Here is a 136,459-nt window from a genome sequence, read left to right as displayed (position 1 = left end):
ATGTTGGAAAATAAATGAGAACACTACAATCACTAGAGGAAGTTTCCCGGAAAATGATTACGTTATGAATATGTATGTGCAGTGAAATGTGGGGGTGGGATACTCTTAGAGGATGGTTAAAGATTGATGTGCAATCTTGATAATCTATAAGAATTAATAAAAGCTAAAAAAAAAAAAAAATACTAGGAAAATCGAAATATTGGTATTAAAATGTTAAAGCGTTTATTTTTTTATTTTATTAGTTGTGTTGATTTACATAAGAAGTGGTTCATTTTAGAGGAAAGGTTGCATTTGTGTAAAATCTGAAAAAACTAACTATGACAAATCCAAAACAATTACAGGACTCCTTCAGAGACACTATGAAGATGAATGATTACAGCAACCAATAACTCTTTTATTGTACATGTGGGAATCTGAGTATTGTTTTAAGACACATAAGGTAATTGCTTTTCAAAAATAAGTGACATAAATTACAAAAATTATTTCCTTCTCTCCTTAAGTACAAATAGTTATTCATGCACTGATTCCCGGAGAGATACTTTATTAAGCAATTTGAAGAGAGAAGCTGTTGATGACGGATGCATTAGAACATTTAAATTCACACTAATATCATTGTTTTTCCTCTGGAGCACCGCCATTACGTTTGTGTATCTCTTCGTCCTGTACATTGAGGATTCAAATTACATTTCACAGAAGCAGCTTCTTCTGGGGCTCTGCAGGTGACCTGTGTGTGCTTGTTTGTGTCACAGCATATGTTTCCTTCAGGGACCCTCACAAGTTGTACACATGTCAGCTTCAACTGAAAATATGCACCCGAGGCGTCAGATTCAGCCCTCCGAGGAGGTGCAGACACGACCAGGGTTCACATAGTGTCTGGCCATTGGGACTTTTGCTCCACGATGCTTCTCCCATCCCTCTCGTCTCTCATTTCCTGTGTGGTGAAAAACAAAATAAACACTTCAAGTTCAGTTATAAAATCCTCAAGCTCTGAGCTGTCACACGAGGACAGACAATGCACACACGACGCACAAAGCCGGTGGATGTTGTTGGCTTCCTCTGGGGGGGGGGGGGGGGGGGGGGGGCCGTCTGTGCATTGGCTATTGGTGTGAAGTCGGCAAACTTCTGCATGGTTTGAAAGTTATTTTGAAACGTGTGAAAGAATCGTCGATAGACAGACGCCTTTCCCGTTGCCAGTAATCGAGTACGCCTCTCGTGTGTTTCTGGGGTTACATTGGACGTCAACTCTAAACAGTAGAAAGCAGCACGAGGGCCAGCGTCAAAGTTCGAGGTCCGCTTGAACTTTGTTGCAGAGACGACAAAGAAAAGCACCCGGAAAATCCGTGCCGATTGGAGCTGGAGCTGATAAAGACCTGTGACGACTGCAGTCTTTTGTCCCAGATCGAAACCTTTCCCACTGAAGAAAAAGGGCCAATGTTAGTGGCTGTTGGTGAGTGTTTTGTCCAGTGGGAAAGGGACTTTTAGTCCGAACTAAAGGGATCTTCACAGGTCCAGAATGTTGGATCGAACCTGAATCAGACCTGTGGGAAACCTACTAGAACCTGAATATGAACCTTTTTTTCCAACCTGTTAAAAAAAGCAACCTAAAACAGACCTGAAGATAATTAGATCCAATCCAACACCATCTTTAATTCAGGTGTTATGAAGTTCTTGCACGGTTTGACCTCACATTACCTGCGTCTCGCTGAAACTGGCAACAGCATTGGAAAATATTCCAAGCCGCCCTGTGACTGGTTTCTGTTACCGAACACAGAAACAGACTCGGGGCGTCGGCGGTTTACCAGAAGGATTCCTCCAACAGCCTCGCAGGGTTTTTCGTCAGACACCTTCTGACATTACTCAGATTCATATCTATTTACAAAAAGACTAATATTTATTCCATCTCACTGGTTACAAACATTTGGCACAATGTATTTCATAAAACGTGTTATATCTGGTGAAGTTTATACAAGCAACCGTCGCGAGTCAGCATGGTTGTTGAAACGTTATCTCACGGGGACTCGCATTTTGCTTTGAGAACAAAGACTCAAATTGAAACTGTTTGATCTGAAGGACAAAGCACGACAATTGATGATTTGCGTCAGGAACAGGTTTGACAACGGAGGACGCAAGCAATTAGAAGACAAAGAAACGAAAAAACGGAAACACTAACAAGGCCAGTTTGCAGCTTTTGTCAGCTCCATAAAAGTCTGCCGACGCTCGGTATCTGAGCAGAACAGAACGCTCATCTTTACCCAAACGCTGGGTACATCTGTCAAAGAAAGAGTTATTTAGTAGGTCAACAGTCGGGAATCTCGTTGCTGACCAACCCAGACAACAAGCACTGCCACAGAGGAACAATGGTCATAAGTTAACCAACCAGCATAAATGAATCAGAGGCGTATTCAACCACAAGAACCAGAGAGGAAAATAAAAACTGAAACAAACTGAGACGTTGGTTATTATGCATATTAATAGTACTGCAGTCTAAATGATGAGGGAATTTGTTTAAACCGCTGTATTATTATTGTGACCTGATATACCTGAAACTTTAACAGATAATGTCCTATTTATATCTTTACTATAAGAGCACTTTCTTTACTACCCTCTGATGGTCAATTATAGCGTTGCTTTACAACAATATTGGCTTAACATTTAAATAAGTTTTAAATTGAATTGTTTGTGATTATTGTTTAATTGCTGTACAAAATGTCTTTTTTGTGAACTTTGTATTAGTTTTACACAGAATTAACACAGGATGCCACAAGTTTTATATTTATACAACTGACTGACTAAATGCAAACTATATATGATATATTGTATATATATTGACCAACTGACCAAGAGGTTGACATTGCCGTGAAAGCCATGCTAGCATTATCATTATAATATTTTATTTGAACTCTATTTGAACTGCATGTCAAGAAATCTCCCCCTGGGGATGAATAAAGTAAAATCTACATCAGCATTTGTACCACTACTCTCAAGACAGATTGTACCACATGAAAATATTACTGCATTTCCTTTGGTCATGGATTATGTTCATGTCATATGTGGGAATACCACCTCTACAATACTTCCAGTTAGTGTAAACAAGTGACTGCATCAGCCTGTACACTGTCTTGGTCCTTCTGTGGTATGAATATTGTCAAACAAAGCCAGGATTACCGGAGGGGCAACTCAGAGGCCACATGTTGCTCTTCCTCCCCTTTCCATCAATGCAGTGCGTCAGTAGAGTGAAGCAAGAGAGCATTCTTCACCGGTTTCCTGTTCACTCCTAGTCCGCTCCATCTTACACCATCAGACTGTCAGTGTAAACAGATTTAGTTATGTGTGTTTTACTGGAGAAGAGATGAGTGACATTTTTTTTTTTTAGGGATGCTTTTTTTTCACATTTTGATGACAGATTGCGCCTCTAAAGTCACCGACAGAGCTTTTGCTCTGGAGCACTGCTTTGATGAGCGAGACGTTTCTCTTCTTGTTGCAGCAACCACTTACAAAGAACAAAACAACTATTTTATAGCATTATAGCCCTGTCACATTTGTCGATGACCTCTCTTGACCCCCTCTTTCTTACAGCACAGAGTGCTTTGAACAAAAGCATCTGCCAACTGAGCGTGTGATGCAATGCTATGATACTATTCACCCTTCACGATTTACAATGCATATTCTGCATCTTCCCTTTCAAGTTCACCTCAAGGTCAGATGCCCGTGGATTTGTCCAATCTCAAAACAAAAGAAGACACATGAGTGCAACACAGAGGGTAGGAAATGCAGAACACGTGTTATGACATCATCTGATTTAGACCTCGAGTGGTCACCTTGACGTCAATTATTGTGACCCGAGGTTCACTTTTTCATCAAATTAATTCACTGTAATTGTCATTGTGCTTGATGAAGCCTCTTTGCTTATTCTGTGAAACAACCACAGCCTTTTTGTTTTTTTATTTGCAACTCCCAAAAGTGTGATAAACAGCAAGTGTCTGTTTGCTCTTATCTAACATGCTAAGGCCGCTCCACCAGCCGGGCAGCTGCAATGGCCTCAAGGTCGCCGACATGATGGCGGGATCCGAATGACTCATTTGCGAAGTCCCTTTTGGCGTTGTGAGTGCATAAACCTCGTGACCTTGTGTCACAGCTGTATTACATTTTGTTTTACAGTCTGCTTTCAAAGCTCCACACGATTCAGAGTGAGTGTCTTTTAAATAGCAGGTGATGATTGACAGTGGCTAATTATTTACGATATCAATGGTGGCCGTCAACATGATTAACGATTGAGTTTTTAAGTTACGGACGAGCGTCACCAGCACAACTGTCGGCGAGAAGCAAACATCTGTCAATCGATTCAAAGAACCCTCCTCTGTGCAGCGACCGAGCATTCAATGATTGGTTCCGCTCATATCTAACGACACATGCTCCCCTCGGTCCACACATAAGAGGGTATGACATCATCCCACTGCACAACACAGCAGGCTGCGTTAAGAATGTGCTACTTTTGAATATTTTATATTATACACGTTTTTGTCCTGCAGACATATAAATGAAATACGACACAACCATTTCTGTAAAAAGTATGTTCAACAACAACAACAACAACAACAACAACAACAACAACAACTGTTTTCTACCAATAAACACATTTATTATTCAAACTGTTCACTGTCGGTATATTTCATTTCTTTTAGCAAATACAACGTGATTTATTCATCAAATGTTGTTGAGTACTGCACTTCATTTGTTCTCAAAGAACAGAGACATTTTGTTTGTGTCTAGGTTATCCTCAGATTTGATCTGAAATTAGTTATACATATTAACAGATGTGTCACAGCTTTAAAAAATGAAGTTGAAAGAATCAAGACTTTGTTGCTTTAACTGAATACAATATCTGAATAATATTTCCAATATGAAGAAAGACAGTGACAGCTGGAGGACTGTAGCGTTGGAAAACTGCCAATTAGAGAAAACCAATCACGACATTGTTACACAAGGGTCCGACCATCAAGCACCACCACTATCTAGTATCCATTCTTCTTTGTATTCAAGGACTTTTGTGCTTTTTACTTTACTTCAGCCCTGGCTTCTCATTGTTTTGTGTCCAGACACTCCAGTGATCCTCACACTTTTGTTCTCCTATCGAGCCGATGTGTGGAGAACAAAAGTGTGAGGAGCTCCATTTTTAGTTAAAAGAGGCCAAAAGGCAAACGTGAGAGGACTTTACTCACTGCTCTCTGTTGGAGGACACTCTGAGTCAGCACTCGTGGGATGACGCAGTGAACCCTCTCACCGGCTGACATTGCCTTACGCTTGATTCAATGGCCGACATTTGAAAAGCATCATTAATCTTCTCTAACAACAAACAGTGCCGTCCACGCTTCCAGATGAAGATTACGAACATCACCGAGCTCTAAATTTGTGTTTCGTTTGACTGTCACAGACCTACAGACCGGAACTTCAACAGAAAACACGGCTTTCAGACGCTCAACATGTCTTCACTTCTCAGCCGTGTGGTTTTGCAGGACTGGCAGGGTTACTGTAAGAATGTATTCCGATATTAATATTGATTACCTTAAAATACATGTTGTCAGAAACCTAATCCAAGTGTCACAATATCAAAGTAACGTAATTCTATTACTTTACGTGACTTTTTGATTACTCCAATAGCTAATATGCTGTTGTTTAGAATTAACCTCGTCTCACACGCAGTAGCTCAACGCAGGCCGCTGATTGGTCCGTGCGCTGCCTGACAAGATGGATTTTCATTGTGATTTGTGACCCTGCGAGTCTCGGGTCCTCGAAAGAGTCCAGCTGCCATGCAAGGCAAGGCCTACAGTATAGTTACTTGAAAGGTGCCTCTCATACGATATCAGATGCAAAGGGGCGTGACTAAGCGCTGGTATATGACGCCCAGCCAATGAGAACGCAGTGCAGACCAGCTAACTGACAACTCATGATTCAGGAGTAAAGAATTTGCAAGCATGCTTTCACACCTTTATCCGTTGTCTGTCATTTATTATTCTCCATGCAGCCGTGCTATTAATGTCACTTGTTTCTATAATCTGTGATGTATTTATTTTATTCTTCAAGATGGAAAATGTCTGTTTAGCGCAAGAGTTACTGACAGATCTGGCATCCTCGTTCATTTTGTCACACTTATAACTTGACAGTTCTTGGTATCCTGTCTGACTTTTCCTTGACTCTATACACACACACACACACACACACACACTAACAGGCTCATAGGCACTGAGCTCAGTGTGCATCCTCTATCTCATCAGTTGTTACAGTTCAATGCCACTTAATGAGTATTAATTATAACCTTTAGGAGAGTGTGTGTCGTCCTGCCAGACGTGACTCTCTGGGCAGTAAGGACGCTGTGAAATAATACCAACTATGAACTCGACATTTCACAAGTGTTCATTATATAAATCAGTTTAATGATGAGTCTGTCATCAGGCATTTGGTGGACAATCACCACATATGACTCGGACTCCAGAGGGACTTCAGTTTGGGCCAAAATAGGCTCACGTTTGAAAAATGGTTTTCAAAATGGTTGAGCTTTACCCAAGTCTTTCCAATGTTCTGCCTCCCCCCAAAAATAGTGTTGCAGATTTGAAATAATAAATAAGTCATGCCAGTTAAAAATACTCAACAGATTTTAACAGTTCGAGGTGGCACAAGGAGGAAGCCAGACAAAATAAAAAACCTCAGATGTGTCAATTTGTTAGTGGCTAACTGGCACGTCCATCTGGTCCAATAAGATAATGGGCCTGAGTGGCAGACAAGCAGCTTGGCAGTCACTTCCTAGCACAGGGTAATCACATTATTATCCACAACAACAATCAGGTGTCTAGTGGCAAATTTTTAAATAGGCCTTCATTATCAAGCCGAAGCAGAAGGCCTTCACAGTTGGCTTACCCGCTCCCCCATAAGTGTAGCCAGGCAAATGATGCCATGCTTTTATGGCTTTTTAGTAAAAGGCAGTGACAATGTTTTGTTTAAGGTTCAAGAAGGATCATGGTTAAAGCAAAAAAAAGGGTAAGGTAAAGACAACGTAAAGGCAACTAAAACACTTCGGGAATAAGTACATTCACTTGAATACAGTTCTTCATATATTGATAAAAAAAAAACAAAAAAAACAATGACGTCATAGACCAGAGAAAATCTCCCAGGACCCCCATACCAAATGACAACATGAGAAATAAATAAACTGGGCTCTAAGAATGTGTTATGCCACGGTCAGCTGTAATGACCAAGATACATATTCTACTTAACCTCACCCATCAGGTTAAAGCTGGTCATTAAAGTCATGCCTTTATTGAATTGATTACAAATGTATTTGTGTGAATTCTTGAGCAGAATTAGATAAAAAATTGTTAATTACAGAAGAAATATATATATTTTTTAAGTAATCTAATGACTTGGCAGTACCTCCGTGTCCCCTAGTGGGCACCGTCCCAGTGGTTGAAAATATCAGTTTTAGCCAATAATGTCCTTTCCTTTTTTGAACAGTTCAAGGATGGCTCTTTACTTTCAACATAATAATGCCACCATGTAAAAAACATGTTCCATACATAAATTATAATGGTAGTACTTGACTGGCCTGCACTGAGCCCTGACCTCAACCCCATCCAACTCCTCTGGAGAGACATTTTGACTAAAAAAGAGATGGCTCTGTTGCATTTAGCCGCTTCATTTTCAGAGCCCTCGTATTGTGCGTGCTGCCCTCTGCCACATGTTTATGGCTTTCCTGGACACCTGAATGGAACCAATCCATTGTTAATGTTTAGTAGCACTTGTGCTTATTCTGCCACGTCTAAATGTTGCAGTAAAAGCCCTCTCACTGATGCTCTTGTGGCTAAATCAGAGTAAATATCTGCAGCCAAAATCCCAAAACAGTGGAGCATTGTGCAGCAAATGAATGGCTATGATTTTGGAATAACAAGTCCAAGAATCACATATTGGTGTGATGTAAAAACATGTACACATAATATATATATAGGATGTATACAGACAAGACAGTTAGTTTTAGGCAACAGAAAACACGTGGCCCTAAAATAACCTAAAAAAAACAAGCTATAAACAAACATTTTTTACCTGAATGTCATCTTTGTAGTATTTTCAGTATCTCCAGTAAACACTTTACAAATTCTATTTATTTCTGAATCACATTGCCGTCTTCTCTTTAATACCAATGTTAAAGAATGATACTGTCATTCGTGAATTACAGGGTCATAAAATAAATGCGTCGTCTCAAGCTTAATGCACTAATATTGAATCATTTGAATCATAAGTTTTCCATTTTCCACTCCGTATGCTCAAGGTTAAACATCTTGCTCTATTGAATACACCAATGTAGCATCTGTACAATATATTGTGTTTAAGCCTCTACATTGAGGCTATTTTAAAACTACATTGTGTGGATAGATGCTATTTAAATGTGGAATTGTTGTTGTACAGCAGAGAGACAGAAAACAGCAAGTTCAGTCCAGTTTGACAGATCAGTGCGTTTTTTTCATACAGGGCCCAAGTCAGCCTTTTGCTTTAAGGTACAGATTAATTAATTAATTTCCCTTGACTTTTTTCCACAAGGTTATTAGTTAATGCAGACTGGTTGGTATCCTGTGTGCTTCAAACTTAATTTACAGTCCTCTCTAGAGAGGTTGTAATGATGTGTCTGCTTTTTCCTTCTCTTCACAACCATGTATTGTCACCAATTATGCTGGAATAACCGATGTGATTTGAATTTCTGATACCGGTGCTGGCTAGAGGATGTAGGTTGAGTCCTCGACAGCGACATGGCTGTGATTACAATATGCAGCCTTTTGTTGAGTGCCATCCCCTCTCTCTCTCTCATCTCTTTCTTTTCAATCTCCAACTACACTTATATAGACAATAAAGGTCTTAAAATATACAGTGCTGTTGTGCACTTTGTGCATTTCATTCTGACTATACAGTCAGAGACAAATGCCAGGCGAAGGCAGCAATAAAACATGCTTCCTGTCAGCTTTCAGCATACGCCAGCAGATGACAATGAGAGTGAACATCTTCAGTTAAACATCAGAACAAATGCTCCGGCATTGAATATTCATAAACCGCAGAGCTCACAGCGCTTGCACATGTATATTGTTTGGCCAATAAAAGGGACACAAAGCCAGTTAACCAAGGTTGAGCATTACATGTCAGGGTTAAGACTCTAAAATCAGGTTAGGGTTGGCTGTTGGGTTGGTGGTAACGTGCTAGGTGTGTTTAGTTAGATAGAGCTATGCTGATGTTTACATGGAAGGACCAAACTACATAGCTGTGTTCAATTCTTCCACGTATTCTCGTGAAACGGCTCGTATGACTCTTTTTTTTCGTGCACCAGTCCACCAACACGATTAAATTTCCATTTGTTTCATACATGCAGTCTTTTCTAAAAAAGACTTCTGTGTTCACAGGAAACAACTTAGTTATCAGGGATTGGGTTCAGATAACTACAGAAGTGACATTACTGAAGTGCAGAAGTCATGTGACAAATAAATCAACATTGACAAACAAGCAATGATCTCCCGGGTGAAAGATCATTTTTTGTTTTATCCATTCACGTCCTCTTTTTGTGGTCAAATTGATTTTGTGGGATATCTAATTACAGAGCATTTTCGTAGTTACAAAGCGCTGTACTTTCTGAAGTTTTTCAGGTCAAAGTAGAACAATCCCAGGTGTAAATGTTAAAGTTAAAGATGGCTGTGTTCCATCTCGTTGCTTCAGTTTCAGGGTCTTGGTATCGTGCATGATGACGGCATGCCGTCAGCGTGTGTGGCTGCATGTTTCTGTCCCTGGCAACATGGGGTCCATGTGTCAGCACATGCACAAGCAGTCAGGATCATTTTTAGCTTGTGTTTTTGTGTTTATCATGAGGTATGTGTGTATATGTTTAAAAAGCTTATCATATCATGGACTCTCAAGCACTTCTCAGGTAGAATATGGTATGAGCACCAAAAGGGGGGAAAACATGGGTTGGCTTTTCTCTGCTGTCTCCTGAAGTATGACTGGACTCATTGACATAGTGGTTAAATAACCTTCATCTTAAATAGACTTGAAGGCTGATTCCAGCCCCCTCTGATGGCCATTCTATGTACATAACATGTAAAAAAAAAAGGAGGTTAATACATGAAGTACAACTGTGCTTCTGATTATAATAAGTATAACGTCCACTATGCAATTTTCTGTGTAAAATGAAATGTATTGTGTCCCTACTTTAGTGTGTGTAGGAGGGTGAAGTGCTTGAAGAAAAATCTATAAACTGAGTCCTGCAAGGAGTGTGATGTATAGAGTTTAGATAGGCATGTCTCACAGAGCAATGCAGAAATAATTAGGTGACAAGTTGGTGTTTAACATCATTCTTCTGCAGCAGCAAATGAGGCAAACCGAACAGTGTATTGTTTAAATACTTTATCTCAGCTGTCTGTATCCAGTTCTCCGGATAACACCTCTGTTTCTAGTAAATCTAACACTGTTTACACATTAATTTTCCCTGTCTGAAAGAAATTAATTAAAAAATGGTGTATTTTTTGTTCACCCTTTTAAGCACAGACACTCTGCCAACTATTCAGCTGAGCCAAAAATTTATTCTTGAACTTTTTTTTGGAACAAATCGAACTGAATATAATTTCTTTAATCTGCAACATTGCAAAAAAAACTTTTTCAGAGAACGAGTGGCCGGATCAATGCGACAGGGGACCAAGAACACGAGAGACGCATTTTGTGCAGTATTCCTTCCGTGTTTATGCAATTTGTCGCACAGCAAAAGGCAGTGGTATTAACGATAATATATTTCTTGAGTGCTGTACTCGTTGTATTCTCTTTTTTCTCCATTACATGAACACGACAGCTATAGTTTTACGTTTGAAAACAAATGTCATCTATGAAACAGTGTTATCGTTTATGCACAGTCTAATGGTCAAGTGTGGATCCACCTCATCTAGCAGCATTATTAAAAGGTTATACATTAAAGCATCATGAATAATAAGCCCACAATATAATACTAATGCAACACTCTGAAAGGGTCTATTCCACATGAGTTTTTTGTAATACTTTTAGCTGATTGGAATTCTGCACTTTTACTAAAGACAAATCAGTCCAAATTAGATTCAAGATTTAATTTGTGAAGCAGTTGGTGTACATGTTGTCGTTGTTGCTTTTACTGAAACATAGATTGTTGCGCACTTGGGGGCAGCAGAGCAAGCCGTGAGCAAAAACATTGACATATTATCTATTTAGAAATATGACTGGCGTGTTAGCAATTGATTACCACGCAGCAGTTACAGAGCAACATTATCATTCATTTGAAGTTTCCTCTCAGCTCTATCATGTATCAACTCCTGAGGGAAATATCTGTCTCCTTAGCTGCTGAATGCTCCACTGTGTTCTCTAGTTATAGTTTTTGGAACAGCTGGAACATAAGCTGTGATTTGCGATAAAGTACCGTCAAGCCAAAGAGAGCTGCCGATTCAGATGATAATTCACGTTAGGTCCATCACTACGAATGACCCCTTTTAATAATTAAAAAAGGTTGCCCTCCCGGTTCCCTCTGCTTGAAGTCAATGTGTTTTTTTCTTCTGCAATATAAAATATGAAAGTAGACACGCTTCTTATGATTTCTGGAACTTATACGTGTCTCAAAAAAAGACAATATTCTGCAATAATGCAGAATCCAATGGAAAAATCCTACTGGTGATGCTAAGTTCATATTTACATTATACAATTGCTATAGTGAATATATTGACGATAGCTGCTTTAAGTAGAGGATATGAAGAGTTCTTTAATCACTGCTGAGGATGACAAAGAAACACTAAATGTGAATATGACGACAAATCTGAACACGTACACGACTGTTCCTCTGCATATACTTTTTTTTAACGTGTGTGCAAAATATGCTCCACCCTAACACCTTCACAGATATACAGTAGGTACAGTGGCTTGGCTCCAGGTAGTTTGACTGGAGTCCCACAGAGATGTAACTTCTCTCCTCTGCATACAGTTTAGTTTAACCCTACACTCCAAGCAGTTCTTGAATGTGGCTCAATATCCCTTTGTTTGGAGAGATACTGTAATACTGTTCACTCAAAACCCTTCAGATAACAGACCAACACAGGTCATGTGCTCCAACAACATCCTGTTGAATTTTATACTTGTGTATCACTGGAAACAGCACTCTCAGCAATCTCGCCAGCTCCACTTACTTTGCTAATACAAGGTCATTTTCTTTTGGCCATCTTTTAGTTCAATTCAATTCAATTCAGTTTATTTTTTATAGCCCAATATCACAAATTACAAATTTGCCTCAGAGGGCTTTACAATCTGTACACATACGACATCCCTGTCCCAGGACCTCACATCGAATTAGGAAAAACTCCCCAAAAATAACCTTTCACAGGGAAAAAAGGGAAGAAACCTTCAGGAGAGCAACAGAGGAGGATCCCTCTCCCCGGATGGACAGAAGCAATAGATGTCATGTGTACAGAATGAACAGCATTACAAAGTTACATAAACACATTACATGAATATGACAATCCATGAAACAGAAGGAGGTAGAGAGGAGGGGGGGCGGGGCGCATCAGCAGGGCCAACGCGAGACCGGCTCACCAGGCATCAGACACCGCCAGGTCCAATGGACCCTATGAGACGTGAAGTCACAACGACTCCGGGGAGGAAGAAGAGTGAATAAGGTGCAATGGAGAGATGTAAATTCATCCATAAGGAGAGAGAGAAGAGGAGATAGGTGCTCAGTGTATCCTAAAACATCCCCCAGCAGCCTATAAGCCTATGGCAGCATATCAAGGGGCTCGACCAGGGCAAACCTGATTCAGCCCTAACTATAGGCACTATCAAACAGGAAAGTCTTAAGTCTATTCTTGAATGAGGTGACTGTGTCTGCCTCCCGGACTGAAAGTGGAAGCTGGTTCCATAAAAGAGGAGCTTGATAACTGAAGGCTCTTGCTCCCATCCTACTTTTTAGGACTCTGGGAACCACAAGTAGCCCCGCATTTAGTGAGCGCAGCTCTCTAGTGGGGCAATATGGTACTACAAGCTCATTAAGATATGATGGTGCATCACCAATCAAGGCTTTGTAGGTGAGGAGAAGAATTTTAAATGTGATTCTTGATTTTACAGGGAGCCAGTGCAGAGCAGCTAATACAGGAGTAATGTGATCTCTTTTCTTAGTTTTTGTGAGTACACGAGCTGCAGCATTCTGGATCAACTGGAGGGACTTAAGAGACTTATTAGAGCAGCCTGATAATAAGGAGTTGCAGTAATCTAGTCTGGAAGTAACAAATGCGTGAACCAGCTTTTCTGCATCTTTTTGGGACAAGATGTGCCTGATTTTTTAAATGTTACGTAGTTGAAAAAATGCAGTCCTTGAGATTTGCTTAACGTGGGAGTTAAAGGACAAGTGTCGGTCAAAGATAACGCCGAGATTCTTTACAGTGATGTTGGATGCCAGGGCAATACCAACTACAGAAACCACATCACCAGATAATTGATCTCTGAGGTGTTCAGGGCCCAGTAAAATAACTTCAGTTTTGTCTGAGTTTAACATCAGGAAGTTGCAGGTCATCCATGTTTTTATGTCTTTAAGACATTCTTGAATTTTAGCTCACTGGTTGGTCTCCTCTGGTTTGATCGATAGATATAATTGAGTATCATCTGCATAGCAATGAAAGTTTATGGAGTGTTTCCTGATAATGTTGCCCAAAGGAAGCATATATAAGGTAAATAAAATTGGTCCAAGCACAGAACCTTGTGGAACTCCGTGATTAACGTTGGTAGTCATTGAGGCTTCATCGTTTACAAATACAAATTGAGATCGATCTGATAAATAGGATTTAAACCAACTTAGTGCGGTACCTGAAATGCCAATCGACTGATCCAGTCTCTGTAATAGGATGTCATGATCAATGGTGTCGAACGCAGCACTAAGGTCTAATAATACAAGTACAGACATGAGTCCTTTTATCTGATGCAATTAGGAGGTCATTTGTAATTTTTACCAGTGCTGTCTCTGTGCTGTGGTGTTTTCTAAATCCTGACTGAAACTCCTCAAATAAACTATTCTGATGTAGAAAGTCACACAACTGATGAGTCATCATCACAACTAAGTTTCTACACCAGATGTCTAACTGACAGTGCTGTAGCTAAATTTATAGAAGCGATTCCTTCTGCATTTGATTCAATACCACGTCTCAATGTGACGGAGGACTCCTGTGCTAACTTTAGTCCGTCCCAGATTGATCATATTGTCGATAGTGCTACAGGCTCACTGAGAATGACACTAGACTTGATAGCCCCACTGAAGAAAAAGACAGTGAGGCAAAGGAGGTTTGCTCCTTGGTATAACCCTCAGACCCGCGACCTAAAGCAAACTTCACGAAAGCTTGAAAGCATATGGCGTTCCACCAATCTGGAAGAATCACGCTTAGTTTGGCGAGATAGTCTTAAAACATATAAAAAGGCTCTCTGTAATGCCAGAGCAGCCTATTACTCATCAGTAATAGAGAAAAATAAGAGCAACCCCAGGGTTCTCTTTAGCACTGTAGCCAGGCTGACAGAGAGTCACAGCTCTGTGGAGCCGTGTATTCCTATAGACCTCAGTAGTAATGACTTCATGAACTTCTTCAATGAAAAGATTTTAACTATTAGAGGCAAGATTGATGCTCTCTTGCCCTTAACTACTACCGATCTGTCATCAAGAGGAGTGGCCTTGGAAACGGCTGTATGCCCTGGTGTATATTTGGATAGCTTTTCTCCCATTAACCTAGACGAATTGTCATCAATGGTTTCTACTTCTAAACCGTCTACCTGTCTCTTAGACCCCATCCCAACGAGGCTGCTTAAAGACGTGTTGCCTTTAATTGGCACCTCTCTGCTGGATATTGTTAATGTGTCTTTGCTAACAGGCCATGTAACACATTCCTTCTAAGTAGCTGTAATTAAACCTCTCCTGAAAAAGCCCACTTTTAATCCAGAGGTGTTGGCTAACTACAGACCAATCTCTAACCTTCCCTTCCTCTCTAAGATCCTTGAGAAAGTAGTCGCAAATCAGTCGTGCGACTTCCTACATCAGAATAGTTTATTTGAGGAGTTTCAGTCAGGATTTAGAAAACACCACAGCACAGAGACAGCACTGGTGAAAATTACAAATGACCTCCTAATTGCATCAGATAAAGGACTCATCTCCGTACTGGTATTATTAGACCTTAGTGCTGCGTTCGACACCATTGATCATGACATCCTATTACAGAGACTGGATCAGTCGATTGGCATTTCAGGTACCGCACTAAGTTGGTTTAAATCCTATTTATCAGATCGATCTCAATTTGTATTTGTAAACGATGAAGCCTCAATGACTACCAACGTTAATCACGGAGTTCCACAAGGTTCTGTGCTTGGACCAATTTTATTTACCTTATATATGCTTCCTTTGGGCAATATTATCAGGAAACACTGCATAAACTTTCATTGCTATGCAGACGATACTCAATTATATCTATCGATCAAACCAGAGGAGACCAACCAGCTCGCTAAAATTCAAGAATGTCTTAAAGACATAAAAACATGGATGACCTGCAACTTCCTGATGTTAAACTCAGACAAAACTGAAGTTATTTTACTGGGCCCTGAACACCTCAGAGATCAATTATCTGGTGATGTGGTTTCTGTAGATGGCATTTCCCTCGCATCCAACACCACTGTAAAGAATCTAGGCGTTATCTTTGACCGAGACTTGTCCTTTAACTCCCACGTTAAGCAAATCTCAAGGATTGCATTTTTTCATCTACGTAACATTTCAAAAATCAGGCACATCTTGTCTCAAAAAGATGCAGAAAAGCTGGTTCACGCGTTTGTTACTTCCAGACTAGATTACTGCAACTCCTTATTATCAGGCTGCCCTAATAAGTCTCTTAAATCCCTCCAGTTGATCCAGAATGCTGCAGCTCGTGTACTTACAAAAACTAAGAAAAGAGATCACATTACTCCTGTATTAGCTGCGCTGCACTGGCTCCCTGTAAAATCAAGAATCACATTTAAAATTCTTCTCCTCACCTACAAAGCCTTGATTGGTGATGCACCATCATATCTTAAGGAGCTTGTAGTACCATATTGCCCCACTAGAGAGCTGCGCTCACTAAATGCGGGGCTACTTGTGGTTCCTAGAGTCCTAAAAAGTAGGATGGGAGCAAGAGCCTTCAGTTATCAAGCTCCTCTTTTATGGAACCAGCTTCCACTTTCAGTCCGGGAGGCAGACACAGTCACCTCATTCAAGAATAGACTTAAGACTTTCCTGTTTGATAGTGCTTATAGTTAGGGCTGAATCAGGTTTGCCCTGGTCGAGCCCCTTGATATGCTGCTATAGGCTTATAGGCTGCTGGGGGATGTTTTAGGATACACTGAGCACCTCTCTCCTCTTCTCTCTCTCCTTATGGATACATTTACATCTCTCCATTGCACCTTATTAACTCTGCTTCCTCCCCGGAGTCGTTGTGACTTCACGTCTCATAGGGTCCATTGGACCTGGAGGTGTCTGATGCCTGGTGAGCCGGCCTCCCACCTTGGCCCTGCTGATGCCCCGCCCCCTCCTCTCTACCTCCTTCTGTTTCATGGATTGGAGTTCCATTCATACATTGTCATATTCATGTAATGTGTTTATGTAACTTTGTAAATGCTGTTCATTCTGTACACATGACATCTATTGCTTCTGTCCATCCGGGGAGAGGGATCCTCCTCTGTTGCTCTCCTGAAGGTTTCTTCCCTTTTTTCCCTGTGAAAGGTTATTTTTGGGGAGTTTTTCCTGATTCGATGTGAGGTCCTGGGACAGGGATGTCGTATGTGTACAGATTGTAAAGCCCTCTGAGGCAAATTTGTAATTTGTGATATTGGGCTATACAAAATAAACTGAATTGAATTGAATTGAATTGAATTGAATGTGCGACTACTTTCTCAAGGATCTTAGAGAGGAAGGGAAGGTTAGAGATCGGTCTGTAGTTAGCCAACACCTCTGGATTAAGAGTGGGCTTTTTCAGGAGAGGTTTAATTACAGCTACTTTGAAGGAATGTGGTACATGCCCTGTTAGCAAAGACACATTAACAATATCCAACAGAGAGGTGCCAATTAAAGGCAACACGTCTTTAAGCAGCCTCGTTGGGATGGGGTCCAAGAGACAGGTCGACGGTTTAGAAGTAGAAACCGTTGAGGACAATTGGTCTAGGTTAATGGGAGAAAAGCTATCCAAATATACACCAGGGCATACAGACGTTTCCAAGGCCACTCCTCTTGATGACAGATGGCAGTGGTTGAGGGCAAGAGATCATCAATCTTGCCTCTAATAGTTAAAACCTTTTATTGAAGAAGTTCATGAAGTCATTACTACTGAGGTCTATAGGAATACATGGCTCCACAGAGCTGTGACTCTGTCAGCCTGGCTATAGTTCTTATTTTTCTCTCTTACTGATGAGTAATAGGCTGCTCTGGCATTACGGAGAGCCTTTTTATATGTTTTAAGGCTATCTCGCCAAACTAAGCGTGATTCTTCCAGATTGGTGCTTTCGTGAAGTTTGCTTTAGGTCGCGGGTCTGAGGGTTATACCAGGGAGCAAACCTCCTTTGCCTCACTGTCTTTTTCTTCAGTGGGGCTATCAAGTCTAGTGTCATTCTCAGTGAGCCTGTAGCACTATCGACAAGATGATCAATCTGGGACGGACTAAAGTTAGCACAGGAGTCCTCTGTCACATTGAGACGTGGTATTGAATCAAATGCAGAAGGAATCGCTTCTTTAAATTTAGCTACAGCACTGTCAGTTAGACATCTGGTGTAGAAACTTTTGACTAACGTTGTACACTCCGGGAGTATAAACTCAAAAGTTATGAGGTAATGGTCTGACAGAAGAGGGTTCTGTGGGAAGACCTCCAAATGCTCAATGTCAATGCCATATGCAAGAACAAGGTCGAGGGTGTGGCCAAAGCAGTGAGTGGGTTTCTGTACTGACAGAAGCCAATCGAGTCCAACAATGAGATAAATGCAGCACTAAGGCAATCATTGTCAACATCCACATGAATATTAAAATCTCCTGCAATAATAACCGTATCAGTTTTAAGGACTAAACTTGATAGAAACTCAGAAAATTCAGATATAAATTCTGAATATGGACCGTATAACAACAGTATAACAAATAGAATTGGCTGTAATGTTTTCCAGGTTGGATGTGAAAGACTAAGAACAAGGCTTTCAAATGAGTTGTAGTTTAGTTTAGTTTAGGTTTAGGATTCATTAATAGGCTTGAGCCAAAGATGGCTGCTACTCCACCTCCTCGGCCGGTGCCTCGTGGAATGTGAGTATTAATATGACTTGGAGGAGTTGATTCATTTAGGCTGACATATTCTTCATGGCTCAGCCAGGTTTCAGTAAGACACAATAAATCAATGTGATTGTCTGATATTAAATCATTTACTAATACAGCTTTAGGTGACAGAGATCTAATATTTAGTCGACATTTAATTATCCTGTTTGTTGCACTGTTGCAGTAGTGATGTTAACCTGTACGAGGTTATTTTGTATGACTCCTCTTCTGGTTACTTTTGATTTAATTAATTTAAGTGGCAGTGGGGCAGACACAGTCTCTATAGAGTTAAGGTTAAGGGTGGGTAACTGCTCGGATGGAAGTGCAGAGAAGGGTGGAAGACTACAACTCTGCTTCTGCTTCCTGATCTGAACTCTGGGTCATGGATTAAGTCCGTTAATCAACTTGGCCATGTTTGCAGAGATGAGACGCGCTCCATCCCAAGTGGGATGGATGCCGTCTCGACTCATCAGATCAGGCTTTCCCCAGAAAGTCTGCCAGTTATCTATGTAGCCCACATTGTTTGCTGGGCACCACCTGGACAACCAGCGGTTGAATTTTGGGGAGTTTTTCCTGATTCGATGTGAGGTCCTGGGACAGGGATGTTGTATGTGTACAGATTGTAAAGCCCTCTGAGGCAAATTTGTAATTTGTGATATTGGGCTGTACAATATAAACTGAATTGAATTGAATTGAATTGAATGACGACATGTGGCTATACATGTCATCATTGATCAGATTGGGGAGAGGGCCAGAGAAAACTACGGTGTCCGACATTGTCTTGGCATAAGTACACACCGATTCCACATTAATTTTAGTGACCTCCGACCGCCGCAGTCGGGAGTCATTACCGCCGGCGTGTATTATAATCTTACTGTAACTACGCTCATCTTTAGCCAGCAATTTTAAACAAGATTCAATGTCGCCCGCTCTGGCCCCCGGGATGCATATGTCCCTGGCTTCCCTATCTTCACGTTTCTGACTATGGAGCTACCTATAACCAGAGTGGGTTTCTCAGCGGGTGCGTCGCTGAGTGGGGAAAACTGGTTCGAAACGCGAAGAGGTTGGTGGTGCTCAGTGGGCTTCTGTTTAGACTTAAAACTCCTTCGAACAGTTACCCAGTTTTGTGCATGGGTGTCTCTGGGTTGTTGCAGCACACACACACACACACACACACACACAGCAGCAGCACACACACATTCCCGGGCAGCATTGTCCTCTCTAACCCTAAAAGGAAGCGCTGCCCACATCTCATGTTCTCCGTCCTGTCGACGTGTGTCAACAGGCTGCCTTGTGTCTGATTGGAGCTGACAGTGAGGAGGGACAGAGAGCCTGATGGGAAGCCTTGTTATATTCCCACCAGGTAGCTAACGTCATTTTAGATTTAAACTCACTGTTGACACTTTTCTTATCCTTCAGCATGTCCGTCCCTTCTTCTCCATCAATTTGATTTCAGGTGTTATTTTTATTCGTTATTATTTTATAACAGCACTTTGATTTGTTAATTTTTACGTTTGGCAACATAATGATTTGAGTTACATTTGACCTTTATTTAAACTGTTAAATTATATTTATTTTGGGTACATTTTCAGAGAATCATTTTGTATTTGTGACTTAATAGTCACACACAAAAAAGAATAACCCTCATTCATTCTTTATCATGTATGTGTAACTTTATCATAATGTCAATGTTGTGTGACACATTCTGTGAAATAATTGTCTCATTAGTGATTCATTTACATTACACCTGTTAAATATATGACAGATAAAGACAATTACTGATATATCCATGTATATACCAGTATTCTCTGTGATCAGTTTAACAAATACAACACAAAACACAACAGGAAGTCAAGCTCATGCTTTAGAGCATTTTCACAATTGTGGGATCAGATTACCGGGTGATGCCATCAGCTACAGAGGTCAGCAGTCATTTCGTACAAGAAAACAACATGATGTCAGAGGGCCGAGAGCAAAGAGGAGCGACGGTGAAAAGGAGAGAGCTCTCGGAGAATATAATGATGGACAGAAGAGAGCGCAGGGACGTGCACAGACATTTTGAATGGCTGTAACGATGAATTCAATTAAAAATACAAAATTAGCATTGGATCTCACTTCTACAACAGCAAACATAAATACAAACGTCATCTCGAGAAGCAGCTTAGCCAAAGAGGGCAAATGGGCTTTAGCCCTAACGAACGTCCGTGGTAAAGAGAGAGCGAGATTGTGAGACGTTTCACTGAGCTCTAATAGTGTTCCCTGGAACATACACGCCGATATTGGAAAAACAACGACCAGTAGATATGAACACAAAGTGACTTAATGTGTTCCAGGAAGTGGCTTCGGGTAGTCTTTTCTAATCACCTACACGGCCAAGTTGCTGAGATGAGGGGTAATAATCCCCAAGCACGGTGACTCATTTTATTGATGAGTGCGTACACACACACACACACACACACACACACACACATACGCAAATGATGATAAACTCTTCTGTCTTTTCTTCTGCTGAGCTTCAATCAAAATGTTTTTTTTCTGCTCATTCCGAACCGCTGCAGTTTGAATCGATGTCCCTGCCTTATTATTGGTGAACACGTGTGACACTCGGCAACACAACTCCATCATTCCCTAATCTAACGGCAGCAATAACATTATGGCAATAACCTGCTTTGTGGTAATAAAATAAAACATTTAGAAACAAACACTGAGCTTCCTGGCAGTACCACCGAGACAGTCTTTGCTGAGAGACATTGCCAAGACACGGTTTATGTCTCAAGATTTTGATTCATTCATGGGAATTAAAAATACTTTTCTGATCTTTCTGATGTTATTCATCTGTTTCCAACAGATGAATAACATCCTTCATCTCAAGGTGTACAACCGTCATTCGCTGCATCAATGGGACATACCAATGAATGTTCCTTTATATCAAAAGGTTACGTCAACAGAAGATTATTGTCCCAGCATTGATATGCACCCACTTTTAAGTGGTCATTATTTATACTTTCATGTTTTGTTAAACAACTGTGTGATTAATAAATCTAATTTGTTGTTTGCACGAATCAGCTAAAATATTGAGTGAGTGTCTGTTACATTTTTGCACATTTTTTACATTTTAATATCTGCAACTGTGTTGTAGAGCTGAGTTGAGCTCAAGGTTTTCCTCTGTTCTGTGTTTAGAGGTGCTTGTGAAGAGGCACTGGAAGTGGAAGTATTGTGAGTTTATAACTGGGAAAGGTTTGTGACCTGTTAAAAAACACGGGAGCTACATTAGAACTGCACCGTTTCCATTACACTTAAAATGTAGTGCACATTTAACTCCATTCATGCTCTTCAGGTCCACTTATCTCAGATCTAACCAGAAAGGTGAAGATGCACAATTGAGTGAAATTGCACACGTCACCTTTCACTCTCGATTATGGGATTTTTCTGCACCCTGCACAGGTGAAGCTTTTTCACTCACCTGCACAGGACTCCACATGCAATGCTTATAGAAGGAAACGGTACAGAACAGGCAAATGGAGAATGTTCAAGACAGAAATAATCTCTGGGCAACGGGGTTTCCACGCAATTTTCTAATAAAGTTAACTAGAGGGGCAATGAGAGTTAGAGGTTGAATTTCACCATTTGCGCCTTCAAAAATCTGATCGTTAGTTCATTTATGATGTCATCGCTCCACCATCACTTAATGACTCATCAGAAAAATTTAAAATACTAAAAATAAATCTGAGGATCTGTTCAACCTCAAGATGACAGGAGGCACCAAGTGGTGGTTGAGAAAAACTTTCTATAAATAGTTACTTTATTGTGCACATATTCAGCATGGTTTAAAGGCTGTATTTATCATTTTGGGCAAGATGTTGTAATTTAATTTCTAACAAAATAAACGCAACCCCTTTTCCCTTGTGATTTATGGCTCCAGTTAGAGCCTTAATTGTATAACAATGAAGACCGACAAAACTCAGTACTTCTTCCATTAAATAACTCATTTTGCTCTGCGACTGGCTTCATTCACAATAAAATACCATTTGGACTATTTTTTTTCTATGTAGAAGAAGAGGCCCTAATATTACTTTGCAGCTTCCTTGGCGGCCTGACTAATGCCTGTTGGCCCACCACTGTAGTCCAGATGGAAAGATATCTGCAACTATTTGACGGATTGCTTTTCATGGTCTCCAGAGAATGATTCACAACAATTTATTGGGTAATCCCCTGACCAGCAGGTCCAAACGTTCACTTATCCTTTGAAATAGCTCAACATCGACCTCACTGATGGGCACATTATGTTGGTCCCCTGACGATTTTAGTTTTTCCCAGCGCCACCAGAAGGTTGATAAGTTTTGAGAGAAATGTCTCGTCAATTATTAGATAATTTGCCGTCCAATTTTCGGACGGGATGAATTGTAACTTTTCACCCGAGCATGATCATCAGGTGAAGAGTTTAATGTGTTCAATACTTTATGACGAATAGCAGAAAATATAATGACATTCCCTCAGCTGTAGTTGAATGCCAATTAGCTAATGGTAGCAGGCGAACACAGTACAGACGGCAGATAGTTTGATGCTTTGCAGAAAATGCAAGCTAATGGAAAAGTACAAGCAACACCCGTCACCACTCTTAGTGTCCCCTTGATACTTTGGTGCATCTCACAATCCACATCTGTAAATGTTAAGGAAAGGCTAACCGTTTTTACAAAGTAAAAAAAAAAAGAAAAAAAAAGTTCCTCCTCATGTTTGTGTTTATTCCTACAAAAGCCTGCAACGTGTGTCAAGTTCAAAATAAAAACTCAGTCAGGTTTAATCAATAAAAAACGTTTGGTTAGGTTTAGGAAAAGATCGTCGTTTGTGTTGAAATCCCCACGGGTTAGGGGGAGGGACGTTATTTAAATACGCAATCCACGTGACGGAAACAGCGTTGACTTGAGGAACGAACAGCGGTCCTGCAAATTACGGTGCATTATTTTTTTAATAGGTATTTCTACGAATGCTGGATGAGGCAGGTGGATAAACTGTTTCTCTCAACACTTACAAAAAATTGCATCTTGTTTTTTCCACATTACATTACTGCGTAGACACATTTACAACACGTTAATAAGTGAGCTTTAAGAATGCTGGTTCGCTCCGACCCACATAAGCAAAACATCTGGTGTTAAAAGAAGATCATTCCAGCCTAATGTGTTGTGAAGTGAGGCAAACGTCTACAGACCAACCCTTCTCCTCTGAGCTCCTGCTGGAAGCAGCAGACAGTGACGTGTGAAGTCTTCTGTGAGAATGTGGTTTTGACTGATTGGGCCTTTGGGGCCTTTGCAGCGACGAGGGGCCGCAGCTGGCCTCTGGGTGTGATTTATTCTATCTTTTGCAGGAGATGTTTTCCACATGAAGTAGTTAATTAGTTTGTTAGGATTTAAAGAGGTTGTTGGAGTTAATGCAGAGGCAGTCGTGATGCCAGCTGTCAATGTGGGTCCCTCTCCGGCTGGGGCTCGGAGTGAAGAGTCGGTTTGTCATCTCCCCTCCCTCTCTTTGCCCTGAGTGGGCAGACGAGACTCAGAGGAAGATCCTCCGTCTAGTTTTAATTAGGCTTTTTAATTGGAGAGAAGAGACACTTCATGGAGGTCACAGTTGAGCAGAGGCCATAGCGAAGGAAGTGTAACCATGTCGCCGTCAAAGAGTTCACGAATTTCATTTTGGTGATAGTAGAACATTGAATTCAAGGTAGGAATACGGTTTTCACAGAAAGGTAGAGAGGTCATTCTTTCACGTAATTTCTATTCTGCCTGTTTCAGAATTAACATTCCAGTAAAGAAAAGACCCTGAACGTCAAGGCTGGCAGTGCCACGGGCTTCAATTATGTTATTATTAATATTATTGTATTCAGTCATAGCTGTACAATTTGTTCCGATCCTGTAATAGCTGTAATAAACCGAGTAATTTAGTCTCCTCACATCAACATTTTTAGCAATTATAGCCTCCATCTTACTTTTCATGGATAGATAACTAACATCGATTTTCACAAATTGCTCTGTAACTTTTCTGATTTTCTTCACTTAAAACACAACTACGCCTAATTGCTATAAAAAGTATTTATTGTGATTGTCAGATTGTGGATCAGGGCGGGTTTAGATGCTTTGACAGATACTTAGTACGAAGTGTTCTTGACGTTGTCGTTCTTAATTGTTTGTTATTGAGACCGGATTGTGATCGCTTTCCAGCATAAAACTCAGCCACGGAACAAGAATCTTGTGTGACTTTCCTTTTCTCATATTAACAGTTCCTTTGGGTCTTGAGACCAGACAAGAAGACCTACAACCGTCACCTCCTCCCACCCGTTGTTCCTTTTTACACAAACGGAAGAGAGGAGCTAAGGGAGGAGAGGGTTGAAGGGAAGGAAACGGAAAAGAGGAGAAGATGGTGAAAGCAAATGCGGGAGAGACGATGAGATACGTAGAAGGTGGAAGTTGTGTTGAAAACGTGTGACACAATGTAATGAAGAAATGTGAATACCACCGAGGATTCAACTACGTCTCTGAATTCAGAACAAATATACAGATAGAAAACTCTGGACTCGACGAAAAGAATATTACAAAATAAAATAGCTCGCCTGCAAAATATAGTTTGACACTATAGACTGATTTAACATTATCGACGTACGAGCAGTATACGAGCAGTATAAAAACGATTTTTTGGATCCAATCATGGTTCAATGTTAAATATACACTGAGAACAGACTTTTAAGTGTCAAGCAGTTCAATTATTTAAATGAGGAAACTTATTCATAAACATAGATTATTGATTCATCAATGAGAGAAAAAGTCATTTTATAACTCATTCTCACTCCTAACTCGTCAAATATCGACGCTTGGTCACTGACTCTCGGCATGGAGATTGAAGCATTCAATATGTATGGAAACGAGATCAAACTGGATCAAACGCATGCCTCATTTCCTGTAAATCCCTCAAATGTGTGATGGCAATTTGAATCCAGCGCCTTAATGGTGGACTGCACCGCTAACAAGGAAAGAGAGGTAATTATGGCGAGTAGAAATAACATCAAAGATTATAACTTTAAGGTGATGGTATCTTCAAACTGGAATTAATTTGGACCAGGGGATCATGCGGCCAAATGATCAGAGGGTGATGGTGTGTGAAGAGTTCACCAGTCTTCACATGAAACCTTTGACACTAAGGACTTGCTCTGAATATGAACAAAAGGTCAAATAAATATAAAAAGAGCCTTAGGCTTTTATCCTGCAGGTGAAATATTGTAGGAGGAGCTGAGGAGGAGAGGAAAGGGGGAGAAACAAGAGGAAGAATTGAAGACAGGAACATGAGAGGAAGAGGAACGATAATAGGCAGAAAGAGGAGATGGAGAGAACCCTCCAGCTGGCGAGATAGACACAGGCGTAGCCATGGAAACCAACAAGTATATGAGTCATGGTTTATAACATTGGGATGGGGGAGGTGGGAAGAGATTGAATGACACTCAACTTATCATCACGTGGACCATAAGGGAAATGATTGTACTTAGAACCACAAGCACGGGATTTTCCCCCCCGAATGTTCAGGGCTTTTGATTCTGTTATCTAATATAGCCAACTGTGGCTCCAATTAAGTCTATTGTTTTTTTTAAATCTTATTTGACAAATAAATCTTTTAGTCAAAAGGTCAAATGAGTGACTTGAAAAAAATGTATTGGTTCCCCGTGGATAGAAAACAGCAGAAATCCAGCCTCAACCGCGCTGAGTTTATTTCAGTTTCACTTTATTCGTCAACAAAATGAGTAATGTCCGAACAAAGCGACTCAATCAAAATCTATTAAAAGGAAGAATTCAAATCAGTGTTTTGGCATTATACACATGGAAAGATCTATTAATAGAAAACATCATGGCACTCTCTGGTCTGCGGCAGCTTCACAGGACTTAATATGAAGTCATTCTCTTTCAGCATGGGATTATTTCTTTTTTCTTTTTTTCTTTTATTTAGTTGAAGATCATTTGTTGTGCGTGTGCAAGAAGTGCTGAACGACCAAAGCCAGTTTTTTCGTTGGGTTACTGTGACAATGTTGAATTTGTTGATTTGCAATTGTATTATTATTATTGATACGCACGCAGCGATGGGGTCTGTGGGACTTCGAACAAGTGTCATCAAAACCCAAAGTATTTCATTTCTATAACCGGAATTATTAACCATATGTGACCTTTAACACATTGGTGGTTGACATTATATTTCTTAAATTGTGATGATGTGTGTAGGTTAATGTCCAATATTGACTCTCTTTATGTGTGTCACACACACACACACACACACACAAACACACACCTACTGAAGTAAAACACACTGGATTTACAACACCGCACATGCACAGAAAACCTTTCTAGAACTAGTTTGACATTTTGGAAAATATAGTGATTTTCTTTCTCCATCCAAAGGTCTCGTGTCCCCCTGTTTTAATCCCACTGAATATCCACGTTTCTTTTCTCTTGGAAAAACGGGATACTACCGCCTCCCCCTGCTTTGTAATTATTATTTATCATTTACCCACAATGGCCCTAATACGTCGGTGTGGTTATGAGTGATAACAATGTGAACATTTAACTCTGTTTTTAATCAAATATCATCTTACAATTCCTAACACAGAGATCTGTGGATGAAAATATGTTTTATTTGTCTCTGAGGATCATGAGTGTTGGTAACAACTCAATTCAGGGAAGGCCGTCGTGAGTCTCACAGTTGCATGTCTAGAAAGTTTCATTCTTTAAAGTTAAAAAACTGCCAAGTTCATCAAAAAAAGTAATCTTCCAAATTTGGTAATCAGCCATGAGCAGATGGAAAGCCTCATTGTTTTGGGTAACTGCTGGGGAATATTTCCGAGTGTCTCTTGGCACACTCAATGAATGATGAATTTAAAGCGGAGCTTCAGAGCAATGAAGATGAATTATTTAATGTAGTTTTAAGGAGGTTTTGACAGAGAGCCTCAGAGAGAGAGAGAGTGAGGGCTAAACAAACAGAAATAGCATGTCAATATGTGTGTGTGTGTGTGTGTGTGTGTGTGTGTGTGTGTGTGTGTGTGTGTGTGTGCTTGCTCTGTAGTAGACAGGTTTTGACATTTCAAAGAAGCATGATGAGAGATGACAGCTCCAGAGAATCGGCTCATATCGTGCTTTACGATGGAACTGAACTTCAAGACTTCTCTGAAATCCTTCTGCTCCGCGGCGTAGCTGTATATCAATAATGTCAGATCAAAATGTCAACCCTTCACAAAAAACATACTTGTAATCCAAGAATGGCATCTAAAGTTATGTTATGGAAGGTTTTGGAGAGTTGAACCTCCAAAAGAGGTGTGTTCCTTTTAAATGTGTTGTTTTTAATCTTGCTCTAACTGGACCTTTTGATATCTCAGATATCACAATTAAGACATATGCAATCCCATTCCTTTAAATGAACTGCATATTTTGAAAGTTGACAGGCATGATTTTCTTCCTCCAATGGCAGGAATGAAAAAAAAAAAAGCTCAAGAACCACTGGGTTAAAATACGTAGTCTAAGTTTGTAATGTAACTTAAGTTTGTACCGTAGACTGTAAATAAGAGTAATCCCTGTGACATCACCCGTTGGTTCGTGAACTGGTATTTTCCTCACCTTCATATCTTATTTTATGGACTCATGAGTCTGGAATAAAAAGAAATAAATATTACACCCCCAGGGCAAATACATGCATTCACACATACCTGCACAACACTTCATTATAACTATACGTAACACTTTAATAACAGACTTATTTTAACACACTGTTGTATGGTTTGCTTGTTTATCATATTATATTGTAGATTTGATATTTTTAAATGACGTCTTATACTGTTGCACTGTGTTTATTGTCATGCACCAATCAACAAGCCAAATTGCTTGTATATGGGCAAATCAACTAGGCAAATAAAACATTTCTGATTAAATTTTGTCTGGGTTTTAATTAATTTCTACTTTATGCCTTGAAAAGGCTGCATTAAAACATAACAATACTACTCTTCCAACCTATGGGATTGAGCCAGTAAAGCATTGCAAGTACTGGGGAGTTCTTTGCTGATTATAACAATTAACCATCTGCTCCTTGGTGTCGTTTAAATGTTAGTATCACAATATGCTCCAGTTTTAATAATTTACTTTGTTTATCTCTGAAGCTGAAAGCCCAGGCTTTGTTCCCGCTGTATCTCTGCCAAAGACTGTGCTTGCTGCTACTTCATATTTTACACCATCAACTCTTACAAAGTAGAATCTTTTTTGGTCAAAGAATATTCACTGCAGGAGGACTGGAGGGTAAAATAGTGGTGAGAAAATGTTGCTCCGTTCCTATTTGGAAAAAGCCTGTGTTGTATACGATGAATTATTTTCATGTGCAAGACGAATACTGTAAATGTGTTGTAAGATACATCCGTAATGTAGGATGCATCATTTATTAAAGCCTCCTGCTAAAATATGGATTGTAGCAATATTCCACCAAGGTAGTGGATTGAGATTTCTTGGCAGCAGCAGAAATAAAAACATCCCCTATGAGCTCATTTGCCCTTTTCCTCATGGATATCACAGATGAAGTGATATCATACCACATCCATCTAGTATTGTATAGTAATATAGAATACCAGTAAAATTGCACCTGTATCCTGGCATGCGGAGGACAGCGGCGTGCAGACTGCAGGAGGTATAGCGTTGAAATGTGAAGGGGCAATTATAGAGCTGTCACGTCATCTCACCGAGATAAGATCCCCATCGGGAAACTGCAACAGTTCTTGCAAATATTACGAGGATATATAATAATATGCTTGGATTGATGTCATACACATTTTCTTTGCATTTTTTGTATTTTTCTACCTGTGGTAAAAACTCTAAAATCCCCAAATCCCATAAAACTGCCTTAGGACCGTACCTTCGAAGGAACATGAGGTACCTGGCGACGCCATTCCTTAGTCTTTAAACTTGCCATGCTTTGAGATAAATGCCAACACAATGCTGATGTTCAGCAAGTCTCATTCTTACCATGTTTACTACCATGTTTACTCTTACAAAAAAACACAAGGTACAGCTGAGGCTGATGGGAATGTCATCAGTTCTGCAGGAATAGTTGACCTCATGGTGGCGCTACACAGGAGGTGGACAGGCAAGGTCAGGGGACCACCAAAGTCCTTATGTCATTACACTGTCTGGGAAAGATTCATGTCAAATGTAATTACAATCCATCTCCTTGAGATATTTCAGTGTGGACTTATAGCCAAGTGATGGACAGATGGCAACGTAGGCCTAATAGTATCTTTCCCTCTCATGAAAAAGGTATGAACACTCGCCTTGGCAGACTTCATTTCCATCACTGAGAAGATGTGACTGAATGCATTACTGAACAGAAGCCTTCCAATTGGACAGGTTTGGTGAGAGGGAGCTCTTGCAATTTTAACCGCCATCTAATTTACGCTTCATGAGGCGTGTTATTTTTTTCAGTGTAAAGTTAAAATTGAAGATATTTTCTCACATTTCGCTGTATGGTCTTGTGTTTGTCTTGTGTGAGCTTTATTTAACATTGTGAGCATTAATATAGCAGCTATAACCACTGACCATGTGTGGGGTAATGTCTACCTGAGCAGAGAATGAGCTCACTCTCCCGCTGTGCGAGTTGTTATCCAAAATTTAAATGTATGTTTAAGTGGACACAAGAGACTCTCTTGTAACCCGTGATGCTTTTTGTAAATTTGAATTCGGCACTCATGATTTCTCTGTGAGACTTTCAGACAACCAGAAAGGTATGCGAGCTCCAACCAGCATCCCTGTCTGTCCATCTGTCTCTCTCCCTCTCTGTATCTCACGGACCCCCCCCCCCCCCCCCCCCCAACCCCCACCCACACACATACGGGAGTCACACTAATGAACGCCATGCAGGAAAAAAGCCCCAGAAGGCTGTCTGCAGAACTCTGCTTGATAAATCGCACAAAGACAATGAACAGAGGGTGAGAGTTATTAACTCCACAGGCAAAGATTGTGTCCTGGTCTGCAGGTTTAGGTGCTCTAGGGATGGCAATATCAGTCAGTTGAGCCACCACTTTGGTCCAGACTGAAATATCTCAACAACTGTTGGATGGATTGAGTTTCCAAAGCTGCCCCTTGATCTCATTTCCCCCTCTCTCTGTCTCTCAAACCAACACCCACATGTGCATACTGATTCCATTACAAACACACTGATTTTTGCCCACTCTCGTTTTGCTTAATCACAATCCCCTTGCGCATGCGGAGCATGATTTGAATCCGGATGCACAGACACACACTGTCATGTGTGTGGAGAAAACAGGATTTGATCCCAGACACTTCAGATCCCTTTTAATGAGCCAATGGTGTCAGGGAACATACACATGTTCCATCTTGGCTTCCTTGTCATGAACTTAGCCATGATCCTCCCACGGGTTCCTCACATCGAAATATTGATGCATAAAGAGGACACATTACCAAACACCAGATACATATAGTAAATGCATCAACTGCAGTACGGTTTTCATGCTAACCTCAGTTCCTCGAGTTTTTTTTAATTTATTTTTAACAGCTCTGCCTTCTAGCACCAATCCATGAGATTGTGGTCTATCTGCAACCCCGAAACCAAATGTGATATATGTCAGCTGAAAGCCTCTCACTGTCACTGTGGGTCATGTGTGTGTGTGTGTGCGTGTGTGTGTGTGCGTGTGTGTGTGTGTGTGCGTGTGTGTGTGTGTGTGTGTTTGTGTGGAAGGGAGAGAGAAAGAGGGTAAGAGGGAGAGAGAGAGAGAGAGAGCAGAGACTTGGTGCCCCCCTGTGTTAACGGGAGGAAAATATAGTTTGAACAGTCATCGCTGCTGAGGCGACTCTCACGCTGCAGATGCACATTGACTGAGTGGAACAATACAAATAAAAACCTGCGAGTCATTAATTCAAATAGTCTCAGAAAAAATGATTAATTTTGCAAAATAAATCATGTAAATAAGTTAACAAAACGATGGTCTGGAGCACTTTGTGTTAACATATTTCTAATAATATATAGATGAATGGATGAATAGACAAATTAATGAATGGATACATTAAGTCATGATTTAAATCAATCTTGCGCATGTCAGGAATTGGTGTTAGACTCAAATAGACCTTAACTGTCTCAGTGAATTACTGCACCGGTAAAAAAAAAAAATACATGTACACCCTTGCTGTCTGACCTCAGACAAAATGATTGCCCATTAAAAAGAGATCACAAAAATATGTTTTTGTAATTACACAGTCTCTTCCCAGTCTCTTCTTGTACGTATCCACAGCCCAGTGCAGTTTATTTTTACAGTTTCTACTCAATGTATGAAACTGTATTTTCATTTATGCTTGTACGGGAGAAGAATAGAAAGATAAAGAACAAGAAGAAAAAGAACACAAAGTGCTTTATTAATCCTTCAATGCATGGGGAAATTCCCTGGTTACACATTCACATACATGTCCACACACTTCCAGATAACTATCACAAAATAACCACATGTCTATATAACGCACTGTAGAACCATTATAGTGTACATATGGTATAAAATATCATGTATACATACATCATAAAAACACGTTATGGTCAAAACACACTGAATTGGCAAACTATAACAACATCAACAACAATAAAAGGCGAGAGGAGTAAAAGACAAAGATGACTCCCAATACTGCGGTGCTTTGATGTATAACACTTCAGGAGATTGTGTTTGCGAGTTTAAAGAGTATTTCTATATTATTTACTGGCTTATAACCTGAGGACACATTTCCTCTTGTATGAATAGGGGCCTTCTAAACTTTATTACCCACTTACTGTGGTTATCCACTCAGACAGACGATATTTTACGATCTCATTGCATTAGGAAAGACGGATTTATTCGTGTTGTGTTAACCCAAAGCAGCCTCGTGTTGAAGTGAAACCCCCGTGCGTTTGTTGGGAGTCGTTGTGCAGCGGGGTGGGGGGGCGGGGGTGCAACGTGACCCTCTGTGCATCACACACCGTATGCGGAGCACTCGCACAGTGCATCTCCTCGCCGACTGCAGCGGCCACACAGCAGCGGTGGCAGCGCGCCTGCGCAGTGCATCCAGGGGCTCGGCGGCGTTCGGTGCTGAAGTGGGGCGGATGGCAGAAAAAACAGCGGCGATGGACATTTCACCGCAGGATTCCCGTTTACGATGTCGTTCAACAAGCACCGGGACATCGCGTCGTTGAACCCACCGCCCTCGGACACTGACAGCCCGACACAGAAGAGGGTAAGATGCCGAATGTTCCGCGTTAATGCTCCGAACGGGGCTGGCTAGCTGACGTTAGCACGGCGCTAGCTGACACCTCCTCCTCTTCGTGGTGCCGAGAGATAGCGGATCTCCGGGCTGTTTGCTAAAGCTAGCGAGCAGAAAGTGGGTGGTGTTTGATTTCTGGGGGGGGGGGGGACGAAAAAAAACAGTCTGCGACAGTCTGCGCTGTGCACCCCCCCCCCCCCCCCCTTCCTCCCCAACCCCCCTCTCTCTAATCGGTGTATCACTCCGTGGTGTCAGCTGGGAGGGGATCTCCTCTCCGGGCCGGTCCGACCTGCAGCGGCTGATCGCCTCAGATGGTTCGGACCGTGTTCGAGACCCAGCGCGAGCAGCTAGCCAGCAGAGCTAGTGCACATAGAGGGAGGGGGGGGAGGAGGGAGAGGGGGAGCAGGGTCCGATGAGCCCGCTTACTTGTTATCTGGAGATATGCACAGGCCTTCAGGCGGACGCAACAGACCCGGTGCTGCGACAGCTCGGTCCACGCGTCCAGCAGAAACCGTGTTCTCCTCTTGAAAGTTCATTTCGCCACTGCCGTGACTTATTTCGACATTTTGTTGTTGTTGTTGTTGTTGTTTGTCTGTCTGTTAGTGTGCTCCTCTGCTGTCAGGCTCACGTCGTGCACAGCTGAGGGAGCACCCATGCTGCAGTCTCCCATGGGTGTGTTGAGTCAGAGGGAGGATGACCTCGATGAAGGCCACAACATAAAGTTGTTCTTTATTGTGCAAGTGTTGCGTAGTTGAGACCTCCATGGGGAGAAGAGCCCGGGTTTATGTTGCCACTACGTCCTGATTCATCTCATTCATCTTTTATAGTTTCATGCAATACCAGCTGTCTCACCAACACATTTGAGATGTGTGTTATGTGCTTGTAGGGTGAAGATATTATTTTATGATGCAAACGTCCGTTTCCCAAGTCAGAGTTAACAAGAGTGCGTATTCCTCTGGTGTTATGTGACGTGGAGTCTGGCCTTTAACGTCATCAATAAGATGATTTAATGTCTATTGGTCTAAACTGTTGACTGGTTTGTTTTAGGGACTGAAAATAACAGTTACCGTCATTATTTATTAATTAGCCGGTTATAGCCTAAGAGTGAAAAATCACCATCCCAGAGTCCAAGGTGACGTCTTCAAAGGTCTTGTTTTTGTCTGAAAAAAAATTGTGTTTAAAAATGTATTCATCACTTATCAAAAAAAAAAAAAAAAAAGATAATTTTTCTGTTAATGGCTTAATTGACTTATTTCAGCTCGAGCTCAGCGTGTCACTAAGTGACCGTGGCCATCTTGCTCTTGGGACATGCAGTTGAAACTCTCACAAGTACAACACAAACGCCTTCTCTTTGCACACAGCTAGGCAAAATCATTATAGACTTTTAATATATAAGGTAAAGTTGAGTTTTTAAGCCTCTCTTGCTAGGGAACTTTTTTTTTCTTTTTTTTTTTAGACATTATCAAACTAATTATTTAACATATCTCTTGGTTTTGATTTAAGCTATCAAAAAAAAAAAAACTAAAGTACATACAATGTAAGTTAATATGATAGGCTGTGAACCTACTATCAATAAGATTGTTTAATAATTTATATTTTTCAAAATCACTCAAGTGTTTCATTAACAAACATGTCTTTTACTGGCTGATTTTAGTCACTGAGTTGCAGTAGACTGGTGAAAGCTCATAAGATAGAGTCTCCATTGTTGAGGTCAACATGTGAACACTTCTTCTGTTATGAGGAAGCGAGTCGTTTTTGAACAGTAATTCCTGTATGAAAACATGTGGCATGAGAGCGACCCAGGAAGCTCCGTCGCCTTCGGGGCTCTGAGTCAGTTTCCGTCAGAGACCAAATCCAGCTAATGGCATCTGACTGTGATTGAGTGTTGGTTGTCGCAACACCACCGATGAGCTTAATCCTTTTTCACGACGAGTGGTAAAGTGACATGTGACGAAGATGAGGATGAACATGACACTGCATTTGGTTAATTTCCTCATCTTCCGTCTTGTTTTGACCACACCCCTGAGCATATCGCAAACCTATCGGCGTGCCGATGCAGTGCAGAGATGCCAAAGATGTGTTTATAACCAAATACTCACATTTTTGACTGGAAACTGATAACTGATTGGAAAATCAACTTTATTTTTGTTGTCGAAAGACTTTTTATTTATTTTTTATTCATCAGCTCAACGTTTACAGCCCTTAAACAGTGTGACCGTGACATCATTTATCCACCAGAGAGCACTGCCAAGTTTATTTGTCAACTTTAAAGTTCAGTCGAGTCACAAACCAAATTGAGAAGATTTTTAAATCAAAGATGTTTGTGTCAATAAATTGATATCAGCTGACAGAGTCGATATTAGATAATACATCTGCAGTGACACAGTATGTAGTGAATTGAAAATCAGGTCGCAGCATTGGCCAGTGTGCACTTACGTCATTACGTTAGCAACTGAGATATCTCCCTGCGGTTTCCCCCAAAAATGTATTCCTGCACTTGCTGAATAAACCGATGCCGTTGTGATTTTGACCGTTTTGCCCCGTTTGCTTTCCAGATGCTGAACCTTCACTGCTCCCTGTACTCTCGCGTCCATAAATGAGCCTTTCACCGAGTTCCGAGGAAGCCTAGGAGGGGACGGAGAGCGAGACGCAAGAGGAGCGGATCAAATAAGGACGCAAGGGGAGGAAGCCGTCGTATTTCACATCCGCTCTCGTGTCCCGATCGGCGCCGATCCATCAGGGATGGTGAGACCAGTCACCTCTCTTTCCAGCGAGCCAAACAGCCGGTCCGTTAGCCAAACAGACGCCCACACAGTCCACCAGCTTGGTCTCTCCCTCAATAAGCCTGCTATCGTCCAGCAACCTATTACCTCACGCCATGACTGCTCTGTCTGACCTGTTTTTAGGAACTCGCTAATTCATGGTAAGTTTGACTTCTGTCCGGTGTTATTGGGATGCTTCATTGTTATGGAGATAACACCTGGAGGAGACATTGGAGCTCCACGTGTACGTCGTTTGAATGAGAGGCCTTCGAGAGGGAAGTAATGATCACCTTTTCTGGTTGGAAATGTTTCAGATCAAGACAAAGGAAAGAAAAAAAAAAGTTTGATGAAGAATTGGGTTTAAATAATATCCTCTATGAGGCGCAAAAGTTTGGGATTGAGGTTTTGGAGGTTCATGGTTTTTGCAGAACAAACATTTCTTTAGCGTTCAGAGCTTTTACACTCCGGCCCAACTTATCAGATCAAAAAAAAAAAACTTAACTTCAGGTCCAATAAGTTGCTTTTTCTCGAGCTATCAACCACATCTCGTGGTCTACCTCAGTGGGTGGATGTCATCTCCATGACAACTAATTGTTGGCACGACAACTGAGCAAACTCCATCAACTAAGGAAGACCATGAGAGGGATTTGAAAGAGCCAAAAAAAGCGAAACAATTAATATTAAGTATTTGGACTCTTACAGCCTTTTATATCATTCCAGATGTTTAAGGCGGTATGGAGTCAAAGTACTTAGGTATAAGCTATGACATTATTGTTATGTTGTAATTATTGTGATCCAGATGATACGGGGTATTTCTAATATACCAAACAAAAATAGAAAATACACACACTTAGATGTTCACTTCTTGTCTGTGAGAGGAAACCAAGACATACATATGTGTGTTTAACTGGTAAACGTGTGAAGAGGCATTGAACACAGCAAAAGGGGATCAGACACACGCGATCTGAGGAGTATAAGATTAGAGGGACAGGTATCAGGGTCAAAATGGAAGATTTTTGCCTCCTGAAGCAATTTCGAGTTACGTCTACATTAATAGAATCTCCGAAAAGTGAGGTTTCCAAAAAACCTCTGCATTTCTGGCACATCTTGTAGACTCTCTTTGATGTCATCTCTTTTCTTTTCTTCCCACCACATCTGGGTGTATTTGTATTTCCACTCTATATTTGCATGTCGTGTCAATGCGGCCTACTTCTCCGGGTTCAGAACAAAGCCGGTGCCCTCGCTGTCGTTTGCATCGAGCTGCCTGTTTTTCCCACAGATGCTGCCTGGTCGCTGAATAACTGATGGCCACTCCACTGCATTTGCATATCAGGCAGGTCGCCACAGCCCTAACTGCTATGTACTGTCTCATCGTGGCAGTAAAAGGCATGTGCGCATCCAGAGTAGAGGGAACATGACAGACGGGGCTGCCCTGTCCGCACTCGTTTTTATTTGGATTTTTTAAAGTGTTTAATGAGTTTAATTTGAGCCATGGCTTTGCAGGTAAGAGTTTCTGGACTGCGGTTCATTAGTGCTTGTTTGAGCTTTACACCGGCTGGTCAAATTAAAATAACCCCCGAAGTGGAGTGGAGTCTGTGATCATTATTATCTCCTCTATCTGGTAACGGGAGAAGAATTCATTCCGACGTCTGTTTCCTGGTGTAGATTTTGGCCGCGATACTGATAGCGAGGTGAAGGTTTTCCCGGCCTATTTATTAGTGCGTTACAATCCAGCCAAGTGTTATCTTCTTCGTGGAGCAATATTAGACTATACTGGATGGTATTATCTCAGACATTAGAATAAGTTCTTTAGAGTGTGTGTGTGTGTGTGTGCTATTTTTATTTCGAGTAGCCTAAAGGGCCGTTGTGTTCTGTTTAAGTGGCTCTTCACACTCCTTCTACATGCAAGGCCGAAGGCACTTTCACCTTCAAAGGCCAGGGGGGAACCCGCGGTGGTGACCGGCACAGGATGAGTCCACAGTGGCTCTGAGTGAGAACAGACTGGAACTAGTGTGCAGTTCCGCGACAAAGGAAGGAACGTCTTGCTGTTTTTTTGGTAAACGCTGCTCGGTCTATAACTTTGTTTGTTGTAGTGAAGAAGCAGCCTTGATACAATTATATCAAGTAGTTTCTCTCTGTGCACATTTTAGTCTTGAAGAACAATACTGGCCCTCTTTTTGGGCCGTTGCACTCGATACATTTTTGTTTCCCTTCTTTTTCTGTGCTCTATTCAAAGCAACCAGACGAAACCAGTCATTTTTTACCTCGCAGAACACGGACGCTGTGAGTCTACGGCTGCCTTGATCATTTAGTTTGTATGGTTACTGTGTTCTAACCCTTTAAAAACACTAAAGTCAAGGCAACCACATCCTGTCTATTTTGATTTTGTGTCATCTACATTAAAAGACAAAAATATCACAAACATCAACATGGAAGCAAAACACCGGGCAAACTCTTCGTCTCTTTAAGAGAAATTCCCAATCTGCTCTGATTGGCTTGTGAGAAAAATATGGCGCACCTTTGGCAATGTAGTTCTCAAGGGTGGGGGTGAGGAGAATGCTCCAATGGTATATTCTAATGAGCCTGTATGTGACATAAGGGGAGCCACATCTGAATGGCGCTTCTTATTCCTCCGTTTGTGGGTTGGGACACAAGCACTGAGCGTAGTATGTCCCCTTTAAGTTGTTGTCGTCCCTGCTAAGATCCTCATCTACCGCCAGTGCAGAGGATGATGCACATTCTAAGGCAACAGCGGGTTAATATGAGTGTGTGTGCGCGTGTATATACTGCAAACACTTGTCTGTCTGCGTGTGATTTAAAGACGCTGTTTCTCCGTCCGAGTCCGCGGACATTGAAACGAATGTGTAGTGTCTTTCAAAGCCAAGAGAAAGACGTGGCTTAATGCCAGAAACCCTCGAACCGTACAAGGAAGGGAATCCTCTCGGTCCTGCTTGAGTGCTCTCTCTCGCTTCATCTCTCTTTCACACACACACAGTTCCTTTTATGTTTTCCCCTCTATTAAGACAATATTGCTCGCGAACCAAAAGTAAACATGGGGTCCAAATTCTCTGCACTCTCTGTTGTATTATTATTATTAATTTGAAGGGTATTTAACAGTGTTTGTTTTCTGTGTGTGTCCATCGCGAAGCCCCGAAGTGTGAGTGGAGTGGAGATGAGAAAAAGGCAGGCGGCGCACATCGAGGCCCCACCCCAGGCCCCCGGACAGCCCCGACCCAACACCTGCTGTCTCTGCTGGTGCGGCTGCTGCAAGTGTCTCTGGTAAGAAAATACTATACCATAATATACTATATCATACAATACTATAATATACTATACCATACTCTCTCATATTATATTATACTACACCATACAATTGTCATGACCGAACAAAGACTAGAATCCAAATACACGACTCAAAGCAAAGTAACAACAAAAATCTCAGTTTTAATTAACTGGAAACAAACAAACAGAAAATCTACATGAACAAAGTAACATAAAATCGTGACCTGGTGACTGATGAATTCCATGAGAATGGCCGGTTCTCTGGTACAAAAGACAAGACGGACTGGCCCAGGACAAAGGGAGACGCAGACAATATATACACAGGGTGAGGGCACAGGTGGAAACAATCAGGAGCGAGGCAGACAATCAGACCAGAGGAGGAACACACAGGGGAAGGAACAAGTTGCCTGAAACAAGAGGAGAGTTGACTTTCACAATAAAACAGGAAATCACGAGACAACATGGACACAAGACACAAAACTGATTAATTTAACATCACAGTTTCCTGGACATGATACTATACCATCCTATAATATACTATACTACATCATACAATACCATACTATAATATACTATACCATACTATACTACATCATACTCTACCATAATCTACCATACTATACCATACAATAATATAGCATACGATACCATACTATACCATCCTATAATATACTATACTATACTACACTATACCATACTATAATATACTATACTATGCTACACTATACCATACTATAATATACTATACTATGCTATATCATACTATGCCATACTATACTATATAATACAATACCATACTATAATATACTACACCATACTCTCCTCTATCATACTATACAATACCATATTATACCATACTATCCTATACTATATCATACTATACCATACTATACTATACTGTACCATCCTATAGTATAATATACTATACCATACTATGCTATACTACACTATACCATACTATACCATACTATACCGATGCTGCCTTTAAAAATAGAGTGGATGCTTAGAAGTCTAAATTTGACCACCTGGACAAAGCAACCTTATTTTACCAGTTTATTTAATAATTATGTAGGCCAAAATCTCAAACGGCTTCCTCTGTCTGTAGGAAAAAAGTCCCAAAATGATGGGGGAAGTTGTGATGGATCATGTCATTTCTAACACATAATACCAAATTATACATACGCTTTATTCTTTGTATTCCACTGTTTGTTGTTTTAGTATGTTTTCCTTGTCTCAGCTCGGTAATGGACAAGGTTGGGGTAGTACCATTATTAGTCATCATTGATCACCATCTACCCTTTGGATTCAAAGCCTGCGGGTTTAAATGTCCGTGCCAGATTTAGCAGAAAGCATCTTTTGTTAGTTCAATGTAGGAAACAGCTCCTGCGCGGCCAGCTTGTCTGTGGTAAAGGTGTGTTTGAAAGGTAATTATAGGAGTGTACACGATGATTTCATTTTTTTGCCGTTGATGTTTTCCTGTATACAAACGATACTGAAGCACAGAGGCTCTGTGACGTTCATTTCTAAGTGAAATGTTTCTTTGTTTTTCTGGGGGGGATAAATCAAATGCATAAAAGGTGGCGGCAGCAGCTCGCTTGGGAAAAATAGTCGATGTGCTGAATAGATTATGGAACCGCCTTTGCCGAATAAAGTCTGACGTAGCAAACATTTAACTCCCATGACCGATCAGACGTTTTTTGCTGTCGGAATCTTCTCTTTATTTTCCCATAACATGTGAGTGCTGGTCTTTGTCTCCGGACAACATTAAACATGGCCAATATTTCCTGACATGAAAGAACAATTATACACACTTCTAGAGCTGAAAGAATTAGATAATGAATCGATTAGTAGATATATATAATATTGATCTGTTGTCAATTTAGCAAAATTCTTCAGCAAAATGCCAAAGATGCTGTTGTTACAGCTTCTCAGAATGTGACTATTTGATGTTTTTGTAAACTTGTATCTTTGGCTTCTGGAAGCAAAACAAGCGATTTAGAGGCTTTGGGAAATTATCGTTGACATTTTGTAACATTTTCTAAAGCAAAGGATTTGTTGATTAATCTATTAAATAGTGGGCAGAACATAATCATTAGTAGCACCTTTTAATTCCTACCGTAAATGTTCAAATTGGAGAGAAGAGAACGGACAAGCCGCGCAACAAAACATGTGTGTGTGTGTGTGTGTGTGTGTGTGTGTGTGTGTGTGTGTGTGTGTGTGTGTGTGCTCACAGTTACAGGTTCCAAGCTTGCACTGACTGCCCCTGAGCAAGGCACCGGAACCAGTACGTGTTGTGCAGCTCCTGCCTGCCGCCTCACTGTGTGTGCACTCTTGCCTGGGAGAGGAGAGTGAATGAAACATTGTTTTCAGGCAGTGAATGGTGAATGTGCTGCTTCTTTCACACCACTTCATCTGGAGTGGTGGCAGCTTGTGGTCTTGGGCCCCGGCAGTGAGCGCTCTGTTGCTCAATCAAACGCCGGTGCTAGATATCCATGAAATGATCCTGGAAATGTGTCTTCAGTCCCACGACATGTTGGTTTTATTTTAGCGTGGAGGCTGGGAGGGACGATTTTCCTCTCTCTTTAGTGCAGGTTTGTGTCAGTAACGTGTAAATCACCATCATCTTTTAGTTTTTTACACTCGTATCACGATCTGTGAGAGTGTGAGAGAGTCACAGGAGAGGAGTTGAGGGACTGCAGGAGAACAAAGGTGTGAATGGGTCACAGGGCTGCGGAAATGACAAATATTGACGTTGAAATGAGGATTTACGTATTCGATACCTCCTCATTTCACGGTAAAAAACAAACAAATAAAGTGTCAGCCAGCTGGAGTGAGATCGCCTCAAAGTTGCTGTTTTCTAAATTGTGTGTAATTTCCAGTAAATATCCCATATGGCCTGTTTCCCTACAAGCAGATTGCCCTCACTCAATTAATCAATACGTGGGCCGACAGCACTTTTCTTCCCATGGAGCAGACATGAGAACTATTTTGGTCGGGTAAATGTCTGCTGTCAGTCAGCCTGGGGAAGGACTGGATGACAGAATGAACCGTTTCTCTGCCAGTGGGGATTCCCAGGAAAACTTTACATTTCATAAAGTCATAAAAGTGACACTGTTTGACTCCCATCATGCGGTGCATTCAGTGCGCGTGAGGCAGACAGCCTGCTGTACTGCTGTAAACAAAATGTATATATATATATATATATGATTATTACTTTTTTTCAACATTGTGCAACATTACTTTTAATATCATGCAGAACGTTTTCTTAATCTTATGATGTTGTAATAGTTTTTTCTTTTTAAGTTGCTTTTTTACTATATCTACCCTCACTCTTAATGCTACTATATTTTTGCACTGGTGTCAGTATTAGCTCTTATTCACTTTTACATTACATTACATTTAGCTGGCGCTTTTATCCAAAGCGACTTACAATCATGTTACATTCATACACTGTAGACACAGCTACAGGGTTAAGTGTCTTGCTCAAGGACACATCAACTAGGGCGGGGATTGAACCACCAACCCCCTGATTGAAAGACAGACCTGCTAACCACTGACCCACAGTCACCCACTTAATATGTATATATATATTTGTATTATGAATACATCTTTGATCAAACTCTGGCACAATAATTTCCTCCTGGATTAACAACGTTTTATCTTATTTCATCATATTTAAATTTACAATACAGTCGACAGCCCTGATTTTTTATTTTTTTTTATCCATCCTCTTTTTCTCTCTTCTCTCCCCTTCCTTTCTCCCCCTCCTCATCCGCCCTCAGACAAGGCCCTTATCTTGCTGGAGTGCTTTCTATTTCCATCCACACATCACATGCAAAACAGCTGTGAAGAACAGCCTGTATATTTAGCTGTATTGTGAGGGAGCTCGCGGGCTGTGGCTAGCTTAGCTTATTAGAACCGCACAATGGGGACTTTGACAAGAGGAAGGAAAGAGCCTCCGCGGTGTGACAGAAATAGACGTCTCCGAGGGTGCTGCATTGTGGCCTTGGCGTGTGTGACTGAGCCGCGATAGGCAGAGAGGCTACCGTGTGGGTTCCAAGTGTTGACACAAAGGTTTTCACTTTGTGGACTTTGAACACGTCGCTTCACGCTCACACTGCTGCTTCCGAGTGCTATTTATAGCCAGGAAGAGATGAACTCCGCATCTCTCAGGAGAGCCGCGTATAGCAGTCGCTTTCATTGTTGATCGGGGCCGCCCAATTGTTTTATTGATCCATCGATTCATTGTTTGGGCTATAAAATGTCCAGGAATTGTTAAACGTCATGACTATGACACAAATACAGGCAATACACCCTCAAAAGTGAGAAGTTGGGACGAGATCATCTTTGCAGATTTGTTTGAAAATAACAATCATCAAAATGGTTTAAGTTTCCATTCATCCTATAATTAATAGTTTCAGCTCCAGAAGAGAGATATCTTATGAAATAGTGTTAGATTACATTACATGTCATTTAGCTGACGCTTTTATCCAAAGCGACTTACAATCATGTTACATTCATACACTGTAGACACAGCTACAGGGAACAACTCAGGGTTAAGTGTCTTGCTCAAGGACACATCGACTAGGGTGGGGATTGAACCGCCAACCCCCTGATTGAAAGACAGACCTGCTAACCACTGACCCACTGTTGACTCCAGCCCCCCCCCCTGTGATGGGCTGCATACTCCAACAATTTTAAATTGCATTTTGATGAAGTTTAAAGAGTAAATAATCACAGATTTTAGAAGTTGCAGGTCGAGATATCTTCACTTTTAGCCTGAAAGATGGATCAAACTATTGATGAGACAAACCTACGTATTGATTATTACTGATGTTGCATATTTCTTTTCTTGGGTGGTAACAAAGGATGGTGAACGCTGATTCGTATGGGGATACATTTAGGCATTAAAAAAAATAAAATCCCGCTCTCTCTTTTCAGAAGTGACATTTTTCATCATAATCAATGTATTGTTGCAGCCCCCCGCGTATGCAAGATGTCACTCGGATCTCGCTGGAACTCTCCATCGACAAGTTAATCCAATACCAACTCAAACTCATCCATTTAAAGGGCCAGAAACGGGTCCAGACTTTTGTTTTGGCGAGCACATTTTCATTTCCTGTCTCCTTTCCAGGACTGAAGACAGGATGGAGAGGAGTGAACGACAGACCTGCACCAAGATGGACAGTATTGAAGCTGCAGATGAACAGTAAGTCCAGCCGTCATCCCTCCTTGCATGTTCGTGTCAGTGTGGTCGTGTGTCCGTCTTCACGTTTCTTTGCCACGTCCGCCTGTAGACAGCCCAGTCTAGACGAGGTGCTGTCGTGGGCACGGAGCTTCGAGATGATGCTGCGCTCGCTGGAGGGCCGGGAGGTCTTCCGGGAGTTCCTGCGCTCGGAGTACAGCGAGGACAACCTGCTTTTCTGGTTGGCCTGCGAGGAGCTGAAAAAGGAGACGGATCCCACGGTGGTGGAGGAGAAGTCCAGGATCATATACGAAGACTACGTGTCCATATTATCGCCCAAAGAGGTACCGGCTCCATTTGTGTTGAGTAAGCAGAAGTGAGCCCAGCGCCGCCACGCTAGTGGCTCCAGGGATGGCAGTGTCGTGTGTTGTTTGGCCTCTTTGGTTTGCTTTGAAATATGGTACAGACATTCATAGTCTGCAGATTATGTAGAAAGTCAAGGAGAGTCCAAGCACGCAACAAATATTCCTCTGTAAACATAAATAGTTCTGCTAAATTCATCCAATTATTTGTGTTAAATCTCCCAGCTTTAAGCCTTGATACTAATTTATAACACTAATAACTTTATTGCAAAATACCTCCGCTAATTAATTCCATGCTGTACTTTATAACTGCCATGGTTGTATCAAGCAGGGGACTAATGCGGCTATTTGGAAATTACCTCTTTTAAGTGTATTTTACAGAGTAATCCCGATTTGGATGTTTTTTTTCAGATTTAGTGGTTTAGGAGCCAAAACGCTGCCCAGCTTTACTTTTGACTCTTTCTCTAACTGGGAATGTTGGTATTGGCAGTGGCAGAGGGAGTACTCCAAATTATAGTTTCAAAAGTAAAACAATTAACCATAATTAATAACACGCAGTGAGTGAAAGAGAGACGACATGAACACAATGTGCTTAAATGTAATTAAATGATGATCTAATGCGATGCTGGATAGTTAAATGAGTAATAATGCACCATATCATTTTTTATTGTTATATTTTCTAAGTACTAGGCTCTACAGCTGAGTTGCCGTTTTTAAAGTGCTTTGGGGCCTTTTATTTCGAGGTATAACGAGAATAGAATAGTAACTTAGCTTTTCATATCAAACATAATAAATCGTTAGCTGTTTGAGGCCTTTCTAGTTGCAGGCCCAGGTCGCCGGCCTTTCAGCTGTGTTTTTTACTGTGTAGCCGCGAATTGGATGTGACGCAACTATGTCATGGCAACTATGTCATGGCAACTAGGTTCTTGACAAAGCTGCAAGCAGCAACACCACAGGCCAAGCACAAGTCATTTTGAGCACGCTAGCGTTAGCATTTTGCTAAAGCACAGCCCCACAGAGCTGTGGACTCTTTGTCTTGTTAAAAACACATTTAACTGGTTAATGTTGAGCACGTCTTCCTGTGGGTCATGTTTTAAAGGAGCCACTGGCACTCCACAGAGTCGCACAATAGGCGACTCTGGCGCAATCAAAGGATCGGCGGTTCGATCCCCGGCTGCGCTTGCCCATGTCGATGTGCCCCTTGGCAAGACACTTAACCCAGATTTCCCCCCGCAGGCTGTTTCTGTGATGTGTGAACGGTTAGGTAGTCCTGATGGGCAGGTGGCACCTTGCATGGTGGCCCCTGCCCATCTGTGTGTCAATGGGTGTGAATGTGAATGTTTGCGTGGTCGGAAGACTAGGAAAGTACAGTCCATTTATCATTTACCATTTACTTAAACTAAATATCATTTATTTTCCTCATCCCAGGTGAGTCTGGACTCGCGGGTCAGAGAAGGAATAAACCAGACCCTGGCGGAGCCCAGCAACCTGATGTACGAGGAGGCCCAGTTCCAGATCTACACCCTGATGCACCGCGATTCCTTCCCACGTTTCCTCAACTCCTCCGTTTACAGAGACCTCCTGGCCAACAGGAGGCGCGCCTGCCTCGACACCTAGACTCCTCCACCCTCGCTCATTGCAATCGTACGCCAACGAGACTACTACTTAAACTTCAAATACTACTATGGTGCCAGAAGTCGGGTTTGGAAAAGCTCTCCCTCTTTTTTGATTGAAAAGACTGAATGACATCCAAGATAGCTGGTTGTTTTTTTTGTTTTTTTATTTATATTTTTTAAGCAATTTTTATCCAGTTCTCCACTGGAGCCAGGTCGGCCTTTGCTGGTTGGTTATTGGTCAATTTAAGACCATTAATGCTGGCCAGAAGGACTCCTCAGTCGAGAGAGAGACTGAAAGGACAAGCCAACTGTTCCTGTACTGTAATATTTAGACCTCATGCTTTCTTCTCTCACGTTTAATATTATCTCTCTTTTACTCATTCTTACACATTGTTTTGTTTTTCTAATTCTGTCCCATTCCTCAGATGCGTAAAAGTTAGTTTTTAATTTAATTTTTTTTTTTTACTGTCCAAACATGACACCTTGTTGTTAGTGGGAGTTGTGGCGCCCCTGCCCATTTAACCAGTAGACGCACTGGCTCAGCATGTAACTCTCTCTCTCTCTCAACAGTAGCTTGACGATGTAAGCCGCGGACTGCAACCGTTTTTGAATATTGAGATGTATTAGGACGGGTGACCTGTCTCTTTGTATGGATGTCTACATTCAGTGAAGGGAAAAAGTACACTTCTGACAATTTTAAGCTTACTGCAGTTTTTTTTTTGAGTCGATTTGACGGCTTCTGGAGCAAAGGCAGAAGCACCGACTCATCCATCCATCCATCCGTCCATCCAAGCACTTTCCTTCTTTAGGATTCTTTAACTGGGAGAAGTAAGGGCTATAATTGTGGTTGTGCAGCTACATGTATTATTACTACTACCCCATGACCTTTAGACAAAAAAAAATCTCTCCACTGAGAAAATCACAACGCCTTTACATGTAAGAAAATGCAGCGCAAGCGCTGCTTGGAGTTTTTCTGGAAAGCAACCACAGTTTGTCCAACGATCCCTACCTCCCATCTTTTTTTTCTCCCTCCATCCTCCTCTTCCCTCCAACTCAGACCATCACAAGCACAGGTGCCAAATGTGGGGGGGGAAAAAACACTCCGGGTCTACATTATGAAATTCTCCCGCAGAAAAAGAGGGTTTACTTTTGGGTGTTTTATGAATCGAGCATTATGGAAAGCTGGTTCTACTCTGAGAACATAAGCAGATGACCTAATTTGAAAGGGTTACTAAGCCCTGGCTTTTGTCTGTGAGGCTTTAGCTTTAGGAATGTAGGTAACATGACGGTCCCTGAAGTTGGACGTCCGGTATCGCGCTGCAGCCACGTGACCCCGGGTGCCAAACATGATGTCAAAGATGCTGTGATGCGATATCAGATGCGACTTGTCTCCAGGCCGCAGAGTCTCGGTCTTTATGGTGCATGTGTGTGTGCTGGGAGAGTGTATGGAAGTCCTTCAGTTAGCTACTGCCCATTAACAACACTCTTTTTTTTATTTTTTTTAACCAGATCTAGAGAAGAGGGTTGCTATAATAATGCTAACCTGCTACCATACTGGGCTAGCGGAGACGTATGTGTATTCATGGTCCAAGCTAGCACTCTCAACAAGGCCAACTAGGTTCCAGCATGCTGTAGGCAAGCAGCCAGCATGCCTGTGCTAGCCAATGCTAATCCTCCATCCCACTGCCAGCCCTTACACACTCTGGTTTGTTTTTCTAATCCGACTTTGACAGCATGCGATGATAATGTGTGTGTATGGTACAGTTACACACTTAACAGAAAAATGTAGAGGAAAAAAAAACTTAAAGAGGGTCTTGCCAAATGTCCCATTAACATTTTGAAAAGGACACTTGTGTTTTTTTTTGATGATGTGAACATTTGTTCCTGGATGTGCAGTAGAAAGTGCATGAATGCAGTATATGCTGTTTTGTTTAATGAACTGGGCCTCCCAAGTATAATAGCTGACCTCTTGGTTTGGTGGCAGTATTAAAGTGTCAATGAAACGGTGCCATTCCTCACTGATAAATGTCAGCATCCATGTTGCCATCTCCTTTAACTACCTGAAGTTCACGTGCCAAGTTGGGTCTTGATTAAATGCAAGAGTAGACGGCGCAAGATGTCTAGCAGACTATTGAAGTGCAATTGGATGTAGTTAGTGATTTTAGAGTCTTTTTGAAGCTGTGTCCCACTATGTTAGATTGGTTTTGCCAGAAGTTTATCTTATGAATTACTAACTGCAACACCTTTCAGAATACTCTAAATGTTTTAAAGCCTCTGTTGGATTATTCTAGAGGCTAGCTGCCTCTAGTTAACATTTGCAAGTTTTACAAGAATATTTAAATATGAACGCAGATTATTAAATGTATCTTAAAAAAAGATTTGAGTTTTCCTCCAGACTTATATTCACTTACAGTGTTAACATGCTAACTCAGTGAAGCTGCCATGTCAAAACCAGGCTATTATATGACTACAAAAGATTAAAGTATTGGTTATAAATACGGCAAATGTAACACTGTAACGTCAAAAAGGCCAACAGTTTTGCAATGTTCCTTAGTGAAAATATGCTATATTGAAACCTTTGGCAATACAGTGCTCACATACAGACGACATTAATACCCATAAGGACTTGATTGATAACGCTTGGCTGCTGTAATGAAGAGCTGTGCATGCATGCGCTCAGTTGACCAGAAGCATAAGAATACAGTGTCATCAACCAATTCTAACACTGAAGGATCAGTTGTCGGATCAGTTGTACTCATTGGAGCAGTTTTAATTTCCCGGAAACATTTTAGATGTTGTATTTGGACAACGTTGTAACTTTTTGACTCGGTAGAAGAAAGCCTGCCACTCGTCAGGTTCTCTCTCTCTCCTGCAGACAAATCCCTCTTCTGCACAGTACAGCTGTGTTCCCCTGTTGCCGAGTCCACACAGTTCTTAACACGAGAATGTTTCACCAAGAACCACATGATGAAATCCTGGTGCAATTAAACCACGTTTACATTTATAAATTGTGAGATGCGTGTACCTTTTTATTAAATGCTCGCAGCCGTGGGGAGTTAACCGTCCCGTAAAGTGTGAGCAGAGCAGCCAGCAGGTCTCTCTGCCCAGTGCACTTTGCAGGGTTTACAGGGAGGACAGACACAGCAGAGACCCGGGTAATGGGGTTTTGCCGGGGAGGACGGGCGTACGTCCTTTCTTCTTAATTTATTGTGACTTTTACACGGTGGGGGAAAAAAAAGTACACTGTTGTTTATTTTTAATAACTGCATTTCAAATGTAGATTTTACAAGCAATGATGATGAAGATGTGAAGTGATGTAGTGTCATCGCTGAGTTTAGAGTTTTGTCTTTACATTTCCGTGGGTTCCAAGCGAGTGGGTTTCTGAAACGTGGCCGTGGTTTTAATCGACTGCACAAAGGTTGAGAGCTGAAGTGGAGGATTGAGAATTTTTGGCCTTAGTGACACGTTTTATTTTGTATTTCTTTGTATAAAAAAAAAAAAAAAAACACAACAACAAACGTCTCTGTAGGCTTTTCACTACCTCTCATGTTGGTTAATTTATTCCACATCTAGTTGTCAATGTAAAAGTTGTTTTTAGATCTACTTGAAGCCTAACACTGTAAACAAAAATGTGCACAGAAAAATGACTATGTATATGACCAGAGGGGTTAAAGAGAGCTTGGTCTAGTCAACATTATTTTTTTGTTTGTATGTATGTTTGGTTTTAATTGTGCTGAGCTGAACTAGATTTTGCATCTCTAAAGAATTCAGGAATCCACTGTCTAAGGGCTAATCCCATTTTTGCCTATGCAAATCTGTTACTGTGGGTGAGTTGGGAAAGGGCGAACTACCATACCTTTCACCTGTTTTAGATGGACCATGGTTTACAATGCCCTTTGCTGATATTCTTCAATCTTATTCGGCAAAAATGTACGCTTATTTTTGTTTCTATATAAATATTTTAGATATATATCTATATATAGAGAGAGAGAGATATATAGATATATATAACAAGTAATATACAGAGAAAAATAGTATATGCCTTCGTGATGATAAAAAAGAAACCTAGCTGAAAACAAATAAATGTGTTGTCTGACATTATGTGGCTGTGAGCTGGAGTCTTGGTGAGATGATATTTTAGACGACTGGAACTCAACTGACTGTTAAGCGACTGACTTAAAGGTTGACTGACTGTCAGGAAAGACTCTCACAGCTGACCCTGTGCAGTATTTCCTAACTGGAGGGGAGGGTGTATTTATTTAAGGGGCAACTTCATCATGACTTAATGTGACAGATATCGTTATCCACCCCAGCCTGTGAGGCAAATAAGGTATTCGGGCCACCCAGAACTTGTCCTTTTTTTTTTTTACCGTCACATTTAATAATTTTTAAAGCTAGACGGTAACTTTTGCTAAACAAAGGCCATTGTTGCCACTGGTGATAGTGATAAAAAAAAACATTGTTTAAAGTAGAACAAGTAGAGTCATAAAAGTCTGCAAACTGACCCAGTAATGTCATTTAAAGGGGCGGGATCTGAGCAAAGTGGGCTAGCATTAGCTAATATTAGTCACCAAAAGCTAGTGGTCGCACCAGACCAAAGTAAGGCTGCAAAGCAAAAACCTGTGAGAATATAAAATCGAACAAGCAAAGGTGCATTTTACTGCTTATGAATTCGACTTCTCATCGGAAAGATGGAGACATCTGGAAGATTCAAAAGTTGCATAGTCCAACTTTGAAGGGCTGAGTTGGAGCATGTGCACTGTCCATATTGTACGTGAGTCACATTTTACAATCGGTAATCCAATAATAAAAGAAGAAAAAATAAACCCTCTTAATGATATAAATTAAAATGTTATCGTTTTTCAGTGGACACACAGTGGCACAGTGTGGATTTGTAATTAAATGTGTACAGCACCACGTCGTCAGCAAACAACAGCAACTTATTTTTCTATTCATCAACTTCTTGTTCTTTTTGTAGCCACATCCAGTCAGACTATCACTGTGCTAAAAGAGTCGCGTTGAGGAGGAACACATCAGCAAAAGTGGGCGTACTGTTCAACTAACGCAAGACGTAAGAAAAGTCAGTAATACGTTACTTGCCAGACCATTCACTCAGCTCTCGAGGGCCACTTTTAGCTTTGAGTTAAGGGTTGATTTAAGTCTAATAATTCGTTTTTTAAATACTCTATAGAAAGCTCATGAAATGAGACTAGGAGGGTTGATGTATAGATTTATTTCTCCACAATTCCTCCCAGTGCACCAGGGCTAAAGAAACATAGGTTTATTGACTGATGTTGGTTTGAAACTCAACCTGCGTTGTGTGTTCCCTCAGTTGAATTTGGTGCCTCTTTAAGCTTCACAACAGACCTCAAGATCTCTTTCTGTCTTCTCCGTGTCTCTCCGTCTGTCTCACGTTCTCTCTCTGAAACGTCACACATAAAACAGTCGATAGCAGACGTTCCCCTTTTACAGCAAAAATGACACTGATCTCCTGCTGACACCCCCTCATATTGTCTTTTTTTTGTACCTCTTCCAGAGGTGTTTGTGCTACTTTAGGAAAGAGATTATATTTGTGCAGGTACCTGGTTGATGTTGGTTTCAACAGTTTTAGGCAATCACTTTTCTCTTTATTGATTTAGATGCCTAAGCCTCTTGGTTCTTGTCATGCCGTTGTAGATATCACCGTCGTCGAGAGATGATCGTCAGGTGACGAAATATAAAGAATTTTACTGTCACTTTACGCGGTTAAAAAAAGAAAGTGACATTTTTTCTATTCAGCATGCTTTTTGCTAAATAAATGAAATAATTCAGTTATTTGCTATAAACGATACTGTATGAGTATGTATTCAAGTACTGCAGTATGCAGACAATTAAAAATATCAGAAACTCTTTTGAGAGGTTCATATTTTTCTTCTAGTATGTTTCGCTAATATTGACGGTTATGATTCCTAATTCTTGTTTCGAGTGTCTCATGAATTGCCAGAATGATAAAATGACCCTCTTTGTATTAACAAATATTGACCATGGTGGGTTGTTTCCACAATACATGACTCACAGCAGTGATGGTGCAATGGGCTTTTTAATCAAAAGTTTTGTCAGTTGAACTCAACTTTTCACTATTTTTCACTGGTTGCTTGACAGCTCTTGATGACGACTGAGATCCTAATTGTTTTATTTACATCAAGGCCGGTAAAATAATGTCCTTGTGCTCACTGAGGGTCAACACGTTAGCGGGGAGTAAAATGTATTCTTTATTATTTTTGCCACATGAAGCAAATAGGACCTCAAGGTTACAGATGTAAAATGTTGAGATGAGAAAATGACAGTGTGTTGCCAAAAGATCAGATTTTCTCTTTTAAAGCGCCCTGAGATGCAGTACTCCCTTAACTGTAGCATTGAAATTACTTTCCTATCTTATCAGTCGGACATTGGTGAAACATCATCCTCTGTGAAACATCCTCCTCTTCACATCGAGCCTCATTTTACAGGAATCTGTAATTTAAGACAAGAGTTGGTACAAATTCAACAGCACTAAGCATTAAGTTATTTGTTGGCTACATTGTGAGAAACATTTAACTATGTTGGTGTTGGCAATCTGTGCATGATAATACAATACACATGTGACTGTTGACTGTGAGAACAGTAGAATCAAGATTAAAAGAAATATTTACACCAGAGTCTTGTTGAGAAAATGTGGATTTTTTTTTTCTTAAAGAACCAGCTTGCTTAACAAATTTACAGTAGCTGTGCAACATTGTAAAACACTTTCCTTGCCAAGAGTTTGATGAGAAGATCGATACCACTCTCATATCTGTGCGCTAACTATGAAGCTACAACCAGCAGTCAGTTAGCTTAGCTAGGACTAGCTAGCCAAGACTGAAGCTCACTGATTTATCTCCTTTGTTAAGTGCAAAAATATCTATTTATTGTTGTATGTGGGTGTCAGACTATCCCATAACGGTTCAAAGAAATATTTTGCTAAGCTAACCACTGCTGACTCTAGCTTCATATTTATTGACAGTGGCTTATAATGTAACTTTCTAGAAGGAAAGGGAATAAGGGTACTTCCCAAATGTCAAGCTATTCCTTTAAAAAAAAAAAAACACAAAAAAAACAATAAAATAAAAATAAATGAAAACAAGGACAACACACACTAGTCAATGAAACTGTCCCAGGATGCATCTTTGGTGGATAAAATGTGCCACAATTGTAATCAACCTTTTTGTTTCAATGTGAAGTTGTCTGAATATAAAATCTGTTGTTCTGTTGGACTCATAATGTTCCTTACGAAACACGTTTCATTTGTCCCTTTGCGTTGCTGTCGTGGTTTTTGTGTCATAGCTGAAAACTTTTTGGAAACGGGCATATTGAACACGTTGAAGCGTGGCTGATGTGGATTACAAGCAACTACCATCAGATGCAACTGAAATTGTTAGCATCATAAAAGAAAAGCTGTTCATTATTTCTAACATGTTTTGTTCTATTTGAATTCATTTTAATAACAGGTTTGTTTCAGTAATTGTTTTTAATTTCTTACTTTATCTCAAAAGACCCAAAAAATATAGTTGTTCGTCAGCCTCTCCGGTCACATGACTCACCGTCACGTTACCAGCGTGTTACGTTGTGGCACATTTTGATCTACGGTTCAGTCTCTCTCTTTGTTTACACAATGACATCTTGCATTAAGAGAAAACTCCCATCTACGGTAACTGCCCTTGAATATTTGTAATTGAAATAGTGCTGCTAGAGAAAGAAATCTTGATGTAACAACTTACAATAAATACTCAATAGATTTTTGCCAAATGTGAGTGTGTCTTTCTTTGACTGGAGGTGTGGAAGATAATCAGATGTCTCCCATTCACCTTCGTTGCCTTGGGGAGAAGCTCAGATTTCTAAATAGAGGCCAAATGGTCTCGGTGGTGGTCAAGAAGATTCAAATGAAATCGAAGAGTCTTCCTTTCGAAGACTCTGCAGCATGTAGGAAGCCTAACTTTCCACCACTTTCCTGTGTCTTTATCTGGTGTTAGTCCCCTCCCCTCGCCTATTGTCCAGGTAATAGATGACAGTCCAACCCCACGCCTGGCGTCCCATGCATGTGAATCCACTGATCCAGGCTCCCTTCCAGTTGATGGCGGTAATGTGCCAGGAGGTTGCTTCCAACTGCAATTAAATTCAAGGCCGAAAAAGAAGCAAGGAAAGAAGATGGCGACCTCATGAGAGCATAAAAACTCCTGTGTCTCCTGTGTCACGGTGCCCCAAATGGGTGTTCATGTACAAGTGGTCACATCAAGCTTAACCAACTGCTGCTGCTGTGTTGGGGAATCGATAACCAGTCCAACAGTGCATCTATTGTAGTCCAGCAGCAAAAGACAGACAGGGACCACATGCTGGCCTCAAACCATAAATGGATCATCCTGGAAAGCAAAAACATATACGTGTTGTCTGTTGGATATTGTCTGATGCTACATTGGAGGATTTTTAAGTCAAAAACGTAGAATTTTTATAGAGTGGGTAAAACCATGCAGGTAACACTTATATTATGGTGCCTTAAGAATTCAAGTAACAATAAGTCATTATCCGAAGTTTACCTCCCGTCATAACGCACACATATAAGCAATATATTTGACGTGAGCAGAGGCAGCCTCATTTAAAAACGTCTTTATTTCCTCAACCGGATCGAGAGATCATGTTTTCAGACTTGTTTACATTCAGACAACAAGGTGAGACCACATGCTGAGGACAGGAGAAGAGGCAGGTTTGTGTGCATGGGTGCTTTCTCATACAATCCTCTGTATGTTTGTGTATATGTGTAACTTTTCATACAGTCCTCTCTGTGTTTGGGCACACGAGTAATGGCACTCTCATATGCGCGCGCGTGTGTGTGTGTGTGTGTGTGTGTGTGTGTGTGTGTGTCTCTCTCAGACAGTCTTTTGGTCAGTCGCCTCCGGAGCTGTTGAGACCGATGCCGAGTCCTCCTGGGTCTCATCCAATCCCTGGTTGCAGCCTCGGTCACCTGACTGCACGCCGTCTTTCAACGTGATGGCTGCGTTGGAGTAGGTTGCGTCTATACTCTCATATGGCTCTGATGTCCACTGAGAAGGTAGAAAGAGAGGAGGCGAGGAACAGCCCCATTAGAGAAATATTCTTTGTTTATAGCCTATAGCCTACTGTTCTCACATCATTTTGCATCCCAAGTCAAATTAAAAGGGCAAGTAGGATTTCTATTTTCCCACGGTAAAAGAAACTATGTGTTTTATTCAAGATACTATATCATAAGAATGATTTTGCCTGAAGAATTTAAATCAACACTTGAAACCTCTTGTAAAAAAATCAAGTAAGATTTAGGGTCATTTTCTCATAGGCTTCCATACCATAGGACTTATTTTTGCAGAGGAGTCGCCCCCTGCTGGCCATTAAAAAGAATGCAAGTTTAAAGCTCTTCCTCATTAGGTTTTTCAGACTCGTTGGTTGCCAGCAGCAGACTACAGTAATATTTTGATATTATGGAGCATTTTACGAGTAGTAAGGCTAGAATACATTTTTTTTAAGGCTAGAAAGTGTTTTTGTCCAGAAGGTTGATGGCCTCTGCTAATTAGATTTTGAGCTACAGGCTTCATGCTACCTGCAGTTCTTTTACTGGGAAGCATAAATGTGCTTATAGTATATTTCATGATGATCTGTTCATTGTTTCAAATACTTATTAAAAGCAAAGTTTGACATTTTTGGAAACGCGCTCGTTTGCTTGCATGCTGAGTTACAATCAGACGATCAATATCACTCTTGTGTCTGTACTCTAAATATGAAGCTACGTGTTGTTCTGCACATGTTGTTCCGAGTGAATCTTCTACTGAAAAGTAGAAAGAGGCAGGGACTTTGCATGTCTACCGGTTGATTGGTTCCCTACCTGCGTGGCTCTGCTGCTGGACCTGTGCGAGGGCCCCATGGCGATGTTGACGCTCGAAGAGGACTGCGTGTCGGTGGTGTTGCCCCCTTCAGCAGCGGACAGCCCAGAGATGACCAGGCCACTGGAGAAACTACGCTTGCCAAACAGCAAGCTGAGAGTGGACGAAGACGAGGAGACCTGGGGAAAGACAGCTTTGTGTACAGTGATCCCTGAGATGGGAGCGCAACACACAAACAAAGCTCATGCACAAACAATTATCAGAGAGAGCAGGCTGTGTCTAAGAATAACTTGTATTCAATAATCACATGCTTCGGCCATCAGCTGTGAAATTGTTTCTTGGATGAATTTTTAAAACTAAGTAGTGGTAATAACATCAACTCAATTCATGAGTCCCATGTAATCAGGGGTTTTACTGCGAAACATAAAACGACTAAATTATAGTTACTTCTTGTTTCAGACGGGCGCTACATTTATAGAAACTTGGAAATGCAACTATTTGGCATGTACGGATGTTTTTTTTTTCTTCTTCCTAAATCTTGAATTTGAAAATGTCGCATCCAGTGTTTTCATTTAATGTGAATATTACCCTTTGTATGTCTCTCACAATTTCTAAGATGCCTTTTTTTGTGCAGTATGACCAGACTTGCCAGTGATGAGATCTTTACCTGTCCACCATGTGCTTTAGTGCGTTGGCTAACAGAAGGTGTGGATGCACAGAAGTGTAAGGAGCTCGTACCTGGCTGGAGCGCTGCTGATGCTGCGCTGCCTGGAGCTGAGAGCTGATCCCACCTGCTCCTGAGAGGCGAGGGACCTGACGAGGGAGAGACGTTGCTGTATTCTCCTTGTAAAGGCATGCTAAAGCTACACAGTGTGTGTGTGCGTGTGTGCGTGTGTGTGTGTGTGTGTGTGCGTGTGTTACCTGGGAGAATATAGAGGCTATGGATGTGTTAAAGGACAGCTGGCTGTTGGACAGACGCTGGACGAGCCCGTGGGTGGAGCCTGACTCCAGAATAGGCCCCGATTGGCTGGTGACGGGGGGGCGTTGACTGTGAGGTTGCACTGACCGACTGCGGTACTCTCTCCTGGCTGCGGAAACACACACAAACACTGTTTTATATACTTTCATAATCGGATATAAACATTACAAAAACCCTGACTGAACTAACACAATGTTTTTGAGCGAAGGTGCATTTTATTGCTAATGAAGTACACTTTTTCAGTTGAAAGACGAAGCATGTGTCATGTCGACAAGTTTTATTTAGTCTCACTTTATAAATAAAGATGAAAAAGCATTGAAAACAACCAAAACTATAACATCACTGTATATGTTATCGTATCTGTTTGTGTCTTCACAAGTTCAATTGGTTTTTTTTGGAAGTTGAGACTTAATTTTAGGATTACGGTTTGAATAAGGTTCTGGTTCAGGTTTCAGTACGGGACTCTGGAATCGATGTTGAGAATAGACATTTTCCACAAGCATAGTAAGACACGTTGGTGTGTGTGTGTGTGTGTGTGTGTGTGTGTGTGTGTGTGTGTGTGTGTGTGTGTGTACCTGCGTTGTGGTGTCTGTGGCTGTGTGTTGTCCTGGCTCTGTGTTGGTAGAGGCTCAGGCTGTTGGACGTGACGGAGGACGGGCGGTTTTGGCTCAGCGTGGACGAACCACCGGCTGCGCAGTCCACATCCTCCATGTTCACGCCACTGTTGCAGCTGGTCAGGTTGTCCTTACGCACCCTGCAGGACACACACACACACACACACACACACACACACACACGCAGCTTTGATTTATTTATTCATGTCCACATCAGTGCAAGGGACACAAACTGGCAAAGGGCCATCAAATATTTAGCAGGCCTCGACTATTCCAGCCGGTTAACCCCACATAAATAGAGAGATGTTACGTAACTGTGCTAGCATATGTGACACACACTCGCGCAGCCTCTTAAATTAGTTAAATGTGCTCTCGCTGGCAAGGCACAGCCCATCTCCTTGGCTCCTCGGCTACTTACTGAAATTAAGACACCTTTAACTCAAGGTCGAAGAACCAGGATTTACAAACTAATCTAATCTAAGGAAAACTCATCCTCTAAGAAGCTTAAGAGAGTGACTCTCTCTCACACACACACACACACACATTAGCTGATCTGCAAAGGTTAATGCAGAGCCGAGACAATAATCTATGCTGAAGGTAATGTGTAAAAGAGGGTCGGGATGATAAACAAAAGAGAGGATGGAGTCAAAGCTTTTGGCCGCCCTCCCACTCTGCAGTCCTCTTTCTCTCATGTATTTAAAACTTTAACTTTAAGTCTCTCCCCAGCGCTGACTTCAACAAAGTCAATATCTGTAAATCCACAGAGAAGCAAAACTTGTTTATAAATATGATGTTTTTTTGGGGTTTGTTTTTAACTGAGCAGCAGTGACAATTTGACACGCAGATATGCTCCAAAATGCTGGAAGTAATAAACTGAATGCAACCCATTTGTTGAGCATGAGATAGCAATATTGGTTTATAGACTCCAAAATGAAAATCATATCTCATAACATGATGTATCTTAGCTGCACAAGATGAAGGACTGAGCAATAACTCTCAGCTGAAAGTGATTACACATGTGACCTGAGGCTGGAAGAAGAATGTGAGTTGTTACTCCCAAGTGTGTGTGCTCGAACTGATGCCAAATAAATGTATCTTATCCCGAGTATCTTATTCAAGGACCCTCAGAGACTGATGGTTGTTCCAGGAACTGAAGCTCGGACCTTTTGTTTACAGCTTTGTCTTTTCACCCACGAGACAGAATTACATTTAAAAAGGGATTTAAGCATGTGATGACTGTTCCTTGAAGAGCACATCAAAAGGGGGAGTTTTAGGGAGGGAGGAGCTTGAGGAGGAAAAGAAACAGATTTTAAATATGCAAAATGGTGTTGATTAGAAACTGACCGTAACCATTTAGAGCAGAGCCAGGATCGAATGGCGTCCAGGCTTAGGGCTCCTCCCCCGATGCTGCGGAGCGTACGGTGTGTTCCTGCGTACGATGTTGTTAGTGGGGACACGTACCTGCAAGACAAAATAAAAGCCATGCTGTCAGCACAAGGACAACAATGTAAAGATCGGAAGTTAAAAGGTGCAGTGTGTGCTGGATTTGGCTGCATCTGGCGGTGAGGTTGCAGATTGCCGACGCGATCAAAAATGCGAATGGCCCTTTTCTAGAGCACCTGTTTGGTTTGTCCGCTCTGGGCCACTGTAGAAAGATCCTGCTCCGTACGTAGATATAGACGGCTCGTTTTAAGATTACAAAAACATTCCTGCAAATCGACTCCCCCTACACTGCTCCTTTTTTTAAAATACAAAAAGTTTGAATATTTGATTTAAAAAAACATTAAGTTCCATATAAAACCTGGTGATGTCAGCGGCCATGCTCTGAGCGACTCACATAGGGTAGCCCAGCGGCTGGTCGCAGGACGAGTTCACCATGTTCCTCAGCGCCTGCTTCGAGTTCTGGATGCTGCCTCGTTCCGGGTTTCGGTTCCGTAGGAACACCAACTCCTGCTGCTGGCCGGCCCACAGACCTCGCACACACTCCTTGTTGATCTGCAGATCATAAGACATATATATATATCACTATGAAATATAAATTATCTAAATAATTACTTTTTAATGGGCCATTATGTTTTATCATCCTCCATTACGTGGTCTCTTATGTATGAAATTAGAGATTCGGATACAGAGTTGGTTTCCTGTTTTTCCTGCAACCAAATGGAGCCATTTTGTCATCTGCTTTCTCCAGCTTCAACAAGGAGAGCACATGTTTTGAGTTATAATATCATCCTTCCATCGCTGAAGGGCGAAAACACTTTGTGGCTGCGTATTAAAAATAAACGAGTGCTCTTGACAAAGTGATTCCGCGGCGTCAAAAAGATTAATCAACATTATTGAAACCCAGAAAGATGAAAGCTTCCTGTCAGAAGCTGCATATGTAAAGGATATAAAAAGGACATTTTGGGAAAATACCCTTATTTGCTTTGCACAAAGTCTGGAAACTGCGAGCCTGGCGTTGTCCAAAGGAGGCAAAGTCTGCATCTCTGTAGTCTTTTTGTTTTTTAGCTGTTTCCAGTCTTTGTGCCTAATTGAGCTGGCAGTAGCTTCATATTTAGTGAGGGACATGAATGGTATTAATTTCCCAAAGTCTCGTCCAATATTAAAGCATGATGTCAAAGGAAAAGTTGAAACTTTTAAATTCTGTGAGTTAAGCCAAAATGTGAGCACTCACATGGATTCACCACTGTGGGGTCATTTGTCCCAAAATAATAAAGTAACTTTGATGGTTGTTTGGTACCACCCCACTCAGATGTACTATATATATATATATATATATATATATATATATATATATATATAGGCTCTGTCTGGCATTTGTCACCATCTCACAACACGTTCTCATCCTGGAAATGTAAATGCTTCTCGCACATCCACAGACGCCCTCTGCCCTTTTACCTTGATGACCTTGAAGCTGAGGTGGCGTTTGTACAGCATGATGATCTTGTACTCGTCCGTGCCGTCGTCGATCATGTGCCTCATCGTGAGCAGCGTGTCGCGGCTGGAGAGCACCGCCTTGCGCCAAGCGGGGTCGCTCTCGTGGCAGATGACCAGGCTGCTGCGGTAGTTTGTGATGGCTTCGTACAAGATGGAGGCCTCCTCTGTCTCCTCCAGGCAAGTGAAGTGGTCCTGAAAGGACAGGAAAGGCGTGATGGAGATACGAGGGTAGATGAAGAGAAGCGACCATCGTGGAGACATTTAGAAACTCGATAGGATGCACAGATGTTTGTCTGTGTGTTTACAGAATAGTAGAAATCAATCCCAGTTACAGACATTTAAAAGCAAAGCACACTTTACCTGATGCAGCTTGAGGCTCATTCGGACCGCAGGAGCCACAACCTTCTGCAGGAGGTCGAGATCAGCAAAAACCCACTCGTCTTTGGTGGCGATGCGGAAGTCTCCTTTAAACAGGGTGTTGAAACCGTACAGAAACGATTCCAGACTTGGTGGTGGAAGGAGGAGGTTTGAGAGGCGAGAGAGGGCGAGAGAGAGAGAGAGAGAGAGAGAGAGAGAGAGAGGAGGCGGGTTATGATCCAATGAAATATTTTTAGAATATAAACCACACAAAGACAACATGTCTTGAGTGCAGAGACCAATATCTGTTTTGTGCCTAGTTAAATATGTAGCTGCTCGTGCCCCCCTCTGGTGTATCTGTCACACTGCAGGTAAACATCGACTGCTACTGATATTACTTAGGAATCATTTCTCAGCACATTTTCAACCACTGAACTAAAAAACATGAAAGCGAGAAAAACTATCATCCTTAATGCAGCAAAACAGTATTACATTTCATGTGGTATATTGTAATTTTCCTGATGTCCTTTAAAATGTCGTGTGGGTGGTTTTGAGTTGTATTTTTAAATAATGAGTTATTCAATAAACTCATTGTTAAGCCAAACTTTCTATAAATCGAATCACAAATGAGGGCTTTCCAGAGTTGTGTACATTATGGTCAAGGAAGCTTTCGTTGCTTTCTGAAGAAGAAAACTGTTTTCTATTGAAGGGATTTCTGCATAAAAACATACATGTCAATATTCAATTAGACTCCATTGCAAGCAGAATCATTTTAGTTCAAAGTGAGAGTTCAACAAATGAGCCAATGAAATCCTCACGGCCCGACAGATAACTGACTGTTGACCCCGTGATCTTCTCACATGACTGTAATCAGAAAGGGATATCATGGATTTTATTCATATTCTTTGCGTTGCTCTTTGACCTAAACAAGGTGTACCTGTTGGACATGTTGTGTGACGCCGTGCCGAGGGATCTCCTCCCCAGGACGGAGAGCGCGTAGGAGAGGGTCACCAAAGGAGAGTCTTCATCACTGTCCACAGTCTGGACACAAACGCAAAGACAGGGAGACATGAAGCTACTGGCATATGGAACAAAGATCAAAAAATGATAATGAGCACAGATTCTGCTAAATTGTTGTGTTCTTCTTATGAGTTGTGTGACAATATTCCTTCTCACTGTTTTGCTTTCCTTTTACTCATTTCACATTAATGAAAACATTAAAGAAAATAGGAGAGCTGAGGGCTACTTCCCCCTCAAGTCTTTTACAGGTGTAGTTGTTGGATGTTGTTTCCAGCGTGCGTGTGCACAAAGCCGAGCAGCGGCCTGTTTAAGGGAGGGGCGAGTATGAATATTGACACATTTTAAACATATAATACTCCTAAGAAAAAAGTACATTATCCGTATCGGAATCTCGTTTCATCCGAGTTTTGGGCTCAGCCCTAAAAACAATGCATAATATTTAGATTCAATCTTGAATCTAGAAACGTAACATTTCTGTCAAGTAAATGTAGAACTCCATTGTTTCCCTCTGAAGTAGAAGAACACATTAAGTTATATACAGTTGCATGAGTTGCTTCTTTTTTTTAAGCGCTTTGGGCCTTTTGAAAGTTGTTTCTCGGTACAATGAGATATAACGCTAACATCGTTCAATATTTTCATATTTAAAAATCATAATAAATCTGTAGCAATTTAAATATGTCAGCGTGGGCTCTTGGACATTTGTATGGGCTTTTTTCCCCCCCTGTTATCTGATATTTTTTAAGTTTAATTTAAGTGAGAGAAATAAATGCTGTTTGTTGCTGAAGTTCGATAGAATAATCCTTAAGTGATGTACCGTCTCCATCTTCCCAGCACAGTGCTGGATCCACTCCAGGTAGACGTTGCAGAAGCTGGCACGTGTCACGCCCTGCAGGCAGTGCACGTAGTCTTCATCGATCTTCACACTAAAGACCTGAGGGTCGCGCTCGATGTGGTGCCACTTGGTGTAGGACTGCAGCGCCTCCTGGACGGCGGCGTCCTTGAGCCAGGTGCACAGTTTGGGAGAGTGGATCAGGTAGTAGATAATACTCTGAGGGGAGACGGGGAGGAAGAGATAGAAGAGGAAGGAAAACACCAGCAATGAACAAGAGAAATAATTGAGTGTGTAGCTGACGACCATATCTGGAGGCTGTCATTTGTAATAATGCACAAGACACTGGATTATCCATTTAAGAGTTTAACCTTTTGACAGGAACATCTTAAAGAGCCAGTTGAGACAAAGTGGAATATTCAATTCGATTGAATATAACTACGGTTGATGCCGTATCAACGCTGTACGAGGTGTCTTTCAATGCCAGTGATGCAGTATAATCAGAATATTTCAATAACAGCTTAAATAAACCAAAAAAGAGATTGTGTCGTATGCTCAGTTGGTCTAACAGTAAATCAGAAGAAAAGGAACAAACGACACATACAGTAATAAAAGGATTTTTCAGGAGTGATCATTTGCATCGACATAACACTATGCCAGAAAGAAAGAAAATTAATTAATACAAAATCCCGCACTGTTGAAACTTTCCTCAGAGAAGTCTGAGCATGAAACCACTTTGTGTTCATTTTGACAAACCGAGTTTGTGACAGAACCCCACAGACAAATGATGCATGTAAATATAAGTCATATAATTGAACGACTTCTGTCAAATGCACACACACACACACACACACACACACAAACAGATACAAATGAAACGCACTTTCAGGTAGTAGGTGATGAGTAGCTTTCGCAGATCGTACACTTGTAGCATTGTGGCGGCGTTGTTCTCACTGATGCTGTAACCCTCCAGCAGGTACTTGGTGGCCATCACCTCCCAGGCCAGCCAGCGGAGGTTGAAGGCCGCATTGCACGACAGCATGTGGGGCAAGTGTCCCGGCTCGCAGCAGCAGCACGCATCGTCTTCCTCCACTCCCTCGGTGATGGCCTCCACCTCTCGCTGCTGGCAGTATGTACCTGGGATGGAGAGAGAGATGGAGGTAATAAGTCAAACGGGGAGCGAGCGCAGAAGGATGGAGAATGGGATGGAGGTATGGAGGGACTGTGGGGTGGTCAAACTTCTTCACCTCTGAACTCCAGGCCCCTCAGCTGGAAAGTGACGAGCCCGTTGCCGATCTCGATGAGGTGGACCAGGGCATTGAGGTAGTCAGAAGCCAGGATGAAACAGTCTCCGGCGCTGTAGTTTCCCCATCGGCCCAGCATGAGGTCGCCACAGAGGGAGTGCTGCAGCGAGCGAGTCAGGTACTCGTAAAAGATGGAGTTCAGGTTGCTGTCGTCACATCCTGCGAGAAAAAAACAAACAGTCAGATGGACGAATGGGTTTCAGGAAAGGACCAAAATAAAAAGCCTGGCTGTTTTCTTCCCTTACTGAGTCTAAAGTACAAGAAGTTCATGTTGACACAGTGGCGATATCAATCAAACAAATTATCTTTATTCACAAGTAATCTTTCATACAATGACTGCTTGAGGACAATTATAAAAGATATAGTCTGTAACGGATGTTGGTTCAGTGAGAAAGAACTCACCCGTCTCTTTATCGACTTGGGACACCAGTCTGCTGTTAGAGTTGTCGATACGCTTTGTGCTGCAATGGACGGGAGATGAAAAACAGTCAAAACTATAAACTGCTGAGCCCAAGAAGAAGTCAAAAGGTACCCGTTTTGCTCTGATGAAAAGGTGTGTCATGTAGAATAGGGTGAATAAAGTGTTGCAGCTGCTTTGAGTCAATTCATTTTAAAATGATGGCTGTAATGTTGAAAACACTGAAATAGACATATATCATTTAGTGGACTATAATACCGTTGTAAAGATACTCAAAAGGAAAGCTTAAGATTGTACATATTCGTCCTCTTGAAGATCTTAAACTGCATCTTATTATATGCAGCCTCCTTACTCTAGAATTTTTATTTTTTTTAAACTCCACAGCCCCCAGAGAAACTTGAAACTAGATATTTTGAGACTATTCTGTTGTCTCATTTGTTGTCCATGTGGTATTTTTTTGTTGACTTGTTGTTTGGCTGAGGTTCACGTTGCCAAACCTGCACAACTACTCCCTAAAACACCAACATCAGTGATTTGAATGTTCTTTTTTCCAGACAACAATGTCTAAATATAATCACAGGCTGCTTCACTAAAAATGACTGAAGTTTGCACAACAAAGCCGCAGGAGTATTTTAAGAGTGCTCTCAGTGAGCTGAAGTACAAACAACCTCTCACATCAATAAGTAAAGAGGGGACAGAGGGGTCACGTTGTATAAAGGCATGAGGGTGTCCATCTGCTAATCTGCCGAGCTCAGCTCAAAAAGGATGGGATTGATTTTACTCTCGCTGTAAATACAAATGTTGATGAATTATTATGAAAGAAAACATTAGCCAATTTCTCAATACTTCCCTACCGTGTCCGTGGCTAGCAGCGCAATGCCATTTATTTCTACTGAAGCTGCAACACAAATACATGCTTTCATTTGATCTATTTTTTCTAAGGCCCAGTAAGCATTTGTTTGTGACTATTTTCAGCCGCGGATCAATATACATTTGCTGTGAGTATTAACAGCAGCAGGTGGATGTAAGCGAGATTAACTCAAACTAGTAATGAAGGAGCATGTAACTCAGTGCAACAGTGTGGCTCATTAAAGTATTTAATAGTCTTTTAACTACAATGGAAGTAAATAGCACCGAATAATAAGCAACTGTACATCAGGCTGTCGAAAAGTAATTGTGAGTACACTTAACTTTGCATTGTTGGTTTGAGTCTGCTCTTGGCATTCGTTGACAATTTAGCCTGTTCTTTAAGCAGCTTTCCAAGATGTTCCTCAATCTAGACTCACAATGCTACAGCAAACCATTTCCAGACACCTCCAGGCTGTTTGGGAAACTCACATCACACTCATTCGTCGGGGGCCTTACTTGTAGTTTCGCTCCCAGAACTTGATGGGCCTCGGATAGGAGGAAATGAAGATCGCGCTGCCCAGGAAGGGAGCCAGCGGGGTGTAGAACACGGTGGTGAGCAGAGTCTGGAGCAGCAGCATGGCGGAGTCTGTACACGCACACCAGTAAAAGAAAGAACAACCGGTACTGACACACACACACACACACACACACACACACACACACAGGTCTCAGAGAAAGGATACGAGGCACTGCAAACGGCTGAGCAAAGGCATGAAAAGCGCTGCCCCAGGCGATCTGCCACGGAGCGATGTAAACCAGGATGAAATGGAGCTTCAGCAAAAGCTCACGCATCTGCACAGAAACAAAAAAAAAAACAACACAGTCAGAGGCCAACAAACAGTTATCCAACTCAAACAACCTTTGTCACGTGATATCTATTACATCCCTCCACGGCACCGTAGAGGTTGATGAGCCTTCTGTGGTCAAATGCTGGCCTAAACAATTCAGCTCAAACACCTGATTACACCTGCGGTAACGTTTCAGTCGAGATCAGCGAGTTGTGCAAAGGACAAAAAGTCAAAGTAAAAATATGTTTATGTTGCTCTTAATACAAAGGAGTCGTCCTCTGTGATTAGGTGGAGCACTTCCATAAAGTTGAGGTACTCAGAAGAGACAGAATTAGGATTTAAATCCCTAGTAGTCAAACTGCCAAAATACCTGATCCTACAATTCCCATAATGCAACTGGGTAGCATCTTATTGTCAGACCCTCGGAGACTTTCTGTTCATGATGAACAGTCTTGCGCCAGAGAAGAAGTAACCTTGATGACATCACTAGATTTAACCAGCTCATCCAGCACACAACGACGAGTAAATGGACCTCTGCTTTTAAAATTGGGGGGAAAGAGTCCCTTTAAGTGCAATTGTTCAAATAATTTCAAATGTCAGTGGGAGAAATCTACAAATCAAGACTCAAAAAGAGGTCAAGACTTCTGATCGCCATCATGCTGATAGTCAAGGGATCTGTCAACCTGTCTGTAGTGCAGTGCAGCTGAGTGCGAGTGAGATTCTACCTTGTGGAAAACAATAGACATGACGAAGAAGTCCAGCAGGAAGCTCTCGGAGAAGTGTGGACAGTCGAAGTGGAAGAAGACGAGTGTGAAGAGCAGGGTGAGGAACTGGAAGCTGGGGTCGCAGAACGATGAACGCAGGAGTTTCAGTCCAGCAACCGTCGTCAGGAGAACATCGCAGCTGGAGACGACACACAGATTTAATAGGCGGTTCACACACACACGCACACACACACACACACTCTGGAAGGACAGGCAGACATATCTGTGTAATGTGATGCTGTGTGCGTGCGTCCACTCACTGGATTCCCAGCTTCTTGCGATGACTGAGGGCGAAGCCGTCGTTAGTGAGAGCGCTCAGCACGATGGCGGGGTACACCACGTACTTCTCAAAGCACAGGAGCCCCACGTACAGCCGCTCGAACCACATCAGCACCGCGTCCTCTGGGACACGAGCAAGAATAAAGAAGAAATAACAGGAGCGGATCAGAGTCACGGCTTTCTAGAGCAGAGGGAGATCTAGTTCAGGATTTCTCTCAGCACATATATGTGTTGTTATTAAATCACTACATTTAAGACATTTTCAAAAGTAAAAGCCTCCTTCTATTTTTCAATAAATGTATGGAGAAGAAAGTCAAGAAAGAAAGTACATCCCCAATTATTGTTAAGAACATAAACATATCGTATTTAACAGAGACAACAAACATGGCTATTCGAAATGAGTGAAATGATTGGACGGGCTTGTTAATGCCACTGATATCAGATGTTCTTCTTTTTTTTGCTGTCAGGATGTAATGACAATTTCAACCAAAATATCAAAAGTGGTTTTGAATTAGATAACCGACCATACCTTTAACATAATACCTCAATAGCTACTGGATATTCGACATTTTGAAGCGACACACTTAATTCCTGTTTTTACTCTGGACTATTTACATGCTGACCTCTGGGTTCAAACTGGTGGTACTCCTTGGTCTTGAGAACCGGATGAGAGATCCACAACCAGGGGTGGTGCTTCCTCAGCTGGGGGATCAGGTAGTGGGTCACAAAGCCCACCGTCCCCGCCAGAGCGTACAGCACGATGGTCACAAAGGGCTGAAGACAAGTTGTTCAAGGAAAGAAACGCGATGAAAATGGATAATTAGACTAAACACTTTAGAGTTAGTATTCCTGCGACGACCAAAGATGTAATAGCAAAAGACAGAAAGAATCCAGGATCCTACCTTGAGAGACAGAAACACGGTACTCGCAGTAATGGCGAAGGTGAGGATGTAAGCAACGGAGCACACGACGACATCCGACAGCAGAATCTCCTTCTGCAGAGCACAAGAGATCATTTATGATCCGCACCGGATGATGCATTTGTTTATGAGACTCGTTTAGGTGTGAGATTATTTCTGTCTGATCGTTCTGAGCCGTCAATATCTGGAGATCAAAGAAGCAGCAGCGTTGAGTAGATTTAAGGGCTTCATAATCCCCGTTAATACCGCAGGAGGCTTGTTTTCTCCGATTCATAATTCCCTGTAATCACACACAATGATCGACTTTTAGCATTGATGTATAATCTCGCCTGCAGCGCTGAGTTGCAGCCCTCTGCCCTCTCATGCACTGTATGTATGAGTTCCACAACTCGGTGCAAAGTGTTCATGAACATCCGATTTTCTGTTGCAATATAAAAAATAAAAACTGTTCAGTTACTGCACAGAGGAGTAAAAATGCCACTTATGGTCTTATCGGCTCATTTCTATAAAACCCTCTTTAGTTACCATGGAGTTCTGAAGTTTCTCAGGCAGTGGGTCTTTACTCTCTGCGTCTTCCTCCTCCTCTTCCTCAGTCTGCACCAAAGTGGGCATTATCTTTGACTTCACCAGAGATCTGAAAAGGAAAGTGTCACATGTGTAGTCGATGGTATTTGTCGAATAACATAAAGACATTGCGGTTACAAACCCTAAATCAACTGACAGCACAAATAAAAAGAGGAAAATACTTCTTATTTTATATTTCAAACGTATCTTTTCTTTGGCTTTTAACATCTAAAAACTAGTCTCCATTAGCAGAATGAGTTGTGAAAGTACTCAACAAATAATAAAGAGTCTAGTTTCAACATAAACCATCTGCTTTCGTTTCTACGGTGACTTCATTTTAAAGAAATATTAACAATCAAGTGTATAGCAACCAGGTCCGGTGTGGGCATGCAAACACACACACACACACGCACACACGCACACACACGCACACACACACACACACACACACACACACACACACAAACACACACACACTGATACTCACAGTAGCACGGACGGGTCGCTGCTTTGTCGGCTGAGGTGGTAAGAGAAGACCACCAAAAGGCCACAGAAACCAGAGAACAGGGCCGGGGTGTGCTGCTCATCCCACGGCTCCTGTAACACCACACACACACACACGCACACACACACACACACAAACACACACACACAGACACACACACACACACACACACACACACAGACACCATGAAAGCCAGAACTGCTGCTTTTAAGAGCTTCTTCCCTGCAGTTGCAGTCGTTCAGTCACTTTTGAAGGATGGCGAGCGACACTTTGAATGTTGCTGCAGCTCTTAGTTACATGAGTGGATTTGCCTGGCTGCACGCTATTCATAGCTGAACTCCTCGTTGTTCTTGTATTCCTATAGCCAAGAGAAGGACCCAACACAAAGAATGTCTCCTATATGTTCATTCGTACCTTGAGAGCTCCGAAGCAGAAACCGTAGAGCAGAGCCAGAGCGATCAGACTGCGTAGGATGCCATAAACTGCAGAGACGAGGCTCGTAGCGGCTGAGACACACAAATTAGAGCGAAGATGAAGATACACGCAGTTGTATTCGACAATGACAAATAAAGCTCAGCATGTACTGTAGTCTTAGTGGTATGTGTTGGTTTTTTTGTAATCACTAAGAAGATTCAACTTCACTTAGAGGTACTGAAAGTGTATTTTTAAGATACAAATACAACATAATCCTTTAGTCCCACAGCGGAGGAATTTGCATTGTTACAGCAGCAAAGGGGTGTAATAACAAAAAGCATCAGTAAAAAAAAAAGAACATACACACACACACACAGGCATCAAACCAGAGCCTCACATCCACAGATGCATCCAGAAATGACAGTTTACAGTAAATCTGATTGGTTCATTAACACAAGTATTACTGAAATTAAAAGTGTACCGACCTGTCCCTCCAAACAAGTGCATGTCAATCTGCTCCAGCAGGTAGATGGTGAATGTATTGATCTGAGGGAAAAGGCCCACCAGGAAGGTGATTGGGAAGCAGTAGGTAAAACCTGTTTTATGTATTAAACAAAAGAAAGTTCTTAGTAACAAATGACCGTTTTGAACAGGAATTAAATCAAATGACGTAATTGCGAATTGCGTGTCTCTCCTGGTACATTAATCCCTACCCACGAGCAGGTCTCGCAGGAAGCCCAGTGCGTCGTGGCACACGATGGTGACTCCGTACAAGGTGGAGACCGGCAGGTCTTTCCTCCTCAGCAGCTGCTCCAGCATCCAGATCAGAGCGCAGAAGATGCAGAAGTAAGCCGCTCGGCTGTAGGCCACCAGCTGGTTGTGACCCTGGAGGCACACAGGTGAACACATGCAGGTGAGGATGCTTTAAACTGCAACTCATACGGATGAATGTATATAAGTTTACCAAATATTGGTATCATCGCAATATGATTACTTTGAGAAGTTCGCGTGGTCTTTATTCTCATAATAATTCCTCTCAGACTCTGCGGTAAAAGTAACATTGAACTCACGTGTGTTGGTGAAGCTGCATCTGGTTGAACACTCTGGAAAACAAAACAACAGAAGAATCAGTCACGTGAAAACAATTGAAAACAGTATTGTTTCATGACACGTGTTCATCAAAGAGGAAGTGAGGGCGAGGAACTGGCAAGGCCACGGTCAGTTTTACTGTTCATCAGGTCACCGTGGGACACGTTTTGAGCTCACTCATCATTTCAAGTTGGTTAAAAAAGGGAAATGGTGTTCCTCAGAAACGGTAAAAGATTCCCCTAAATTGCTCAAAGCCATGGTTAAAGGACCTTACTCCAGAGATGTTGTATGTTTCTTACCTTCAGTAAGGAATACTGGCAGCTGGCGATGACCAGGCAGAACTGAAAGACCCAGAAGTCTTTGAAGCAGCCGTGGTTAAGAAGCACAAATCCCAGGAAGGAAACCAGGAAGGCCATGAAGACGGCAACTAGGTTCTCCACAACTTCTTGGTTTCTACAGAAAACCAGCACGCACAAAGGCCTCCAGAGGTTACACTGGTGCTTTCAGTAGCTTATCGGACACACAGTATACAGCACATTCCTGAGTTAAATCAATGCCAGGCAGACTTTCAAGGATGGATTTACTGCTCAACTGATGATTAAACTGAAAAGACACTTATTGATTCAATCGGAAAGATTTTATACAAAGAAATGTCCCAAAAGTGAAGTGAAATGGGAAGATGTTCTGAAGAGTTTCGAGTGTTTCAGATTTAAAGAGACTATAAAACAAATATCCAGTGACTGAGCTTTGTGTGGATGAAATCAACTTGTTTGCAATAGTTTTGATCACAAATGTCTCTAATTTCTATCATATTTAATGTGTACGATTTGATTTCTAGACGTGGGACTTCTGAACGCGTGGGCACCGGCAGTGGAAACAGTTTATCAAGCAGCTGTTGGTGGATTACCTGTCCAAAAGAGCAAGCAGGGTGAGTCGGTCATATAAAAGGTTGATCACCTTCCCAGGAAACAATTTTAGTTTGTAATAAATCTTCCTGGTCGGTTTCTCCTGAGTGGACGTCTCCGACGACTCGTCCAAAGAGTCCTCTTCCTGACACACGAGGAGAACAATGTATTTGTTCACGATGTGCAGAACACACAGGGCCGTGCATTAATGATGATGATGATTATTTAAACAAAAAAGAAAAATCTGGAATAATTTGAAACCTTCATTGTTGTCATCCATGTTCGCTTGCTAACAGCCCTTCTTGTTTACTCCCTTTGTTGGCACATTGCTACATTTCTTGGCACGTTACAACCACTAAGTATCGATTGGTGCCATAGCATGAAACAGTCCGAAGAACTGGGTATCAAGTCCCCCGCGTGCGTGCACACTCTAAAGAAAATTGCTCCCTTTGCACTTCTATGGAGTACTACTGGTCAAAAACCACAAAGTACCTCGAAATGACCATTTGGAAGAGCCCTGAGCATTAGTGTGCAGAGCAAGGAAGAAAAAGTGAAGGCAGATGGACACCTGAAATATCTCAGGGTGCGTCCTTCGTGGCCGAAGCCTGTGTGCAGGGATGATGCGTCGCTGGAAAGGGCAGTCAGCGTGACCGCCGACCACGCCGTCCTGACACTCCGAGTTGGAAGAAGTGGACAGCAGGTCACTGAAGACACACACACACACACACACGCACACACATGACACATGCTGATGTTAATCGGTGTAATAAACCTGATTACATTGCAGTGGTGATAGTGTGGGAGGAGATGGAAAAGAGACCGTACAGGTAGACGAAAGCGGTAAAAGGAAAGAAAAGGGGGTGAATATATGGTATTAGTTGTTAAAGGTCAAGGAAGAGGATGATGAAGAGGCGGAGGAAAAGAACAGCAGTACCACATGTTGCCCGTGATGAGCTCCGCTCCGAGCGGCAGGTTGAGAGCTCTCTCCGCATACAGCTTACGAGGTCGGTCTCCTGGTGAGCCAAACACACACATTCAACCCGTCAGACTATTTCTCTTTGCGTGTGCAACATCTGACATCCAGCTGATGAGTAACTAAATCTATTACGTGGGATTTAAAAAAAAAAAAAAAAAAACTGTTGGTGGTACAGATGGACATCTGAGAGACTGAACTGTAACTATTTAACTTACAACTAAAAAGCTGAACATCTTGCAGCCTTTTCCAGAGAAATTCAATTTTAAATCGAAAAGCTTTTGAGCTGATTCAAAAGTGGAGCCATCAGCTACTGGCACAGCCTTCCACACACACACTGTGTATTTGTTCAACGGATAAATACTATCAGGCTGTCGCAGCACAAATAGACTCCTAAATTATTGATGGTGTTTATTTACTGTTGTTTTGTTTGGATGTCCAAGGCCAATGTCTCACAGGGACTCTCACTCTTAAAACGTATCATGGATATATGGATGACTGAATCAACAGCACCTCATTGAGATGTGACTCCAACCAGTTTGTCTCCGAAGCTTAATAATTCAAGAGTGGCTGCTTACTGTGTACAGTATGGAAGGTGTAGGCATCTTCTTTGTTGGTAGCCTCTGGTCTACAGATGACCTGCAGCATGGAGCTCTCTGACTGAGAGGTTTGTGAAGGCAGGGAGTCATAGTCTGGATCCTTCTCTCTGTCTGTCTGTGGACTGCAAACAGGAAACGCAATCAACTGGACATCTTGGATGGATACGTGAATTCACCGATGTTGATATTTTTTTGAAGCACGTGGGTGTGCAGGCATGTGTACCTGTCAGGGGAGACTATTGGGATTTGTGTGGGTGCTATGGCCTTTAGTGTGTCGGTAGGCAGACTGGTGGGTGGTTTCGGTCTCACTGGTTTGTTATCCGTGTCGGTTTCTATTATCGTATCATCTTGTCTGGAATTCCCGCTCAGATTCTCTGCAAGCAAATCAAAAGGAAATGTTTCTTTTTACTAAAATAACAAACAGAAATGTGTTTTTATACCGGTCAATGTAAAGCCAGGATACCTATTTATTTACCATTTCACCAACATTCTTATGTTAATGATGGAAATAGTTGCTACGAGCGATCAACCCACAGAGAATTATCACCTGACTCAGCTCTACGAAAAGTTGTAGCTTTACTCTCAGCTCATTGTTTGGGTTTTGAGGCCCACGACCAGCTGTTCACAAAGAAAAGGCTCTGCATGCCACCGGCCCAGCACCAAAGCAAACACAGTTAGCGACGAGCTGGTGGACAAGCAAGCTAAGAGGCAAATGGAGTTGGTGGAGACCAACAACAGAGCTAAAAGGAGGGTGAACATTGGACTCATCAGGTGACCAGAATGCTAATTTTGCTACATGTCTGCTGGATGTGCAAATTGGCAACTTTTTGTCAACATGTTTGCCACATTATACTTGTAATAAGGCAATGCTGTGTTCACAGCTTGTTCAGTTGCCCCAGAGTAAAACTAAATCAATGCCAATTCAACCAGAGGAGTCACCAGTTAAACTAAATTAAGTCTGCGAGCCCTCCAGCTGCTTCTACAAGTGCTGCTTCATTTAGCCCATTTGACCAAAATGGATTATACCAACTGATTGACCTCCTGAACCACATTAACATCCTTCGAGCCCATTGGGGATAAAATCACCCTAGTAATTTGACATGTTATCAAAATGAATGCATCATGATGACATATCGACATTTGCATAGTATTAGTCTGGAGCTTTAACCTTAAATTGCTGATGCCACCATGCTCCAAAGAGCAAGAGATGGGAATCTATTTCATCTTATAAAACAATGTTGACATTGCACTCCTTTGTGCACTTACATATACACATCTGCATGCACTCTGACCCTATGAAACAGGCAGATAAAGGACGAGGAGGTAAAGAAACCAATCCTCTTGCTGAGATTCACCTTCCTCTGCAGCTCCCGCTTCCTCTTTGCGTTCTGGCCTCTCGTCGTCCTTTGTGCTGGCTCCTCCCCCTCTGGTACTGAGAGACCCCAACAAGGAAACAAACTCCAAGAAGTTGGATTCGTTGGGAATCTGGCCCTCCTTCGCCTCCAGGTCCGACTTGGAAGTGGTCATGGACTGATAAAGGGACAAATGTGTGTGTATATGAATGAGCAGATGGGTGGAGATAACTAGAAAAAGAGGAAAAGAGATCAACTGCCAACGTACTGTGATATGTGAGCGGTCTGGGAGCAGCACGGCATCTTTCCCACTGTCCATGCTCAGGCCGCGGATGTGAGTCCTTCCTCCGGGCCCGTACCGGCCCAAAGCTGGCGGCAGGCGCAGGAAACCCTGTGAATCCACATTAGGATCCAGAGGCTCGGTGTCATCGTGGTGGGAGTGGACATCGATGCCTGATGAGCTGTTATCATTTGTCAGCTGCGGACTCTGTGTGCTGTCATCAGTTATCTGAACACCAAGATGTTCCTGGTCTGGATCTGGACCCTCCAGTGTGGTGGACTCCGAAGCGGTTGTTTCTCTGCACAGGTGAAACTCCTCACTCTGGCTTGGTGTCTGTTGCTGTTTCAGGGTGGGGTCGTCCTCTGAGTCCGCCGCTTCCTCTCTCTCTTTCCCCTCCTGCTTCTCCTTCTCGGGGGAGTCAAAGGTGATGACGGGGATCTTGATGTGACACTCTCCTGCGTCCTTATGAGCCTCGTGGGACATACACACAAACTCAAATATGGCGGGGCAAATTTTGTGGAAATGTATATAACATTTACATTTGACGGGATGATTCAGCCATAAACTCAAGATAAACATCATGTAGCTTTAATAAAGTGCCGGAACAGGCTGATACATAACACACATGCGATACTGCTAGACTTTAAAAGATGGATTTTAACAGTCGAAAACAGGATGTTATAATCAAGTTAAAAGTGTTTTTATGTAGAACGTTAAAACTACCTGTGCATTTTCTAGAAGACTCTGCTTGACACTCTCCTCCAGCTGAGCAGCGGTCTGCGGGTCACAGCTCATGGTGATGATGATCTTGACTGTGTCACTGTCGTCCAGGTGAGCCGACGCCGGCCCCGGGCCTGAGCTGTCGACCAGAACCACCTCAATCTCATCAGAGCAGTACGTCTCCTCCACCGGCTCAGCCTGAGGGACCAGAGGGAAGAGGTTCAACCAATGATGTACGAAAACAATCACAATGCAATGAGAGCGGCATGACTTTCTATTAACATACTCTTCAAATTTAGACCTCCCGAATATATGGAAACTAACTCCAAGGAAGCCTACCTGTGCAGGAGAATCAGGGGTGTCGATGAAATCAAACTGGTGGTCCTGGGGAGTCCCGAGTGAGTTGTTGTTGGCATCTGGGGGCTCTTTTCGGCCCTCATTCTCCTCCTCGCTCTCATCTCCACTCCCCTTGGAGGGAGGCAGACCTTCATCAGCTGTTTCTCTGTCCGCACCATCTTTCTCCTCCCAGTCTTCTATTCTGTCCGGCTCTTTCTCCGTCGTTCTTTCCAGCTCTGATTGCTCTCTGTCGGTCAACGAGCTCTGAATGTCCACGCCTTCTTTCACAGCCACAGTTTCAATTATTTCCACGTCCATTTTCCCGGTCCCACTCGCAGATCCGGGCCGCCTCTCTTCCCTTTCAGCTCGGGATGGGGTCCTCTGCTGGGCCTGCAGCAGTGGGGCGGCCTGGTCTGGATTGGGGCTGGAGAGGTCATCTGGAGAAGGGCTTGGGTTCAGGCCTCCCTCCACAAGCCTCTCACCGTGTCCTGGAAGGAGATGAAATACCAATCCAAATTGTTGATTTTAAGTGTAACAATAATAAAACTGCTCGCAGAAATAGTGTATTCTTGTATTTGGCTGCAATGACAATACAAAAAAAAAAAACACGCTATTATCTACAGCAGTATTTGTCAGTGACACATAAATATCTTCCCATTGCAGTACAATGAAAAGCAGAAGGGGAGAAATCCTACTGCTTTTAAAAACGGATACATTTAGTCACGTCTGATGCAATACACCACAGTGTGTCGATATCCAGCTGACTTTGTTCTGTCTGTACATTAAATCGTACATTTACTGGAACTAGTCAGCTGGCCTTGTTGGCTGCTCTGTGCTTGCCCGAGCATATTCACAACAATGATGTGTTTGCAGAAAAGGAAGTTGTCAATCTACATTGTCTAAGGAGCCATCGTGTGCATTAGGGAAGAGGAACAGAGTTGGCTTCCAGCACGGATTGATTCTGACGCGACACAAAGCACTTGTTCCCCCAAATGACACGCGAGGCCTCGATAGTGACAACCAGACTCTTTCTTTCTTCATGCTGCCTCTATTCTATACTTCTCTCTTTGACACGTTGTCAGTGTAATGTTTAGCATTCCACAGAATCACTAGGAAGTCCTCTCTCTAGAAACTGATAACAACTGCTTTGTGTGCCAATCATTTGTACCTCGACGACAGGCTGAGGGAAATCTTTCTCCGGGTTATGGGGAATGTCAGCAGCCAAACTGACTTCACAAATGTCAGTAGACAATCAGCAACATGTAATCTGACGTTTAAAAATGCAAATGCCAATGAGAAGAATGTAGTTCCCTCGTTCTGTTGACTCCACTATTCTTTCTTATACCTCTCATCTCCACAGAAAACATTAAGCATAAAACTACAGTGTCACGCTTCACATGCGCCTAGTTAATTAAATCCCTACATTTAGAGAAGATTTGTTCAATTCCGCAGAATAGGGCAAATATAATCAAAATATATAGAGGGGAACGGTGTTGGGTTTCCCCCCTATATTCAGTGTTTATCAATGCTCACGTTTTCTCCTATTGTTTGATTAGCTTTATATTTGCTCAATCAAACAACAGCTGAATCACTGTTATCTGTATATGAAGCAAGCTGCATAGCACGTAAATAAAAAACCCTCAGCACACATTCAGCCAAACAAACCCCGATTAAGTTTCCACAGGCAGTAAAAACTGCTTTCGGATGTTGCAGATTTATAATTTCATTATAACGAGCCATACCGACTTCCAAAGACGTTTCATAGGAAACATTTTAGCCAAAGGAAACCGCCCTGAGCCTGATGAATTGGCAGAAATACTGCGGACTGCCACATTCGGAAGCCACAGCATCTTGGCCCGGCCTCAGATTGCCTCGTGGTGGCTTTTACGGACGCATCGGCATTTGCAAGGCTTCTCCACTCATTTATTCAGATTGTTTTCCTTTCATGGTTACCCATCTGTATCTCAGTCGGACCCAGAAAAACATCATCTTCACCTTCCACGGTCTTCCCGTCCTCATCTGACTTCGAACAGTCCTGCATGAAAGAGCACACAGGGACACTCGGTCAACATGAAGACACGATGTAGGTCAACACGGGGTTTCCTGTATCGTACATCCACATGCTGAATGCTCACTCACCACCCCGATCAGTCCCGGGTCAGTTTCAGTCTGTTTCACTGTCACCTGGATCACCGGACTGGTACGTTTCAGAGCCAACATCGTCATGGCAACACTGTCTGGGACTGTGCTGCTCTTTCTATAAGGCAAAGATAAGAGATGGGGGGGGGGGGGATAGGGATGCATCAACATGTCTCTTTCAGAGGAAATGATCTGACTTTCATTTACCAGCCTCTTGTGTTTCTCAAACTAAAATCAACTAATTCATAGGGAAGTGGTCATGGACTTTATGGAATTTAATATAGGGAATCTGTAAAAAGTACTTGTGTCTGGAGCCCTCATTAGCTAGCCCAGTCATCCCACTCTGAGACACTTGATCACGAAACCAATCTGACCTCAAAGAAAGAGACAACTGAGAAAAATAGTCATACAGAGAGAGAAATAGGAGACAATATATATATATATATATATATATATATATATATATATATATATATATATATAAGAGGACGTCAAGAATGGGACGACGTTCGGTTATGCTTAGTGGCATTATTCTAAAAGGAGGTCTCCGGCCCAAATTGTACAATTTCACATAAATAATTCAGTTGTATCATTAGTGATTTAGCCCTCTGGCCTAGAATATGTAATGACTAACCTGACAGAGAGCCGTTTGAGGCACAAAGAGCAAAAAAATCCTGTTTATTTAATGTCCATACGCTGTATACCTCTCTGAATGCCCTCCAATACATCCGTAAAGGTGAGACCACTTTGGCATTTTTTTCAGCTACTTATGATTAATCCCTCTGAATGTAGTTTTAGGATTATTCGTGTGTCTGTGTGTCTTTACCTGATGCTCGCGGGAAGGCAGGAGTCCGACGCATTGCTTTTCTTCTCTGGAGCCTTGGTGAGATCAGAGACGCTGCTCCGGACCACCGCCTCACCCTCGTCAAACATCAGGTGCAGCCGATAGTTAGCCAGCTTGATGAGGATGAAGAAGACGGTGATGGAGGTGCAGTAGATGCTCAAAGCCATGGTGGTAGGGGGCAGGGCCTGTGGAGAGGAGAGGAGAGGAGCTTCATCATATTCAAAACAACATCTCCAGAGACCTGACTCCACGAAAACAGCGTTTGGTTGAATGCTTCCCGCTGTGGTTATTTTTCTCATCTTATTATAAGGCAGAGGTAAAGCTTATTTGCAGCCACACACGCACATGTGTATTAAAGGATCAGCAAACCACAAGATCTCATTTGATTAACTGGTGGAATTATGAAGATTATTGATCCCCGGGGAAGGAATGGCCCATAACGAACAGGAAGATTAAAGAAGAAAAAATAAAATTACCTGATCTGGAGATATTGTTGCTGTGTTGAATATGAACATGTATCAATGTCTGAATATACAGTCCAGTGTCATTATACGCAATCATTCATCTGGTGCTGAGTGTTGGGTGCAAACTTTTTTCACATCTCTCCCAGACAGCTTGTGTCATTGTTAAAACTGTCGGCAACAGCCTTTTAATATCTAGCTTTGGTGTCAAAGCTCTTAGTTTGTCGGAGATGTCACTCTCACATCAGAATATGTTACTTTGCCTCACCAACTCACTGATTCATGAGTGGCTAATTTGGGGCTATCCTTCTGAACCCACAGTTCCTACAAAGTAGCCCCAGTTTAATGTGCAGAGTAGCATTCACATCGAATCATCATAATCTGCAATATATATGATCTAATAGATAAAAGTGGTTGATAATCATCTGTTCCTTAGAAATGTTATCAAAGTTATGGATTCACATACAACAACTTCCAGTGATCTGCCATCAGCTCATTCATTCATTATGGCTGTTGTTGCCATCATGTGTCCTCACAGCTAAGGTCAAGGTGTCTTTCCTTCATTCAAATACCACCATATCATATGTCTATGATGTATACTTGTTTATATTATCCAGATCCACTGATCTCCACATATCCTACAAGGTAAACATCTGTAACATATCCCAGAGTTCCTCAGTCAGGTTATTATCACTGGGAGTATTGTAGCTTGTGTTGCAGCCATATTTCCAAAGGCCATGACATGAAGATACCAGTGAACCATGGTTTCACGCCTCGTGCCACATCCAGGAGCAGCCATGCGTTCCGCCGCTGCATGCAGGGAAGTCAACTGCGACAGTGTTGTTTTTCTCTAGTGTGTATCTCAGCAGCAATCAGACAATGAGGGATGCTATACTTTCTCACAGAGCCACCGCACGTGCGTCCATGAAAGGATAAAAGGCGTGCATGAAGAAGAAGAAAAAAACGCTGAATAAAAACCCCGCTACCTGGTACCGTGAGCACCTCACACCCCCTTCTCGGCCTTGGACGTCATGTTCCCTCATAAAAACTCACCAGATGGAGAGACAGGGGTAACATCAGGAGAAATATCCACAGATAAAGGTGGCAGGAGTTGTTGAATTTGTTCTGGTCCGGGTCGTGGTACCAGCCCCCGGTCACAGATGCCCAGACTCCCTGACGCAGGGTCTGCACAACCTGGGAGACCATCTCTCCTTCTCTCTCCTCCTCTCCGCTCGGGTTGGACGGACGGATGATGCTGCTGCTGCTGCTGCTGCTGCTGCTAGGCTACAATGAGATGATCTCCTCTAATGCATGCTACCGTCGCTACGCCTCCATGTTGGGGCGATGCAGCACGTCTCCTGAGCCTTCTCTTTCATGCCTTATTCGTCTTCCTCGGCGCTGTCCTCTGGTCTGCCTTTTCCCATCCCAATGTCGATTCGTCCATTGCTGCTGCCGCGGTCCTCATCTTGTCCTGTTCGTCTCTCCCCTTCTCCCTCTCCTCTAGCTGCCTGCACAGATGCGCAGCTCGGACCGACTCCCCTCCCTCCCCCCCCCCCCCCCTCGCCTCCCTCCCTCTCCATCCTATTATATGATTCGCACCTTCAGCGTGTTTATCTGCGCACACGGCCGCTCTGTTTTCAGGGGAAATCAGTCGAACACTTTAAGACATGTTCATGATACTATACATACATAGGACTATACATATAACATAGCTTATACATCATGTAAACGCGACACATACATATCGTGCACAATGTGTCGCGTTTACAGGATGTATAAGCTATATGCACGCTGAGAGGAATTATGAGTACATGTTCATAGGTTTCAATACGCATACAATGAAATGAATAAAGAGAAGATCCGATTATAAATAATCTATTGCATAATATCATAATTATCATAATTATTAATAGTAGTAGTAGTAGTAGTAGTAGTAGTAGTATAGGCCTATGCTTATGTGCAGGGCTTTATGTGGATGTGTTTCTTTGTCTAGCAGCGTGTGTCTTCTTGTGGCCTACACTGAGAGCCACTTGACACCGGAGTCACATTCCTTGTGTGCATCAATACTTGTCCGAAACAGCAGCAGTATGCCAAGTAGTTGTATTTTCACTTGGAAATCACTTCTTTGTTTACATGGCTGGCGTTTGGAGAGGAGAGAGATTGTGTGTGTATGTGTGTGTGCTTTTATATGGTTTACTATTCCCATAATTTCCCTGAAGGCGCGCACTCCTCACACATTCCTATAGTAGCTCCTCCCTCCTCCCCCCCTACTGCTCCGGCGGTCACGTGTCCTCCAAGCCACCAATCAGAGGGCCCCACAGCCAGCAGCGAGACCAGCGGCAGCGTCCACCAGGTCCCTCTCACAGCCACTGCTGGGTCCGACTTCGACTGGCGAGAACGGCGATGGGGGTGTTGTTTTGATTGAAGTTGACGGGTTTTTGTTTTTTTTTTCCTTCACGTTTTTATTCCTCCCATTGCAACAACGTGGAATCCAGGATGTTTTATGTGCTTTCCGAGTGTTTCGTCTCGTCCAGGAAGGAGAAACACTCTCGGGAATGACCGATCTTAAACCGAGAGGAGCAACAGTTTTCCAACCAGTCAGTAGGCTGACCTATGCTAAGCTAACCTGCTAGCCAGTGCAGTTGAGACTTCGCTGTTAAAAGTCCGCAAAAAAACGAGAAAGTAAACGTCTCGGGGTGTCGGTGACTGGGTGAGCTTCACTGGCGTCTTCCCGTAGAGAAACCCGTCCCTCGGTGGCTTAACTTTGTCCCGGTCGGGGTGCACGGTGCAGGTGCATCTCTTGCGGCACCTGCGAAAACTTTGGGAACTCACGTTAGCTCCATCGGCGGAGAGCTAACTTTAGCGCGTTAGCTTAAAGCAGAAGCAGAGGAGTAGGACCCGTTTATTTTAATTGATACGTTAGTTTAAACTGCACGTTGCTATTTTAACCGTCAACCCGTAAAGTGGTGACATTAGTGTATAAGTATTTTGGCTGGCGGAGTAGTTGCCCCTCATACCGTTTCACCGCAGTGGCGACGTGGATAACGTTACGCTCTCACTCTCCCACGGGACTTTGGACGGCTTGATCCCGTCGTGGGAATGAACCTCTGTTCCCACCCGCTAGTCTCGTTGGTGTGACAGCATGAGGATTTCCAAAAGTTACATTTTATCGTTTTAAAGTTTTTTTATTTTATTGTTTTTGTTTCTGAAAGCTCTGCACCCTATGGTGCCGCTACGGCCACCGAGAAATGGATGTCTCGCAGGCCGCTTTCCCAAACGGTGAAGGGCGGCCGTGCGGCGGAGGGACGGGGGACCATGCCTGGACAGACTCCCCCACGGCCCGGGCGTGCGCTCACTCGGCCCCGTTGTGCCCGACACGGTCTCTGTGGACAGCCGCGTATGACTACGAGGCGAGCGGCGAGGATGAGCTCAGCCTCAGGCGAGGGGACGTGGTGGAGGTGCTGTCCAAAGACGCGACGATCTCCGGGGACGAGGGATGGTGGACGGGTAAAATCAACCACCGGGTCGGGATTTTCCCCTCAAACTATGTCACCTACCAGCCCGCTATTTACCGGCTCCCTGCGACCGGTGGGTCTGCGGGGACACAAGAGCAAGTCCCGAGCTCGCCCGTCCAGATCCCCTTCAGTGAACTGGTGCTCGAGGAGATCATAGGCGTGGGTGGATTTGGCAAAGTGTATCGGGGCACATGGAAAGACCAAGAGGTCGCCGTGAAGGCAGCTCGGCAAGATCCAGACGAGGACATAACAGCCACCGCCGGCGGTGTTAAACAAGAAGCGAAACTTTTCTCCATGCTCCAGCACCCCAACATTATTAAACTGGAGGGAGTGTGTTTGGAGGAGCCCAACCTGTGCCTGGTCATGGAGTATGCCCGAGGCGGGACACTGAACCGGGCGTTGACCGGAAGGCGCATCCCTCCGCACATCCTGGTCAACTGGGCCGTGCAGATTGCACGCGGGATGCTCTATCTACACAAGGAGGCCGTGGTACCCATTATCCACCGTGACCTGAAGTCTAGCAACAGTAAGCAAAGATTGATGTGTGTGTGTGTGTGTTTGAGACGGCTATATTAAGGTAAATAATCCAACTTTAGGAGAAAGTCCTCATGGGGGAACCTGTTGCACATGAAGCCCATCAATCTTTAGTTTTTTTTATAGTTCAGGTCTGCTTGAGAAACTGATTGTAGCACTTTTAGCTTCTTCTTGAGCAATTATTTTAAGGCCCATCTACTCCAGACATATGCACATGTCGACCTGTTGCACATATAGTAATTGTTCATTAATTTCATGGGGCATTGGGAAGTGTCTTCTGCATGCGTATAGGTTATCAGGGAAACATAGTTGTGTCTTTACAGCCTAAATTGAGGTGGCTAAAGACTGACAATTCAAATATATCTCCACTGCATCACTGCTGCAGTGCTGCCCTTTACCCAGGATGGATTTAAAGAGGTGTAAATGGTCTGTGGGTGTATGAAGTGGTGGGGGATACCATCAAGAGGATGTGAAATAAGGAGTTTGCTCAGCTGGGCTGCCCACCAGCCCCACCCTCCTCCACTCACCCTCCTCATAAAACACACACTTTCCCAGCCCCCTCTCCAATCCAAGCTGAAATGTTGATCAAATAAAGTCAGTGATTTACCAAACACATAACCAGACATACTCCAGTCCACACTGTCAGGCCATGTTCTTGGCCAACCAGAGCTAATGCCAGAGGTCGTAGGGTAAAAAGAAGAACACCATTCACTTCAGGGTTTTATGCAGTGCTGGAATGTTTGTTTATTCATCAGGGAATGTAGTGGTGCACTGGAGTGAGTGGAGAGGAATAGTTTCACAATTGCTGCAGGTGTTAATTTTTGGGGAAATAAAAGGTCTGACTTTTGAGTAGGGTCATGTAGTTAGAACCTGGTCCTAGTTCCTTCATGGACTGGTAATTGACAACAAGCCAGCACACGTTAGTTTCCCAGGACTGAATAATGAATGGACAGGTCTCGATGAGAAAACGAGTCAGTCATATACCCACAGACAGGCTACCCACTTCAACCCAGGTGTGTTTGTGTGTGTAATATGACTCCAAACACTATTTATTCCTTTGTGATCAGAGACTTATCATCCTGGGGCCATGTGGGGAGCAGCTTTGGTGTGATGCCTGCATATCTCCCAACTGTGAGAATCAATGTGTGAATGTTGAGACAAAGCATGTCAAATGTACACAGACCCGACCCTCCATGATCACCAGATAAAGACCCTTTGGAAGCATGACAAAGAGTTCCCAACCCGTCAACCCTTCTAACTCATTTTTATGCTCCACTTGCAGTATATTTACTTAAAATAGTATAAGTAAAAGGTGAATACACATAAGAATAAAATGGATCCACTCTCTTAGATTAAACTATCACATTATTATGAATGTGGACAATCAGCCGGTGTGTCTAAAGATGTTGATTTGAATTTTTTTAACAACTCTTAAACAATGCATTTTATGGTCCCGATGCGTTGTGGGATGAACTGTGTCGACGAGCCCAACCCTGGCAATATTTTAGATGAAAGATGTGTGTTAATTATAGGGCAGATGGAGAGAGAGGATTTAACTGCCATCTCGACTATTTAAAGTAATCGGATGTTTGGTGAACATACACAAACAAACTCCCCCGAACAGACACAGTGCTGTGAACACAAGTCAGTGTGTTTGTCCTGCCACTTCACTGTGACATAGAGACAGCATAAACTTTAATTAAAGAGGGAGCATTGGAAATTAAGCTTATGAGAGACCATTCATAATCTGCTTATTGTATTTCTAGGCTCCAGTGAAACCTGGGAAGTTGGCACATTTTACCTGATGATTGTAGGCTTGTTGAATATATATATATATATATATATATATATATATATATATATATCAGTTTTTCTGTATTGATTGATTTCCAGCGCAGAGCTGTTAACCACAAAATGAGACCAAGAAAGACAATGAATTCTACCAGCACTGTTTCTAGTAGCAGTTAGTTGCTCGTCCGAGGGCCAGAAGTCTGAACATCTGTGATCAATATACTGTCTTATCTAAATAAAGAGAGAATGAAAGAAGCTGTATTTGTTTGCTTTGAGGCAGTGCAGTTAGTTCACAAAAGACGCTCCTGCACATAAACACACAAATGGCACCCTGTGGTGTGTCGGGTTGTTTTCCCAGCAAAAACCTAGAATAATGCAGCTCAGAGATATTGTTGCGTCTGCTGTGGAGGGCCTGTTGTCTGTTTGTCTCGGCGTTGGGTGTGCGCCAGCCAGTCTGAGGATGAAAGGAGGGAGAATTATCCACACAGGGGGTACAAAAAATGGTTACAATCTGTCACGTTTTGAATAATTAATTAGCAAAATGTCTGTTGGTGTGGCTGTGCGTCTTTTCTATTTTGGTGTATACTGTGAATTTATTTCACTCCAGTATTTTTCCCAAACCAGGGCCCAGACAGGTACACAACAAAACTTTTCCACCTTCACTCTACTACTCAGACTTTCATTTATCAACTTGCAGTGTACACATGCTCCACGCAGACAAACATACAGCTATTTGATCAATGATTAGCCTGTAAAGTAATATGTTGGAAGTCAGCAAGATTTGTCCAATCTCTTTTGTGTTTTTCAACCTAATCTGTAAAATCCCGGCCTGCAGGGAGGAATGTTGCTAATGAGGGATAAAAGCTTAACATACGTTTGCACAATGGACTGGTCAAGCAGCGGTTGCTAGGCTACTGTGGCCAGAAGAATGGCTAGGACTCGGAGGGTCTCAAAGCCCCCGTTTTGTTTTGTTCAGTTCATATTTAATCTCCCAGAGAGCAGCGGTACTCTTTTATTGCCACAAACTGAGGGGGTTTCCCTTCTTACTTCGTTATTTCCCTCCTTACTTGTTCCTTTCGGCTCCCTCTTGCTCCTTGCTATTTTTCATGTCTACTTCTTGGCCAGTGCAATTTTGAAACTTTAAATACTGGAGTTATTTAAAAAAAATATGAATCAAAAAACTTCCTGAACACATCAAAACAATGAATTTATCCTGCTAACTATTGTCTGTACAGCTGCAGCCTTTGTGCCACAGAGATCCATTATCATCAGTAAACTACTGTTTACTAATACTGTTGTTTTGTTTTATTGACAAAGTCATTCATTAAAAAAAGTATGGGCAATATAATTAAGTCTAAAATAACTAGCCTAGCATTTGCAATTTCTGTGGCTCCATGTCCGGCAGACATCACTGTGCATGCTCAGAGTTGTGATTCCATGTTTAGAGCGCTTTGCTAACTTGACAAGCTCAGAATAATATACTACAACGCTATATTCTTACATTGTAATGAAGGAATATCAACCCTCAATGCAATACTATGTCAGCAAAATCCTATGGTGTGTGTGGATAAATAGGTTATGAGGTTCGTAGGATACATTTGTTGTTCATTTTGGTCTTAATTATTTACTTATTTACAAATTTTTGACAACTTCTTTGCCATCTTACAATTTTGATTTAAACTCTCCTGCAAGCTCGCAGTGGAAGTTTTTTCACAAGAGCAATAAATCACACTGAAACCTGGCGCTGAGCCAGCATGCACGGCTGACTTTGGAGTTTCGAAATCTGGATGCAAGCGATAGTATGCCAGGAATGTGTGCTTGAACGCCACGGAAACCGATTGAGTTGAGTTTGGAGCGTGTGCAACAGCATTCTCCCATCAATCTTAAGCCATTGTTCGACTTCATCACGCTGTATCTGTGTTTCCCTCCCTCCTCCCAGTGTCTTGATTCACCCACCCGTCACTCTGTAGATTTGTATGCCAAAAGTCAGAGAATCGGGGAAAAAGGATTTCCTTTCACGTCCGTACACTGAAATTAGTACAGATGAAGATAAAAAAAAATACTAAGTGGAGAGAGCTTGTGCCAACCATTGCAAGATACTATGACCTATTTGTTGCAGCTACCGGGGAAAGTGCTATGGCATGTGCAGATGAGAGCTGCACCTGTTATTTCCATCTATGTGTAGTACAATGCGCAAACATGGAAAGGACTGTCTAGACTGGATTCTTCAAGTAGCTGAATGATGTGTTGATTAGTTCGGTGGTTTTATTGTTTTCTTTTGCTCCTTTTGCAATTAGAAATATGCATTGTAAAGATGGGTACGGGTCTGGACTTGACAAAACTGTTGGTTTATAGATTTGTTTGAACAACCTTCTGTGGGAACAGCGTTGCAAAAGAGACCTTAAATCCTGTTTTTCATTACTGGGTCATAACAAGCTCACCACAGGAGAGTTTACAGTCCGTCTTGATGTGGCTCAAACAAGTAGAGGCTAATATTTAAAAATGTTCTGTAATAAGTAGGAAAGGTTACTAAAGCTTGACTAGGTGTTGCAGGGCAACTTTTCTCAGGCTTCCCACAATTACCCCTGGTGACACACAGACAGTTACTGCCTGTCTTTTCTCTGACGAGAGAATGGGCAGAGGGGAGAGAGGAGGAGTGGAGATGCTTTCACTGTTTTTTATGACCTCTCCCTGACTGCACCTATTGTTGGGAGGGCAGGGTGAAAAGGGAAAAAGGGCCCACAGCTGAGAAGAGCTGCTTGCCGAATCAACCAATCCCCTTCATAGCTCCTTTTTTTAGCACATTTGATAGACGCTAATACAGCGAAAAGGTACTGGCTGTACACTGTTTAACATTTGTCATGTTCTAACCAGCCTGGTTATGGGTTGATTTCAAGCTTAAACAGACACAAACTAGGAGAGGAAGAGGACAGACAAAGAGCAAGTGGTCCGGAGAGACGCGACCATGATAGATGGATTTAGCCAGCCATTAGCCCTGATCCTTTTCCCATCAAACCAGAATGCCTGGGGGCGCTCTCATTTCAGCCGGTAGAGACGGACCAGTCGGGGAATGTTTCGCAGCCTTGTTTCTGCTTACTACAGGAAGCCCTCTTACTCTCATGCTAAGTCTGTTGGCACAGTTAAGAAAATACTGCCACTGCAAGTTAGGAGGCTGCACTCAGAATCGTTACAGCGACCACGTTGCATCAGTGCTTAGTTACGCCACTAAAAGAAGCTTCGGGATTATGCCCGGATAATGTTTCATTTGAAAACCCTTGTATAGTCGTGGATTACCAGTTTACCAGTTCAACGTTTGTTTTTATGAGTTGTATCATAATGGAGAACAGTTTTTAGACGGCACTATCTGCTGCTCGACAGACAAAGAGATTAACAAACGGACCTGGCTTTGTGGTTTCAAATTCATTGATCAATACTGATTCAAAACAGGCTCTTCTTCGATGTGCGTATTTGATATATGTATCATGCATGGAATACTTTAGGTATAGATGCAGCTAAATTGAAAGTACTTAACACACAACTCAACCCAATGTAAGACTATTTAATGTCTACTGAATGGGGATATTGCAAATGTGCTGAGTATTCTAAAACTGGCTTTTAGTTTTAAATTTGTATTTAATAACAGTTTGTGAAATTTCAACTGCTGCAGAGTTGCAGGGAGTTAAACGTGAGGTGTTTTTAGTTTGTTGAAGAGAGAAGAAATGGTAATGGTTGCCCAAAAATTGTTTTTTCTTTTCTTATTTACCTTGAGGGGGAAACGGCAATGGGTAGAAGCGTGGGACCTGCTTTGAAGGCAGCAGCTCTGCTTCTGATCTGCCCTCCGCTCCACCCTGAAAGATGGGTCTGCCTCAAGATCTACGGCTGGAAAGGGAATCAAATGGGGGTTGGACTGAGGGTGGGGTCTGCCTCGGGGGCATCTCCATCTCCGATTGCGTTACACTGTTGTCCACTTCAAAACATTTTCTTTTCAAAAGAGTACGAAAATAGAGACTGAGAGAAAGCACGGAAAAACCACCTCCTGAGTTATAACCTTTTTCAGACGTGACGGGTGAATGTGACGGTGGCTGCAAAGTATCACAAGACATTTTGCAACTCGCAGTGGAAAAAAAGATTTTTAACTCAGACTTTGAGTAAAAGGTAATTAGAGCATCTAATTGATTTACACCCAACAGGTTTTACACATCACCTGTATAATGCAACTGGCAAACCTAATAGCCTAACAGTGATGATAACATTATAGACGACACAGCTTCATGTGAACAATAGTTTACTGTAAACAAGGTACATAAGCATTGGCCCTCCTCTAAGTACTTGAATCCTTTTTTAAATTTTTTTTAAATTTAGTAGCCCTTTCAAATATTTTGGTGAAGAGTACAGATTACAAGTTTTTTTGTGAATTTAGTGGTTTGATTGCTTTGCCCACATGATGTTTTTACCAACATCTAACCTTGTGGGTGTGCAGTTCTTAAAATGTAGTGACATGGCCTATATTTAGACGGAATTAAAATCATGAGATGCACAAGCAATAATTAGCGCGTCAATACCCCACCTCCACTTGTTCAACATGTCTTCCAACATTCAAAACAATACCCAAGACTGACAGCCTGATTTTGTGCATAAGTACGAACGCTTTAAAATGTGCTCTCTTTAGGGTAAGGCTTGGCCTTAGGCTTGACTTTTAGGATTACGCTAAATCAACAAGAACATCTTGTTCTGCTTTTTTTTTAAATACAATTCCATGTATTGTTACAAGGCTATTTGAGTATTTAAATAGGAATTTGGTCACGTGTAAATGTAGTTGACGTGTTTTTGATACAGAAGTCAAATGTAGAAATCGCCTGAAACAAGTGACACGTTTTAAGAATAACTTTAGTTATAATTTAGTTTGAAATTGTAGTAATTCTGCCGTTTAAACAGTGAAAGTTGATAGCGGATGTCAGTGGTGTCTCAGGGGATGTTTCAATGTTGAATGCATTCAAGTTCAGAAAACTGGAGCATAGATGCAGAGATTACTTGTTACTTAAATGTACATGATAATAAACTTAATTCATGCATACAGTGAATCACTAAGTAGCTCAAAGGCTTAAGTCAAAGTCCTTGTGGCTTTTTATAATCAATGATTGAATTGAGAAAATACCTGGCAGTTTAACCAATATTGTAAGTAATTATAATTGCAGCCCTATTTTGTCTATTTAATTTAGCGATAGTTTATTATCTTTTGATATGTATTTATTTCATAGTTCAGTCAGAAACAATAGATTGGTCTAGATTTCCATGGGCTGAACTGTATTTGTACACTAACCATGAAGACTCTTACAAGCAGAGTTTGCATTTGTATGCATGGGAAGGCAATGGGACACGCTCTTGTCATCAGACGCGTTCTGGCTTCTGTTTGTTGTCCTAATAGTAGTGACTAATCACTTTAGAACTGCCCTTGGTTGAATGCAGGTAAACAGTCAAACAAAATATCTGGCTGACTGAGGTTTGGAGGTGTTTTTGTAGCATCACGTCAGCGTGGACCCTTGTCTTTTATCAGACATTTCTAGAGGGCTGACACTGAAGTATCACGGCGCTACAAAGAAAGTATTTGGCTTGATATTCTATAGGCCAATCAATGCAGAAGGGGTTATCCCAAAACCACCGGTCTTCTAGGTTATGCAACTAACCTATCATATGTCATTATGAACCTACAGCCTGCTGAGAGGAATCTATGGAATCACTGAGAGAGAACTTGACAACAGGAAGTAGGAGTATATCATTGGTCTAGTGAAACCTGTTTGTAATGGAATTCCTATTGTTGCAGCCTGGGTAGAGGATCCCCTCCGTGCCGAAGGCTAGTAATGGCACCAATACCCCTGTTATTAGTGGCGACCCATAGGAGTCGCACTGCGGTGACAATACTACTTGAAACCATTTCACCCTCTGAAAATGTGTGTCAGGAAAATTCCCGACAATAATTTGCTGCTCACAGGAACTAGCCGCCCATTCGTGTGTTTTCTGTGCTCATTGAGATGATGGGTCAATTGAAATAGCTGCAAGTATGAACAAGAAATACACATTTAAGGACATATTTCGTATTGCAACATTAATTTTTACACTGTGCTCTTCGAATAATAAAGTGTACGTTGAATACAAAATTAAGCCGGATTTTGGGGATCAGAGATTATGTAGTCCGACTCAAAGAAAGTGGGTGAGTAACTACTCAATGATATATAGTATAGTAGGGCAACATATGGTATTAATTCAATTCAACTTATTTTGTTTAGCCCAAAATCACAAAGGCCTCAGAAGGCAATTTTAGCTATCTATTAGCTGTGTAGAATACTAGGCTTGTGTTGCATCCGGGGCTTCAAGTAATCATTCATATTTGTTAATTGGCAATCAATTGTTTGCTCTTTTAAAAAGCCATAACATTGTGAAAGGTTGTTGTTTTGTCTGAAAATCTTAAGACCCCTAAATATGTGTAGTATCACACAAAACAAAGACAAATAACTTTTTACGTTGCAGCTTGTAATGCCGAGCCAGCTGCTCCAAAGAAACAGGCTGCATTCACCTCGACTACTGGGCAAAAGAAAAATGATATGCAAAATGTGACCAAGCTGGTCAAACTAATACAGCTGTCTTATAATGATCATGTGTGGCGTCGGCCTTAATTAATGTTAACCATCTTCGTGTATGGTATCGTAGTTGAGCACCGGGGTCGAACATGTGTAACAGCAGCAACAGAAGGTCTGCTTTGGGGGGGCGGTCTGCCGGGATCGGACCGTCGGCGCTGGGCTTTGCGTTGGCTGGATTCCAGTTGACCGCTAACTCGGGGTTCGTCTCAAGAGCTGCAGGAGATGCGGCCTCCTGGCGGCAGCAAGTATGAGGCAAGGGTGCAAGTCGTTTTCTCATTTTTCCTACGTTGGGTTTAATCTGATACGGATCTTGGGCGTGTTATCCTCCGGACTGAGGGCAGACCAGTGACTCGCGTTGGCCTCCTCGAGGAACACGCATCATGAGAACGTACGGGCCGGATCTTACCTGATTGGCAGTACTTTTTAGTCAGAAGTGTTAGTTCATTTTCTGACAAGAAAAATAAATTAATCAACAAATCTTTTCCGCTCTGATTTCTTCTTAAACGGTGTCGAATTGCAACAGTAAACTTTAACGTGCAAACAATATGATTAAATTAAATGTACATTAGCCTCGATTTAGAATGCGTGTGTGAACATCTTCAATTAATAGTTAAGATGTCTCGTTACAGCCTTACTTAACAATAACTTCCACACAGTGAGTAAACACTCATAGAGTTCTCGGGAAGTTCAAGGTCAGTGAGAGATAATACAGCGTACACAGTGCAGCTACTCCTTTCTAGTAATACTTGCACACACGGATCACGGAGCCACGGCTGAAAACGGCTGTGGACAAGTCGCCTTTTAAGCTGAGTAACTTTGTCTTGTGTACACTGCGATGGAGCAGAAACTCAAACGGCTCGAGGGTTTAGTGCAACCCTTCCACTGTGTTACCTTCCCGTGGGAATATTACCACGGAGTGTCTGCGTCAGCAACTCACTCGCATGTTTTATTTACCCTAACACCCAAGTGCCTCTGTTCAAACCACTTTAACGGACATTTAGATGCTAGTTTAAGTTTCTCTGCTGGCTTTGGCCTTTCGGTGAAATCCACACGGCGGATGGGACATGCTCAGTGTTGGGGCCGCATGCAAATAATGAAATGGGACCGTTTGTGATGTGAGGAGATCTTGGCAGAGGCAAAAACACATCTTGGAAAATAATACCAAGAGGATCAAAGATTGTTGGCTTTGGCGGTTGATGCACACCACTTCATAGAAAAGGCTGCTTCTTGTTGTCAAAGAGATAACAGGAATATGTGTCAGTTTTGTCTTTTTAGAGTAGGGATTATTGAAAGGAAATATTGGACATTAAGAACATGTCACCTGGTCGGGGAACGTTGACTCGTGTGTGTATTAATAATATTGGTAAAGTGTTAATCCCTGTTTGCTATACTGGACTGAAAATGACTGGCTTGCTAGCCTTTTTTTGTTTGTTTTTAATGCGATTTATGTGCGTCTTACTTTAACATGGTTAACTCAATTTCTCTTGGTTACATTTCTATATTTTTCACTCCGATGTGTCCATTTTGCTTCAGCTGAAACAATTGATAAGTCAATTAAATTAATCTGGAACTAATTAAAGGAACAATACACTTTTCCTGGTTTCATAATCCTTATTTTGAGTATTCTCAGGTTTGGACTATTGGTCGGACAAAACAAGACATTTAAAGATGTCACGTTAGGAGATTTTATTGGAATCGATTAATTAGAATGATAAAAAAATGTTGGCAGATATTTTGTTACGGCCGTCTTTCTCCATGTCCCCCACTCTTTGTCTTTCTCCTCTACCCCCTCACATCTGCCACTTTCATCCCAGTCCTGTCTTTCCACTTTCCCTTTTCTCTCATCACTCAGCGCTCGTTATGCCCTTTCCCCTCACGTATCTTCCATGGCCTCACTCTAATGTGTCCCCCCTCTTCTCTTCTCAGTTTTATTATTCGAAACGATTGAGAATGACGACATCGGGAGGAAGACTTTGAAGATCACAGATTTCGGCCTGGCCAGGGAGTGGCACAAAACCACCAAGATGTCAGCTGCAGGCACCTACTCCTGGATGGCCCCCGAGGTGATCAAGTCCTCTCTCTTCTCCAAAGGCAGTGACGTCTGGAGGTACGACAAATTACACAGCAGAACATAAAATATGACCTCCTCTTACGCATTTGTCTATCATTGTTACTCATGCTTTTGTTAAATATATGTTCCTCTTTTTTATGTCAAACACCAGCTATGGAGTCTTGCTGTGGGAGCTGCTAACAGGGGAGGTGCCGTATCGTGGGATAGACGGCCTGGCTGTTGCTTATGGTGTAGCAGTCAATAAATTAACTCTACCGATCCCCTCCACCTGCCCCGAACCCTTCGCCAAGCTCATGGAAGGTAAATGTGTAACATCATAATAATAATAAAGCTGTAGGATGCAGGAAAGCATGTTTAAGAGCAGCAATTCTTTTTCTTTTTTTATTATTGTTTCCTTTACAATATAATGAAATCATTGGGAAATCTTATTCATTTGATTACTGTAAAAAGAACAATAATATAAGAGTTGTAAGTTACTTAAAGTTCCATAATGAAATCTTAATACAAGGAAGCCACAGTGTTATAGACAAAACAGAGTTCACACTCAACAATAAATTCTATCACAAAAAAGGTCTTTTAAAGACGACTCAAGTTTTGTATAATCATCCATTCAGAATAACTCTTCAGACATGAAGTTTATTTTACAAAAAAGTTTTTAAAAAACATCTTCAGTCTAAGCCAAATATTATGGGACGACCCTCAAACCTGCCTGCTCTACAGCCAGCGGTTATGCACCTTAACGTAACTGTAAACACGGTGATCTTTGTGTTTACAGTATGTGTGGTAGTGGATGTATCTGTCATGTTTACATTGCTGTGTGTGTGTGTGTGTGTGTGTGTCCAGAGTGCTGGGACCAGGACCCCCACGTGCGTCCCTCCTTCTCCTGCATCCTGGAGCAGCTGTCAGCCATCGAGGAGGCGGTGATGGCCACCATGCCCCAGGACTCTTTCCACAGCATGCAGGACGACTGGCGTGTGGAGATCCAGGAGATGTTTGATGAGCTCAGGAGCAAAGAGAAGGTAGGGCTGAGAAACACAAGCGGCAATATGTGGACCTGATATTAATTACACGATACTCCCAATATGACGGCTGGCAGGTGGTTAGAGTGGGAAGTTATAAACCTGACCTCCAGTTTATATAGCAGACTTTCTGTCCTCCTTGTACTATTCTCTATGTTTTTCTATTTTCCAGTGATTATTCATGTTGACTAATCTATTATTAAGATTATTTTAACCATGCAGAATCGCTTGGGGCAGCTTTTTATGGATTTAATTGTTTACTTTCAGTGGAAAAGCTAATCGCGCGTTAGACAAAAAGTGTAATTAATGCCAAGATGCTTTACCGTGGTTCCCCTTGTTAAGACCTTAATCTGCTTCCTGTTTAAGTCTCCCATTTCTGGCTTAAAGGGGTGGGGGGTAATTAGTGTTTGTAGAAACGGCAGGATCAGCACAAAGAGCTGAGTCAACGAATGGTGAACCGAATGACACAGACACTAAAAGGTTTTAAGAGACTTCATTTGTGGCTTTTATTTGACAATTATATCTATTTTTGTATTGTATATCAATGTATTTTAACTGTTCGGTTATGTTAAACTACATTGCCCTTGCGTTATGCAGCTTCCATTCATCCCAATAAATAAATGAAACACTCAACTTATGCAACCTGCTCTGACTCACCATGACATTAAAGCCCTACAAAGTTGGTTTGGTGTGTAAAGCCTTCGTAAATAACGAGACGAAAGAAAGAAATAGCTTATAAGAGCATTATCTGACATTTTCTCATTGCAAATTTCTTAAGATTTCCTGTAAACGTCCCACAGTAATCTGTGTCTAGGTGGGTGGCTGAAGTGGCTTGACTGTAAAGCTGCTTTATGTAAGTCATCCAGTAAGGATTATTAATACTCAGCAGAGAGCAATTAAAGAGAAAATAGGGGCACATGACTGGCTAGCTTTGTAATGCGGCCTGAAACAGCAGGCAGTAACCTCCTGAGACCAACTTGTTATGGAAGGAGTTATTTATTGGATGGCTAACACGCCTGCCTCCTTATTGTTGTCTATCCGCAAGAGCTTTTCCCCTTGTTATAAGGTAATTATGGGATGTATTTCTTGCAATGCATTCTCTTCGGTCATTTGGAGAAATACCGTTTATTAGAAAGTTTTACTTTTCAAAAAACCTGGCGCCTGCATTACCCACAATGCAACTTAACTGACACCAGTTTGGTCCGAGATTCCTTGTGTTTTAATGACGCCGTCGGCTATAACCTGTATTAGGCCTCAATGGAGCCAAAGGTGGTGCGTCTCACCTCTTTCTCTGCCCGGCTAATATCGAGGTTCAATTCCAGACGTCTTCACTTCGACGGTGTGTCGGTGTTCCCAAGGACATTGTGGCAACGGGAACTGTCTGCCCATTTAACCATGTATATGTATCTCCATACCTGGTTCCTCCAGGAGCTACGTTCCAGAGAAGAGGAGCTGACGCAGGCCACCCTCCAGCAGAAGTCTCAGGAGGAGCTTCTGAAGCGCCGGGAGCAGCAGCTGGCCGAGCGGGAGATCAACGTGCTGGAGAGGGAGCTCAACATCCTCATTTTCCAGCTCAACAAAGACAAGCCCAACGTGAAGAAGAGGAAAGGCAAATTCAAACGCTCCCGCCTTAAACTGAAGGACGGAAACCGCATCAGCCTGCCCTCAGGTGAGTGAACACGCTCAACAGTTTGTCTGGGAGAATCAAAGAATCCTGCTTTTGACTTTTATGGTCAAAATTGAAAGCCAATTTTTTTGATTTAGAAATATATATTGTGACACCCCCCCCCCCCCTGTTCTGAGATGGTCATGACCGTATCTGCATGTTGCATTTTGCAGACTTCCAGCATAAGATCACGGTGCAGGCGTCACCTTCCATGGACAAGAGGCGAAGCCTTCATAGCACCAGCTCCTCTCCTCCCAGCAGCCCCACACCCATCCCGCGGCTACGAGCCATTCAGCGTAAGTTCTGTTCAAGTTTTCCTCAAGTTCTCCTCAGTGTGAAGTTTGACTGTCTCCTCTACCTCTGTGTCAGTGTTCCTGTATTTCATGGGTATGGGAACAGTGTGACGAGAGCCGTGTGAACGAAAGCTCCACAAGCAGTCAGCCAGTTGTTTGAACAGCTCTGTGACGTTGTTAGTCACGCACGGACGCCCTTGCAATAACTGGAACAAATTCCTCTTGAGCGTTTTATGGTAAATGCTGATATTCAGACATATTGTTTCTCAGAATCACTGGATTTGTTCTGATTAACCTGAATGGAGATGATTGTTATGGATCAGTATTCTGCAAAATGGACCCAACTACGTGCGTGCGTGCGTGCGTGCGTGCGTGCGTGCGTGCGTGCGTGCGTGCGTGCGTGCGTGCGTGCGTGCGTGCGTGCGTGCGTGCGTGCGTGCGTGCGTGCGTGCGTGCGTGCGTGCGTGCGTGCGTGCGTGCGTGCGTGCGTGCGTGTACAGAAACCTACAGATGACCAAAAAACATTAAATTAAATGAAAAGCTAATTTCTAATCTAAATAACAGACTAAGATGTTCTTAGATCGAGAGCAGCCTGCACATTGATGTGTCGTAATAGAAATGGATACATGCAATGTATTCTAAAATTTTTATAGTGTAGTATATCATAAAAAAGCCGTATAGTTTGTCATAAATAAGTCATTAAAAAGTCAATATCACAGTGTGCCAAAAAGTCACAAAACTGTCACAGTATAGTATATCATAAAAACAAGTATAAGCATAGTATATGTTGTGTAGTTGTTTTATTAATTTTACACTGACCTCGACCTTTGTGTCTCACATAAAGTTGACTGGATCATAAAGCTCATGTGGATGAGAGGTAATGTGTACGTTTCCCTCCTCAGTGATGTCCTCCATGCAGAGGGACAGTTTGTTTGTTTACCAACAGGATGTTGATCTGACTGGCGAGCTCGCGACCTCCAGTGGGCTCTCGATGAAAGGCAAGCTACTGGCTTCCCACACAGAGCGCCGCGTGTGGCGTTTGGCTGCTTTTGGCTTCCCAATCAACGGGGATCATGTTTGATTGACACGTTTTTTTTCCTGATGTGTGGATTTTAACAAGACTTTGGTGTTCGCGGGTTTGCTTGCTGGTCGTTTCTCTGGTGCTCTTGTTAACAATGATGAGGTTTATGCCAGAGACGTGGGCCAGTCCTCTGTTCATATTTGGGTTTGAGTCTTCTTATATTATTTGGTTGGAATTAAGTAATTCTTTAGAAATAAAAACCTGGTAGTGCTCTTAGTCAGTTTGGCCCTCGTCTGTTGCCCTCACAACTTCCCAGTGGCTAACCCACAGCTCCGAGAAGCTTTCATAACTGCTTTATGGGTTTTGTTTTATGCTTTTTGGCTTTTTTTTTATTTCACTTTCAAAAGATTAATTTGCATTGGTGATATTTTTTAGGATGAAACAAAGTTAGTCACTTTGAATATTCCTGAACCAAAAGCAGTTATTCAATTAATTAAAGGTTTATACCAATCTTGTGGATAATGGCCTTGAATTAAATGTTAAAGAGGGAACACCCATGAGTTATTCTTTGCTTATTTCAGCATTTTTAAATACTCTGTCAACATAGTTGGAGACAGAGACATTTTTTAGACACAGATAATTACTGGGATTCTACAGGTGCCATAATACCTTTGTTTAATGATATTCCAAACATGTCTAGACCAAATTCCCTGTCAGGGTTGCGGTTTCGCTGGCAACACCCTCTTGCAGTTGTTTTGAGTCTTTGGTAACACTTATTGCTGGCTGTGTTGACAGTGACCCAAGATGAGAGCAACCGTACATGGGGCCGCAGCACCCCCTTCAGGCCAGAGGAGTTTGAGGATGTGAAAAAGGGAATCAAGAAGAAAGGCAGAACCTGGGGTCCCAGTTCGGTACAGAGCAAAGAAAGACCTGCTGCTGCTGAGAGGTAGATTGTATACACACACATGCACACACACACACACACACACACGCACACGCACACGCACATGCACACACACAAAAAAGATTTGTTTGTTTTTTCTATCATGATCTCAGCGTGGATACTATTTGGTTCCTGTTCCTAAACAACATAATCACAGCCTCAAATCTTAGTGTTGATGTTATTCTCGACTCTAATTTGTATACAGTGACAACATAACATCACACTTTTCTAACTTACATTTCATGTTTTCTTGTTCCTGTGCGTCATTTTCAGAGTGCGCCCTCTGTCAGATGGCAGTAACCCCTGGTCCACCAGCCTGGTCAAATGCCAGAAGTCGGTCCCCCTCTCCGCCCTGTTTGCTGAACAAAGTGAGCTGAATATCTATTGTGATGCTGTGCATTTTAAAATGTAATATACGTAAAGAGCTATTTGTTTATTTGAGTAAATAATGTGCTCAGCAGTTTTCGTTGACATTTTTTTTTAAAGTGACTAATAAATGTTGTTTTTCTGAACAGGTTTTTAAAATCTTTTAGTACAGATTTAAAATGGGGTTTAATATGCCTGATTTTCAATCAAGTCAATTGTTAAGTGGCGGATACTCTTAAATATCTAGTGATGCTCGTACCAGGAAGAGGAAAGGGGGGGGCTTGTTTGGTTCATTTGTTTATAATGTGTGTGTTTTCAGCGGGGGCCGGCAAAGATGAGGCTTTCTCCCAGGAATGTCCAGACAGCAGCTCCAAGCCAAAGCAGCTCAAGTTCCCCAACCAGGTGTACATCGATCTACCTCTGTGGAGGGACGAGCAGCAGCCTCAGAGCCCCGGTGGGCATTGTGGGTCGGGAGACTCTGGGGTCGGGGCAGCAGGTCAGGGTGGCCCACCAGAGACCCCAGAAGACACCACCACATCCACCTCGTCCACCTCCACCACCCCACAAGTCACCCCCACCAACAGCCTGAAGCGGATGTCGGCTCGCCGCAAGACCGACTCGGTGCTGTACGGCTGCGGCTCGTTGCTGGCTTCCGTTGTGCTCGGTTACGACATGAGGGAGGCTCTCAAAAACTCTGCTCCTGGGGAGGATTGTGAGCCGCAGCGCGACGAGAAAGAGAAGAAGAAGAAGGAGGGCCTGTTCCAGCGCGCGACCCGATTCCGCCGCAGCACCTCGCCGCCGGGCGGTCGCTCGCGCAAAGACGAGGCGTCGTCGAACCACGCGGCCACGCAACCTGTCAATCTCATCTCCATGTCAGCTATTATGGAATGCAACTCCACCAAGTGTCTCGTGCAGTCTGAGGCGGAGGTGTCGCCGTCTAGGTCCGGGAAGGTTGAGCTCGCGCCGGCCAATCCTCCCACAGAGTCATCCGGACCCAGCCCAGTAGCTGCTGCAGAAGGCCAGAATAACGGGACTGCAGCTAACACGCAGACGCCACCGCAAACCCAAAGCCAGCCACCCGAGCAGAACCAACACAACACGGGAACGCGCCTACGCAGAAAGAAATACCCCAGCAACCACATTAGTGAGTAACACAAAAAAAAACGGGGTGCGGGAAGTAAGCAATGTGTACGGTTTACAAAAATACTTATGCTCCAAAAATGTATCTCCCCCATCTGTTTCCAGCCAATGGCCCGCCCACTCTGCCTCCTCCGGCCTCGCAGAAGAAGCAAGAAAAGGATCAGGATGGACTGTCAGAGAAGCCCTCTGGCGGGGAGGCCTTCTCCAGACCGCGGCCAGTGTCGTTCCGGGCCAAGCCACACACCTGGGCCCTGCTGCGGGGACGCAACAAGAGCTACTCCCTGGGCCACTACTCCGGAGAGAAGACGGCCCAAAACCTGAGCGTGGTGCTGTCCTCGGAGGTGGGGATGGGCTGCTCCCTGCTGGACATGGACACAGAGGGCCAGAAACGGGACTGCACTGTGCCGCTCTGCCGCATTCAGAGTTCCCCGGGACGGACCTCTGTCTTTGAGCTGGAGAAAGAGTTTCTCTCTTAGGAGCCTTACAAAGTGATCTGCTGTGGTCATGCTTCCTCCCATACAACCGTTGAGTGTTTCAGAACATTCAGACCGAATATTTGGCCTTAAACTCCTGGAGGGTTTAGAACCAGACCAGACTGCCTCCCCCCCCCTCCTGTTTTCTATAACATAGAACCCAGCTTTGTCTTAGTTTGAGAACATAGTGATGTCAGTGTTCTAGGAGATGTTGAATGTGCGTCCGCATCTCAATTTTGAGAACGGTCACAAGCGCAGTTCAGACCAAAGATAATGTGAAACCCGCCAGTTTACACCAATGCGACTAAACGGGACTGTTCATTCTTGTCCCCCGAGTGCGCCAAAGAGTGGGAGGCCATGGGCGCACTTGACTGCGATCTGGCTGTGTTCATGAGCCCGCGATGAGACTAACCATCGACTTGTGAAGGCAAAGAGATAAAGATGAGCGCTCTGTGCTGAGAAAGTACTGCCGGCTACTGAACAGGATGCATGCTGGGGGGGGACACCACGAATTGGCCGAGTATTCAGCCTGTAATTTGTCTGGATGTTAAAGAATTTGTTTTCTTTTTTAGTTTTTCGTGTTACAGGTTTAAATAACCTTCGACCGTATTGTTTATCCTGCTGTCGTAATATTTCCACACACGTTTCAGATCCAAAAGCCTCGATCAGTCATCGGCTATAAACTAGTTTTTCTCTGCGTGTGAGAGAGAGAGAGCGCGTCTCAAATGGTGAACGTAAGAGAGTGGGCAGAAAGAAAGGATACGGAACCGGCTGCGGTTATCTTCTCTTTTCCGCCATTTTTAAAACCAACTGACCGTTTGTAACCGACTTGACCAGCTGACTTTGCGACCAGCCCGCCGGCGACTTGACCAGCTGAGTCGCCGGCGACACGATGATCGGCCCGGCTTGAACCGAGCTGAGCCGGCCAGCCGCGACAGCTTAGTCTCGCCGCAAATCTTTGGTCCAGACTGTGATCGCCTACAGCGCCTCGACTCGTACTCGAACCCCCGGTTCCGAACCCGAGCGGGACACGCACGGAATCAGCAGCTCCGGTCACTCGATGCTCCTCTCTTCCTCCCCTTTTTTGTTACCTTCTTCCTTTCTGGTTCTGTCGGTGCAGCTAAACGTTGACCGCCGCTGCAGCTTTTCGCAACACAATACCCTCACCTTTTTATTTATATATATATTTTTATAGGTAATTTAATATGAAGAGACTTGACCTGACCTTAGCAACCAGCAGGACATACACATTCCATGTCAGTTTCAAAGCTGTGCGATCACACTTTTAGATTATTTTTGGACTTGAGAATCATGCATGCATGCACCCTTAAAATGTTGAACAAAAAAATAATAATAATAATCCCTGTCTTTTTTTTTTTTTTTTTTGTAAATATTTCTTTTTATCCCCATATCAGCCTAATGCTGACGGCAGTTTTGTATTGCATGTATATGCTGTTTTGTGTTTAAAAGCTGCAGTACCGTTTGTGTTCCAGGGACAGGTTACATCCTGGATCGTAGCAGGGATGGATGCAAATATGTTTTCTCCCAGAATGTCCTAAAGATTTTAGAGAAGAAAGTAGAAAAGAGACCTACAAAGCAAACGTTGGGTCGTTTCACTTCACTGTTGAAATGACTATTGTAGTCATGTGTTGAGAGTATTTATAGAGCATCATTTTTGGGGGTTGTCCTGCAGCAGAATGGGGGAACACCATGGCCACGAATGTCAGGAAAACCTGCCCCAAATGAATGAATTTATAATCTAATACCCCGATTGACAGCTGATTGGCTGCACCGACGCAGCACAATCTCAGATTTAAGTCGTGGAAAGATTAATACTTAGCCGGGAGTGGCCTGTTTAGAACATTGAGTGCACAAAATAGCAATACTTCTACTCTGAAACCGACTCCCCTTTGTTTAAATTCATATTCTCATCTTTATTATGTGCACACAATTATGTACAAATGAGGGGTTTTTTTATCTCCTCTTTTGTGTAAAGCCCAAATGATGACAGAAGTAATCTGCGTCTCAGATGCCATTATCTGTTTTTTTTATATAACAAATTGCGCTCTTGGTTTTGTTGAGTCAGGTTTTCGGTTTTGGTTTATTTCTAAGCTACACGTCTTATGCAGCATTAAGCGAACAGTTTCCCCAGGAAGCCAATGTCCATCACATCAAGCTCAGGAAGGTCTGGAGCCAATCAGAGCACAGCATTTAGTTAAAGACACAGCATCATTATCATAATGTAAACGGAGATTGAAAACTAGTTTGTTATCCTGATGTGTTTTCTCTGGATCTCTCTGAACTTGACAGTATGGAGGTCTGGCTGTAGGATACATGCTGCACCTCGTGCCATGGCCACTCCCGGCCCTCTCGGAAAGTCGAACAACTCAACTTAAAACTGTTACTTTTGACTGATGGTCTCCCCCCCCGACAAACTTTTTATCGCTGTCTCACATCAGTTTTTTGAGACGTTCGTTAGAAATTGTGTCCCCCTTTTTGAAGGACGCTGCAAAGCTCATTTACAGTGAGATATGAATTCTCCAATGGTGTAAATATAATTGTAATTCCGGATGTGTGTATCACTGTGGCATCTTATGATGATTTAGAATGGGAAGTATCCCACGTTCTGTATTTTATGACCACTGACTGTCAAACAACACTGTAAAAGCCTTACTAATAATCAAGCTGTTAAAGGGGCAGTTTACAAGCCAATATATCACACTGGATTTACTTTTTTTTAATGAATTAAGGTTATCTGTAAATACCATAATGCACTGGTGCTGTATATTCCCCTCAAAATCATGTATTTCTGTTTGAAGCTGAAGTCTGCAGTTTGTCGTCGTTGGCTAGCAGCTAACGAAAAGGTGTTGTCTATGAAGGTAAACGATAACCACAACATTCCCCTACGTTTGACGAACTGCAGCAGGAATATTGGTGATGCCGGTTATCAACAAGGTGCATTCAGGCTTCGGACCAAATCGAACTCTACCAGCACGACGGCCTCGATGTCCTCAGGACCAAAACCACTCAACGAAGCAGCTGCTAGTGAGGAGCTCTCACAAAGAAAGCTCGTCCGTACGAAGCCTTCGCAGAGCCGTCGCCTTCTGTTCACGCCCTTCCCTCGAAGCCCTGGATGCCTCGGTCACACCGAAGGTGTCTGATGGAGGTTTGAGTGCATCTGTTTCAGTGGACGTTTTTTGTTATCATTACAGTATTGGTTATTTCACGCCTAATTGATCAAGAGTATCAACGTTTTGAATAAAGTCTAAATCATGACTTATGTTGACAGTCTGTTTTTTTTTTCTGGAGTTACTACAATTATTTGATGTTGTGTTCTTACATTTCCAGCTAGCACACCAAATGTGTATCACTGCTAAAAATCCTATATATATTTATATAAGTCTTTTTATTTATATATATATATATATATATATATATATATATATATATATATATATATATATATATATATACATACACATACAAAGTCATAGTATTGTATTTGAAAAAAAGGTTGTTTTAAAAGTAAGTCAGTTTTTTATGTAAATAGTCATAAAACAAAATACAAAATTCATAGTATAGTATCTATAACAAAAGTCGGAACAGAATTTGAAAAAGTTATAGCTTGGCATTGTAAAAAAAAAAAAGTAATTAAAAAGTACTTCCATTGCAGGTTGATGAAAAAATGGTATAGTATGTCTACAATAAATCATGAAAACAATGTATAACATACTATGTTGAAAGAAGTCCTAGTATATTGTATCAAAAAAGTAAAAATATAGTGCGTTAAGTCAGTTTACATTAAAAAAAAAAGCATAGTCATGTATAATATGTTGAAAAAGGCAACTAAAAGTCATCGTATATTACGTGGAAAAGTCCTAAATATTCAGATAAAAGCATGTCAATAAAAGAACAAAGCTAAAATCATATATTTGAAAAGATTCATAGTATATTATGTTGAAAAAAGTCATAAACATTCAAGTATTTTGTGAAGAAATTCACGAAAAGTCTTACGTATTTAAAAAGAAAAGTTATGCTATATTATATTGAAACAAGTAATCGTATGACAGATAGCACAGAATATACCAGTATAGTCAAATATTGTGACTTTTATTTGGAATATGACACATTCAACAAATACACGTATTGAGTTTCATATAGAGGTGTAAGCTCATGATATTTATCGAGCGTTGCTGAGAAAACGTACAAATTGAGGTCACAATATTAAGACAGTATAAACTTCATCCTTCCCGTCCCTGAACAAATGATTATTTTTGTTCTCCATTCAAAGGAAACAAAGAGAAATGTTAAGACAAAAAGAACAAACATATGCTCGTCATCAGATTTTTGGTTACTGGAGTCAGTTGGAAGAATCAGTTATAACATAAACTACTTCATTGTGCTTGTAGTGTGTCTATAATGAAAAGATATGAACAACATCATCTTTACTCAAGGTCGATGAACCGCATGTCACATCATGATCAGCGCATGGAATCAACTGAGGGGGAAACCCTGAAAAGTGGACCTTGAGTTAAGATGATCTTATAACTATTTCAAAACAATATTTATTTATTTGTGCCCTGTGGGCGAAAGTCAAAAGTGAACTCCACAATTAAATATGTCAGATTATTTCATGCTCTTGAGAATAAAGTGCAGCACTTTTTACTGGAACGGTTATTTACGGCTGCTGGTCGTCGAGGTAGCGAAGGATAAGTAAAGCCGGACTCACGGAGGGAAAGTCCAGCTTTGGTTAGTCTGCGGCAAAGAGAAAGAAAAACAAGATGAATGAATCTCAAAAACGGAAACACCTGCCCACGGTCACATCACCGGCGCGTCGCACGTCCGCTGCGGATCTAAAAATAGTGCAAAGGGTAATAAGAGGTAATAATCTTCAATGAGGGGAAACTCTGCTGCTAAAGAGTTCTCCTCCAGGAGCGTCATGGTCCCGCCCTCTTTCCGCCCCCCGCCCCCCCCCACGTGCCTCCGGGCCAATCAATGCCGAGCGACAGCTGATACTCGACTTCTCATTGGGTGATCCTCTGTTACAGCGTGAGAGGTTTCCTTTCGCTCTCTGCGTGCGTGCGTGCGTATGCGCGTGCATGCGCGTGTATATATATATACCTGTGGGATCAGAGCGTAGTGACACATTTGACGGGGCTGCGCGCGCTGCTCTTGGCCTGCAGGGGGATCAGGGTCTGGGCTTGCAGGCAGTATTTGTCCTTGTGGGTCAGCTTCTTCAGAGTGAGCTTGTTGGAGCAGCAGTTCAGCCTAAACGCCTCCTGGAGAGGAGAGAACGCACAACGCTGCAGGCTCATTCATGGAAAGATATGACATCAGGGTGAAGTTGCTTTTCTTCATGTTCCGTTGTGGTTCTTTAATATTTATTGTTGTTGTTGTTGATTTTCTGATGTTGTTCTTCTGCTTCCGCTTCTATATCGTACGATTAGTCGTGGTCGTTCATATGTTTACAGTGTATACATTTAATTATTGTATTATTATCCAGAAAAAAATTATATCAAATCTATGTTCGTGACTTAATGGTTATTCTTTTGGTGCTGAAAAGTGAATCGATTAGTTGAGCGACTCGACTATATTTGTGTTTTTATTGATGAGCATTATTTCACATGCTCATCTGTAGCATTACAGTACATTTATTTTTGCAAACAATACGTTCAATAAAAGCTCAGTTTAAACCTCATTCGATATTCATGAATAACTATTAAAGAGAGATTATTTACCTCCTGTCCACTGGGGTGAAGCAGGTAGATCTCGTAGTGCAGAATGCTGTGCATCTTACGGACCATCTGCCTGGGGGGCTTCACGCGGACCACAATCCCTTGCTCCGTGAGGTTCAGCCTCAACACAGGAGAGCTGATTTTGGCTGCAGATGCAACACAAGGATTTTATTTAGGTCTTTTTTTTCCAACATAGAAGAAGGAGAAGAGGAGGAGGAGGAGGGTAAACTCACTGTCCCAGCGCGGGCTGAACCTCGGGGAGAGGGCCCAGGCTGATTTGCTGGAGGGCAGGGAGGAAGCGTGCACTCTGGCGTAATACCACTCTCTGGGGTCGGAGGTCACGACACTGAGGTCACACTGCGGCTTCTTGATCCCCTGACAGCCGTCCACGTCCAACCACTGAGGCTCGCCATAACTGAGGAGCAGAGACTTTATTTCACTCTATGCAACATGAATCATAGTAACATGTCTTACTGGCAGTGATGGAAGAATTCTACTATATATACTGTGTATATATATATATATATATATATATATATATATATATATATATATATATATATATATATATACACAGTATATGTGTGTGTGCGTGTGTGTGTGTGTGTGTGTGTGTGTGTAATGGCTCACATCTTCCACTGGACGTAGAACTGCAGTGAGCTTCTGTTGGTTGGTGGAGTCCAGTTCACAATGTTTTTATAGTCCACAGAGTCAAACCTCACCTGGGTGGGTGGAGCGAGCATCACTGGAACTGTGGAGTTATTGATTACATGACGGTTTATGAAGAGATAGAAGCATCAATTACCTTTTTCTTTTTTTAAAGGAGAAAATATTGATTGATTGTTGCTTCGTAAAACAATAATGGTGATTATTAGACAGCGACTCTTAAGTCAAGAAGAACAACTGATTTACAAACAGAATGCTAAAACATGGTAGTAGTAGTAGTAGTACTAGTAGTAGTGGTAGTAGTGGTGGAAGTAGTAGTACTAGTAGTAGTAGTAGTAGTAGTGGTGGTGGTGGTAGTAGTAGTACTAGTAGTAGTGGTAGTAGTGGTAGTAGTAGTACTAGTAGTAGTGGTAGTAGTGGTAGCAGAAGTACATACAAATAAAAACTGTGGTCTTGGTCATTTGTCTTATATTATGATTAAATCGAGAAGAAATAAAAGTGTTGTGTCTACATTATAATACTGCAGTTTCTATTGTGTATTATATTTAAGACAAAAAAGAGAGAATGAAAATTAGTTTTCTTGCAAATGTTTTTCAATAATTCAGTCATTTACCTGTTTCATCAATGTGTGCTTCCTGAAAACTCCTGAGAGCGGTTTAATGTTGTTGTTCCTTGAAATCTCAGAACCAGAACATTTTTGTTCTTGTCTTGTTGGCGATTGATATCTTTTGAAATAATTATTACTGATATCTGGGAAAGATTTAGAGTTAGAGAACGTGTGTTGTGCTAAACACTCATAACATAATCAGAATAAAGTCCTATTCTGTTGCTTCTCACATTGCTATATTTTATAAGAGTGCGTCCTATTAGGGAGTTATGTTGATAGTTGGTTTGTTGTATCAGAGAACAATACATTTAAAGGTACACTCCTTGATCTTGTGACCTTTAAACCGGTTCAGTTCCTCTCAGCGCTTCTGAGAAAGAAACGTGTGTGACGTTGAAGTCAAATCAGTCCGACAAGAACAATCCATAAGTCATAGAACATGTCAATAAATCTACCTTGAGCGGTGACGCGGACACACAGGTTCCCCAGCAGCACGGCTCCGAGCAGCAGATCAGTCATGGCGCCGAGGCAGTTTGAGAACGACGGACACGCTGGACTGATGCTGCGGACGACTCGGCCAACCTTTAACATGCCATCAACTTCCTGTTTTTTTAAATCCCATTATGCATATGGACCATTTATGGCGTTTCTGACACTCTGTGCAATACACGCGACAGGTTTCCTTACAAAGCCGTGAGCAATGTTCCGGGGCCTTATCAGCGCTGACCTTTACTTTGTCTACACACGACAAGTGAATGCATCGTTTATGTTTACTGACTGGAGAGTAACAATAAAAAGAGTGGCTCTCAATGAGATGGTTTAGAATTCTTGGAGCTGATTGGACACCATCATTTTAGAAAACAAAGAGCACTGACATGTTGACACACAATGGCGTACATTTTCTTTTTTAATTGGCAAGTAAAAAATGTCAAAAGTAAATAAATCCACCCCACACTTACAATATACCACGTATGAGTAAAACTAGTAATAAAACAAGCTCACTTCAAATAAAAAAACATGCATTTTTCTTGTCATAATTCTATCTCACAAGTGTCCGTGATGTGCAAATGAGATTTGTTTGACATTGGCCCAATTTGCCATATTTTCTGGACACAAAGCTGAATTGCTTTGCTGAGGGAACCGTACACACTTTGGATTTGACCGTCATCTGAACACTATTCTTCTCAAATGTCCCAGAATACACGGCGGTGTGACGGTGAGCCGGCCCGCACGACACCAGGACCCTGAACTGAAGCAGCTAAATGGAATTCAGCCATCATTTGTTTCATATTTTCATTTTAATACATTCTTTAAATGAAGCTCGGTGAGGAAGTATTCCTCTCAACAGTCGTTTGTTTTTTCCTGCGTCAGGTCGACAGTTACAGTTATTTGCTGAATAACCGATAATTATCAATCATTTTAAGTTTACTGGAAATGTGTTGCATCATGACTCAGTGACAACAGAGAGAGGGACAGAAAGGAGGGGGGGTGACATCTTTTCTACTTCTTTTCTCACACTTCGTGGTTCCACTTTGTGTTAATCATTCATTATGTTGTGAATGGGTTTGTAAATATCTATAGGCGGCTGAAATTATAGAACGACTGTTCTGCAAAACCTAAAAATAAACCATGACTGTACAAATTGAAATTCAGATTTTCTCATTACAGTTGGACTGAACTTTATCGAGTGTACATTTGTTTTTTAATCTCATTTTTCAAATTTTAACAAATTTATTTATATTCCTGTCATGTTAATTCAGTGTAACTTTGGAGCACTATTAAACTGCGTTAATAAAACGTGTACATCCTTGTTTGGGGACTTTTAATCACCCAAAGGATCTGCACCACACCAGGATTAGTGATTACCATCCCGGGGCACAGAAGTAGCCAGAGGGTACATATTCATTTTCAAAACATGGAAATTACCATTTGATTAAGAAATATGTCCACATATGGTGGACCTAAAACACACAATTATGTAATAACAGCACTCAATGGGACCCTTGTTGCACAATGTAGACCTCTCTCACACAGACTTGTAGAATAACAAATAACGGGCCAACAAATAGTGTGAAAAATAAAAATTAAAAAAATAGTGTGAATGACAATTCACCAAGTGAGCAGAGAAATCTAACAGCTTAAATGGGTGAAATTGATAGCTAGAGTAATGGATAAACAAATCTATATGTTGATTGTACACATGAACAGTGAAGCTGAAATAGCTCAAAGTAACAGACAAACTGAGCTGAACATTAAAGTTCAAATGGGAAAGAAATTATTTTAACATTATCCACCTTTGTATGAATATAAGATCTAAGTATGTATGTATATACACATACATACAGTATATGTATATATACATATACTGTATATATATATACACATACGTAGATCCATACATACACACATATGTGTGTGTGTATGTATACATATGCATACAGTATATGTATATATACGTATACATATATATTTATACACATTTATGTGTATGTATATACATACACATACATACAGTATATGTATATATACACATACGTAGATCCATACATACACACATATGTGTGTGTATGTATACATATGCATACAGTATATGTATATATACGTATACATATATATTTATACACATATATGTGTATGTATATACATACACATAAATGTGCACATATGTAATAGATATATATATATATATATATATACACACACGTCTATATATAAGTATATACATATATATATATATATATATATATATGTATATATATATATATACACATATATACATATATATAGACGTATAATTGTAAAAAGGTTGAACTGCTGTAGATTACCAGAAACCTTTCCATCTGCAAACCAGATACCAAGGATGTTGTTACTGGAAACAGACTTTGTAGGCCTCCCTACTCCCACACACACAGCAAAGAGGAAGGAAACATCCCTCACACACACACACACACACACACACACATAAAAGAGGTCTCCCTTGTCACTCAAATGACTGGTTTCAGAAGAAGGAACAACATGGCTATTGAAACATGACATTTGTGCTTGGTGGTGATTTACACAACAACAATAACTCCGCTGTAATGCGGCCGGTTCACTGAACCGATTTACCAACTTCCCTTCCTTAATGGTTTGCAGTATACACGATAATTTGGTGATGGCAACATGAGATTTTAGACGTAGATGTAAACTGAAGTTTGCGTACAACAGAAGTATTCAGATCCTTCACTTGGGGTAAAAGTAGTACCCACACTGTGAAAGTCCTTCATTTAAAGCCGTACTTTAGTCAAAGTATTATCAGCAAGATGTACAATACATAAACAATACTGTATTTAGCTTTAGTTGGAGAATTTTCTCAACACATGAAGTAACACATGATGCTTCAGTTTATCCTAAATCTGGAGATGCATGATTTACACTTGTCATGAAGGGCATGGGACATTGTGAGTAAAAAGTACAAACAAATACCGTAATCAGATTTTTTTAAATAGAAAATATGTACTGCCAAATACCAATGACAGAAGATAAACATATAACAGCAGTTTACAGACAGAAAAGGAAACATTACGCATTGAGATACAGAGACAGGGTAACGAACAACTAGGGAGATCAATTATTAGAGAATCAAGTGCTTGAGTTTAATAAACTGGTATTTTATCCAAATAACACATTCAAACACCGTCACATCAAAATCAAATCAGTTATTTCCGATTTTAAATTGGCGGACTGTAAAAAAAAAGTACAAATTCCCCCTTTTCAGTCAGTTTCACTTAAATGTGTTGCGAGTTCCCTTCAGCCAGAAAATAAATATATATATATATATATATATATATATATATATATATATATATATATATATATATGCACAACATGAAGTATAAACAGGTCACTTCACCGGTTTAAGGTCGCAACTCATTTCATGAGAAAATTATTTGCGGTTCTCAAAACTGCATAATTGGACTTAAAGGCCGAGTGAAACATAAAATTAAGTATTTTTCGACCGCTCACTCAACTGCAGGGTTTCTTTCTAAATTCAAAGATAAATATTTAATTTCACTTCGATAAAAATGTCACATTACAGAAGTTAAAGATGCGCTAACTTCCCTTTAAAGAAGGTGCTACGAGCTTAATGACAATCAAAAGGATTCGATTTAGGTTAAAAAAAAAAACACAAAGTGCAATAAGTTAAAAGTACATTCTCAGTATTCAGAGGCGTAACTATTCCACAGAGATTACGGTGTTGTATAGCAATGCCTGTGTGCATGCATCGCAGGCAAATGGATGATAATGCATAATTAACACACGTTTATGAAACAGTCTGTAAATGTCCTCATTGATTAGTATTTGCGTCGTATATCAGCGGCTCACAGGAGAAGCAGCACAGTGAAGTCCCTTTGAGTCGCTGTGTGGGATAAAGATAGTGTGTAAACAGCAAAGATAAGTGGTGGTTGTTGTTTTTAGCAACGGTTTAAAAAGTCCTGTAGTAATAACTGGAAGTGAGCTTGACGTCTCTTTTTTAAAAACAAGATTTTAAAATCCTGTCCCCGTTTGGACGAGAGTAATTAATCCCGTTTGTATGAAGCTCTTTCCCAGTGATAGGAAGGCACCGTTTGTGACGACAGCAGCATTAAAATCACAGGCTGCAAAGGATGAAACGCAAATATCAGAAATTAAATTGAAAAAAAACACATAATGAATGCATTAGAATCAATTATTGTTCTGCTAACAATCTGGTGACAGATGCGATTTGGCATTTATTTGATTTATTCCATCTCACAACTTCAAAGAAATATTTCACATATTTGTCACTAAGGCTGCTTTGTGGTGCTGCTTTGGCATCATAATGGAAATGTAACTAATATTAAAAAGGTGCACGAGCAAGGAGGACATCTCTTATTCCACTTTCACCGGGCATTGGGACGGTTTGACCGGAGCAAACCAATCTGTAACCAAGACCGCAAGTTCGGTCTCATTTGCGCCAATGACGAACATTCAAGACCAGAGGCCCCGCCTTCAGCCCCGGTACCCCTCGGTCAGTTCGTCTGGCGCCAACTCAACCAGCATCAGGCGTTTCTCATAACCAGAGGTGCTCTCCTCTTCTTCCAGGTGTTGGCCTTGCACGTACCCGGGTTCTTCAGCCATCGCTCCATCCTCGTCGTCACCACACAGACCTTCATCCCCACTCGACGGCCTGATGGGCAGATGGAGCTCGGGCTCAGTAGCGCAAGGAACAAACGCTGTAAATTCCTTCTCCTCTGCCGACAGTAGAGGCGTGGGCGAGCTCGGCGCCACTTCTGGCACAAAGCACGTCTCCCTAACCACTTTCGAGATCAACTGCGTCGGGGAATTCGGGATATCCTTCAAGACACAAAGAGGAATTCTTAAGATATGGGTTGAAATAAAAACATTTTTTTTAAAAAGAGAGAAATTGTTTTTTTCAGCAGGGTTCAGCAGAATTCATGGAGCATATTCAAACCAACTAATTCCCATTTAAAATGATCAAATAAACCCAGAGTTGGGAGGACGAACATACCATAGACTTTGGTGAAGGAGTATTCGGTGAGGTCTGTTTCCGGTACACCATGTAGAGGACAAAACAAAGCGCACTCAGGGCTGACAGGCCGCAAATGACGTAGATGGGGATGAGATCTAGATGAAACAGATGTACATTAACAAAATGATTCTTTGACACACACACACACACACACACACACACACACACACTATTCGAGGGGGCTTTGTGACTTTAGCAGAATAAAAGCATGACCAAGTTTGTGAAAGGACCGAGTTACACCGACCAATGATGAGGCTCGATACGGACTGTAGAATAAAAAGGGTCAAACCATTCAGCCTGGTGTCAGATGTTTGGGAACCACTTCACTTTAAATCTGAGATCACTTTCAAAATAGCAACTGCTTATTTCCAGCAGACTCCATAAATCCCGGCGGTTTACGGTTCTAAAAGTTATTAAAAGAAAAAAATCCACCTTGAACAGTCATTTGTGACATACAGGGTTGGGAGTTATTTTAAAAAATCAGAAACATAACCTACTATTAATTATTACGATTATGTTTATTTTTTTGGGATAAACTAAATACAAAACTTTATAATTTTCCATGTAAAGCGTTGCACAAACCATCTGGACTTTCCCCCTTTTTTTTCCAACCAAGAGGCCACATTTTAAGAATGTAGCTCAAGGCTTTGCCAGGACATCGTGAACATGGGATGGATGCAAGGTCACAGTAACCTTGACCTTTGACCCCAAAAAATTGGATCAGTTCATCCTCCAATCCAGTGGGACGTTCGGGGCCAAATGTCCATCCAGGCGCTCCGTAGATATCGTATTCTTGAATAAGCGCCAGACTGCGTTCAGACGTACGAGAGAGAGACACCCAGAATAAAAACGTTACTCAACAGCTCGGCGTGTCTTCCCGTGGCGAGACGCAGTAGTCTTGTGTGGCTTGAACTGAGATTTTCTCCAGCTCTCCCTTCATGTTCAAACAGTGTTTCTTCTGCGCAGCATCCACTGAAATCGTCTCCTGGCACACACTCGTCTCACAGTGAAAGCTGTGGTGTCGCCCCTTCTGCACAAACAACAAACAGGGACCTTTTCAGTGAGGAGTCATTTGTACAGAAGCTGGGTGCACCACCCATATGACTGGAAGCAGTTGTACAAGTACTAATAAATGATAAAACTACACCAACAGAAGTATTTTGTGCTGGACCAACTATCATTGTTTGACTAGAAACTGACAGGTCTTCAGTAACTTTAGAAGACGTTTAAACAGAGTCTGACCTGGTGGATGAGCACGACGTCGTAACGAAACCCAGGTAGCTCTTGGTGGCTTTTCTTCTTCCTTGTTCTTTTAATTGGACCGCTTGGCAAATTATGGAAGTACACCAGCGAGGGATGTGTGAAGCGGACTAGGACAGCGCCATCATGTTGGGTAGTGACGTTAACTGATGGGAAGTCCAAATGACCTGGAAGCATGAAAATGGCTTCATCGTAATCTCGATTTCATGAGAGAGACGGGGGCATGCCGAGATGATGAACAGTCAACCATTTAGTGGGAAACTGTCAGAATGTGCATCACTATTTGTTTGCTTGTGGAGTTTGACAACAAACAAAATATTGTTTTTATATAATTCTTTTAATCTACGTAGAAATGAATGGGATATTTTTATAAAATCAATAAAAATGCTGTATTTAACAAAACAGTAATGACATATGTATTTGTATTTCAAAGAAGAAGAAAAAAGAAAACCTTTCTACTCATTCAAGTATAGTTTTCAGAGTTTACGTGGTGCACCTGAATGCATCATGAGGTCCCTGATGGTTCCTACACACTTTACCGTATTCATTCGTGTTGAGATTGTAACTGGCGGCACCAATGAGTGCATCTATTCCTCTACCACCTTCTCCTTCACACATCAGTTTCAGTCTGTGTATGACGCGCCAGGTGACAGCCAATCAGAAGGCCCGTTACATCCCATGTGGCTTGCATAGTTGTATCTTGTTTTACCATCACGAGGTGTCACGGATTGGCTAAATGCAGAGGCTAAAAAGGAGAAGCTAGCTGACTTAGCAAAAGCTGGCAGGTAACATGAAGCTGGGAAATGGACATGAAAATGGGAAGGGAAGTTATAAGCTGCAATTTGTATTTAATTTGTGAATCCAGTTATCAATTTATGTATTTTAAACTGCATTTTCCAATAGATTAGATTTAAATGAATTAATTATGGTATTAATATTGTATGAATGCATTTAGGATAAAGGATGTACTTATTCACTGTTTTATGGTGTTTTTGATTATCCTATTACTATTATTTTGTTTATACTATTTATTAATAACCTATAAGTAATTATTTTTGTATAGCTCCTCTTTTTTGACAACTAATTCATTACTTTGTAATTAATTAAATGTATTCATAGATTGAAAAATGATCTTGTAAACAAATGCATCAAGGCCTATTTTCTTTATTTTATCAACCAATGAGATGCTTTACTACCATTTCAGGTACTCGTTCCAGATGATGCATCCCAAATGACTCCTGATGTCCTGACTTATCCTCCAGCGACAACATGAGGTTGACATTGGACGGATTGCCTGACATTCATTACTCAAAAGCATGTCGGTCTCGTTATCGACTCCAAAAGTAACCGGTATTGTTTTCAGGAATGTTTACCATATTTTTCTCCCGCTGGCTCGGAGGTGCATTAGTGTGTGAACTCATTAATTCAGGTTTATCATTACTACAAAGTCAAATATGACAACAATACTCACATTTGTGATCGGCTGGAGAGTCCTTGAAATAGCTGAAAGAAAGTCCTTCTTCAGGAGCAGACTCGTTCTGTCCAATCACGGCAGTTACGTCAAGATAGTACGCATTCTTTGGGTCACGTAGAAATGACACGTCTGCATGCAGTTGAGCTGATGAGTTCACCCAAATCACATCAGGATACCTGGGGAAACAAATAAGACGAGACCGACATTGTAAAGAGAAAATAACGAGCAAACAACTGAAAGACTAAAAGCACTTGCTATAATCATATGTCTCTCCAGAAGTTTTAAACACATTAACAATAAATATAATATGAAATATCCTGTTCAGTATATAATAATGTCGAAGCCCAAACCTAAAGTTTTTTTTACATGAACATAATGGAAATTGTGATACGCTGCTGTAAAAATATATGTAATTAAATTAAGGACAAGTGTGTAGAATTTTGTGATGCGAGGATGCAGATGAAAACCTCCTCTCAACCCTTTCTTTCTACGCGTGTCAGATATAATTGGCTCATTGCAGACCATAATAAATGCAGTTTAAAGCAGAGATCAAATACTTCTAAAAACAGGCACATTGACGTTTAGCAGGTTGTGTGTACAAAGTAAATCACTAACCCATCTTCTGCTTCTGTTCGGCCAATGTTGACTCTGAATCTCAGCCCCGGGGGAAATTGTGTGTAACTCCACTTCAGAACGTTGTGCATATTGCGGCATTGCAGGGTCACGTTGATCGGCGGCTCCACTGTGGAAACGGAGACACGAAACGTCAAGGCTGCAGAAACCACGAGGCATTCGCCTTTCACACTGAACGTCTTCAAAACACCTAAACAAAACCAGGAAATGAATATCGCACACATAATTTTTATGCCACAGGTGGCGCTCCCTTTATCCAACAGCATTCTTTGGTTTGAGAAAATCCCCCTCTCTAACACTTTCATTAACATTAAAGTAATTTACAGACTCTCAGCTTAATTAACCCTCCCACCACCTTCCTCCTCCATTAGTCTGGTAGAAGCATTTGTACAAGCTTTGTGTCTCCCACTAGAGGGCGCTGCTTGCAAACTGCTACAGAATACAACCCCCACTTGTTTTTACACACACACACACACACACACACACGCACGCACACACACACACACACGAGTTTTAGAGTATTGTCAGAAAATAGTTGGGCTTTTATTAACAGACAGTCTACGTATATTTCTTTAAACCACAACTTCACTCAATGTACCGGGTTCTTTCAACCTAATCTACCAGACACTTTGTGCAATGTTCTATCCCGACATCAAGGAACCCAGAAATAGGACACTTCCCAACAGCACGCACACAAACACACACTTCCTCAAATTAAAAATAGTACAAACCAGACCCCCTCCCCCTCCCCCGTTAACTGACCCTCACTTCAGTGCCGTGACTTACAGATGACCGTCTACTCAGGCCGTCACAAGACCACCAAATGATTTCAAGAACAGTGCTGATGAGCTCTGGAAACCAGATTTATATTTATCCAGTGAGTGTTTACACAAGCATGACGAGTTACCTCAAGCTACAGGAAGCAGCCATGCCACACACACAAAGATTAAAGTAAAAAAATAAGTTGTGTTTTGAAGTTTGACTTGAAAAAGTTTGTGTTAAAAAAAGGTCAATAAAAAAAAAAGTCACGCTTTTTTGGGGCAAGTTACTGAACACACACCTTCCAAAACCTGTATGAGTCACCTATGTTATCACACAAATTAAGAGATTAAAAGAGTACGTTTCAGTTTCAATTCCTCTGGACTAAACGTGTGCACGCATGCACGTGATAATGCACACCCACGCAAAGACAGAGAGGCTCAGAAAAAAACTGAGGCGTGAAAGAGAACGAGAAATCACAGATGAAAGGAAATGTGCTGACATAAAAGCGTCAACCGCAACCATCACGTTGGTCGCCGAGGGCGTTTACCACAAGGTCGTGAACCACACCATTTCAGAATTTAGGCTTCCGTTTTCCCTTCTTGCTGTTCGATAGCTTTTTGAATGCCATCTGAAAATGTAAAAGACTGAATGAAATCACTCTGAACTCATTTTCACTAATACGTTTTACGTGTTAAATCAGAGTAATAATGTATCGCTAATAGAAAAAAAACATTCCTGGCACAATGATTTACAGCTCGGACAAATACATACTCCCAACTTTAACTACAGTAAAACAATATACAAAATTGTTCTAAAGTTAGTTTTTATGTGAAGTTTAGCTATTTAAAGTACATTTGGAGGACAGATTTCAATCAATTACAAAAAGGTCAGAATGTCAACCCAGCTGAGGAAAAGTAGAAATGATTCACTAAACACTGCATGTTTAGAAGTTTATATGAGAGAGGCAGATTGCAAGAGTCACCTCACGAGGAAAGAGAAAACAGAAGCAACACGGCTGACAGATTGTGCACAAAAAGCAAAAATCATCTTTCCCGAAGCAGGAAGAGAGAGAGACGCTATCAGAGATTAAAAAGGTCACTGGTGAAAATATGAGCATTCAAGTACAATATGTTTCTATTACTTCATATTTATTGTTAAACGTGTTGATATTGTATAGCTTCATATATATGAATCTTCTACTAGTGCATATTTGTGTGCTTTTATTTATTTATTGTTTTCTTTATATCTCCGACTGATTTTGCAACCAATTGGGAGTTTTGTGGAGAAATTGAGCATTAAGATCTCTTCAGTTTAACCACAACGACGTACAAATGCTTCACAGAAGATAATAGAATCATACACATCAAGGAAACTTTAAAACGTCACTTGACAAAGTGTAACTAATGCATCAATTATTCACACCGCAGAACAGTGAGCTGAAGGGTTGGACACACAACCCACAAGGCTTCCTGCAGAGCCTCATTAAATTAAATGAGTGAGCCGAGGATGGTTTTCACTGCAGACATTTGGATTTGTAGCATGAAAATCATCAAGTGTAACTACTAACATCAATAAAGGCTGCATTCCATTTAGGTGTATGAACACTAGACCAGCTGGGATGATGATGGCACTGCTCAGATATGAATGCACTGTTAAGTAACAAGGAAAGTATTGACATGTTTAAATGTTTGTTATTGATATTATTGTTATTGGTTTGAAAATACCAATAATTATTTTGTTTTGATCTATGTTTTTCATGTAAAAGATGAAACCCAACGTTCTCTCAAACAGATAAAATTAGAATCAGGAACTCTCATCAAAGAGTCACAGCACCGACAAGAAGATGAACCCAACCAGACCAGAGCTTTCAGCAATTGACAGTTGGGCTGCAATTGGTTTTAATAAATCAGTCAACTTGATGATTATTTTACCGATTAATCTTTGGTCACCAAATGCACAGAAATAAATGTCCATGACCTTTTAAAAAGCACAAGCTGACATATTATTTCACTTTCTTAAAAACAATACTATTCTAAATCAAAAAGGATTGAGAAGAGTCACATCAGTTAATCTGTTATCATAAAAGTTGCCGTTTCATTTTCAGTCATTGGACTAATCGTTTCAGCACCAGGGAAGCCGTTCCAGTTTGACTGGACACACTTCAGTCTTTACTAAAAAAAAAACGTAGAGAAGTTTGATTCCGAGCCTTAATAATTAAAGCCCGGTCAGGCTGGTGAACTCATAACATCTCAATATGCTGTTAGTGCTTTCTTTTTTTTTTGGGTGAGACGACACAGTGGGAAAATAAATTCCATGGTATGAATGAAACTCCAAAGGTAGGGTTTATATTCTCTTGGAAAGCCCCACTCAGTGCCACAAGTTGTACTCTTATATACGATGACTCATCAATCTCTCACACACACACACACACACACGCACACAAAGAGGACAAGAGGGAGAAAAAACCCAAACATCAGTCACCTCTCCCCTTTTATGCATTCAATCTGTCAGTATGAAAAAACAAACTGCGGCAGTTTAAAACCCCGCTGCTGTGAATTAAGGAATTAATGTCAAACATTCCTCGAACTTGCGGTCATTATTTACTAAAACTGTTCTTTACTTTGCTATTATGGTCTTATGAGAGATGATGAAAGAAATCTGACAGACACAAAACACACACACAAAGGCCAACAAAGTTAGCAGGACTACAACTGAATATTAACTTGGACAACGATTACCATGGAAACGGTCCTTTGGAGCAATATGGACAGCCAATGTACACCAACACCTCAATACACAGCAGCATGTCTCGGAATGACAGATGTTAATGATGTACAATGTAGCCACACGTGTGTGTGTGTGTGTGTGTGTGTGTGTGTGTGTGTGTGTGTGCACGCAGGAGCATTTTTTAACAAAGGTATTTATAGTAGGAAAGCTTCCTAAGAAATCACTTATGATCGACCGAAATTGTGTGCGAAACATTTTGTTCATACTTTTAAGATTATGATGAGTAAAAGCAATATATACAAAGAAAATCCCTCTTATTTTGGACACACTTTAAGAGAGCGTTGACTTAGTTAAAACAGGTGTAACATTCAGCTTAAATGACATGTTTGTACATTTCAATTCATTTCGTAATATGTTTTTTGCATAACCATGGTGAGTTTTTTGCCTAAACCCATGCAATCTACACTATCTATTTAAACACCGTTTATAAATCCAACATGATAATAATAAAAAATACAGGTTACACTCCCTAACTCACGTATGCCTATTAAATCTTGATTTAACAAGTTTGGAATTTGCACATTCAACTAAACTGATGAACAAATTACCTAAATAGTTCATGTTTACAAAAGATAACGAGCGACCAGGCTGATCGCATCACCAATAATGCATTAAGCATCAGGTGTGTGGCAGCAGTTCCCTCAGACTGCAGAGGGTCGATGAACGTTTGCTCGATGCCTTGTGAAATGATGTTTGGTGAAGATCCAGAAATGGTCTTAAGAGTCCCCCCCTCCTATCTCTCTGCAATGACCATAATTAACATCTAACAGTAAGCATTAACATCTAATCTGAGAGGACAGAGCTGATGGAAGGTAATATGGTGAACATTTACAGGTGTACGCAGCACACAATATCCCAGTTCGTAGGTTTGGCTTCTGCATGGTTTGATTCATGCATGTGGTACTTTGTAAACGGTCTGTTCAGGTCTAATTATTAAAAAAGTGCAGAAATACATTACACAAACAAAGAGTATTGGGTAATACTGAAAAGTATAAAGAGGAAATAAAGAAACCACCAGACGGCAGTTCTCAAGACACATTTGAACCGAGATGAACCCATTCAATATATCTACGAATATGATGTTTTGGTGGTTAATTTATTATTGAGCAGCACGTTTAAAAGCCGCCTGGGGTCAAATGTAACGTTACACAGCCCATTTAAGCTAAGATGTATAACGTTAGCCGTTTCCATGCTCAGACAGTGAGCCAGGTGCAGCTTCACAATACCAGTCTCTCTGACGTTAAAAATGGTAAAACAATATATTATTGTAAGGATAAAAGTACCATTTAATTCACAGAATAGTGGCCCCAATTGCTGATTAGGGGAATGGATAACAGGCAGAGGGCTTTTTAGCTCGCAGGGTGTTTGTGCTCGCGAGCGCTGCGGCCTCATTTCACCTCTCCACGCTAAACGGTCACGGCACCCCGGCCCTCGGTTTGAAACGCCATTTATCAACTTGTGTGACACGTCAGTGTCAATTCGTTGAACCGGGCGGACGTTTTTAACGTATTAACGCCATCTGATGCACATGTGCGTACGCTAGTGACTGGTGTAACTTAACTCACCGAAGGAGAGCGACGCTGGTAGCCAGCCGAGGCAGAAGAAAACGGAAAGAAACGCAGACGAATCCATCCTCAACTGGCGGTCCAGTGCTCGGGGTTTTCTTTCTTCAAAGTAAGTATGAAACGGAGACGCTAACTAATCTAAAGTTTCCCTCTGAAGCTGCGGGGAAAACCAACCGTTTGAGTAGTGGCACGGCTCCCACATTTAGTAAAGCGGATGCTGCGTCCCATTTCCGGTATTGCTGCCTTCCTAAACCTCGGAAATCGACCCTTCCAAATAATAAATGTGACAGTTGTGCTTGTTGCTTGATTTAAGAAATAAAGTGCTTCAAATAAAGAGACAGATGCACACAATTCACGTTATATGTGTTCTTTTTGTTTTTTGTTTATTTTGTGTGTCAAATAATATCCTCAAATAATGTTTAAACCGACCCCTCCAGATACCCAAGCCCCGTTGTACAGGGTCGCTACACTTTGTATATGCTTATTATCAAATGAAGCCCCTCAATCGTATACCTTCATCCATGAAATACGACCTAACAGAGCAAAACAATGTAATGCTGAAGGAGAAAATAGACGTCGGTATCAATTATTACGGTCAATGTTGCTCTAATAAATCTTAAAGTCCGATGGTGTTTTTCAAGTTCTAATGTTATTATTTCCGACAGCACCTGAATGCAGCAAACGGTGGCTCGTGTTTTTGTCACGTTACTGGGAAATGACCTGTTTGTTTTCTTCTTCTTGAATACCTCCTTTATTATTTTTGACAGCAAATTAATAATCTAATGTGTTAAGCCCACTGATAGAAAAAAAATCTGCCTTTACGTAACTTAAGTTTTATAATACAATTTATAAAATAAAGCCTATACTTTTGACAGTGAGACCGGCCATAGATATATGTATATTACATCTTAGATTAAATGAGTAAATACATATTAATAAACCTAGTCGTACCTTTATCTGGTTTAAAATGGCCTAAAAATAGACCAAGAAAATGATATGTGGGATTCTCTTTGGTTCAAGTCCGTTGTGATAAGAACATTTGTCTGCAGTACTTGAGGCTGAACTCAGCCTGCACAAGTGAGTTACAGCTTCTTCTGTGGGATACTTCCCCCATCCTGACGTCAGCTTCATGTGTGATTTTTCCTCCCCATCCCAGTCTCAAACTGACGCATTCACATATCAGCTCTTCAGCAGCGACTCGGGGTAAGTCACACATGAGAAAACTGGGAGACTTACTATGCTTGTATGACATTGATGACCATTTAGGGTGGGCTTCTTTAACAGCTGTTAAAATGTACGTTTGTGCCCTGTAGTTGGTCCGTACGAGGAAGAGAAAACCGAGCCTTGCTTTCCACTATATTCTCATGTTACATTACATTCCTGTGTGTGTGTGTGTGTGTGTGTGTGTGTGTGTGTGTGTGTGTGTGTGTGTGTGTGTGTGTGTGTGTGTGTGATGTAATAGAAGCATTCCTTGCAAATCGGTTGAGATGGAAAACTGTAAAATATGTCCCAGATAAACACTGCAACTGCTTATGATGCTGGATTCACTTGTAGGATGTCACTTGTCATCCTGTGAAACTTCTGACCTAAAAAACTGATTCTTAAGCCTAATGTTGGAGGTCCCAGTCAACGACTCCTAAGCCAGACATGCGGTCAGACACTCATTCATTTTTATCTGAGTGGGTGGATGTCTGTACAGCCGGGACACAGAAAGTATGTCCTACTCCTGACAACAGGAAGTGTGGCGTTGACAAACTTTGGTCCTGCGGGAAAAGCAAAGAGCGGCACTCTGAATCTACCATCTGCATACATTTCCTCCGAGCTGGGCTGAGCAAGTTGGTCGTGACAGTGAGCTTGAACTGTTGGATGTTGTCACTCGCTGTGTTTTAACGCTGGCCGTCATCTTCCTGTCTGCCCTTTGCTCTCAGCAATCGTTGGCATAACAACAAAGCATCATATCCATGAGCAAAATAGTTCCATTTAATGAAAAGGAGTCAACTAATCGTTAAGAACTTGTCTTGTCATGCCTTGTCTTGGATGTCTTCTCTCCTACTGCTGCAGTGCGATAACTAAGCTCCAGTTTGTTTGAGCTTAGCATTTCTGGGTCTCGTGTTTCTTGGCTGGCAGCAGCTGAATTCTCTTTACATTTTGTACACTTTGTTTATCTGTACAGATTAAATATCTGTTATTAGTGAGCTTCGGAGGTGCTGGTAGGACAGAAGACAGAGCCAGGCTAGCTGTTTACAGTCTTTGTGCTAAGCTAAGCTAATTGTCTCCGGCGCAGCTTATTCAACGTACGCATCTGATGGATATCTCTTCTTATCTAATTCAGAGCGAGACAGCAAAGAAGTTTGTTTCCCAAAATCTCAAACTATTGCTTTAAAGTAACTTTTAAGACAAGTCTTCTAAGAACGAAGTAGGCCGTTTGTTCAGGCCCAGTTCACATTATTCAGCGTTGAAAAATACATCCGTTTTTGGGATGTGACGATATGGTTACGGTTAGGCTAAGATTATATTTGGCTGAAAAATGACTACTTCTTTATGACATGGGGACCTTTGTGAACATGGATACAATATTAAAGCACATGGTTAGGGTGCTGTCTCTTGAGCTTAAACACATGTTGTTTTACTACTACAGTATATTCAATTGAAAGGGTTTTCCACCAAAAATCTAAATTTTTAAAATCAAAAGCTTCCTGTCAGTACGCCTGAAAGACGTGACTTGCTTCATCGCAGAGGATGGCAGCTGTAGTGACACAGGTAGGGCAAAACAAAAGAAAAAACTGAACTGTTACTGTAACATAATCCATCTAGTTACTCCAGGTATTGCAAAATACATTTTTGAAGGCAGTGAATTCATCTGTTTAAAGGAATGGAATGGCAATATTGTATATGTTGGAGACCAAACCAACAAAGTATTAGTTTACAACTTTTTCTGTGGCACTTCGACTATTCATTCCTATTGAAGTCCTATAAAAATGGGTCACAAATGTTATTCAAATTCATAAATATAACAGTTGTATTCATATTTGGTAATCAAGTGAGTATTTAAGCAAGAATGGTGGATGTGGTATTGTCTGAAAATAAACTATACATGTTTGGCTCAATCGAGTTCTAAATCATTTTGGGGAACAATGGACGTCAATGGCACAGAGATTACTTTTGGCTTCAGGGACAATATGTGCCAGTAAGATCATTGATGATTTGGTGTTTTCATAGAATTTATTAGCGTTGCTAAATTGGAAAATGCGGAGCATGTCTTCAGCCGTCCATGTACTAACGACGAGAACAGTACAAACAGTGTTCACCTGAGGGGGGTGAAGGGCGGGCCGTGCCCACCATGTGAGCTCACCAGTGGGGCACGCAGGGCGATGGAAAGAAGTCACAGAGCAGCTTAGATTTCAACACTCACAGAGGCAGAGCGACGTCCTGCTCTGCTCAGGCACTCCACTATAGCTTCACCCAGGAAACAAAAAAGTGTTTTTATTTGATGCTCCGTATGTCAAAAAGAGAACATTTAAGCTCAGCTGGTCAAATGTTATTAGCTTAACAGACTCTTTTTCAACAGGGAAAAAAAACAAAAAACTTTCTTCCGAGAAATTTGACGAGCAAAGCAAAATTCAGAAAAGTAAAGAAACCGAAGAAGCGCGGATAAACTTCACTGACCTGCTGCTGGGTCATGAAGGAGGACCTCATGCTGTGCAGCCAAACAAAGTTCAAACCCGCAAAACTGTTTTAAACTGGAGATCCATCGACAATATTTCCATTTCATTGAATCTCCAATTCAAGAGCCCTCTTGGGTTTGAATATTTCACTCAGTGTTAACATTATATAGCTTCAGTGATGAGCTGAAATAAACATACTGAATACATATGATACTGTCTGGATGTTAAATATACTGTAGATGATAATTCACATAAGGCCAAAGGAAGAATGTAGCGGTCAACTCTGTGCTGGCTTCACAATGAGGCAGAGAGTATTTTTCTTGCCTTCATATTATTGCCAAACCAGAAAATCTACCCAGACTTTCGTAAAGGTCAATTCAAAACAATGTTTTCCCTGGAATCTTGAAGCAATCTCCACAGTTATAATTTTCTAAATGTGTGTCTGTGTGTTTTGTGAAATTCAATGTGTGCTCTCAGTGCCAAACAATGTATCCCTAATTGCAGGCAGACCACACCCATCACTGTGTGTGTGTGTGTGTGTGTGTGTGTGTGTGGTGTGACAAAATACCAAACCAGCTGTCATTATGTCATTATGTCCACATCCACTCTCTCCAAGACAATACTTAATGGATTAGAGACACATGGGGGTGCGACCTCAGAACATTTAACTCCAATAACAGGAATCTCCGTATGAAAGTGGAACTGAAAGAATGAAAGACGGCTTGGTTAGTCTTCATGGGCCAAGCCTTTTATTTTCAGAATATAATAGTCTTGCTTGATTTAACTGTCAATTTGGACTTTTCCCTCAACAATGTCAAGAATGTTAAGTTAACTAATGTCAAGCTCCTTTTCAGCAAAAAGGGTTCACAGCAGCTCTGAGGTTAGTCAGAAGTTGTTGAGATTAACTGAAGTAAAAGAAGCTGAGACAAAGAGGACAAATGTGTTACTGAATTACATAAAAACCCTCATAATGCGACAAACAAGCAATGGAAGGCATATTAAGATGTTACACTTTAAAGTCTGTTTACAGTTCTTGGGTAGTACTACAGCATAAAAGAAAGTTGTATCAAGCCCTTTGTGCGAAATCTGAAATGATGCCTTACGTGAGTCAGCGTCGGTTGGGGAAGTTATATAATAATATCATATAATTACATAATATGTAAAGTTATGAATTAAACTACCCAACTGGATACAAAGTAAGCAAAATCAGCTATGCCAATCAAATGCTACTTACACATTAATGCATCATTAACAAAAATCTATTAATAAATATATATATATATATATATATATATATATATATATATATATATATTGTAGTGTCACGGGCTGTCGCTAGGACAGGCTAGCCTGGGGCGGTGCAAAGAGAGAGATGAACACAGGCACGTCCAAGGGTATTTAACAAAAAGTCCAGGTTTATTTCCCATCCCACCAGCAAGGTAACATCCAAAAACAACAAAGTATCAAAAAAAGGTCCAGTTAGGTAACACAAAACATCCCGGAGGAGAAAGTGGTTAATTAACCAAACAAAAACTCAATCCTGGTGAATCCAGGCTACGAGGTCCTCTCCCTTGTTGTCCTCTTCCAGGTGCTCGTGGGTTCACCTTCCGCTCTCCTTTCTCCTTCCCAGGTGCTCTCCCTTAAGTCTCCCAGCCCTGCCTCAATCAGGTGCCTTAAGCAGCTGCAGCTGGGTGAGCGGTGAGGCAGGCTGGGAGATGTAGTTTTTGCACTGGTGGCCACTCTGTAGCGTCCCTCCACTACCTGTCCCCTTGTGATGCCACAATATATATATATATATATATATATATATATATATATATATATATATATATATATATATATATATATATATAGTGCGCATTAATCAACATTGGCATGAAGAAAATCAACCTAAAATGTATTACACAACACAAAATGATAAAAGTCAATGAAACTAAGAGATTCAACACATTTTTCCAATATATCTGTACTTTTACCAAAGTATAATTCTAAATGCAGGACCGTTACTTCTAACGGACTATTTAAACATTGTTTCACGGCTCCTTTTTCTTACTATTACGAGTACTTCCTTCACCACTAGTTGTCTTTTTATTCGCAGTCCGTTGTCAAATCGTCTGATATTGAATGTTTTCTCTTCAGTAGGCTCAGGTATATGCATCTGAACGCCTCACATCCACACATGAACAGCAGTCAGAATGCTGCCTGAGCCTCTCCTCCAGCAGTGATGCCGGCCCTCGGCCCTCCCACGCCTCTCCTCTGGGTGCTGCTCTGTGTGTCGGTGGCTCTGCAGCGCTCCGACCTGCGTCTGGCCTACGTGACCCACAACGGCTTCTTCTACTACTCCTGCAGCCAGGACCCGCAGCCCTGCAGCGTGCCGTCGCTCACGGAGTGCAGATGCAATCACATCCAGGCGTCCACGCACTCGTCTCCCGTCTTCCGGATGAGACGCTTGACGGTTTGGTTCACGTCGCCGTTGAACACGGCTCGCCTGCTCAACAACTCGGAGGTGAGACACCTCACTCTGATTCACTGTGGCCCTGGAGGAGCTGAGACGGCCTCTTCTTCCCCGGAGGGACACTTTGCTGTGCAGCACCTGGAGAGGCTGACAGTGGTGAACCTGGAGAAGAGGCCGCTTCACCACTGTCCAGATGCGAACAGAGCCAGGAACGCAGACTCAAACAGTGACCCCGGTGGAGATAATGGCGCTCACCTGGACATAAACAGATTCAAGAAGGACAAAGACACACACCTGGACATGATCATGAAGAGAGATTCCTTGGCTTTGTCCTCACTCCAGTGCCAAGACATATTCCTGGGCAAGGAGCTTGGAGCAGCATTTCACGAACAGGCCAGGCTGGGAATCATCCACAGCTCGGTGCTGGAGTGGGGAGCGGTGGTCAAAGCGTACACGGTTCAGACACACATTGACAACGACGGCGCGCTGCCGTTCCCCGATCTCCACCTGCCAAAACTACCAGAGACATCTGTCATATATGTCAGCTTTGTGTACTGATGAGTTACTTTTAGAGGAAGATGATTGACTGTGCAGGACAACAGGGATCCTACATTTTGGATAATAATGTGGGTCTTTTTTTGTTGCAGGCCTTCGATTTACTAAATAAATGGATCACTCCAATGTAAACCCAAAGCAAAACTGAATTAGATATTTCCTACCCTATTGCTTTAACCATCATGTTCTCAAGTGTACTATATTAACTTTGCACAGCTGTTTATCAGCATGTTAAAACAACAATATACTAACTGATGTGAAATGAGTTGTGAAATGGTCGGGTGTCTCTGTTAACCAGCATTTATTCGCCACTTGTTTTCCCTCTCTAAGCGTCCGACATGAAGTGCATCCCACTCGAGCTCTGGGCCGGCTGCTGAATTCACACTGAATGATGTGTTCGTCAGATGTTGTTCACTTGTAAGGCCAAGATGTCATCACCAGAGGGAGGACATTGACCTAATTTGGAGTTTGCGCAGCATAAATTCCACCCAGCTCTGCTCTGGTATTCCAACAGCTGACCTCCGACCTCTGTGTGAAAGAAAGGAGAGACTTTCTCCTCTGGGATGACTGAATCATCTCAAATGTGAAATGCATGTTTGGTTCCAGGATTAAACCACAAGATGGCAGCAGATACATGTGAGTCACAGAGGAAGACTCAAACTGGAGTGTTTAGGACGTTTAGCAAATGTCTCAGCAATTTAATAGCCTGTGAGGAATATTGTTTGTTAGGATAGAGGTATAAGAGTTAGTAAATTATGCCATGATATTTATTTGTTTACAAAAAAAATGAAATGAACAATGCCATCACTAGCATTTGTTTAAAACAGAAATAAATTATTTACTGCGCTTAGGAATTTAACATTATTAAGTGGCATCTCCTAATAAATGTGGTGTTTACAATATGAGGTAGAAATCCACCTAAAGTCCCTTTAAAAAAAAAAAGTGGGACCAGAAATACAATTTGAATAGGTTTTAATTTAATTTAATTTCTATATGCGTTTGACATGGTGAGGTCCAGCTGCATTTGTCAGCTTAAAGCCTCACGCCCCTCGTCAGACTGATAATGAGTGCCGCTTTCTACGTGCGTGCGTGCGTGCGTGCGTGCGTGCGTGTGGAGTGCGCGCTGACACCTGCTAGAGAGCCTCGCGCTTATTTGCATGACAAAAAAAACGTCGCGGCGCATCTTATTAAAGCGGCCCCCGTGAATGCAAACTGATGTCGCCTGTTGATCCCGCACCTGAGAGGTCAGCGCCCACTCCGACACACACGACGGGGGCCAATTACCGGAGGAATCACCGGCGAGGCAGCCGGGCCGCTCTCCTTATGGGGAACCCTGAAGGTTTTGGTGTGAACCGTGACCTCCCACTTGGGCTAATCGGGACACACACTAACAACAACAATAACCGTGTACATGTTTAGTCTGATGCTCGTGATGTATTGAGCACCCAGAATGCACACTGTTATTAATATTTATGTCAGTCTAAAAAAAAAAGTGGACAGGCCGAGAGTCAATGGGATTGATCCACTGCGCCCCTCCAACCGAGTCTCCCACCGCGCTGCCGCCGTCTCCTCACCGGCAGTTTAACGGTGAAACGTTTTTTATAATCAGACGTTATTGTTCGCCGCCTCCTTGTGGGAGATGCGCCCATGTTCATTTTTTAAAAGGGCAAATCAGCCATAATTCAGTTTATAAACTGCCGCGCGCCGGGGCGAAATGCCGGGATGAATATTCATTAGAGAGCGCCACGAACTGCCACCGCCTCGGTGATTCATTGGCCATGTGTAAATATCACTCACTTTAATTGCCCCTAAACTGACTCAACATAATGTTGTCATTAGCAAATTATTACTTATTTGTGATCCTAATGGTACGGTATGGCGCTCCGTGCCCAAGCTCCACATATATGATTGCAATTACAGCTCTTTTTATTCACATGGGCGACCGCGGAGTCTGATGGATCTGATGCTTGCGCGTGTGTGCGTGTGTGTGCGTGCGTGTGTGTGTGCGTGTGTGCGTGTGTGTGTGTGTGTGTGTGTGTGTGTGTGCGTGTGTGTGTGTGCGTGTGTGGTTAAGGTGCCAACAATTAATTTCACTGACACATGCACGGGCGACTCCAGTCATTAGACACAAACACGACACGCGCACATCACATACAAACTGAACTCAGGACGGTTTATGGAGATTTTAATGTATTTTCTTTAGCTCTCTGTATCATCTGGACTGACTTCCGGATTCACATTAAATTGTTTCCTCCCCCCCTCAAACTTCTTAAATCTAAATGTAGTTTATTATTCAGTAATTCGATCACCATTCGAACGCAATGAATAGACAAAACATAAAAATAAATGTATCTTAACATATATTTGTGTGTAGGCCTTTATGGTGTGAAAAAGAAAACAAACTAAGTGCATTGTGTGTTGTGTTTATTGTGTGTAAATAATCAAATGTAATTAATAGCATGATAAAAATTAAATAATGTTCTCAAAGATGTGTGCAAAAAGAATGGGCAATCAAAATTTATTTTTATTTCATAAATGACCATCACTGAAGATTTCTATATATCATTTTGAATACCCACTTTCTAAATTATTCAGAAAATGATGTTGATTGGGTTCCTTTAAAAGTACAGTTCAATAGCATTTAGCTTAGAAGTAGAAATATAATATATAATAATATATAATAGAAATCTGCATTAAAAAACTAAAATAAATGACTTCCAAAGAGGAACAATCAACATTTTGATCATGCAAAGAATTATTTGATCCTTTGATATTTGCGGTTCAATCTTAATGTTTAATTTTTTACAAAACATTTGGACCATATAATATCACAAATCTAAAGTCCTCCCCCCGGTCCGATCCTGATATTACTTGTCAGCCAGTTGTGATAAAAATGTACCAATATGGAAGAAATCCTAAATACGCTGCTGTCTAAACATTTTTTGCATTCGTCTCAACTCTCCTCAAATGATCCCCTAAAAACAAAAGTGACTAATTTTATGTTAATCTGAACAACAATGCTCAGGGATTAATGATACTTTGTGGAATTACAGTTGATTTATTCCTTTAAACACAAAGAAAGTTAAGTTTCAGAAAATAAAGTTCGCCGTCAGCTCGGCTTTAAAACAAAAAACAAAAATATTTATATATATATATATATATATATATATATATATATATATATATATTGTTGTATTTTTTAAGAAAAAAACCTCCCTGCTTGTCACAGTCTGCACAACACGACACGGTGTGGAGTCGTTTTATAGAGGCAGCAGCAGTTTAAAACAACAACCATGACAAAACAGGCCCACAAAACAGAGGGAGAGAGAGAGGGACAGGCAGGGAGAAATAATGATGCGTGTGTGTGTGTGTGTGTGTGTGTGTGTGTGTGTGTGTGTGTGTGTGTGTGTGTGTGTGTGAGTGTGTGTGTGTGTGCGTGCGCTTATGTGTGCATCTGTGAAAGAGTGTGAGGGAGCTAATAAAGTAATGTGATGGATGATCTCCTTTCTCCCAGAGGGACCAGCACCATGTAAATTGGCCCACACAATGCATTATGGATAAGGCAGTTGAGATTATAGCTTGTTAATGTGTCCCTCCCTCGTCCCCTCCCTCTCCTCTCTCCCCTCTCTTCTTGCATCTCTCTCCCTCCCTCCCTCTCTCCATCCCTCTGCTTCGGCTCGGGCAGAGACATGGTCACCTCATTGTCGGGGCGCGTGTGTCTTTTTAGGTGCAGATGGAGAGGAGCTGTGCTGCAGGGATCTGCCAGGCTTAGTGGACTAAATGTGTGTATCTGTGTGTGGAACTTATATTACTGACAATGTGGGGATTCAGTCACATCATCACCGCAAAGAGCTGGTCCCCACAACGTAAACTGAGGGTTAAGATTAGTTTTTTGGTTACAGTTAGGATAAGGTTTAATATGTTGTCTTCAATGTAACAAAAGCAAGTTATTGTGTGGTTTTGTGAGTGTGAGAGACAGACAGCTAGCCGGGCAGTCAGCAGAGACAGTCCGTCGACAGGGGCCAGGGCTGTGGACATATGTCTCCTCCCTCCCTCACCCACCCCACACCCCCGCCAGTCCTCCTAAGGGGTTGCAAATCCCCAGAAACCTGCCTCCGTCCCCCTTTGACTCCCTGATCCTCCAACACTCCCCTCCCTCCATCTTGCAGGCCTATCCAGGGACCTGTCGGGCCATCTGTTGAAGCAGGACCAGAGGAGTTGGTCTGGAGTGATACTGTAACATGGCGATCTGGCTAGTCTTACTAGCAGGGGTATTGTGTGTGTGTGTGTGTGTGTGTGTGTGTCAGGGCATCCCAGGGTAGATGTTCTCTTGCATATTTGTCCAACAAAAACAAATTGTTGTGTATTTTGGGACTTTCATCATTATGCTCGGTCGTAAAGCACCATACCATTAAAAACTGAGCTTATATAAAATATTAATGAGAATATATATATATATATATATATATATATATATATATATATATATATATATATATAAATACAAGCCTAATTTATAAGCCATTAAAGACCCATTTAAATGTGTAAATTGTGTAGAGTTGAATGGCGTCAGATTACCATAAAGGCTGCTGAGGAACCATGTAAAGGGATTCTTCTCATTCGCCAACGTTAGGGATGCTGTGAATTTAGTGATGACTTGCATCACATCTGAGATAGCTGCATTAGCATGTGACCAAACAGAAAGGGGACACCATTTTACTGCGATGGACCATCTTTTTCAAGTAAGTTTTTAAGTCAAAGCGTTCATAGTTTAACTATCGACCAGGGAAGTAAAACATATGCAATCTGAACTCAGCGTTCACAACCAGCTGCATGGTCCTTTACGCAGTCTAATAAACAAGTGTACAGGAACCAGCAGGAAGATGGCTGAACGGGCCCACTGAGAGCTCAACACCTGCACACATTCAGCTCACCAACACAGCTGCTCTCATACACTGTGGTGTTTTGGAGATCTGCTGGTCTTTGTTTACTCTTTGTGACTTCAATGATCCGTGGGGCTCAGAAACCTTTTGAATGCCTTTTCATGGGGATATATAAGTATAGCTGTGGCATTGAACAGGCCATCCATTTCTAGACATGTAGATGTGTTTTCTATTAAAAACGTTCTCACGTGCCACACAACCTGCAGAGATTTAAACCCTTGCACGCTGAAGTTGCAACAATTACTCTTAATATAGATGAATCTGTCGAATTATCTCCCATCTGTAATGTGTCTGAAAATAATAATAAAAATATACAAATTGCATGTTTTTCTGTCCAAAATTCAAAGACATTGCATTTGTATGATGTGAATCAGAGAAAAACGGCAAATCCTCACATTCTAGACGCGGCAACCAGAGAACCTACAACCGAGCTGTCAATTGACTAATCAATTAATCAGCTAACTGCTTCAGCACCAGACAAGTGTTTTGACTGTCCTTGTTGACAAAGCAGGCCAGATTCCCCACAACCTTGAAATGGGTTATAATGGGGGTTTGAATCACATAGCGTGTTCCCGGCTCAGTGCGTCTTATTCGGTCTAGAGCCAAGCGAGCTTAGCGAGGTCTGGTGTGTGTGTGTGTGTGTGTGTGTGTGTGTGTGTGTGTGTGGACCCTCCGCGTCTGTGAGTGTGGGTGGTTGCCTCCACCCATTAGAACGGGTCATCTCTCTCTCATGGAGAGTTTTCACGGCTGTGGAGCGGATTAGGAGGAGGAGGGGGGAGAGAGAGGAGGAGAGATTATTGGGCAGGCTGGAAGAAGGAAGGAGAGAGTGACAAAAAGAGAGCATTAGCATCTACACTTCAGCATTTGTTTGTGGTATGTAGCCGACACTCATCCGGGTTTACAGTGGGTACAAATGGAGGAACAAGTGAATGCTGGCATCTCATCACAAGTGGCCTTTTGACAAAGAGGAGAGGAGTTTGTTGGGTTAAAGAGAGACTATCCTAACGCAGTTATAATTACATATTTATACCGCGACTCTTAAAAAGAGAGGAAATACAACTGTTTCCATCCCACTGTCAGGTTAATTCAATGCAAACATACGTTTGTGACCAAGAGCAGATCTTAAGTTGTGCATGTTCTTGATGATTTATGCTTTGATTCAATGTTGAAAGCCAAAGAAATGCAGCGAACAATCATCTACTTGTCTCACTCTCACGGATATCTGTGTGTCCATGATATCTGTGAGGGTGAGACGCACATGTTCTTCAAACTGTGAACAATTGCACATTTTCTAGTGAACATTTTTAACATTCCAACAGTGTTTAAAGTGCTGAGATATTTTCATTCTAAAACATGTATTTTACATATTTTCATCTTAAATTTCATATTCACGATTCTTGACATTTTGCTGTACTATTTGTATTTCTTTTCTCTTGCTATAATTGTTGTAACCGTTATGCACCAACATACCTTGAAAGATCACTTGCATGTAGTGAACTTTATTTAGAAAGCTGCTTTGCCTGATGACGGTCTAAAGACAGAAACGTATCATAACGTTCATGGACATAAAGGACGATGTCTTCTCTTGCCTCCCTACAACAACTCAACCGAAAGAAAGATTCCTCGTATTGTATGTAAAGCATACACTTTGTAATAAACCTGTGTCTGATTTAGATTCTGAATCAGATATTTGACAGGTTATACATGATCAAAACGTCATTTATTGTTGTGAAATAAACTTTTCTTCAGGCCATCGGCTCATCTGAAGCCAATGTTCTGCTATTTGTTAAATACATTCTTCAATTTCAGTGACAATTGAGTAACACTTACTGAGATTGCTGAATTTTGCTACTGTTTTTTTTTTTTTTACATTTTGATTCAAAAACGCACTTTGATCTTTCCATTTTACTTTCTTTTATACTGTTTTTCGCCCAGATTTTTTAAACATTTATTTTGATTTTTAAAATCAACATAACAACACTGACACAAAAAACATAATCCTTAAGGGAGAACAAAATAGTATATACTTGGATGATCAGAAATGAACGGTATTGGTGTTACTTTCTGAGAGTATATGTACTGTACATATCCATATCATACTTTATACATACAGTACCTACCATACTTTCTTTTATACTGCTATAAAATCATCACATGCATAATAAACACTCGTTACTCAAAACAAGCCCTAGTGACTTTATCAAGGCTTTAGGTGGAGATCCACCTGTATTATCAGTGCATGTACGCTGAACCATTTGCAGGTGCACCCTAGAAAGCTAATTACTGAGCTGACTTTGGGGCTGAACATCCCATCTGAAAACACCAGAAGATAAGTTAAATATTTTAGGTTAAAACATAAATCACACAAGTTACCATATAACTATAAGTCCTTTGAATCTCGAAAAAAAAAAAAGAGTACAGATAATAGAATTAGGCCTAATCTGTTGTGGTTGTCATGAACTAATATGTCAAAATGTGTCTAATGCATTCTCAAATCTGAGTGAGTTGGTTTAGAGTTATAACCTTTAGCTGTATCTTAACAACGTGTGTAAAACACCTGTCAACATGCCACGATATGTCACTGTAAAACAGCCCTAAAGTGTCATCGTGTCCCATCCCATATTCATAATGAATTGCTGCTTTGACAGTCAGAGATGCTTTTAATGAGAAAATATTAACTTTCTTTATGGAATGTTTGCTTTACATCTTAGTGGCTTTCTGAATGCAGCCTGAAGGCGATTAAAACGTAAAGTCAACCAAACATTAAACCAGACAAAGTTTCTCATTTACAATTAGAGTTTCTTAACTGCTGTCTTCCTCATTCACACACACACACACACACACACACACACGCACACACACCCACACACACACACGAGGAACACCAGTCGCCAGTTGGTCTTAAAGAGGCAAATTCCTCCGCAGCATTTTCTCAACATCGTAAAGCGTCTGCCGTTAAAGCGATGTTTTTTCAATCCGTCTGCTCTCCCTGACACTTCCGGATAACGTTGGCGTTAGGTTGATTTGGGGGAATTTGCACACCATATGCTGCTGTGTCAAACACCTTCATTTAAGCGGGCTATGGCTCTGCATTCCCTAATAGCAGCATCATTGGAGCTTGTTTATCTAATGCGCCTGTTAATGTTATTTATTGAGAGTCTGCCCGCTATCCAGTTCCTCCATGCATGCTAAGGAGACAGACATAAGATATGCAAATGCTAACGTCGGCCCAACTTCACGGCAGTAAAACGGAGCATTTGCATTT

General features: G+C 41.8%; 6 protein-coding genes across 11 annotated transcripts; 3 read left to right on the top strand and 3 right to left on the bottom strand.

Annotated features, from left to right (window-relative positions):
- Positions 1-32,403: 32,403 nt before the first annotated feature.
- On the top strand, positions 32,404-49,377 carry rgs17 (regulator of G protein signaling 17). Of its 3 annotated transcripts, none has more exons than XM_034552120.1 (6): positions 32,404-32,637; positions 35,220-35,587; positions 38,575-38,705; positions 43,843-43,917; positions 44,006-44,237; positions 45,684-49,377. In XM_034552120.1, exons 2-6 carry the CDS (start codon positions 35,585-35,587, stop codon positions 45,870-45,872), a joined length of 630 nt encoding a protein of 209 aa, XP_034408011.1. In that variant the 5' UTR covers positions 32,404-32,637; positions 35,220-35,584; the 3' UTR covers positions 45,873-49,377. The 3 variants fall into 3 exon arrangements, with proteins under 3 accessions (XP_034408011.1, XP_034408012.1, XP_034408013.1); XM_034552121.1 differs by having other exon boundaries at positions 32,420-32,637; positions 35,220-35,409; XM_034552122.1 differs by lacking the exons at positions 32,404-32,637; positions 35,220-35,587; positions 38,575-38,705 and adding an exon at positions 43,348-43,741.
- A 5,408-nt stretch (positions 49,378-54,785) lies between these two features.
- On the bottom strand, positions 54,786-80,278 carry pcnx2 (pecanex 2). 2 transcript variants are annotated; one of them, XM_034552191.1, is made up of 41 exons: positions 80,126-80,278; positions 78,594-78,796; positions 77,768-77,885; positions 77,613-77,663; positions 76,959-76,962; positions 75,632-76,116; positions 75,296-75,490; positions 74,561-75,043; positions 74,258-74,470; positions 73,164-73,312; positions 72,920-73,062; positions 72,303-72,381; positions 71,937-72,072; positions 71,371-71,513; positions 70,763-70,916; positions 70,445-70,477; positions 70,088-70,259; positions 69,860-69,970; positions 69,375-69,466; positions 68,943-69,052; positions 68,417-68,525; positions 67,874-67,966; positions 67,595-67,745; positions 66,953-67,094; positions 66,654-66,831; positions 65,824-65,932; positions 65,597-65,726; positions 64,216-64,274; positions 63,757-63,972; positions 63,393-63,646; positions 62,495-62,728; positions 61,598-61,701; positions 60,664-60,808; positions 60,265-60,495; positions 59,204-59,361; positions 58,711-58,827; positions 57,328-57,506; positions 56,695-56,861; positions 56,512-56,586; positions 55,776-55,952; positions 54,786-54,963 (listed from the first exon to the last, which is right to left on the bottom strand). In XM_034552191.1, the coding sequence occupies exons 1-41, from the start codon at positions 80,276-80,278 to the stop codon at positions 54,790-54,792; spliced, it is 6,429 nt and encodes a 2,142-aa protein (XP_034408082.1). In that variant the 3' UTR covers positions 54,786-54,789. The 2 variants fall into 2 exon arrangements, with proteins under 2 accessions (XP_034408082.1, XP_034408081.1); XM_034552190.1 differs by lacking the exon at positions 76,959-76,962 and having other exon boundaries at positions 73,164-73,314; positions 74,296-74,470; positions 75,617-76,111; positions 77,562-77,663.
- A 1,142-nt stretch (positions 80,279-81,420) lies between these two features.
- map3k21 (mitogen-activated protein kinase kinase kinase 21) lies at positions 81,421-101,919 on the top strand. Its single transcript, XM_034552392.1, has 10 exons — positions 81,421-83,113; positions 93,474-93,654; positions 93,770-93,918; positions 94,462-94,637; positions 96,066-96,306; positions 96,477-96,599; positions 98,413-98,563; positions 98,834-98,928; positions 99,246-100,070; positions 100,172-101,919. The coding sequence occupies exons 1-10, from the start codon at positions 82,321-82,323 to the stop codon at positions 100,540-100,542; spliced, it is 3,105 nt and encodes a 1,034-aa protein (XP_034408283.1). The 5' UTR covers positions 81,421-82,320; the 3' UTR covers positions 100,543-101,919.
- Positions 101,920-104,698: 2,779 nt separating this feature from the next.
- Positions 104,699-108,086, bottom strand: il22ra2 (interleukin 22 receptor, alpha 2). Of its 2 annotated transcripts, none has more exons than XM_034552161.1 (6): positions 108,000-108,086; positions 106,905-107,025; positions 106,508-106,689; positions 106,278-106,420; positions 105,661-105,818; positions 104,699-105,294 (listed from the first exon to the last, which is right to left on the bottom strand). In XM_034552161.1, exons 1-5 carry the CDS (start codon positions 108,061-108,063, stop codon positions 105,669-105,671), a joined length of 660 nt encoding a protein of 219 aa, XP_034408052.1. In that variant the 5' UTR covers positions 108,064-108,086; the 3' UTR covers positions 104,699-105,294; positions 105,661-105,668. The 2 variants fall into 2 exon arrangements, with proteins under 2 accessions (XP_034408052.1, XP_034408053.1); XM_034552162.1 differs by lacking the exon at positions 108,000-108,086 and adding an exon at positions 107,554-107,990.
- A 2,920-nt stretch (positions 108,087-111,006) lies between these two features.
- On the bottom strand, positions 111,007-121,798 carry ifngr1l (interferon gamma receptor 1-like). The gene is made up of 7 exons (XM_034552294.1): positions 121,577-121,798; positions 116,445-116,571; positions 115,827-116,005; positions 114,338-114,522; positions 113,957-114,125; positions 113,075-113,190; positions 111,007-112,899 (listed from the first exon to the last, which is right to left on the bottom strand). The coding sequence occupies exons 1-7, from the start codon at positions 121,641-121,643 to the stop codon at positions 112,555-112,557; spliced, it is 1,188 nt and encodes a 395-aa protein (XP_034408185.1). The 5' UTR covers positions 121,644-121,798; the 3' UTR covers positions 111,007-112,554.
- A 501-nt stretch (positions 121,799-122,299) lies between these two features.
- On the top strand, positions 122,300-128,579 carry si:ch73-52p7.1 (uncharacterized protein LOC100321084 homolog). 2 transcript variants are annotated; one of them, XM_034552330.1, is made up of 2 exons: positions 122,300-122,779; positions 127,384-128,579. In XM_034552330.1, the coding sequence occupies exon 2, from the start codon at positions 127,466-127,468 to the stop codon at positions 128,252-128,254; it is 789 nt and encodes a 262-aa protein (XP_034408221.1). In that variant the 5' UTR covers positions 122,300-122,779; positions 127,384-127,465; the 3' UTR covers positions 128,255-128,579. The 2 variants fall into 2 exon arrangements, with proteins under 2 accessions (XP_034408221.1, XP_034408220.1); XM_034552329.1 differs by having other exon boundaries at positions 127,381-128,579.
- Positions 128,580-136,459: the final 7,880 nt, after the last annotated feature.

Source organism: Cyclopterus lumpus, chromosome 15 (genome assembly GCF_009769545.1).
Source record: "Cyclopterus lumpus isolate fCycLum1 chromosome 15, fCycLum1.pri, whole genome shotgun sequence".
Classification (NCBI taxonomy): domain Eukaryota; kingdom Metazoa; phylum Chordata; class Actinopteri; order Perciformes; family Cyclopteridae; genus Cyclopterus; species Cyclopterus lumpus.
The sequence above is the reverse complement of the archived record's forward strand: the minus strand, read 5'-3'. Positions and strand labels throughout refer to the sequence as shown.

Excerpts from the sequence above, each read along its gene's own strand:
- rgs17 (XM_034552120.1), top strand. Across the intron at positions 38,706-43,842 it reads GGCTGCTGCAAGTGTCTCTG|GACTGAAGACAGGATGGAGA; the intron begins GTAAGAAAATAC and ends TCTCCTTTCCAG. Across the intron at positions 44,238-45,683 it reads CCATATTATCGCCCAAAGAG|GTGAGTCTGGACTCGCGGGT; the intron begins GTACCGGCTCCA and ends TCCTCATCCCAG.
- pcnx2 (XM_034552190.1), bottom strand. The coding sequence starts at position 80,278 with ATGGTCTCCCAGGTTGTGCAGACCCTGCGTCAGGGAGTCTGGGCATCT. Across the intron at positions 69,053-69,374 it reads TCTGCTTCGGAGCTCTCAAG|GAGCCGTGGGATGAGCAGCA; the intron begins GTACGAATGAAC and ends GTGGTGTTACAG. Across the intron at positions 57,507-58,710 it reads CTCTGCTCTAAATGGTTACG|GGTGCGTAAGGACAACCTGA; the intron begins GTCAGTTTCTAA and ends TGTGTCCTGCAG.
- map3k21 (XM_034552392.1), top strand. The coding sequence starts at position 82,321 with ATGGATGTCTCGCAGGCCGCTTTCCCAAACGGTGAAGGGCGGCCGTGC. Across the intron at positions 83,114-93,473 it reads TGACCTGAAGTCTAGCAACA|TTTTATTATTCGAAACGATT; the intron begins GTAAGCAAAGAT and ends TTCTCTTCTCAG. Across the intron at positions 96,600-98,412 it reads GCGGCTACGAGCCATTCAGC|TGACCCAAGATGAGAGCAAC; the intron begins GTAAGTTCTGTT and ends CTGTGTTGACAG.
- il22ra2 (XM_034552161.1), bottom strand. The coding sequence starts at position 108,063 with ATGACTGATCTGCTGCTCGGAGCCGTGCTGCTGGGGAACCTGTGTGTC. Across the intron at positions 106,690-106,904 it reads TTCTACGTCCAGTGGAAGAT|TTATGGCGAGCCTCAGTGGT; the intron begins GTGAGCCATTAC and ends TCTGCTCCTCAG. Across the intron at positions 105,819-106,277 it reads TTCACCCCAGTGGACAGGAG|GAGGCGTTTAGGCTGAACTG; the intron begins GTAAATAATCTC and ends TCTCCTCTCCAG.
- ifngr1l (XM_034552294.1), bottom strand. The coding sequence starts at position 121,643 with ATGGATTCGTCTGCGTTTCTTTCCGTTTTCTTCTGCCTCGGCTGGCTA. Across the intron at positions 116,006-116,444 it reads CGAACAGAAGCAGAAGATGG|GTATCCTGATGTGATTTGGG; the intron begins GTTAGTGATTTA and ends TTGTTTCCCCAG. Across the intron at positions 113,191-113,956 it reads ACGGGAAGACACGCCGAGCT|ATCTCATCCCCATCTACGTC; the intron begins GTTGAGTAACGT and ends TGTTTCATCTAG.
- si:ch73-52p7.1 (XM_034552330.1), top strand. The coding sequence starts at position 127,466 with ATGCCGGCCCTCGGCCCTCCCACGCCTCTCCTCTGGGTGCTGCTCTGT.